General features: G+C 39.2%; 2 protein-coding genes across 2 annotated transcripts; one reads left to right on the forward strand and one right to left on the reverse strand.

The window, feature by feature from the left end:
* Nucleotides 1–34,433: 34,433 nt before the first annotated feature.
* VWDE (von Willebrand factor D and EGF domains) lies at nt 34,434–76,411 on the forward strand. The gene is made up of 31 exons (XM_074892237.1): nt 34,434–34,521; nt 39,512–39,696; nt 42,523–42,754; nt 44,776–44,841; nt 45,524–45,783; nt 47,293–47,382; nt 48,738–48,879; nt 49,560–49,774; nt 50,094–50,167; nt 52,121–52,394; nt 53,799–54,007; nt 54,449–55,413; nt 56,629–56,765; nt 59,654–59,809; nt 60,422–60,526; nt 60,896–61,010; nt 62,904–63,154; nt 63,272–63,491; nt 64,055–64,192; nt 64,786–64,848; nt 66,379–67,059; nt 67,389–67,484; nt 67,569–67,664; nt 68,192–68,287; nt 69,608–69,703; nt 70,039–70,134; nt 70,626–70,721; nt 70,821–70,916; nt 72,210–72,305; nt 72,852–72,955; nt 74,497–76,411. Exons 1-31 carry the CDS (start codon nt 34,434–34,436, stop codon nt 74,515–74,517), a joined length of 5,559 nt encoding a protein of 1,852 aa, XP_074748338.1. The 3' UTR covers nt 74,518–76,411.
* A 4,486-nt stretch (nt 76,412–80,897) lies between these two features.
* On the reverse strand, nt 80,898–90,400 carry LOC141953569 (uncharacterized). The gene is made up of 5 exons (XM_074892251.1): nt 90,140–90,400; nt 87,225–87,320; nt 84,046–84,150; nt 83,536–83,631; nt 80,898–81,343 (listed from the first exon to the last, which is right to left on the reverse strand). Exons 1-5 carry the CDS (start codon nt 90,369–90,371, stop codon nt 81,234–81,236), a joined length of 639 nt encoding a protein of 212 aa, XP_074748352.1. The 5' UTR covers nt 90,372–90,400; the 3' UTR covers nt 80,898–81,233.
* Between the last annotated feature and the right edge of the window lie 13,570 nt (nt 90,401–103,970).

Raw genomic sequence — 103,970 nt, forward strand, 5'->3', positions numbered from 1 at the left:
CTGTGTTACTCCACTGATTTCCAGCAGTTTAGCCTATATCTTCTACCTGTATTCCATTAAGAAAGGGAAGTGGTTTTGATGGAAATAGAGATATTCCCAGCCAAAAGTTTGCTCTCCTGCTGGCATCACACTAAATTAAACATGAAACTAATACTGAAGTGATGAGGGATAGAGATTGTTGGAGTTTCAAGGGGCTGGTTTTTATTAAATATTCAAAAAAATGTTAAAAAATTCATTTCCATTTCAAATGTTTATATTTTGCATTGGATGAGCCTGGTTCAGTGGAACAAACACTGTCTGTCTAACAGGATGTAGACTCCTCTTGTAAAGTGTTTTGGTAAAACAGACCCATTATCTGAGAACCATGGGGTCCATCTGCTTTGTTAATCCCTCATTCTTTCGTCTTCAACCAAAAAGAATGACTTTAGTCCCAGCAAACACTATTCATTCAATGAACCTTTTCTTTGGGAGAGAGGTTATACAAAAGGAAAAAACCACCTTAATCCAAACCAAACATTCTTACTCTAACAAGTTCCTTCCTGCCATTGGTGTCAATGGCCGTTTTCACTAAATAAAGATTAGATATTACTTATATAGAGTAAATAAGTGCAGAATTGCAGAAATGTCTTCAATAAAGCCAGTGTGTTGGCATCTCAGAAAAGAAATTTATTCTGCATCTTATTTCAGTACAATTCTTCCAACTAAACTGTTGGAGCTGAGGAGCCAAGCTGTGCTATATACCTGAGTGACTATCAAAACTCTTCAATTTGTAGATAATATATGCAATCTGTAGATCAGGTTTTCTTAAATATGGGAGAACTGATAAATATTGCAGAAACTTTAGAAAATTTACAGATTAGTACCAAAATAACAAAGATTTAAAGGTTAGGTGCTGTGACTCTAGGAGGAAACCAGTATATCTGTTCAACCTACTAAGACCTTGGGTCCCAGTAAGAGGAAAAAATGTGTATTTTCTTTCCTCAGTGGTGACAGAGAAGGTGCAGAGGCAGGTGCTGCTGCACTCTTGCTGATGAGCACACTTGAGAAGAGGCCAGTGGTATTTTGCTTACCTCGGGAGGAGGAAGGCTGCAAATGTGTTTCATGACTTACTACAGCTTCTGAATGACTGTGATTCCCACCGCTGCTACAGTCGGTGACACATCTTGCTCCACAGTGTAGCTTATTGTTTGTAAAGATGGTGCATAGACATTATACTTTCTCTGTGGTTACAGTTTGTGATGGTCATGATTATGTTGCATTTTGGAAACTACATATTAGCATGTATGAAGTAAATATATTGCACATTAAGTAACTACAGGAAAATAATGTCTGTTGGAAAAGAAAGCTGGACAATAAATGCTACAGAAATACAACCATCAAGGAAATTATTCTAGTTTAGGTGTTCCTGACTCAGACAAGCAATTATTGAGTAACAGGCCTTAATAAGCTACTATTCTGGAGTCAGAAAAGCCCACAGATCAGCAGTGACCTGATGCAGTAATTTGGTGGGGTTTCCTTCCCATGTCTCTGGCCACCATCCTTACTTCAGTACCTGCTTGCCACCTTGTCACCTATCTTCCTTTTCAACAAAATAAAATGGCCCCTACGTCCCTTCCCTGAAGCAGCAACCCAGCTGCCCATTACCTCTTCATCTGCAGAGACCACCTAGCCCTGAAGTCTGCGTGTCATGCAGCATTCAGAGACAGAGCTGTGGCTGACTCTCAGCTGCTCTGCCATCAGCTGTGGCTGCCCCATTGCAAGCTGCCTGGCTGAGCAGCAGTGCATTCCCTTGCTGGCCATTGCTGCCTATGTTATCTGCTCACTCAGAGTGGTAAGTGAGAGAAAATGCTCAGCAGGACATATGAGGCCCATCTGCCATATACCCTACAGATATGTTCTAAAGGAATGTGTAAAAACTCTAAATTATGCATGCAAACAAAAAGACTTCCTCCTAGGCAGCTTTCCATATTTCCACAATCCATTCAATTTTTGTTTTTTTCCTGTCCCTTTGCAAGGCAAAACTTCTAAGAGTGTAAGGACTTCAGAAATAGACTAAAATGTCCAGACAACTTTGGAAGCAGTTTCTCAGTGGCAACTGCAAAGCTGAGGAGACTTCTTTATAATATTTCATGTTTATACTGTAAATGAAATATGGTACTTTATGTGTTATTCTCCATATATGAACAGATGTGTTACCATAGTTTAAACACTACAATAGGTCACTGAGCTGAATTAACATTTACTTGGAAAAACAGAAGGCCTATCATTCAGTTTCTGTTTATAAATAGTGCCAATATAGTGTTAATCTGTATTTCTTTGTTTCCACATCCCTCCCTCCCATAACTGTTTTGAATTAATCTTATATTTTCTGATTAGAGGAATAAAAAAGAGGAATAAAAGGTGCAAAGCATCACACATATCCAACAATGCAGACCCATGTTCCAACACTTTTATTTAGATTTAGTAAAATCTTAATTTGGAAGTATGTACATTAAAAAAATAGTAGAACTTGGTTCTTCATGACTGAATAATCACACACAAGCATCAGCTACAATTACAAAGGAGTATGTGCAAAAGCATGAAAGAAAATGGACAATAAAGAAATACGCCAGGAAAAATTACGAAGTAGGTCCTCAAGTGTCTCCAAATAAAATTTGCTCTATATGTATTTATTAAAAGATGATGACATGAAGTACAGGTCTTTCACAACATTACTGTCCTTTAGGTTTGCAATCCATATGAGATGCAATCCAAGAGGTTTGCATGCTCCATATACTTACTCCATATACATGCTACATGCCACTTTACCACCGGTTAGATACTCTCTTCATATCTTCTATATAACCAACAAAAGGTAGAACAACTTCTAAGTCTACTAGACAGGCATCAGCTTCCCCTCCTATGACACAGAGCCACTCCTCCTGGCAAATCTGTTCTTCATTCCCAACCCAAATGATACCTCACTATTTTTCAGTCTTTCGCATCCACACCACAGAGACAGTCTCCATGTTGCATAGTCCAGCACACCCCAACCTTGCAGGACTGTGTCAGTGCAAGACCTACCATCCATTCCACCCTTTTCTTTGTCCTTTTATCTCTGAAACCTTTCTCTCATGTAACTAAGTACTTCCTCTGTCTGTTAGTAGGGATCTATTAACAAAATCATGCAGAAGGCATGGAAAGTAGGATTTTTAAAAGAATTCAATCTTGGCACTCAGTCCTGTCCCCACCCACTACAGTCTATGGTAAAAGTCACTTGGATTTTAATGTGTCCAAACTTCTTTTGCAACAGTTTGAGAGGCATATAAGAAAATAAGAGAGTCTGAAGTGATCCAGGATTTCAGAAAACTGAGAAATCATACAGAGTGGCAGAGATAAGGGGTGCTGGAACTGATGTGCTCCCTAAACACGAGCCCATCACTACATGCAACTGTGAATAACTACAACTAGCAACTTCTCCCATGAATTTTAGAAAAGTCTTGAGCTGTTTTTACTGTTGCTGCAAGAAATGCCTAGCCAACAAAAGAGATTGTGACAGAAATCTCATGCTTAAAGAGATTATAGATGAGGTATTTAACATGCATGGCACCTGGGATCCAGTTAAATGAGGAATGTACACTGCAAATGCTCGAGGGGATCTATTAGCAACAATGTCCTGCAGTGAGAGTACCCAGCAAGGTAACAAAATCATTTGTAAAAAGGTATTCCCTAGAAAAAATAAATCATTAATGTGTTCCTGCTGTGCTGGGAGTATTCATGACTTATGGAGAGACAGCGGTGGTAACCGGGCTGGAGGAGGAAAACAAGAGGTCCCTTTTACAGGATTGATGGTGTTATTTTATACCAACCAGGTATAGAGGGGGAGTAAAACCAATATGTCTAATGACAGCTCACTAGAGAGGTTATTTATACTGTGCCAAAAGATTTCAGATGCTGAACTGAAACAACCATCCACCAAGGAAGTGTGGAGTAAAAATAGTAAGTTGTAAGACTTGAGACTCAGTTTAATTTCCAGGCTAAAAATATGTGTATTAATTTTATATAAACAGTGAGATTTGGTGGGTGTTTGGTCTCTGAGTTTCTCTCTTAACCAGTATCTCATCATGATGTAAAGACTGGAGTTCAGCAGATGCTTGGCACATAACTCAGAGACCTCAAATTTTTGCAAAGCTCCTACCTCACAGTCACTACTCCACTGTATATGACTAAGGGTGAGATTCCAGTTCTAGATTCAAAAACCGCCACCATTTCAGATACTCTTTTTGTAATGGTCAGACCAAATTTCAGAACTCTCTCTTAATGTGGAAGTCAAGTTCTGTGAAAATGAATGAGAGAATTCCTATCAACACTAACAAGCACTTAATCAGAACCTAAAAGGAAAGGAAACTAACTGCATACATCAGCTCTTTCTCAAGTTATACTCTTTTGACAGTAAGAGTCTGTGTAATCTGTGACTGACCTTCTTCTAACATACTCTATTTTTCCTTGGCTTACTCTGGGATGCCCTTTGATAGTAGAGAGTTAATGTATTTCCTGGCACTTACAGGCTTTTGAAAATTCTGACTATCTGCTTCACAGACAATTACTTAAATTCGCTAATGTTTACTGAATGTTTTTGAATCCTCTGAAGGAAAGCTTTAGATAAGGTGATGGTATTGTTGTTCTTCGTCTCTGATAGCTTAGCCTGGGATTTGCCTTGATGCTGAACAGAACATTCAGTGTATAGCTATAAAGCTTCCAGACTTTGGAAAGATTCCATCTTCTTAAGCAAAAGAAGGAAAAAAAAAATGGTATTCATTATTTTTAACCCCCTGATGATATATGCAGTTATAAAGAGTTTCATTTTTAAGTACCAAGAAACCAAACATTCAAATTTGACAGCATCTCTCAATACTGTCCTTTGAAAATGGTCCTGGGAGTGGGGACAAAATATTATTGATTTATTCCAGAAGTTCAGCATTTACATGAACAGGAAATATACCCCATGATGGTCTCTTATAAGCTACTACCTACAGCCAGGAAATTGAATTCATTACTTTATGCTTTTCAAGCTGGGATTTAGGAATTTAGATAAAGAGTGATTCTCTTTATGGAAGAACATGAAAATTTCTCATTTCCCATTCCTCTTGAGATTTTAGTTTCCTTTTTTACAGTGCACTAATATTGTTGGTTTTCCGATTCATTCATTCTGACATGTCAAAATATATCAGCATTCTTCTGAAAAATTATAAACAGAATGAAAAGACGGATGCTTTCAGCATACTCATTAACTAGTTCAATAACTCCATTTTGTTCTCTCACGTTTTGCTTCCTGGTGTGTAGTAGGTTAACCATTGTCTTCTTCCCCCAACCACTGCATCTGTAAAAGGGAAAATACTGAGTAAAAAGATTGATTAAAGTTTTGGTTTTTTTTTTTTTTTTTTCAGCATCACAACAGTATAATATAATTTCTAAACCTTTCTGTTGCAAGGATGGTCCAAATGTCCAATGCAGATTTCTGGTTTGCATTGATTTCTCTTGAAGAAAACAGTTATTTCACATTTTCTAACAGTCACTTTTGTGTAAGTTTTGCAGCCCTTGAAACCCACAGCTCTGGACGATTAATTCAGGAGGTCACAGGTGATCAGTTTGAAAAATTACTTTGGAGCTTCTGCTATATTTTCCTTCCTATCTGCCTTCTAGTTATTAGTGGTATAACAATAGAGTGTCCACTTCTGAGCTCCTCAATACAGGAGAGACATGGACACACTGGAGCAAGCCCACTGAAGGGCCATGAAGATGATTAAGGGACTGGAGGAACCCTGATATGAGAAGAGGCTGAGAGCTGGGACTGTTTAGCCTGGAGAGGCAACTCAGGCAGATCTTATCCTTGTGTAGGTGATAGATTTGTTCTCCATGCAGCTTCAGTGTTTCTTGCATCAGAGCTTCAGGGTTCCTTGTGGCAATTAAAAGGTAAATGTTTAGTGCAACTCTGAAGTTTCTAAAATAGTATCCCATGAACACCTTCTTCTATCTTTTGATTGGAATGTGTTTATCCACACTGGCGCTTTGAAAAGTCCAAGACCCTGTCTCCAGACAGTCACACTGAAAAATGTAATATAATCATTTATCCACAAAAAAAGCAAACTTTGTCTCCATGAGACAATCTAAAGAACGCCTGTAAGCTGTGCTTGCAAAGTAACGTCCTGCAAATCCCGCAAGAAGAGGTAGAGTGGAGTGAAATGTACTTGAACCATATAGACTGGAGAAAAAAAGAAACAAACAAACACCACAAATTGATTAAGCTTTCATTTTCTGTCTACAGCTTCACTTTATTTTAGAGAAAACATAACTCTCTTCCAGACAGCTATATCTTTCTTATTGTATTACAGGAATTTATGATCAGATGAAAACCTTCAGGCTAAGTGTCCTCTTTTGTATGACACTTTCAGCAACCCACTTGTTTATAGCTGTATTTGCAATCATATTTCTATAGACCATTTTTTTCCTTCTGTAATCTGAATGCATTTTCAAGGTCTTCAGTGGGAATTCTGTTCCTAAACAATTGCAGAATTAAGTCCCTAATGAAGAAGTTGGAACACAGCTATCAAAAAAATTACCATTATATGCAGAGCTGAGGCTGAATTCTAGACTGCCTTGTACTATGTAAGGCATAAACAGCAAAATAATGAATATTTCAGAACCTATCCAAGTTATCTGGTATTCAGTTTTCAACTGCTTTTAGTTTAATTTCTTAATCCTTTGGACTGGAAAGTTGTCTGATCATATTCCTGAAAAGTAAGTAATGATCTATATTGTAACAGTTATAAGACAAATTACAGTTCTACCTGGAAGATTCTGCAAAGAATATTGTTTATTAAAGTTTCAAAATTGCATCACAGGTGCGACCAGAGAAACAAGAATAAGAAGGAAACTGCAAAACGTTAGGAACAAGGAAAGAGGGCTGAAAACAGCTGTGGAAACAAATACCATCTCTACAAATAATATTTTTAATGTCATCTTCCAATTCTTTTATGTATAGCAATATCTGCTTGAGGCACTGCAGAAGGGTGCAAATGAATATATCCTCAGCGTGCCAGCTGTTGCTCTACAGTTAGACATGTTATTTTATGTCAGGCAATATTTAGGTTTATAAGAAACCTCCACACTTTGTTTTGGAATAGGTGGCTCCATGGGATTCCATTGCCAGGAGCAGCAAGATCAAATGTACTATCTCGGATTACAATTACCAACTCCTATTGCAGAAGCAGGAATTAAACCCACAGTCAAAAACAACAGGATGCAGAGGCAATAATCCCACCCTATGAAGCCACCCTGCTGGTTCTTCTTAAGCAAAATTAAATGGGTAGATATTCATTAAACTGTTTGGAATGTGGTAACCTGCCAGGTCCACTGACCACACTTGATTTGGGTGGGTGGGCACCTCGGTGAGAAATCTGATTAGTAGGAGATAGCTCAAAAGCCTCAATGAATGTTTTGTGAAATAAGACAGCCCTGCTGTGCAATATTGTTATATCTCAGCCATGCCCTGCTGGGATAACAAATAAAGCAGGAGTAGTTATAGCTATAAAAATTTGCCATATGACTACAATGCAGCAAAAGGATTAAACTTTTAGTGATGACATTCAGCTTTGATTGTACCAGCATCACCAGAAGGGTGAAAGACTGCTGCAATGAAAAGAACCATAGTTTTCACACAGTTTCAAACATGGCTACCAAATATGTGGCCCCACTCTAGTGTAACCAAGTTCTTGGCCATTTTGAGGTTTTATATCTGGAAAATTATTTGTTGCACAACAGGATGGTTATCTGATTGGTATGACAAAATTCAGACTGTAAAAGAGTATAAACTTTTGAACATAGACACTAGCATGCTATTGTAAACCTATGTCTTATGTACTTTCACCTGCAGTGTGCTTTTTGTCGTAGGACAGGGTATATTAGGGTGCAGATGAACAACTAATTCATTTTATCAAGTGCTTTGGCTTGATCTCTTTGACCAATGTCACTTGTACTCCCGCATTGTCAAACCTTAGGGCTTTTGACACTCATTTTTAAAAATTTTTGAAGAAAACAATAAAAAAATACCTCTGTGAAAAGCTATTTTAAAACTTAGTGTCCCTTAGTGTCCCTCCTGCAACTGCTGATATGTCAGTAAGAAAGATAAAGGCATAACCAAGAAAAAAATTGCCTTAAGCTCCTAAGACAAATTTTACCTGTCAACACACAGCATCTAAGGATATCAGTAACTCAGTGGACCCTGTCTGAGTTTCCTTCCTCCTTTAACTGTCACTGTAGTCTAACATGCACTCTCATATTAGATCCAGACTAGATAGGGCCATTTTTTTATTCATTGCTTTGCTAGGTTCACTCTGAAGGAAATCACAACAGCGATGAAAGCTTGAGCGAACACTATTATTGAAATCCAAACAGTCACATGAAGGCAAAAAACACAGCAACCAGAAAATACTCTTAGATATGTCCGTACTTCACTATAGACAAAAGGAAATTTGTCATGCATTGAAGTGTTGGAGATTTAATTGCCTCAGGTTGCATGAGCAAAGCTGCTGACAAAAATCAGGTTCTATAGAAGTACTGTTGGAATTTGGCCCCTCCAAATGTCCCATTTAACAGCTTTTCTACATCATCTGTGAGATAGGACTCTAAGCCTCAGCTTGTGAGGGTTAACTTTTTTGTCTCTGGTTTCTTCCTGCAGGAAATTAAAGTACAGACTTTTTTTTAACAATATACACAATGCATTTGAAGAACTAGACACAGAGGAGAAATGTTAGAAATGTTGTCTTTAATAAGATGTGGAAGGTGACCTTAATATCTGAGAACTCACTTTCTTCCTGAAGACCTAGGATAAATCAGCAATGAAAAAAAAGTCCAGGACTGCAATCCCTAGGGAGACTGCTGAGTTTTCAGCTTCAATAAGGAATTGTTTTATCTCCAGTTTGACAACATAATAAAGTATTTAAACCACACTTTCCCTGCAGCAATTAGGCCTGTAAGGGAACCCTGTTCTAAAGAAAGGAGCCTACTCTGTGAGCACCAGAACCTACATGTTCTAAACACTGCAAATCAGTAAGTTATAACCAAAAGGAACTCAAATGCATTTGGTTGAGGCACCAGGTGAAGTAATGTGCTCATTTCATATTTAATGTGTATAAAAAATATTTTCATATTTCTTCAAACACCCAGAATTGCTAATGTCATATCTATTATGTATGCAGTCAAAGAGAGGATACGGAATATTGTATTAAAACCTACGGATATCCTCCTTTGAAACATGAAGACTGGCCTGTTAAGAACCTTGTCTGGGAGACTCCATTTCAGGACTGATTAATTCAAATGTGTTTATGCCATCTACATGTAGATGTAATGTTAGATTGGTAGAAGCCCTAGGCATTAAGTTAAAACTAGTCCCCTCTTCCTCCTAGCCACACTGCAGATGTCATACACAGTGCTATCTACTTCACAGAATCTCAGAATCATCAAGGTTGGAAAAGACCTTGAAGATCATCCAGTCCAACCATTAACCTAACACTGACAGTTCCCAACAACACCATATCCCTCAGCACTAAGTCGACCCTACTTTTAAACACCTCCAGGGATGGGGACTCCACCACCTCCCTGGGCAGCCCATTCCAACGCCTAACAACCCGTTCTGGAAAGAAATGCTTCCTAATATCCAGTCTAAACCTTCCCTGGCACAACTTGAGGTCATTACCTCTTGTCCTATCGCTTATTACTTGGTTAAAGATACTCATCCCCAGCTCTCTGCAACCTCCTTTCAGGTAGTTGTAGAGGGTGATGAGGTGTCCCCTCAGCCTCCTCTTCTCTAAACTAAACAACCCCAGTTCCCTCAGCCGCTCCTCGTACCACACGTGCTCCAGACCCTTCACCAGCTTCGTTGCCCTTCTCTGGACATGCTCGAGTCATTCAATGTCCTTTTTGTAGTGAGGGGCCCAAAACTGAACACAGGAATCGAGGTGCGGCCTCACCAGTGCCGAGTACAGGGGTAAGATCACTTCCCTATCCCTGCTGGCCACGCTACTTCTGATACAAGCCAGGATACCATTGGCCTTCTTGGCCACCTGGGCACACTGCTGGCTCATGTTCAGCCGGCTGTCAATCAACACCCCCAGGTCCCTCTCTGACTGGCAGCTCTCCAGCCACTCCTCCCCAAGCCTGTAGCGCTGCTGGGGGTTGTTGTGGCCCAAGTGCAGCACCCGGCATTTGGCCTTATTGAAACTCCTACAGTTGGCCTTAGCCCATCGCTCCAGCCTGTCCAGATCTCTCTGCAGAGCCTCCCTACCCTCGAGCAGATCAACACTCCCACCCAACTTGGTGTCATCTGCAAACTTACTGAGGGTGCACTCGATCCCCTCGTCTAGATCATCAATAAAGATGTCAAACAGGAGTGGCCCCAAAACCGAGCCCTGGGGGACACCACTCGTGACCGGCCGCCAACTGGATTTAACTCCATTCACCACAACTCTTTGGGCCCAGCCATCCAGCCAGTTTTTTACCCAGCGAAGCGTGCGATCATCCAAGCCACGAGCAGCCAGTTTCACCAGGAGAATGCTGTGGGAAACGGTGTCAAAGGCCTTACTAAAGTCTACTAAAGGTAGACAACATCCACAGCCTTTCCCTCATCCAATAAATGGGTCACCCTGTTGTAGAAGGAGATCAGGTTTGTCAAGCAGGACCTGCCTTTCATAAACCCATGCTGACTGGGCTTGATCATTTGGTTGTCCCGCATGTGTTGCCTGATGGTACTCAGGATGAGCTGCTCCATCAGCTTCCCAGGCACCAATGTCAAGCTGACAGGCCTGTAATTTCCTGGATCATCCTTCCGACCCTTCTTATATATGGGCATCACATTGGCCAATTTCCAATCTGTCGGGACCTCCCCAGTCAGCCAGGACTGCTGGTAAATGATGGAAAGTGGCTTGGCAAACACCCCAGCCAGCTCCTTCAGCACCCTCGGGTGTATCCCATCTGGTCCCATAGACTTGTGTATGTGTGTGTGATGCAGTAGATCACTGACTGTCTCCTTCTGGATTGTGGGGGGGGTCGTTCTCCCAGTCTCTGTCTTCTGGCTGAGGAGGCTGGATTCCCTCAGTACAACTAGTCTTGTTATTAAAGACTGAGGCAAAGAAGGCATTAAGCACCTCACCCTTCTCCTCATCACTTGTTACCATGTTTCCTCCCACATCTAGCAGGGGATGGAGGCTCTCCCTGGTCTTTCTTTTGCTGCTCACATACTTATAGAAACATTTCTTGTTATCCTTGACTGCTGAAGCCAGATTAATTTCTAGCTGGGCTTTAGACCTCCTGATTTCTGCCCTGCATAGCCTCACAGCATCTTTGTAATCATTGTGAGTCACTAGCCCCTTCTTCCAAAGGCTGTAAACTCTACTTTTCTCTCTGAGTTGCAGCCAAAGCTCCCTGTTCAGCCAGGGTGGCCTTCTCTGCCGCTGGCTTCTCTTAGAGCACCTGGGGACAGCCTGTTCCTGTGTCATTAAGACTTCCTTCTTAAAGAGTGTCCAGCCTTCCTGGACCCCTATACCCTTCAGGACTGTCTCCCAAGGGATCCTGTCAAGCAGTTGCCTAAACAAGACAAAGTCAGCCCTTTTGAAGTCCAGGATGTCAGTTCTGCTGCCTCCTCTCCTGGCCTCCCTAAGAATAGAGAACTCTATTATTTCATGATCACTGTGCCCTAGTCGGCCTCCAACAGCCACATCATCCACCAGTCCTTCTCTGTTCACAAAGAGGAGATCCAGCAGGGCACCTTCTCTGGTCGGTTCACTCACCAGCTGTGTCAGGAAGTTATCTCCCACACATTCCAGGAATCTCCAGGACTGGTCCCGCTCTGCTGTGTTGTATTTCTAGCAGATGTCTGGGAAGTTAAAGTCTCCCACAAGAACAAGGGCAAGCAATTGTGAGATTTCTCCTAAGTACCTATAGAATATTTCATCCACCTCTCTGTCCTGGGTGGGTGGCCTATAGTAGACTCCTACTACAACATCTGCCCTGTTGGCCTTCCCCCTGAGACTAACGCAAAGACACTCCACCCTGTCTTCACTACACTTGTACTCAAAGCAATTATAACAGTCCCTAATACACAGCATCACCCCACCACCTCTCCTTCCTTGTCCATCCCTTCTAAAGAGCTCGTAGCCATCAATTGGCACACTCCCATCATGGGAGACATCCCACCGTGTTTCTGTAATAGCCACTACATCATAATTTTCCTGTTTCATCATGGCTTCAAGCTCCTCCTGTTTGTTACCCATGCTGTGTGCATTGGTATACATGCACTTCAGATGGGCTGATGACCCCAGCACCTTTTTGCATTTAGAGGTCCTAAGTACGGCCTGACCTTTCACAGGTGTTACCACAGTTACTGATCCATCAATATCCCCTGCATCTTTGTTGTACTGCATGTCTCCATCCCTTGCCTCCACTGGGATAGCAGGGTGAGGGTCATCGCTGGCACAACAGCCCACAAACTGTGGTAATCTACCCTGGGGCTTATATCCGGGAGTTCCAGTTTTGTCCCCTTCCCCCTTCAAATCTAGTTTAAAGCTCTCTCAGTGAGACCAGCTAACTCCTGTCCCAAAATCCTTTTCCCCCTCTGGGTCAGGTGCATCCCATCTGATGCCAAAAGGTCTGATGTCCTGTATACTAACCCATGATTGAAAAATCCAAAGCCCTGCTGGTAACACCAGTCTCGGAGCCACAAGTTCATCTGTTGAGTTCTCCTGTAATGTTCTTCATCCATCCCCACAACTGAAGGGATGGAGGAGAACACTACTTGTGCCCCTGACCCGTTAACCAGTTTCCCCAAGGCCCTGAAATCTCTCTTCATTGATTTAGGACTTCTCTTGGTAATATCGTCACTACCTACCTGAAAAACCAAGAGAGGGTAGTAGTCCTTGGGTCTCACTATAGTGGGGAGTTTTGCCGTGAGGTCCTTTACCCGGGTCCCAGGGAGGCAGCAGACTTCTCTATGAAGCAGGTCCGGTCTGCATCTGGGGCCTTTGACACCCCTCAGAATGGAGTCAGCCACTACAATGACCCTTCTGGGGTTCTTTTTAGAATTGTTCCTGAGAACCCTCTCTTCTTCCCTGTGTCTTGTGATTTGGTAGCTTGTTTCTAAATTCAACCTCAGCTTTTGTACATAAATAAAATAAGACTGTGGTTTGCCACTGAGATGGCACTCAGGGTAAAGTCAACAGGGAAACTTTCCTGCACCTTTTATTGACCCCTTGTTCTGCTCAACTGTAGAGCTGGGAAACTTGAAAGCTTTGAATATAAGAACTGTGGACAGCAAATCATCACAGATTGAAGAGTTGTGGTGTCATGAAAACACTTTGTCTTCTCCATGCCAACACCTCCTTGGGACTCTGGAAATTCAAGTATGTGCAATATGAGCTTCAGTAGAAGATTCAGCTGTACACACAGGCAGTTCCCTGAAAAAGTGAGGCCCTACTTTCCTCTTTCCCCCATTCTGATGTGTATGTGAGAAGGTGAAACCCTAATGCATGGGACTTTCCACAGAAAATAGATGTGACATTAAGTCACACAGTAGTGAAGGAGGTATTTCTGCGTGGTATTTTTCTCTGCCCCTCATTCCACATGAACTATATTGGCATCTATGACTAGTACATTAGAAGGTTTAAAATACTCTTATAAAACTTAAGGTAGACAGTTATGTTTCCACTTAGGAGAATCAAGAAATAATTTTATTTTATTTGAGGAGAATAACTGATACTGTTTATAGTGATAAAATAGCTGTTCTGTACATCCTGTATGGAATCTGAGGGATCATAATAAATTTCATTCTATCAACTATATTAGTTTATTTTTGTGATAGTACTTGTGTAAGTCTACTCCTCATGCTCTATTTTTTCTGTCAAGGTTAGCTCACATGCTACTAATTATACTTTTTAATTAAGTTAACTTTTTAACTGTGTCATCCATCAATTCTGAGAAATTTAATTTTCTGTAACAATGACTTTAGGAAACTGGTACCATCTACAGACAGAATAGCCATTAGCATATGTAAATGGAAAAACATGGAAAAGAAGATGAGACCTGTCTGTGGGCTCTGAAATTATCAATCTCCAAGACAAGATAAAAGAACAGCTTCCCCGTGGGAGACAATGACTTACTTCTTCATGATAGTTATTTAATGTCAATGTACTTTATTCAGATAATAAATAAGAGGAGTTCCCTTGAGCCTGATTGCTTGTATAATGTGTTTGCATATATAATTATAAAGCGAATGAAAAGCCAAGCTGGTGTGTGAGGAAGCAAAATAACTTCACCACCCACCAGCTCTTCCCATGTTGTTAGCTGCTCACCTGGGTAATTGGCAACGCATCTGTGGCTGATACAGATGCAGGCTGTATTATGACACATTTGTGAACTTCATTTCTTTAGCAAAACAATCTTTAAAAAAAAAATCCATGAATTTGTTCCTAATAAAAGATGTTATTAGTACATATCTAAAAGGGTTCAATAACTCCTAATTCAGGAAACTAGAAGAACCTTTAAGGACTGACCCAACAGGACAATTAACTACAAGTTATATAACCACCAAGGCCTTCAGCTGATTTCAAGTGGGATTGATTCTGCTTGAAGTTAAGAATACAACAATCTTAACGTTCCAATTCTGAAAGCCACATAGTATCAGATGTTTAAGACATACAAAAATAAATAAGATGCTAACATCCCCAGAAGCTGTTTAACAGCTAGTGAACAGCTAGGTATTTATATTCAGCTAGAGATTAAAAGTTTTAAAAGTATGGCGTGCAATCCACCCTGTGTGAAAGTCAGTACAAAGCTAGTGCATCATTTAAGTCCTATTAAACCATCCATCTGTAACTTTAATGATACACAAGCCTCATTGTGACTTCTGTAGAAATGACTCTCACACTGCATGCTTTCTCTTCCTACACTACCGAGTTATGCAGGTACACATCAAATATGCAAAAAAAGTGGTCTGGAAACTCAGGCAAGGGAAAAATAGTGAATAGCATACAACATCTAAATCTAAAAGCTGTAAATATAGGATCCTTTTCCTAACTGCTCCCTTCTTTGGGAAACATGCATGAGAAGAAAAAGTTACAGCTGACAAACAGGTTATTTGCAGATATGAAGCCTTTACTGTTTGCAAGCAATCACCACTTCCTAGTGAAAACTGGGCAAATTGGCAAAAGTGTTTTGATGTAATATTCTAGTATCTTCCTAGGGAATTAGGACGTTAGAGCAAAAGTACTCTGTCTCCCCTAGAAGAGTTACCACTGACACAGCCTTTTTTTTGTGCAATGCAGGGCCAAACACTTATTTAAAATCCTATTGTACAGGGGCTCGTTGCGATGAAGTTAATTTTCTTCATAGCAACCCATATGGTGCTGTGTTTTACATTTCTGACCAAGACAGTGTTGTTAACACACCAATGTTCTGGCTGCTGCTGAACCGTGCTTGCATAGTGTCAAGCCTCTCTCACCAACTACCCCATCAATGGCCAGTAGGCTGGAGGTGGGCAAGAGGCTGGGAGGGGACACAGTTGGGACAGCTGACCCCAGCTGGCCAGAGGGTCCATCCATATAATGTCATGCTCAGTAATAAAACTTGGGGGGTGTTTTTCCAAAGAGCCTTTGCTCAGAGACTGGCTGGGCATCGGTCAGCTGGTGGTAAGTGATTGCTTTTGCATCACTTACTTTTTTTTTCCTCTGTTTTCCCCCTTTGATTATTAAACTGGTTTTATCTCAACCCACAGGTTTTCTTGATTTTGATTCTTTCATACTCTCCCTCATCCCACTGTGGGAGGACTGAGTGAGCAAGTAGGTGGGGACTTAGCTGCCAGCTGAGGTCAACCCACCACACTTAGCTAAAAGTTTTCTGTACTTCTAGCTTCCCTGCTTTATTGTTTGAGATTGTCAGCCTCAGGATAAGTCATGATGAAGCTTTCAGGGACCACAGACTTGGAAAACCTGGTCTCCTAAACAGCCTGCCAGGTGAAGAACCAGATTATTGTTTCACTGAAATTTCACAGGAATGGAGGTGTTTTCCATCAGGACAACAAACTCTTTTGTTGGAAGTTTTGCCAACCTGCTCTAATTTGGACTAGATTTTTCTTGTGCCATGCATTATCAGACCTGCTGGGAGGAAAAGGAAGGAGATGAAAATAGGCACGGTTGGGGACCTAATTACAGCAGAATTGCGGACCTGTCCGTGTTGATGTTTTGGGGAGCCTTAGAATGAATGCAGCATAGTTATCTGTACATCACTGGAATTTTATGTCATTCCCTCAGAATATTTCATCTGGCCTTTTGGCCAATAAAATCCTGAGCCCACTGCCATCCTGCCCACACCAGATATGATGTCCTGTGGTCTGATTTTTCCCCTTCCATACATTTCTGGATATGAAAGGCAATAACAGTCTTAACAAAGGAATCACTACATATTATGCATCTCCTCATGAATCACGTGCATCAACAATTAATGAAGCTCCTTTTGAAAGAGAAATGCACGAGAATATGCATTCATTACTAATGAACATGGTAACAGATGCATGTTTAAGATGACTGAGTGGAATTAAAATATGTATATCCAAAGTTGAAGTCAAGGATATAAACAAAAGATTTCATAGACATAGAAGTATATAGCTATCTACAAACAATGGTACAAATCAGGTTTCTGTAAAGATATTCTATTTTACTACACAACCCAAAATCAGAGAGGGAAGTTTTGACTGAGTAGAGACATTAGAAAAGTTGACAGCCGCATCTAGCCCCAAAGCACTTCAGATACAATAATACTCACTGGAAGATTTGAGATTTGTTCTTAGATCTTCTAGATGTGCTATCTCATAGGTACAATACTTAGAGACAATAATCATGGGGGGACCATGACCAGGACTTGGAGACAATAACCAGGGGACCATGATCTCAGGGTTTGCTGGGGAGATAAATTCTTGTGATAATGTTTGGGAAAAATCATAACAGTGTGGTTTAGTACTAATACTTTCAAAAGGCAAAAATCTATTCTTTCTCTCATCAAAGGTAATTCCAAAATTACCATTAATTTTAGCACAGACAGAAGTGTATTTTAAGTAATGGAGAAGACAGTGGTACATTCATAGTATGGCTCAACCAAGACACTACAAGAATAATCAATTACAAAAAGAAGTAACAGTTTACAGATCTTGAATCCTCTTAAACCTTTGTTGTTCAATTTAAAACAATTCCTTCATAAGCCTGTAAGTTTAGGATATACTTTTCTTCATCTAGAAGAGCCCTTTAAAATCTTTTTTTCTGTCTTTCATCCAACAACTGGAGAATTGCAAATATTTTCTATAACATCAAAGCATTTTAAAAATTTCACACTTAACTGTGAGCTTTTAACCAATGTCTCAGATTTTCCTGCAAGTCCAATTTAAATGCAACCCAAAACTTCAGTAATGAAACTGTTCAGTGTGGCATATTAACAAGTTAAAGATAATACACAGGGTCAACCCTTCCTGAAAGATATCTATGTTAGCTAGCTGTGCATTTTATCCCAAGGGGACAGTAAGTCCTTCAGTTATTTCCAGTTTCACTCCAAAGCCATTTTTTTTTTGCATATGTAAGAAACGTGAAGAAGTATTTTGTACAACTTTGTCTTTTCTTATACATATCTGTTTGTGTGCTTGTGCCTCTTCTTATATATATAGGTGAAAGACATTCTTAGACTCACAGCAGATAAAGGACTTGTCCATTGATATTTCTAAGGTTATATTTCCTGCAATATTCAAATTAAGTCTATCATGTCCATAAATGGCACAACAGGAGAACAGTTTTCTTTTATAAGGGGCTCCATAAGCGGTAGAGGCGCAGATCACTACAATGTGTAGAATCCTTTCACAGGGGCACCAGAGGCTGAACAAAATTCTGTCCCCAGTAAAATCAGTTGCTGCTTGTGTTGTCACAAGCAGTGAATGGATATGCACTTCCTTTTGAGTAATAAGAGCTGAATGGCAAGATAAGCTGTGAAGTATCACATAGCTTCATTCAGTAAGCAGGTTTGTCCATTTGCTAAGCCCTGTGTTAGAATCCTTCATCAACACACTGTTTTTCATCAGTGCTGGAAGTAAACCACCACTTGCTCTGTTTGTGCTCATGGCCGCAAGAAAAGATGATCAGGAAAACATGTACCCTGGAGCAACATTCTGCATTTGACTTGGTCAAGAAAACAAGTCAGTTTCAAAGCCATCATTATTGTCTGAAGATCATCATTAAAGCTGTTTTTTAAAATGCATCCTTCACAAGAAGCTACTTGTGCTCCAAATCCTTACAGCATTCTTCCTGCTTTCAGCATTTCTACATAGTCCCTTTTAGAAAGAGCTTTTGAGATATGTGAAAAGTTGTCATAGAGCTTTGATTATTTTTTTTAAGTATAAGGTCTGCAACTAGCCAAATATTGACATCTAAGTAAAAGAATGCTATATAATATGTAAGGAATGGTTTTCACATCTAAGAAGTATTCAGATTATAGCAACTCAGCACATTATGTTTTTGCTTTCTAGGAAAATGAAATCACTGTATGGGGTGACCTCTATGCCCAGTCATTGCTTTCACCTAGATTTAGTTTAGAAAGTCACGCAAAATTAGAGCTATTCCTATACTTAAAATAAAAGAGGTCTTGTCTGAGTGACTTTTAAAACCCTATATTTAAATTGAGTCATAAAATTTAAAAAAAAAATTAATATGTTGTCTCACATTTCATGTAGGATTTTTATTTAATGAGACTTGTAGCCTTCAAGATTATTTCAAATATTCCATTCTTTAAATGATACTAATGCTTTACTCCATAATTGCCTATAGTGAAATAATCTAAATACCAAGCTGTGGGGGGGAAACATGTTACTAATGTTCCAGGTTTGTGGCAGCTCTTTAAAGAGCCTGAGGATCTTTCAGGAGATGGTGTTTAGAAGGGAGGAAAAATTATTTCACGGCAGGCTGCTGCTGCAGCTCTGCACACATGATTTACATGAATTGGAAAGTTTATAATCAAAATGTTTTGTAGAATTTGAGCCTAAAGCACTCTGTCTACTTGAGAAAACATGACAGAATTTGTCCCTGAGATACTTTGTTTGCAACTACTTCTAGAGACAACTAATCTTTCTGTCTGAAACGTTCTCTTCTACATTTTTACAGAGGAATATACATAAGAGACAAACATTTTAGTAAGAGGAAAACCCTATACTACCAACACCATAAATGTAGCTTTTATTTCGTTATCATACTGCTGTGAGCAATGGCATACATCCAGTTTTTTGATTTTCATTGTTTTGTTTTGGTTTTCTGGAGTGTATGTTTGAAAAACCCATGATAGCAGAGCTTTTACAAAAATAAACAGATGTTTTTTATTTTCTAGTGCAAATGAGTCTCAGTGGCTTACGGCTATCTCATCTAGGATTTTTAAAACGTCTTTAATGTTTATTCAGTAAGCTTTTATGGAACTCTTTTTGCTGAAAACTAACTCCAGAACTACTTCTGAAATAATCACAAACATGCACACACGCACGCACGCATGAAGCCCTCTCAGTCCCGGGAGCTATAGTGTGGGATATCTTCAACCACATCCGTGGTGTCAAATGGTTGTGCTACAGAGTGTGAGGTTAATGCCGAGCCAAGATCGGAGAGCACGTCTTCGTACTGAATTGCTGGCAAAACACACTGTTCCCAAGCAGCTGAGAAATGTTTCTATTAATCACCTGACTCCTCTAGAATCCATCGGTTACAGTTACAAAACCTTATGAGAAGGTAAAACAGTATATTCTTTGTGCCTATATTAGTGAAAATCTATAAAACCTATCTACTGATTTACGATCAGTTTATTTAAAAACAGCACTTTGCAGGTATATTCCGGTACTTTGTCTTCATTCATGGAGATGTGCCTGCATGGTTACTGCTACTCTGCAAGCTTTAAGAAAAATCAATCAAAGTTATAAATATCGTTAAAACTAATGAATTTGCACTTATACATTAAGCTCACAATAAACTGTAAGGAATTTCTTGTGTTCATTGAAAGATACGAATTTTGCCATGAAAGGAGACACAAGGTCTCATACAAGAAGCTTGATTATTGTATTTACACATAGCAATGTTTTTCACCATTTTAAGTCACTAATATGCCCTATTAGACCGACACCTTGTCAGCTACAGTTTATTTTTACTTAGATAAATTTCCATAGATTGGAAAAGCAGCCTTAATATTTACTGTACAGAGAATAGCTCCACAGTGAAATTTCAGCTGAAAGAAAGGGCCTCTGGATCAACAGGTTTAATGTTTTTATTCCAGTGGACAATGCTACTGCACTATTTGAAAGTCTGAAGATTTTTTGTAAGAACTTGAAGATTTTCAAAGAACATTAGTAAGATTGCTTTGCAATAACTGATAATGATTTATTCAAGCTACTGAAAAGTCCAGAAATAATTGTGGAAAGTATTAAAGATGCTGAATTTTCAAAATCTAACAAATAAAGCCAGTTAAATAATTTGGAATGAACTCTCTTGTTAGAGGAAGATCAGGTTAGGAAACATTTAAACCAACTGGACATAAATCTTTGGGACTGGGTGGGATGCAGCCACATGTGCTGAGGCAGCTGGCCAATGTCTCAGTTATCTTTGAAATGTCATGGCCATCAGGGGAGGTTCCAGAGGCTGGGAAGAAAGCAAAGGTCTCCACTGTCTTCAAGAAGTGCAAAAAGGACGATCCAGAAACTACAGGCTGGTCAGCTTCATCTTGAACCATGGGAAGGTGATAAAGCCAACCATCCTGGAAACCATTTCCAAACACAGTAAGGACAAGAAGGGGGTTGGGCAGAGTCATCAGGGATTTACGAAGGGGAAATCATGCCTGACCAGTCTGATGGCCTTGTACAGCAAAATTACTAGTTCAGTGGACAAAGGGAGAGCAGTGGATTTCATATATCTCAACTTTAGCAAAGCTTTCAACACTATCTCTTTTTACCTCCTTATAGACAAGCTGATGAAGTATGAGCTAGATAAACAGACAGTGACATGGACTTAAAACTGTCTGGACTGCTGGGCTCAAAGGTTTGTGATCAGTGGCACAAAGTCCAGCTGGAGGCCAGTGATTAGTGGTGAATCCCAGGGGTCAATACTGGGCCCAATGTTTAATACCTTCGTTCATGACCTGGATGATGGGACAGAGTGCACTGTCAGCAACTTTGCCATTGGGAAGAGTTCTTGAGGGACCTCAACAGGCTAGAAAAAACGGGCAAACAGGAATCTCATGTTCAGCAAAGAGAAATGCAGATGTCCTGCCCCTGGGAAGAATAATCCTATGCAGGGGGTGCAGGGTGGGACCACTGGCTGAAAAGCAGCTTTGTGGAAGGGATCTGGAGGACAAAAAGTTGGACATGAGCCAGTAATGTGCCCTAGCAGCAAAGGCTGCCAACAGCACCTGGGCTGCATTAGGCAGTGTCACAAGCAGGTCAAGGCAGGTGATCCTTCCCCGCTACTTAGCAGTGGTGAGACACATCTGGGGTTCTCCATCCACTTCTGGGCTCGCTGCTGCAACAGAGACATGGACATGCTGGATTGAGTATGGTGAAAGGACAGGAAGATGATTAAGGGATTGGTGCATCTGACATATGAGGAGAGGCTGAGACAGCTGGGACCGTTCAGTCTGGAGAAGGGAAAGCTCAGGGGGATCTCCATGGGTAGAGATACCTGATGGAGGGGGAGTAAAGAATACAGAACCAAACTCTTTTCAATGGTGCTCATTTAAAGGACAAGAAGTAATGGGCACAAATTGAAATACAGGAAGCTGACAATGGTCAAACACTGGAACAGTACTGAAGGACTTATTTCTCTCCTTTGCTCAGTGTGGCCGCTTCAGAAGTCTTTCAGGTTTTGGTTTCTGCAGAGGCATTCAACTGAGCATTATCCCCTTCAAACCCAAGGATCTGAAAATCTTTCTAGAGTGGGGAACCTGTGGGACTGCAGGTAACAAGGAGAGTAAGACTGAACTGGTTTCATGGTGCTATCTCTGTTCTGTGATAAGGGCGAGGACTAAAATGCTGGACAATACTTCCAGAGCTATCAGCGTAACCTTTTTGTGAGTCACAAACTTTACACAATGAAAAAACTACAATCTTCTTACAGAGGGCTTAAAAGGTCTTTGCAGAGAATTGATAGTATCAGGTGATGAACAAGTGATGAATCAGGTCATGAACACAAAAACACCCCCATATATTAAAATCTGGTGTCTGTAATGTGACTTACACTGAACACAAAATTGCATGGCAAAATTGTGCATGGATGCTTTAGGCAGATTTACAGTTTAAACCATAGGACAAAACAATAAAAGTCTTATATCCTTCAATATCACTATGTATCCTTTATATGTGAAAGGCACGTGTGTATTTATTTACACACACACACAGAGACACACATATATTCTTCATATGGATCTATAAACATATATATACACTTCTTATATATACATATACATACACACACACACACATACACATATACATATATACACATTAAACATATATATATATACACTCACATACATATATATAAGTTATGATGAACTGCTTCAGACCAGCATTGGAGGGAGGCCCAAAGAAGTAGAGATGAAATTTAATATGAGAAGAAAAAAGGAAAAGTAATATTTGGTGGATTTAACTGTTTTGTATTTTGTACACAAAATGCTAGTCGATGTCTGGGATACTGAAAATTGCCCTGAGCTTTGCTAGGCAGACAGAATACAGGGAAGCAGTGGATAATTTATAGAGCTGGCCAGAAACCAAAATGTTTTAAAATTTCCACAAAATGGGGGGAAATGCTCTAAGGAATATTTGGCGATTCCTTCCCCTGCTTGCTTTTATCCCCCAGCAAGCTTATTCTGGTCATTACCGTTTCTACATATTTAAGTGCATGAGTATACACATACACACTAAGGAGATTAGATCACCCAAACAAGATGAGAAATCCCAGATGCAAGCCATGGATGTTCTCCATTTATACATAAAAGACAACCCCTTGGGGAATCTAACCACTCTTCAATAGCAAAACATTCAATGGCGCAGAGAGGATGGGGATCTTGATCCTGCAAACACTTAAACATGTGCTGCAGTGTAAGATGTTAAATAGTCCAAAGAAGTCAAGTGTGTAAAGTTAAGTACATAATTTAGTTGCAAATTACTAGTCTTAAACAGTCTTAAAACACTGCAGAATGTACTGCTATTAAAACTTCCAGTATTTTTTTTCCTTAGCAATACCACACAAATCAGGAAGAGATAATCACAGCTTGAAAATCTTTTAGCAGAATTCTTGTAAAACCAAAGATTACACCCAGAAGGGGCAATTGTCATAACCTTTATGTTCACAGATGCCGAAAAGATGCTGGTGGTCTAGGGATTATCTTCAAATACACAGCGCTAAGGCTCCAGTCGAACAGGAGGACATCTGTTCTTAGCAAGTCTGGAAACAGAGGTAAGAGCATCACTAAGAGTCACAGATCCATAGAAGGGGAACTCCTAGTTTTATAAATCAGCAAATGCAATATCTCTAAATTAAATCTATATCATGAAAGAGGAAAGATGGGAAATAAAATCCTGACTGATTATACTTCCTTTGCAGAGGGCATGTTTTAACTTCAGTAAACAGGCTGTTAATGGGTTGTGGAATTTAAAATGACCCTTCACCCTCAAAATACAGATGAGCTGGCTTCTACATATGCGGGAGTACACTGAAAAGAGAAGCCAAGAGGTTATCAAGGACTGAGTGGGAAAGAAATGCTACAGAGGACATCTCTTGCTTATAAATATGTTTTCAGTTCTAACAATGTCATCATACAAGGCAAACAACAATCTTTTCACCTCCTCTATATTATCTGTCTCTTCTTTATTGACCGTCCCTTTTCCTGTGAACAAGTCTGTATCACTATGTAAACAAAAATTAACAGATTTTAAACAGCCTGTTCCTTTGTAATATATATAAACTCAGACCAGTCTAAATATAGCAGAATGAAAGAAAGGAAATGTTTCACTGTATTGATCACTTTTATGTCTAAGTATCTTCACTTCTGAGCAATAATCACTTTAGGTTAGTAACTAAACAGATCACATTTGCTTTCCGACGGTTAAAAACCAGCATTGACCAGGATAATTATTCTTTTCATCTGAAAGCAGAGGGCATCATCTTGGAATAATCCTGGTGCACACAGTAGATGTGTTTGAGATATACATTATCTGTCAATCCGTACGTTAAGCTTTAAACTGTGATATTTTACATTTTCACAAGGGACTCATAAGCATTAATCTCCATCCTATCTCAGGGTAGGTTAACAGGTGTTTGAGGACTGTTGAAGATATGGGAAGTTTTATTATACAGTGTTTTTCATTAGCTCTTGTTTGATTTTATATTTGTGGACTGTATTTTGAATTCATGAGAGTAGATCCTGCAAAAGTATTATCTGCAATGGAAAACTGAAAACACACAGGCAGGAATGAAAGAAAACCCATTTAAATGCAAAATCTTCTCTCCCTAATCACTGGAACTGTATTAAAATCATATAAATCCTATGACCAACTTTTACCAGTCATGTAGTTCAATGGGGTCCCACCAGTGTAACTGGGACTATTACAACACCCAACATCTTCCATTCTTTTCAACCTTGCTCCCAACTTGCATTCAGAAATTGCTGTAGAATATATAAAAGTATAATTTGGCTCTGCTTTTTACATTTTTTCTGGTATCTTTTATGCTCATTTCATCTGACAGTTTCAGAAATGACCTTCTGAAAGTGTTCTCCAAGCCCATGGGTGGCCTCTGAACCATACAGCAAAGGAGTTGAAAACGGAACAGTATTACAGACCAATAGTCTAACAGGACGTTATTAATAATAAGATACTTTTATTTAATTTTATATTTTCATACCTCAGGCTCATGAAGAAGAACACTTAGAATACCAGTAGTAGTAGGACGCTCTACAACCAACAGTAACACAGTATTTCTGTAGCTCCTTAAAGCACAGCAGCTCAAAGCTCTTCCAGCTGATGAACGTCATGCAATTGAAAACTGAGATACAGCAGGAAATAGGACTGTGTTTTACCAGCACTAGACTTCCTCCTGCTGACAGAAAAGACACAGAGGTTCATGGCTTTGTTCTGTTCACCTATGAAAACCTTTAGGTATTTATCAAAATCATATTTCTTTGTCAGAAAGAGCATGAGTTGCTGACATGTCTTCTGAATATTTTCAAGTTTGAAGTAGTGTTGTATGATACTAAGTAAATGAGGACTTGACGTTAGTAATTATGTCAAGGACATTCATATTGTAAAATAAAGTATTACAATTCTAGCAATAGCATTCAATACCTTTCTCTTTTTCAGTTATATATCCACACACGTACATTGTGTAATACATCCATTTATTTGATAATTAGCTTTATTTTACTAATACTTTGCTATTTCTAGATAGAAACCAGAGATTTTTATCTCCTTATAAAATATTTGGTGCACTATAAAAGTAACAGCTATGAAGTCAGATTAAAGATAATATCTTCTTTACTGCAAAGGAGATAAGTTTCCCCAACAGGTTGGACTAATGAGTCTTTGCTTAAGGAATGCAAAGAAGGAGTTCACCCTTAACCCACCTGCTTACATGTTTTCTCAAACACAAACAGTACCCTACCAAATGTAACAAGTTAATCATGATTTCCCTTTGTCAGGACCATAGATATAAACATAGCAGCTCTGAAGCCAGACAGCTATGATACAGAAAGGGTGCATTTTTAACTGGAAAAGTAAGAAATTATGTTACAATCGTGGGGTTTAGGGAAGGATTAAGTCAGAGACAAATGTCTATGGACAGTCTATGTAGGAAATGCAATTTAGGGGAAGCTGATACACCACAGCCGTGTGTTAGCTGGAGAAATGACATAGCTGATTTGTTGGGTTTTTTAAGTAGTACTACCTCTGTCTAAATTTTATTGCTGAAGTTATCGTTTTATTCATTCTTGACCTATGTAGTCATTCGAACAAAACTTGTATGATAAAGAAAGATGCCACAAGGATTTATTTTCTCCCCACTGATCATCCGGCTTTCTGTCTCAGATCTACTTACGATCAATTTCTAAAATGACGAAACTGAGATATTTAACAAGATTAAACATCAGAATACAGCAGTTACATTTTCTTTATCCTTTACCTTTACTCAAATCCCTGCCTCCATATTGGGGTCACCATTAGCCGGGGTCCTTATTTCTCCGTGCGGGAACAGAAACGACGCAACACCAATGTGATGATCAGGTTGTCCATCCTTTATTTTTCCAATCCTGGTTACATTTATATTCTACTAAGTTCCGTACACGCACTCATCTATCTTCTAATAGGCTACAGGTCATCTACACGTGCTGTTCACGTGCCTCTACAAGCATTTGCATTGGTTAATTGCAATTAGCACGTAAAGCCCAAAACTTGCCAAAACTCCCTTATCTCATACCCTGTTTTGCTCAGACTTGTGTGCTTTTGCTGACCACAGGTGTTTCTCACTTATCTGCTATCTTGTGTGTTTTTGCCAGCCTTATTTTGGTGGCCTTGTCTTCGTCCTTGCATTCTTCTGTCTGCACTAACTTTCCCCCAGCGTGGCCCAGACTCCTACACCTCCATAAACCATCTCATCTCACACAGTTCATATCAAAATTCCTAAGCATAGAGGAAGAAAGATAATGGAACAAAAACTTCAAATTCCAGTAAAACTGAAGAGAGTACTTAAATCAATATTATGCCAGAAAGACGTTCAGTAAAAAAAAACCCAACAACCCAACATAGAATTTACCACAGTTCCTTTTACTACCAATAAAATGAGAATTAATCCTTTAAACTAATCTAATTGAATTAGATAAGTTTCTCCCATTTCTAATTGTCATCCGTAAGTAACTGAAGCTTACATATCTGTATTGTTATAAATACACCTGCGCTATTGTGCATAGGTTTAAGATTTGATCCATTACCTGTAAAGCAGATTGCTTTTTGGCACTTTATTCATACAAATGTTGACACCTCATTAAGAAAAGCTACCTTCTCAAATTTTATTTATAAAATTTAAAAATAATTACATCATACAGGGAAACCACATAATTGTCTCCTTTTTTGCCAGAAGATTTTCCTTGAAACAGATTCCTGAATGCAGTTTCAGACCTCTATTTAAATAACTTAAATGAGGTTTTTGCCCTTCTCTGAGATTTTTCTGAATTTTTTTTTGCTATCCCTTTCAGAACCTCTCCTAGAGCTTTCCTTTCTCAACATTTCTGTTTCTTCCTATTGTTAGCTTCAAAACTTGAGGTTCTTTTGGAATGTAATGTTAAATACACATTGACAATTCAGATCTACTCACTTCAGTTGTTGCAAGAGGCGTTCAAAGAATAAAGCCACTGCCCTGAACAAACCTGCCAAAGAGAAGACTGGGTATCCATGTAAGAGAGTTTTAGTCCAGAGGGATCCATTGAACACTCAAGGGATGTTTAACGACCCTCGCTAATAAACTTAAGACCTGTAGTGATAGCCAAAACTATAATGTTCTACAGGAAGGGGAGACAATGAGAGACAGAGAGAATCTTAAATTCATTGTCTGCCAGAAGTCAATTAAATTATTTCTCTGTCAACTAAACCATGTATTTGTTTACAAGATAGGGGCAATAGGAGAGAGGAAAGGTAGATTCACAAGCCATCTAAGGTTTCCCAGGTAAGTTTGGCAATGGTTAGGTAGCTGTTGCTGCCTTGTTATTTTGTGCATCCCTTTTTTTCTATAGGTTCACCCCTTGCTAAAGATTAAGACCATAAGAAAAGTCAAACCATATTGCTCAGTACCAGTGCCTGAGAGTGACCAATACCATAATGCTTAGAGAAAATAGAACACACAAGTTAAATAATTCCTCAATTTTCTCCTGAGCCAGACGCTGTAGCTGCATCATGTGTAACACTTCTTGAAATTAATAGCCCTTAAAATAGTTCAGTGTAATTAATTTAGCACCAGGCTTTTAAATCTAGTGTATTGTTGAAATAATATTGTAGTGGATTTTCACATTGTTTGATTTTTTAGAAATCCAACTAGCAACACTACCTTGCACAATTTTATAAAACAGTTTTTGAACATTTTGTTTATTACTATTTCAAAACAAGGTCTGTGCTTTGTTCCTGTGTCAATCGATGTCAGACCAAGTCATGCTCTGTTCTTTTAAGCATTTTAAAAACCAGTGGTGTTAACCTAAAAATTCAGATGGCCAAACCATCAGAGAGGGAAGTTAACAGGGCACCAGACAGACTGTCCTTCCAATTTCTTCAAACTACAGATGATAAAAAACATTTTCATAATTTGTTGTGCCAAGAAAGTGCTATCTGCAGTGAGATATCTTACTCCTATCCAAGAAAAATACATAATTTTATCTGGGGAACAGACAGGAAACATATTTTCCATTAGTGTGAGGCAGGGGGAATCTGTATCCTCTAAATACTTTTTTAAAGCCTCAACAATGCCAAATGGAAAGGGGAGTGGAAAAATAAATCACATCTGTTTCTCTCTGTGAGGACTTATTTCTCAGTTTCTTCTTACTGTATAAAGATACACATGAAAACAGGATTTCTGGATTAAACCCTCAGCAAAAGTCAGTGCAACTCTACCCAGCTAAAGCTAATTGATGATCTGTGCTTCTGCTCTTTAGAGTGCATCTGTTCTTACCATCCCACTCTTTATCAAATAAATAAATATTGCCTTTCTCTACAATGAAGCCAAAGGCTTAAGGAGACACAGGCTAACTTAGCACAGTAGTCAAAGCTGAGGAAACCCTACTCATGTGCTTCCTTCCTTTTATGATCCTCAGCTGTGAAGTCTCTCCTTGAGTCAGGGACCAGACCTCTTCACAAAACAAAGCCAAAGAATGTGTTTTTTCTGCTTTGGTGAATGCATCTTTTCCTTGCCGACCTAGCCACAGTTTATTTATTTGTATATTCAGTGTTATCAGATAACCACTGAATGTGGATAGGATGTACCTCTTAACAGGGGTGCCATGTCTGTATTTAGACACAGGCAGAGTTGGCTGCTTAGTGATGTTAATGACTTACAAACTAGTGAGCTGGTACTACATATAAGGTAAAAGCTAGGAGGAGAAATGATAGGCCCAGGAAGAAAGAACATAGCTCTTAGCACTGGGATGTGGGAGGTTTGATTTTAAATCACCTTCTTGAGGGATTTCACTAAAACATGTGCTTTAGTCTTAACAGGACCAAAGCCTTTGATACTAACAAAGGTAGTCTGAGAATTTGAGAAAAATATGTCATTATTTGTTCATCATCTGAATAGGTTATATATTTTAAGAATATTTTTTCTCACCTGCATTTTAGTAGAGCATACAATTTACTCAAGACTTTTCCCAGTAATGTTAATTTTTATCTGACAAATATCAAAAATAATAGTGCAAATACAAACAGGCTAAAGTCAGTAAGACTAAGAGTATGAAGTACATGGTTACCTACAAGATTAATGCTTTAGACCTTACTCAAGTAACCTTTATTCTAGAAAGGCTAAAGAATTAATTCCCTGTTTTATCTACTTTTTTTAAAATTGCAACTTACTAAGCTGTACACACACAAAAACAATCTGTGGGAGACGGAAAGAGAAGAAATAATATGTGACAACTGTATCACATGCAAGTGATCAGTATAATTACATGTCAGTGCCACAGTTCAGTATGGGTAAAACAAAGATTATGCCATTAATATTCCAAGGGACTTCCCAGAATTCAAAATATTCTGGCACATTCTGAGTAAATACAGCTGAGAGACCTTCGAGTTAGGTTTTAAGCCATTATGTAATAAAGAATATAAAAATACTTGAGAACATAAAAGAGTAAGGAGCTGATCCAAAGACAATCAAAGTTAACGGAAAGCCTACCACTGATTTGCTCTGACTCTTAAGAACCCCTGGAGATAGATTTCCTACAATTTATATTAAACCTCATACTGCTTATCCAAGCCAAATTACGTTAGATTTTTATACTGAAGTCCTTTATTACATAAATCAAATATAGTATATACAAGAGGTCAAATATGAAAGAGAATTAGGGGCTAAAACATACTGAAGATATCATTACTTCTAAAAGCTAAACAGACTGTCAACACTGAGTACATTTACGTGGCAGTTTAAAAAATACCCTCTACAAATTTTAAAAGCATTTTGAAAAACAAATGCCACTCAAAAGCCATGCAGTTTTCAGAAAAGGCCGCCAGCAGAATAAACATGAGCAAATGTAACCTCTTATAATGTTGTAATGTTAGCCACAGAATGACCAAAATAAATAAATGCATGTGACCATTACTGATTCTCTGTTTCTATTTCTTTGGTGTCAAAGACGGTGATGAGGGATAGAACCAAATATCTCATTCTGAACTGGGACCGGCAATGTGTCTTAGTGTGTCTTCCTGTGTCCTGGTGATGTTTCAGGACATTAGTTTCAGAGCTGTTAATCCATGTTTTTAAACCAAATGAACCTTAGCTAAGCTAAAAGTCACACAACCCACAGTTTGTAGGGAAGATTGGAATTTGACTTTAAGGACAGTATTGATCAGATTAGACAAGAATGTTAACAATTTATTGTTTCAGAAAGGACAAGTTCACTTACCATTCACATACATGAACTGGCACAATTGAAAATGAATTCTTTTTAAAAACATAAAGAAGTAAAAACATTGAAGGGTGAGTGCAAGAGAACTCATGCCTCTCTGATGCTTTTGGATCTGCCCAGAGCTGTGGGCTATCTCTCAGCCATCTGCTCCTTACAGGAGGGTTGTTATCTGCAGAAGGCAACTCTTTCTAAACATTCAGCACTTGGCATTACTACAGTAACCCTTTGAAGATTTGCACGGAAATTTCTCCCAGCTTCCAAGTTCTGCTCACAGCTTTATTTGGAGTTATCATCCATGTTCTATCTCTGCACAGATAACAAAGACAGCAACGTAGGTTTAAAGGACTTATTCGGATTTACCTTGCCTACAGTACAGACAGGCTTAATGGCACAGCACAGAGGATTCCTTTAAGAAAGACCTCCGTTGGTACTCTTAGCTACACAGTTTGAAAGAAAAGGCTTATAATAAATCAGCTATAGGGGGCAATTTTAGCTTAAACTTAATCAGGTTCTTCTCTAATTGGCTAAGAACCTCTAAGTGTTGGAGCTGGGGATTCATTGTTCAGGACAGCATCCACCCACCCAGCTGCAACCCTCAGCTCTCAACCTCTGCTTCCCCTCTCTTGTTCACCAGCATTCACACTAATTACCTGTTATTCCAAGCAGCCTACCACAAGCACTGCCTTTGTTCTAGGTGATCCCCTTATTTACCTCTGAGTTTAGGGACTGGATACAACTGCAAAAAACATTCGTGGCTTTGTCTGAAGCCAAATACTTTTAAAACTCAAAGGTGGTTTCTCATTTCCAGTTCACACCTGAACAGCTATGCGCACGTATTTGAGAATGTACACATTTTGGCAACCACTGCTGATTGTTCTTCCTGACTTAGTTACCTAAAATACTTAAGACTACTACTCCTTTATCTTTAATCAGCCTGGTATTCACTTGCCTGCTGCCCACTCTGGACTGTTCCCCCAAATGCAATTTCAGATAACATCATCTTGTTAAATACTGTATAAAATGTGTATTTCATATATACAAAGTTCACGATCTAAGGTGCGCTGTTTCAGAGAACACACTAGCATGTTGTTAGTAGAAGTGACAGATGAAGTAGGAAGTTGCTATGTTGGCTGCATTTATGAGAAAGTTCTCTTTTTTCTTTTTCACGGTTTTTCTAGGACTCCTGTTACACATACGCACACACCGGAGCTGGACAGTCACAAGCTTATGCAGATAAACCATTAAACCAGTACAATCTAGTTGCAGCACTGAGGGCTTAGCATCAGCAGAGTCACCTTCTTTTTTATCTGAATTTTTAAACTTCTGCAATGACTCTATTTTGAGCATTGCCCAAGCCCCTGCTCCTTGTCATCCAACACGTCTTTTTTTCTCTGATTTATCACTATGCTCTTCCCTCCCTAATAAGTCAGTTCTGAGTCAGCAAAAGCACTTCTGTGGAGGCTTTGTTCAAACAAATAACTTAGTTCATTCATAGATGAAACTTAAGAGTCCACCTTAAAATAAATACATATTTTAAAGCTTTGTTGAACAGACTGAGATTACTAAACTGGAAGTTAGCCTTGAAATAATTTTCAAAACCAACCTTACATCCCTCTTTCTTCATCGTCATTCATAAAATCCACTCTGGGAAAGGCTGCTCTGTGCTGCAATGTGTAAATGCTCCCTAGCATTGATACCATTGCTCCCCGTGTTGTGTTTTTAGTCAAAGTTTAAACTGTTTACAACAGTAATGACTTGGACTACATAATCATTTATAGTATCTCAAATTCTTCCTCCATTCAACAGTCTTGGCTTTTCCTCCAAAACATCCTGCTACTTAATAATATGCACATACAAAATTGTAGTTTGACTTCATATCCCGTTGCTAGTGAAAGAGATGTTTTCAGTAGTGCAAACCAATTTTACATATGCTATGAATTACTTAATTAAAACTATGTAAATTACTGTCTAAAACTTTCTGAAATTGCAACCTGCTGGAAAGACCTATAGTCCTATTATAAGCATGAGTCTGCCCCAGAATTACTTTCATTTTTCTTAAATTTACTGTCACTGACACAACCATGAGCGCTGGGTACTACTTTTGGCAAGTTGTTGGCTCTTTTAACCACAATATGTTGTTGCTCGGCTGTTCCTGTAAGAGGCTACAGGGCTGATAGTAGCAGAGGGAGCTAGCAGAGGAAAACCAGTGCAGAAAAGATGAAAGGTATCTTTACTCCAGCAGCGTTATTGCCACCTCTTTAGGTCTCCTGCATGATCCATGATGAAAGGTGTTAATCCTCCTGTAAATAACACTCCATCATGGCTAGCAGGGGTCAAAGAAGTAGCTCAATGTTTAAATTTTGTCAAAGCTTCTCATGTCTCTCTTTCTAGGTCCTTATTTTGTAACTTGTTTTGTAAAATACATCTTTCTTTCCTTTTGTCTTCTTTATAAACATGTAGTTTGGGAAAAAATAAAAATAAAACCCAAACTAATTTCAGATGTATGCAGATTTTCAGGATAAAAGTTGATCCTACCTGGTAACAAATAACACAGATAGTTGTCCAAACAATTAAAAAATACTCGATGCTGTCATGGAGCTGAGCTGCTTCTTGCAATGATGAGGCTCAGGGTGTGTGAGCAAAAGAGGACTGAGGTTACCCACACAACGCTGCTGTGTCTCTGCCTGCACTCCAAGGCCTGATACCTCCTTCTGCAGGGAAACCTGCTCTGCAAAGAGCCACCCAGGTCAGTACCTCCTGGAAGCAGTCCTTGCTGAACATTTTACCCTTGCAGATGTTCTGTGGATAGCAGCAAGCTGTGTTTTAGTGTCAGCAACATTTGTTTGATTTGGGTCTACATATCCTACAGAGAATGTGAAACATTTCTGTAGACTGCTGTACACCTTTGGTGTGCACAAAGTAGTTCAGTGCCTGCACGACCTCAGGTCTACAAAGAAAAAATACCAGCATTGCCAAGTCTTAAACGCTGAGATTTGTCCTCCGCTAGTCACTGCTAAAGAGGAGCATCTCCCAGCAAGCCATGCAACTTGGGTGCTTAAAACTGTTAAATATTTGCTAAACTCACTCTGCATTAATGGCGTCAAACACAGCAGGTTGTAATTATTACTACAGCAGAAGTATAAATCACTCTTAGTGATCTAAGGAAGGAAATGCCCAAAGGATTCACAGCAAACAATCTGAAATCGGCTCTTTTTCAGCATTTTACTACAGATTAGAAAGTAAATACAATCAGGCGTCACAGGGCAGTGGGGCACTGCTCTTTCACGACGTCGACGAGCTTTGGGTCTGTCTGGGATACAGAAAATCATCTTCATAAAGCCCCCGACAATAGTCACCGAGTGCTTCGTTTATTTCCTCGCTGAAAATGTGCCCCCGGGAGCCCCCGCGCAGGGGACGCCCAGGCGCGCCCGGCCACACGCCACAGCCGCCGGGCGCGGGCCCCGCACCCCCCCCTCCCCGGCGACCCCCGTCGGGGCCGAGCCGGGGGCCGGGGCCCGCCAGGGAGGCGGGCGGAGGGCCGGCCCCGCCGAGCACCCCCCGAGGGAGGGGCTGCACTGGGCCGCGGGCTGGGCGCTCGCAGCCACCAGAAGAGCGGAGAGCCGCCGCCCGGCCCGGGAGCAGCGGCACGGAGCCCGCCGGCCGCGGGGCGAGCGGGGCGGCAGAGGGGAGCAGAGCGGAGCGGGGCCATGGCGGGGGCCGCCCCCACCGCCCGCCGCCTCTGGCTCTGCGCGGCCGTGCTGGGGTGCCTGGCGGCGGCGAGGCCGCCCCGGCGAGGTAAGCGGCGCCGCACCGGGCAGCGGGGCCGGGCGGGCGGCTGCGGGCGGCGGCGTCGCCGGCAGCAGGTGGACGGGAGGGCGCCGGGGCGGGCGGCTGCGGCGCGGGAGGGCGGCGCCGGCCCTCGGCCCCGCCGGGTGTGAAGTGGGCCCTGGCCGGGAGCCTTCCCCGGGCCGGTCCCGGGATGCGGCTCCGGTCAGGTCCTTCCCCCCTGGCCCGCACGCCGCTAGTTTTGCAGCCGGGTGGTTACAGGGAACCAGTTTCGCGGGGAGAGGTTAAACTCTGTGAAGCGTCAGAACGGGAGTTGTCACTGGCCCGGGGCACCTGCAGGGAGAACCCGCCAAGTGGAAGTCGAAGGCCGGGAATGTCGGTTCTGCCGCTCTCCCTTCCTCGCCCTCTTCTCCCTGCGTGCATTGGCACACCCTCACCTGGCACCTCTGCAGAAGGCTGTGCAAAACCTCTGCAAAAACCGTGTCTGCCTTGTCAAATTTCTGGGAGAAAATCCGCATAAAGAGTAGGTACAGTAGCGTATTATATCGAGAACCACTAGAAAATATCCTAGTAGCATATACTTTACATTTTTTTAACGGTTATGCAACTATTTACTACCTTTACAAAGCACCCCTTAGGTGCAGACATGAGTGGTTGAAGACTGTTTTAATGCCCGTTCCAATAAGATTATTTATAAAGATGTATTAATGCGTGCGTGTTGATTCTGTTTTCTTCGCTGTTAAATGGATAGGAATATTCATATTCCAGTCCCATTGCAGTGCGATACTGGCATTGCTATGACGTGTGTGATCATGTTCTGTTTATATGTCTCATCCAAGCAAATGGTATCTTTTAGGTAAATAGTTACAGTCATTTTTATATTTTGCTTTAAAAGTATTACCCTAAGTAATTATGTCAGGATAACTTCTTCTAAAAAGTGAAATTCCTTCTATTTTAGTATTTTGGAAGAGTTTAAATCCAAAAGTACCATGTGAGGACTCTCATTAAATGCAGTCCTGGTTCTAATTTCTGCCTCAGGATGTTGATCTGCTGCATCCTTTGCAGTCAGTAGATGCAAGAAAAAGCACATTCAGGATCAGAGTGGGCACTTGCGAAGGGCACTATTTGCTTCTCTGTAGTCATTTGCCAGACCCTGGCCTGTGGACAGCAGGAGGTAGAAACTAATAAGCTATTCGTACCCAGGGAACCGAGTTGCCAGTCCTGCCGCTCTGCCCTTGCCTGTAATCCACAAGTGGATCCTTTTCCCGTCTGTACTCTGGTTTGCACCCAGCAGTCCTCAGTCCCTGACTGCTCCATAACACTGGAAATGTTATGGGCAGGTGGAAAATCATCAGCCCCTCTCTGCACAAGGATTGGAACAGAGATGTGAACAGGAAATTGAAAAGTCCTTCCTTTGTGCAACTTGTTTTCCACCCGAGTGCCTCCGAGGCTGTCATCAGGAGTCACTTAAATATCTCTTTGTGCAAAATGAGCCCCTGTGTTGATTTCAAGAACCTCTTTGACTTTTGATTAACATGTGGTGGTCAGAGTACCTATTACGTGGCCCAGTTTGTGGCAGTTATGGTACAAACCCCAGTGTGTTGGCAGACATTCTGTCTCGTATCTCTCCCAAAAGGCTCAGCACAGTGCTATCCTCGTGTTTAAGATGTTGCAAAAGTTGGATTCTTTTCCATCTTAGGGGTCACATTCCTCAGTATCTGGCGGGATCAAGTAGGTCTGGGATGGATCCAGGCAAAACTCAAAGTATTAATCCTGAAGATGGTCAGGAAAAAGCAAGTACAGAATCAATTTGTTCCTGGCACGCAGAGACCTCGGTTAAAGAACCATATACAGTATATAGGATGTTTGTGGAAAGAAGCACAGAATATGATAAGCAAACTCAAATTCTAGGGAAACAGCTTCATATTTTCCCAAGACAGGTTGCTTTTTCAGCAGAGAGTATGTAGTATCTGGACCTCCAAACAAAATGGGAGAGTTTGTCTTCCTAGAAGTAAGTCTCTCCTCATAATGGAGACCTGTCTCTCCGTTAGGCAAACCAATGTACAGAGGAGACTGAATTTCATCGTCTTAATTCTCAAGTATTCATTTGTGTATTTTATAATTAGACTTTCATTATTCTAAGGCAAATACTTAAAGTTATTAAATCATTAATGCATTTAAAGGCCCAAAAAGAAATAAAAAGAATATTCCCATATATATGGAAAGATTTCCATTAAGAATAATCATGCTTAAATGATAAATTCTGTTAAAACTAACGTGGGTTTTTCATTTTGTGTCAGAACGTGTCAGAATGTTTTGTGATTGTGGATGAAGTGAAGTCAACAGTACATCTTCCCATACTTTAATGTTCCTTCCATACTAGGCAGAGCTGTTAGGTCAGCTTGCCCTGTAGGTAAGCTTCCTTAGCACTTCCAAGTTATCAGACCCTGTGTTCAGTTCCTTATTATTTTGTCAGACTCGACTCATTGGGCTGAAAATGGCTGGGTGTTAGACACAGGCAAAGCTTTTCTGGAGCATTACAGCAAAATTGGTATTCATCATTCTGAGAAAGAAGTTTGAAAGAATGCTTATATCAAAATTATTTTTTTTTATCCGTCCTGAATAAGGGAATCATGATTTCAGTGGAAAATTTAGCCAACTCTCCTCTTAAATGCCTATGATTTGAGCAGATCTGGTCTGCAGGGGTAACTTTTTCACAGAGAACACAATATTCATTTCTTGTGTATGTGTCCATAAATACGATACTTCTATTTGTTTCTGCTGTTGCTAGAGTTAGGCAGCACATCAGTTACACTCAGATGTGTAATAAAATATTTTGTATTCTTGATGATGGCAGTTGTTTTCAGTTGTTTTGCAGAATGGGTAAGGAAAAGAAAAGAAAAAAAATCAACCAGTGTTACACGACATGAGATTTCCAAGCAATAACTATGGAAATATTAGCATACTTCTAAAAAGGAGGAAAGAATACATGAAGAGCTGTGTGACATTTTAAAGTGATGTGCATAATAAGAAACGTATAATTTGATCTTTAGTAGGATTTATAACCCTATTACAAGTGAGTACAGTCAGCTGTTTTAAAGATCTATGAAACGATGATCTAATTAAACTGTGGAGGAAAAGAAAATAAAGACTTGTCTCGTGTCTAGCTTGATTTATTAATGGAAAAGGTTACAGATATTAATCGTTTCAAGAGTGATTCAGTTACAGGAAAGAAAACTAATGAGGGTTCTGTGTGAAAGGGAGAATTCCAATAAAAAACAGAAGTCAGGAAGAAACTTTCACCATGGTTCGTAAACTGCCTGTGCTGTAGCTTGCTTGGAAAGCATTTCAATAACACACATGGCTGACCTGTGATTCTTCAAGGGTTTTTCTTCAAATTGCGATGAAGGATAAATTCTCAGTGAGGTCAACCTGTATGGACACGAATAGCCTAAAGGCTACTACAAGCAACTTAGAAGCACAGTGGTGGCACAGTCAATCACACTGACTTCCATCTGCCCTTAGAGGACAGAAGATAAAGCTATTGTTACCTGCCTGGGTAGCCTAAAGCCATATCAGATTAAATCTTCAGTCTTTGAAAGACTATAGGATTCTCATACTGTGCTTGAAAGAGATGAAGCTTGTTCTTTCACTGGGGCATCTTCTCCATTTAAAGGAGGGGAATTACCTGTTTTTGAAACTGTTTTATAGTTGTGGTTATCTGGACAATGACATGAGGAATGTGGAAGATGTGGAAGATAGTGCGTTATTGCATGATTTGAACCAAAATATGTTTGTAATCAGTGACACAATTACACCATGCAAAATATGGGACAAATACAAAGAAACCTAGGAGCAAAAACTGAAGGTCAGAGTGTTAATATTCAAAATGTAAGATTATACAGCTTTGCTTACAGATGCATTTTTTTAATTCATTAGTAGTATACTAGAGGCAAGAATTAAGATTAACTGTGTGATTTGGTATAATCTGAAGTTCCATTCACAACCAGCATCAGTTGGTATCCATTTTTAAAAGCAAGGTAAATAGATAGGTTTATTTTAAATGTTAATTTTTTATAGACATTCTCTATTTTCCCCCACTTTCACTTCCTGAGCACATTCCTGAGCAAGAATGGCCATTCAGTACACTGCATGCAAATATGCCCTTAGCCAGAACTTTTATTGTTACTGTCTTTAAGAGGAGTCAACTCAGCTGCCAGATCAGACTCAGAAATTCTGGCATTCTGCTTTATTTCTGAATGAGTCTGCATTTAAAAAAAACTGTTGCAAAGACTTCCTCAGATTCCCATCCTTCATTTTACCTATCATCAATTTTGAGATTTTTCTTGAGGCCACAAGGTCACTTAAATGTCCATAAATGTTTGTCAGTATTTACTTTAGTAAAATTTAGCATGTCAGTCATGCAAATTGACTTAAAATATGTAACTAAGTATCTATTCATTTCATACATACTTTTGCTATGATCTGCAACTACCTCTCACCCATTTGAGAGCATTCTTCATTTCGTGCATAGGAACCCTGTAAAGTGGTAGCCTATTTACAAAACACTTTTGGATAATCCTTACTCCTCTTGAGGTAAGATTTTGATCTTCTCATATATCTGACACCCCATTTATTCAGGTTGTTAGGTTTCATAAGTATCAGTGGAACTAGAAAGTAAAAATCCAGAGAGAAAGTATAAATGTACTCCTTTCTACTGTTTTTACATCTAGGGTAAATGCCTAATGTGGTTATTAATTTGCATTTATTGTCCACTTAAGGAAGGTAAAGTTACCACATGATGAATTCTATTAAATTTTAGAGTGCTAATGTACCTATTTGTTGTTGTTACTAAGACTTCAGTATGTTTTTTTCAGTAAAAGTAGCTTCACATCATATTGTCATATATCCTTATTTTCTTGTTAAAAATACTCGACATCTTCTCTGACATACTTGTTAGGCATTCAGTCTTGATACACAAAATACTCTTACTCCACAGTTCTTGAATGCTCTCCTGGTGGACATCAGATCCTGCAGAGCCCTTACCGAAGCGTTGATTTTGATTCATCCCACCTCCAGCAATCAGCTATTCAGGATTTAATATGTGACCATTCCTTAACACCAGGATGGTATCGCTTTATGATTTTTGATAAGCATGCTGAGATGCCGACCAAGTGCGTGGAGGTATTGTTACAACTCATTTGATTATGAGAAATATGTATTTTTTTCTTAAGAATTTTTCAGTAAGATAGGTATAAAAAAAGAATAGTTATGGAGACTGATGTGGAGGAGTAGAGAGTACCTATTATCTCTAAATACTCAAATTATCTCTATTATCTCTAAATATTCAAATACTTTAAAATGTGTTAACTGGACAACTAAGTCTTAAGCATTGAAAATTTTACACTGAATGGGCAATAGCAGAGGATGATAAATTACATCCCTTTTGGAGCACTCAAAAACCATCATTTGTAGTCACTGCTAAAAAAGGTTTTCTTTGTGGCAGAGTAGCAGGGATATGTTGTAAAACTGCGACTATGTAATGGTCAGTCTGTTAGGAAGGCCATGTGAAAGTGGTGTAAAGACTTGCAGCCACATGAATCCAGTAATTGTGGAGCTTTTAAAAGGATCATGTTAGAGAGAAGAGATTACCCCTAAAATGTCTTGAACTAACTGAGCTAACTGAAGATTAGTTGCCTTGTCATCTGGAAGTCCCCTAAGACTCAAGAATTACTTTGAATATATAATACTTTAGACTTGTAATGATTTATTTTGGCATGTACCCACATGTCTGTAATTGTTATATTCTAAGGCAATATATCTTTGTAGTTTCCTATTTTAAAACATTTCCTTATTAAAAAAAAAAAAAGTCATTAGAATATTTTACCATGATTTTTTAAATTAAATGAATTGCCTGGTCGCAGTCTCTTAGGAAAAAAAAAAGGAAAGAAAAGCCTAATAATGAAACACCTTTAAAGGAATACAAAAAAGTTAAAACATAGTAATAAAATGAAAATGAGTTTATAGCATCCCTTCTTATATTTATTTATTTTATTTTTTAGTAAATCTTTACAGCCATATAAAGCCACTGAAGTACCTTTAATGTGCAGGTGACTCAAGGACTCGGAGGGTTGTATTGCAGAGGTTACTGTTAACCTTTGTTTTTGTACTGCAAAAAACTAGCAAAAAGTATGATTTTTAAAGGACTTTCTTTCAGTTCGATTTAATACAAACAAATTAATTAACTAGTTGTATTTTCTCAAAATGGGTACTTTTGTGCAAAGAACCAGCATGATAAACCAAGGGGGAAAAAAAAAGTGTTTTTTAGAACAGAGGTTAGACTAGCAAGATACCCACTCAGGTCATCTAGGAAAGTTTTAGAAATCTGACCAAAGTTCTCAGTGCTTAGTAAATATTTGGTAAAAATAGGCTACCATCCTAATACAGGGAAGTCCAGATAATTACAGTTGGAAAGAGATTGATTCAAAACTTACTCAGCAAATGAAATTTATGCATTGACATCTGCTTCTTTGCATCTGTTGACAAAACCAAGACATTTATTTTGAAATATCAAAGTCAAAACATTAAAACCAAACTGAAATGGATGTCTTGTTTGAGAAGTTTCCTCCTTCCTTTCCCTTTAGGAGAACTTTTATTATAGCTATATTTAATCCTTGTCAAAGATTCAGACTCTGTTAAACAATCCGTCCCATTTCTGTCTACTTCTCATTAATTCCATCTGTCTGATGGATTGATGGTGGGCTCAGATATTCTAGATTAAGAAAGAAAAGTGCACTTTTGAGATGGGTAATTGGTCAATTAGTCTGCAGTAGTCTTTAGACCAAGAGGTCTAAAGACAAGATAATCTAAGAACTTGTTTCACTACCAGTTCAAAGAAAAGAATGCTTGAGGTGATGTATAAAGGAGAAGAGGTTCTCAAAATATCACAATTTCAGATTTATAGTTTTCATGTAAATATTTTCCAAATGCTGGTTTTAACACACTGTGTCCTTCTAGGCGTTTCTCTTCAGTTTGCTTTCTGTAGCCCATGAAAGACAGGAGGTGATCTTTAACTCATTCTGATAACCCATGGACCAGATTCCTTCTTTGTCTCCTTTTCTCAGGATTAATTTTTCTGTACTCCACTGGTAAACTCTGCTGTCTGCTAAATCAGACTTACACTTCCATTACCATGATTGGTACTACTGTTAAGTTGTGACCTGCATGGCAGCTTCCTTGATCTGAAGACCTCACACAGCCACAGTGGTGAGGGATGAAGGAGACTCTTCCACAGCACACTTCTGATTCCCTGAGGAAGAGCACTGAACAAGGCTTTTGTTGCTGAGAGAGGGAACAACAGTCACCCCTTGAATCATTATCTGAACCACAGACCTTGTGAAGCCCACTGCTTTGTAGGCACCAAAGCATTTAGGGTTGCTACAAAGTCACTGTGGTTGTTGCACATCTATTTCTAAATAAACAAATAAATAAATAAAACAGGTGGCCACATCTCTTAGAAGAAATCCAGGAGGTTAGCTGAGCCGTCAGTCCATGGCAAAGGGCAGATAAAATACGTCGGCTTTAACATCTTTCATTGATATTCAGTGTATGTGTGTTCTACCCTATATTTGCTGTGCTCTGATAGCATTCACGTAGTCAGTTACTGTAGGATAACAGGTATAGGGTAACTCACTAAGCAGTAACACAAGTGTTAGGTTTTCTGGGCAAAACACTCAGGTGTGGCTCCCAGTTAAGTTCTTCAGGCACTAAATTATGTCCTGTCTTTAGAAACACAAATTCATTAGACTCAAAGAAGGATGTAAGTCTTATTTGTGTATATTTGTATTCAACCTTGAGGAGGAAAGTAGGCAAGCCCTCAATTATACTGTCTAAACTTTGTTGAAAGCTCATGCAGGAAACTAATTGAGTACATATGTACCTCTCACTGAAGCACAGCAACAGTTTGATATAGCATTAACCATTTTCTGATGGTTTTCTCTGGTGCTGAAGATGAATCACTGTGGTACTCAAGCCCCTGTCTGGTTGTCTCTGAGGGAGTCGGAATCCATGCCTCGACCTGGTGAGATCAAACAGTTAACAGCTTGTGCTACATGGCAGTTTTTCTTCAGCACTTCAAAAGACTGCTGTCTTTTCCGAATCCCTGTCAGCGTGAGGAACTGTGGAGATTTCTTTGTTTACTTACTGCAGCCCACCCAAGGATGCATGGGGTATTGTGCAGAAGGTGAGAAAATGCATGCTCTAACTCAACTAAGGGTGTGTGTTTATGAGTAAGTGTGTTTCTCCGATATTTGGCTGAGCAGAAATGTCTGGAAAGAGTTACACATGCTAAAATTTCCTGCAATCCTTACTTTTAATATTGAGACGATAGAAAAATGATTTGGTATGGTAGTGTGGGTTCACACCGCCCCTTTTTAACTTACATTTAACACTCAAGTATTGTTCAGAGTCCATAAACTTAAGAATTTAAATTTTCCCTATAATGAGGTAGACATACAAGACACACCTGGAAGTAAAAATTGAGAGTACCTACAATGGCACTCATACTGTGCAAGTCCCCATTACTAAATATGCACAGAATTACGTGTCAGAGTAAATCTTGCTTAAGAACTTGACCAAACTGTATTTATATCAATTATTGTTTAGTCATTAGGAATATTTTTCTTGGCATCTCTTTCTGGAGAGTATACACATTGTTGCTAGAAGAAAATTCAACACAGAAATGCTCTACTGATACACACTTTATTAGTACTATGAGAAAGAACTGGAGTCCTTTGGCAATGTCTCACGTTGTCTTTGACCCTTGTGCTGCAAAAGCGTATTGGTGCTCACAGCTCAAAACTTCAGTATTTCATTATTCGTGCCAGATGTTTTAGATAACTTAAGGAAGGCATGGTTAAATCCTTACAGTTATAAATATTGTGAAATAGTGACGAATTAGTGTGGTAGGAAATTTTTATTAGCTTGTATAGCACACTGTTGTGAAAATACTAGCAATATTTTTATGCGTCATATACTGTATTGCTCTAAGTCATGTTCTCTATTACTGACTGCTTTCAAAAGTTTAATAGCAAAACTATAAGTGGGTTTTCTGCTGCTTTATTGGTCCATCGTTATACCTTTAGGTCCAATTGTTAAGGCATTCTCCAGGGGTTTATTGTCAGAAGAAAAATGCCAGAAATGGGACATTTCAGCATGCATGTGACTGAAGCAATGAAGAACTCCTGCACTATAGGACTTTACATTTACTTTGGATGATGGCTCTCTGAAGAGGAAGGAGGATATAAAAACCATAGGCAGCGAGCTAGTAAATTTTTACTGCCTCAAAACAAAATAGGCAAAAAACATAACTCTGGTTTGGCTCTGCTGAATACTGTAAATCTGAAACACGTTTTGAGTTTAAAAGCCCTCATTTAAGATGATGTTTTCATGCAAAGCGCATTATACTCTTGTGGTGCTTTTTGTATCTAGGTTACCATGTGTACCGTGTTTTCTCTTTAACACTTGATACCTGTAAACACCTGATGCAGATTTTCAAAGAGTCTGTCCTCTACATGCTAAGGAATTCAAATGTTGCATCACTGAAGCATGCAACATGAAAATCTGCTCTTCATTCTTTGTGGGGGGTTTCAGTGTTGCTGCTGCCCTTTTGATTTAGTTTGAGTGGAGTGACTAATCTCTTTCTACTCCTGTTACAAATGCACTAGTATTTTCATGTTTAATCAAAGTTCCACTTTTTTTAATAATGTTCAAAATACCAAAAAAATAGCAGTGGACAAGCACTTTTTTTTAGGTCCCTGTAGGAAAGATTATTTTTCTTCAAAGCAGGTCTGCACTGAATTTGGCTGTCCAGTGTTACAGTTAATGAATAAACATTCAGATGTAGATTTGGGGAAGAAATATATATTCAAGAGAACAGTTTAATTCCTTTTTACTCACTAACAACATCTGTAAGTATTGGCTGGGTACCTCTGCAGTAAAAGATGTAGAGGTGGTGGAATGTTCCATATGCTTCCTCCTAGGTGTTGCCAATCTACTTGTGATTTCCAGCGCAAGGCTTTGTACCAACTGCCACCATAATTGTATATGAATCAGATTACAATAATTCTTCTGTACTGCTAATTAAGACTTCAGTTAGTGTCTTGTGATATTTGGTGTATTTTTAACATTGGGCCATAATTTATAAGAGCATTGGTATACGTACTCTGTATGTGTGTGAATATACAATTTAAGAAAAATTTATAGTTGTTTCAGATAGAAAACCACAGACCTGTGATCCTATGGGAATGGAAATTCAAGGCATCTGTAGTAGTGAGTATTTTGCTTTGATTTTCAAGATTTTCTATGCATCTGTGACCCAATAATGTCATCATTTAGTCATATTTTGCCTTGAATGAAACCATGTTCATGTTATCAACAGTATTGCTGAGTCTGTTGCAAAATGAGCAGTTTGAAGGTAATTTCAACCTTTGGATTACAGAAGTACTTTCTCAGCATAATGATCGGAATAAATACCAAAATGTTAAAAAGTAATTTTAATAATGTCGATTTACAGATTACTTTGATTCTTTGGGAGTCAAATATAAGATGAATCTACAAATCATACTGTTGCTTATTCTGTTCCTTTTTTCATAGCTTTTTTTTTTCTTCATAAGTAGAAAAAATATTTTTCTGTCAGGCAAATTCCCTTGCATGTTGCTCTCTCCTGTCTTGTAAAATAATTAATTGTATTTTATTCACTTGGTTTTGGGTTTATTCCCCCCTCTTCAGCATCTTCCTATTGGCTAGAATATAATCAAAGACTGACAGAATTTTTTCTCCTTTTAATAATTAACAAAAGAAACATACACATTTTCTCTGATTCTCTAAGCACTTATGTAGTACTTCCACATATGAAAAAAGGTAAATATTATTAGTGTATTAATTGGCAAAATGCACATCAATGTCATTTCATCTGATACTGGTTTTGCACAGAATTCTTCTGTTTGACTAGGTAACCTGGCTTCTTCATCATCTCCATCTGTGTCACCACCACTACCAGCCATTCCTGAAGTTGTAGCAGAGTTGATCAAAGGCAGAATTTACCTAAGGTGTGCCTTTGGCGTTCCTTTTGCAAACAGCTCAGTCGGATTCATTGTAACTTGGTCAAGACTTTCTCCTGAGGGTATCAAAGAAGAGCTGAAACGTGAAACAGCAGTTCATACATATGCACTTCTAGAACTAGACGGGATAAACGTCAGACTTGGAGACAGAGTATGTTAAAACATAATTATAATCTCTTTGTATCTTTGTAAATATGGCTCGGTAAAAACTAACAGTTGTTAGAGACAGACTTCCAGCACCTTGCTGTATTATTTTTCTTAGCAGAAGCATACTGAGTGTAGTTGTTGTTGGTGGTGCCCATATGAATGTGGAAATACCAAAGAATATCTCAGTAATTATACTGTCGTTAAGGTTTTGAGACTCTCTGTCTCAGCACAGTATAGGGTGCCTCCAGGAGATAGATGTTTATTCAAGTTGCGTCATCTTCACCCTCTACTGTGGTTTGGTTTGATACTGTAAATTAAGAGGGTATTTGGATGTAAATGCATCTAAGTGAGAGGCTGTAAGAGCCAGAGGTTGTGAGAAGCTGTGTTGTTAATTCATTAGATAGATTTATTTTCTCTGAATCAGTAACGAGCTGCTGCTTCATAGTTTTCTCTCTAGGACTGGATTTAAATGGTTTAATCTCTGTCATCAAAAGCAATGAGAGTACCTGCATTACCTTCTGTGGTAGCAGAATCAAGACCTAGGCTCTCATGATAACTCTGAAAAGCTTAAGTATCGGAAAACCAATAAGTTTTCTACTTGTATATACCAAAACACAGGTTATTTTTTCCTGGCCAAATTAAAAACCAAAAAAGCACGTGGTTGGTGTGCATGTGCATGTGTGTTCAAGCGAAAGCCAGGCTGCTTGAGTGGGACAGCAATAGCAATTGCTAATCCTCAGAAATCCTTTGGGGACTTTGTGAATAGTTGCCTAACAGTGTTAACTTAGTGACAGTCAAAAGGAAAGGCACAGTCATAAATTACCTGCTGCTGCTGCTATGAATCCTTGGCTTTTCTCAGGATCTGAAGTACTGCATGTGTGGTCAACACGTCTCAAAAGGGATACAGCAAAATAGACAAGGAAAAAATACAAAACCTAAGCAAAACTGTAGTATCTAGTAGCATGGGACTGGTTCAGTGGAGGGAAATCACAGTAAATTCTTCATCTTGAAAAAGATTATTCAGGCCCATAACACAAGGAAAAAATTATGGTAAGAAGAGGAGGAGGAGGGGATGGTTGTTTTGCAGAATCTAAAATCTAATGGGCACTCAGCAAAATTAAAAGGCAAAAAATGTGAAACAGACAAGAAGTAGTAAATAGCATGTAATAAAGTATAGAATGCGTTTCCACAAGATGTCATGGGATGCAGAAATGCTCCAGAAGGGATTTGTTAAATCGGTGGAGACTTAGGTGCTTGTTAAACGTGATGGTTTGTATGCCGCCTTTAGTTCAAGAAGTCTCTGCCCCGCTGATGGGTGCCAGAGAAAGGTCTTAGGATGCCTGCTCTGTTTCTTTGTTTTTCTTAAGCAGCATCACTGGCAAGTGGAGATTTCTGGTACAAACAGAAGACTGGGGGTGATGAGTCCATCAAACTGACCCATGATGGTTGGATTGTCTTCACGTGACCACTTCATACCAAAAATGTATTCTATTATGCTGCTTTTGCCCTACAGGTCTACTGTAGCAGTTCTTCTTTTTTCATGGAGAAGCCAGATATACAAAGCTCTTTCGTTGAAAGCAAGGAATTTTTTGCTGGCATTAAGGTAATTTTGAAAGAAAATAATGTTTTACTTTATCGTGGCAGGAATCTTTCTGAATATTTGTCCAGCAGTCAGTCCTCTGACTAGAAGAGACTCAAAATGTATTAACTGTGAATTAATGGAGCATGTTGTTGGCTGTAGTGAACTTAAATTTGTCAAAAAGCAGAAGAATCAAAGTTGTTTCTGTACTCCACGTGTACTCAAGGTGCAGGAAGGCTGAATCAGCAACTCACATGCATGGTGAAAGCCTTGATTTCCAGGAGCTGGAGTCAACTCTGATGCTGTATTTGTAAACTAGGAGGTCCACGGCTCAGGCCTGAGCCCTGGCACATGGTTGTCCATTAATTACGTTTAACTGCTGCTGCCTTTTCTGGCATGATTTTGGCCAATGCCAGCAGGCTCTTCCAGCACATGGTTCACAAGATAGCCTAAGCCAAGGCGTCTTTCCAGCTGGCCATGGGGGTAAGGGAAGGGTGAGGCCAGCCTGGTCTGGGCTTAAGAGAGGGAAACTGTGGCGTGCCACTTGGTCAGCGGCCAATCTCCAAGCTCATTTTAATTCCTACTGTGGATGTAGCTATAGGGACTCATTTGCTGGCCAGGAATGGGACCTCAATCCCAGAAAGACATACTGCATGTCATTACATGTTGGGAATAGTCCTGTTGACTTAAGGATTTGCCCTTCGTAAAGTTAAGCCTGAGTTTATGTTTCTGCAGGATCAGGGCCCAGACTGATCTCACGTAAGTGCAAAAAGTCTGTAGTGCACACTGCAAAGTGTGAACGCATTATTTTTGTTTTCCTGTGAGGCTGCATTCAGGATTTCACCCAATGTACAATGGTCAGGTGTAGGCCTCTGTTACTGATCTCTAGTTGATTTTTTGATTATGCATCTATAGTGAGCTGTGTTGTAAGTTTACTGAGAGGAATCCCAGGAGAAATATGGTGCTTGCAAATTCTTTCGGGACATTGTTGCCTGTAGGTAGCTTTCCCCTCCCTTCCCCCCAGACAATACACCAAACTGTTTGTATTTTAGCTTCCAGAAGCTACCCAGAGAATACGTTTTTGTGGTGCTAATGTGGTGTGCTGATTCATTACCTTTCTAGCTAGCCTTTACTCTTGCCTTTTCCTTATCCTTGTCCCTTATTCCCACCTCTTCAAGATTTTTGCTGCTGTGTCCTCATCTTCTCCTCAGTGTGCTGCTGCTCTTCAGACCATCTAGATAAGCCTGATCAGGTGGAGCAGGCTGTGCACCATGCCATTCCATCTCTAGTTTTTTATACTGGACTCCTAGTTGGTTAGTAAGCAGTGCTGTAGTTTACTCACAAAGCTTGCATTTTAAGTACAGTTTCTTCTGTGCTAGATACATCCAGAAACATACGATATATCAGAAGATGGGAAGGAATACAGACTGGCAATAGAAAGTAGCATTCCTATTCCTTGTCCTGAGTTTAGCCAACTTGAAAGTGACTGCAAAATCTCACTAACATTAAATACTGATGAAGGTAAGTCTTATCCTGATTTTTGTTGCATTTTGTATATTTAATGTGTTTTTCTAAATATTCCCACTGGTCGTCTTCAGAGAAGCTGTTACATTGTAAAATCCTTTCTAAATGTTAAAACAAAATATTCACAGGCTGTATACACTGCTGCTGAAAGTATGGAAGAATGTGTCCACAATCCGTTACTTGTGGAAGTTAGCAGATGTTTTTGGCAGCTATTGATATTGGAGCCATATTCTTTAACTTGCGTAGACAGAATACTGTAATACTTGCAAAGTTTATAATTCTGTTCATCTTGTTGACCTCTTGTGTTGCAAGTATTGTATATGCAGTCGTGAAGTCCTCATTTTTTACCATTATTACTGTTTTCTGTAGTACTTTCTCAAGCACAAATCTTGTGAACCCCAGGAAGAGCCTTGCCTATGCAGACAACCATTTTTATGTCACATTAGCAAGCCTATCATGATTTCTATTTGTCTATCAAACTCCAAAATTCAAACCCATTTTCTTGGGTTTGCATATGAAGATGTATAGAGCGGGTTTTGCATGACCAAACCCAAGAAAAATGCATAATTACTTTATGAAAATGTTTGTAAATAAGTCATTGTCTATATTAACAGTAGTATACCAAATGTGAATTATTTAGACGAAAACTCACTAATGATGTGTTTTCATTAAAACAGGTAAAGAGCAGTTAGGTTTAAACTTGGCTCTTTCTTCTTGTCATGTGGATCTTCTCCAGAAGCCCTGCAGTAATGGAATCTGTAGTCAAGCTGTAATTTATTTCACTGCTGTGACAGACTTTATGCGGGATGGAGACAGAATTACCAGAATTGCAGTCGAACCTATATCCAGTGAGAATTTCCTGTGGAATGGTTATGTTCCAGAAAGCACACAGGTTAAAGTCTTCATGTTAAGCTCTGTAAACTGGCCAGAAATGTGGCTGATGTTAATGAAGCTTCTATTTCAGCTGTGACTAGCTGACTCACACCAAGATTTCTAAGTGGTTGATTTTCCATTGTTTTATTTTCATTGAAATGCTGTCTTTTCATTTGAATTATTTTTTTAAGATTTTAATATTGATATAACTACTCAGATTGATTAAAAGTATAATATAATATATTTATTAGAATGTAAACCAGCATTATAAATAATGTGCATGAGTCTGTTTATTTCCTAATTTGACATGGCTTACTATGTGCTTCTTTGTTTTGAAGATTACAGTAAAGGATCTACCCACTGCCTACTGCTACTCATTTACTGACCCTCATATAATTACGTTTGATGGAAGGTAATCATTGGATTGCTGCTCTTAATTTTAAGTGTGTTGAGACTTTTTGGGGGTTGACTGATTGACTCATTTAAAGTCTGTGCTAGTGATACAAGTTAGGTGTAGTTTTCCACAACTACACTCTGTATTTTACATTCTTTCTTGGACAGTAAGAATCAACATGCTTTAGTTAGTAAAAACTTGCCAGTCGTGATGATGTTTGTAATATTTGTATTTCTAAATCCAAGTTTTGGGGTTAAGGCAAAAGAGTGAAGCAGTTGACTATTTTCCTTTTTAGAGGAGTATGCCAAGAGAGGAGTGGTTGCTGTACAGTCTTGACTATGAAAAATAGAAATGTTACTCAGTATGAACAATGATAAAATGATTGATTAGGCAAAACTGTTTTAATGCAAAGGTGTTTCCAATCTGCAGTATAGTTTCCCTATTTCTGTGTGTCAGTATCTGAATCCTTGTAAGGATCAATTTGCTAGAAGCTGTCTGCTGTCAGTGTGACATTGTGGTGAGTTCATTAATGGCATTGAAAGCGACTTATTCACTGCTGTTACTTGCACATCACTGATCTTCTTTCTAAAGTAAAGACGGCTTCCTTGGCCACAGATGGCATGTTTTTGGTATGCTTCTGTCTTTCAAAGTGTTTCTCATTCATGGAAGGTGTCAGAACAAACACAGGTTCCACACCTGGGACTTTTATATTCTCTGCTCAGCAGAAGCACATTCCTTCAAATGGCAGGGTGAGAAGAAGAGGGTATGTTGCCTCCAAATAAGGATGTTCAGCCCACAACCTCACTCTTCTTGTGAACTTGATGACAGAAGGGAAATGACAAGTTGTAATTGCTTCTCTGATAGCACTGTGACTAGTAATAATAATAATAAAGTCACTGAGGTTATCCTGATATTGCAGTTCCTCCTTCAGTGGAAATTATAGGGAAGGCTTCACTGGGCATTTTAACCATCAATGCATTTTGATCAAGCTTTCTTATGAAACAGTGATTTACTGTGATATGCTTTGGCTGGAAGCATGATGCTGCAGGGGAGGAACTTTTTAAGGATAAAGTCTGTTGCTACTTTATTTTACAGTGAGGAAACAGAAAAGGAACTGTCCTTACTGAATCACAGTAATCCTGTGCAGTCCCACTAGGGTAGCCATCTGCAGTTTGCCTGCTGGCCCATTATACACAAAGCAAATACACCATTCTGCAAATGCCATTTATAGACAAGAGGCTATTAAACTTACAGCAGAAGTTTGGGGTTTTTTCTTTTTTTTTTTTTTCTCCTCACCGCTGAATCATTAAATTGACTATTTTAACCTTGCTTCAGGGAACAGATGGCTAATCCTAAGGAAAAAAAAAAAAAGTCACTGTTTACAGTTTTCATCTTAAATAATTTCAGATCTTTTGTGAATAAGCACTCCCCATCTTCATCTTAGTAAAGTAGACCTTTTTAAAAGTATGTGACTTTCTAAATCATTTTGTCAAGGGTACTTATGCAGTTTTCAGCAGCTGCCTCCCACATGTACACTGCTGTGCATCTTTTTGCTCTTGCTGCATAGGTGTACTGCTGTAGAAACACAAAGGTTGAGGAATACCCTCCAGTTCTGTCATAAACACTGTTAAAAAAAAATATATCAAAGAATGGCAGTGCCTTCATCTTTGTTTCCATTCACAACCATTGTCTACATACGCTCATGATCCTTCTTTTATTCCTTGTTTTTCTGCTGTAAAACAGATTTAATTTTTTTGATTTAGAGCTGCACAAAGGAAGAGGTGTTTGTTCAGAACAAAGTTGTGTGTTGGTTTGTGAGCTGTACTGTTTGGTTTTTCTGATGCAAGAAAATGAGTTGTGGTATCAAAGTTCACCAAATATTAGAAATCTGTTTTAAGATAAAGTTGCTGATGTGGTGATACAGTTATTTTATAACCCAAGTGATATCACACACTATTCTTTTGATTCCAGACTCTACGACAATTTTAAAACAGGAACATTTGTTCTCTATAAGAGTACATCTCGAGATTTTGAAGTTCATGTTCGCCAGTGGGACTGTGGAAGTCTTCACTACCCGGCATCCTGTAACTGTGGCTTTGTTGCCAAAGAAGGAAGTGATATAATTGCATTTGACATGTGCGGTGGTCAGCTACATGAGTCACAGCCACACTTATCTGTAATAAATAGAGACATAACAGGAAGCAATGTCAGAATCACTGAATCCTACCTAGGAAGAAAAGTAACAGTAAGTAGTAAGTGATTGCTTGCAGACGTAATGGTTATCTCAGCAATTATTTTTACTAATTCACACCAACTTCAGAACTAAAACATGTTTTATTTTCTGCAGTTGAGCAATAGCATAATGTTTATTTTACAATTGTAGTCCTTTGGCGAGTTTTTTGCTTGTAAGTGAAGGATGTTGTCCTCAAAACCAAAGATGTGTCAACATGCATACCTTTCTGGAACCATGTTGTCAATTACAGTATACAACCCTTGTGTGGAAGGGTTTCAGATTTAATATGCACTTATTTAGCAGCCTTGATGTTCCAAAACGAGATCTCTGTGTGCTCTGTTTTGCTCATGCTAGTGTCATATAGGAAGTCAGTGCATGTAGATAGTTAATATGCCAAATGTAATCCACAGAATTGGAAGTGTAGATGATTTCTCTAGAGAATGTGGCCCTCAGATAAAACATTCACATTTGTTTTTAAAATTTCCTGTAGCTTTTCTTTTGTAGATGGAATTACTGTAGGACTCCACTGAACTTCAACTGAAGCAGAATGTAAAAATGAAGCCCTTAACTGCTCTTTAATCGCTCTGTTGGTCTGAAAAGCAAGCCGTAAAAACAGATAATGCCCTTTCAACTTGGGTTTGGCTATTAGTATAAGACTTTTAAATAATTTAACTTTTATCTGAAACACTTCATCTGAAGACCTCAAATCTGAAATATGAAGATGACATAAGGCAATAGAGAAATTGAAAGGATACCGAGGAACCAGAAGAATTAAGTGACTTACTCAGATTTGTACAGCAAGTTAATAATAGAAACAGCATTTAAACTTGCAATGGATTTTGTTCTTGAAACTTCTAGTATTTCTTTCAAGAGATTATAAAGTTGCCTAAAATTAAATACTAAATATTTGAGACTATTCTGAGCTATCTAGAACATTTAGAATCATCTTTGCAGGTAGAAATATATTAAGCTACTAGCAGAGGGAATCACGTAGCTGACAAAAAGAAAGTGGAGAAAAGTGGTGCCAAAGAGTCTATTCATATTACCAGAATCATTCCTTTCCTCATTGCTAGCATGTGAAGAGTGAGCAGCCCAGCTGATCTTTGATTCTCTGTGGTTTTGCAGTCACTGACCTTCCCCAATATACCTACTAATGATGGATGAAGTTTAAGGACCTATAAGGCACCATCTAGCTGCCTGCTAAGATTGAGATGTGTAGGGTTTTTATTTACGGGGCTTCATGAGAAGAAGAAATAATGAAATTTGTCTGATCCAGCATAGTTAGAGCAAGAATATAATGGGGTGTCTTTATATGCCTGGCCTTTTCCAATTGTTTCTTGCCAACAAACATACCTGGTTTTATTAGGTAAAATAAAAACCATCTTTCTCACGATGATATCATCAATCTTTTCTTAGGTTTTGTTTTCTTCTGGAGCTTTCGTTCGTGCTGATGTGAGTGAATGGGGAATGAGCATAACACTTAGGGCACCCAGTTCAGATTACAGACATACAGTGGGACTCTGTGGCACCTTTGATGGAAGTGCAGAGAATGACTATCACACTGCAAGTGGGGTGGAAATCCCAAACCATGCTAATGTTCCTTTTTCTTTTATTAAGGAATGGAGGTAACAAAATATTTGTTTCAATCAAATGTCATCATTTTTGGTTCAGTCTTTCCTTCACACTCTTAAATACTTGTCAAAATAATAAATAATCTTACTAAGTTTTTAAGTTAATGTTAGAATGACATCATTACATTCCATAATTAATTTCAGAGAAAATTGAAACTGAAGTGCCAAATTAGTATTTAAGTAGTATGATGCAAGATTAGTTTGAGTAGGTTTTGAACAGAGTATCAAGCTATACAAAAAATATCCACTCTTGTCAACTCTTCTATTACAAATTACTCTCGTGGTTTTGTGATTTAACTGGTCTTTAAATATAGCTGTATGCTGCAGGTTCTGTGATCTATGCTGTAGAAGTATGAAAGAACAAAAAGCAAAACAAATGTTAATGCTTTACTAAAACAGTTCAGATACAATTTCATCTTTTTCTTTCTTCTCTAGAATTTCACCAGGAGATAGCTTGTTTGACAAGACACCTGCTTCTTTAGCATCTTCTAGAAAAACGGTCTTCTGTGACTGCGCACTTGAAGATGCTGGATTATATAGATCAGTGAATAAACTAGAGACAGTTTATCAGTCAGAACTTCCTCTGTCTTGTAAAGAAAGTGAAAATGGTAGATTTCTTTCTTTGATACCAGGGCTGGATGTCACTGCTGAGTATCTTGGTCCTGTTGATCTTGTCAGAGGCCTAAAGAAACGTTCATCTGCACATGAAATGGATTTATCTACACTTCTTCAGAGGGAGGCTAATCAAACCAAGCTTCACAAATCACTGGTAAACACACGTGTCTCTGCAACCTCAATGGGAAATGCTGGTGTAGAAAGAGAACAACCTTCAAGCTCACGCATTAGAAGAAATTCTCACCGTTACAGTCAATCTGTTACAAGCAGGGGGAAGCGTCAAAATTATTATGAATATCATCCAGTATTTCTATTCCAAAGTCTTAGCCAAACAGACTTAGAAGGATATAGTTATTTTTTCCCAGAGGACCATGCCACTGACACAGATGAAAAGTTTCTTCCTTCTTGGCCCACACCTTCTGGCCTCACTGAGTCCAGCGCTTTGTTACTATGCCAGCAGGCAATAGCTAATTCCAGTATAGGAAGATCTTGTGATGGCCTTCTTGGCCAGCGAGTAGAGGATGCGATCAATATGTGCGTTAAAGATCTGCTGCTGAAAGATGACCTCAGCTGGGCAGAAGCTTCCTTAGCTCTTCTAGAGAATGAATGTGAGAAAAGAGTTTTAGAAGAAATAAATTACAACCGACAGGAACTTGAAGGGTCGGTTGAGAGCCTACTTACTGTGTTAAAGTGTCCCAGTCTCTGCAGTGGTAATGGGGAATGTACAGAATGGGGCTGTGCATGTTTTCAAGGCTACAGCTCATATGATTGCAGCATACTGTCTGGTGAGTGGGGGGGGGGGAAATTAGATTTACTTAAATAATGTTCTCAATATTTGTGCAATATACGTTTGTTTTTCTGCCTTTCTCTCCTGCTTTTGTACACTGACAAGTGTTCCCTGCAGTGGCCCTGTTTGTTATCCAGCAATTTAGTTCCAGTTTAATACAGCCATAATTGTTTTCTATTCAGCCTTCTTGTTCCCAAAGGGTAAAACATGGGCTTAGTTTCTGGTACATCAAATTTAAAAAATTTACCACTCAGTGAGTTTGCAATCCAAAGTATTGCCCCAAGAGATTAGCTGTGTTTCCACACACTGTCTTCTTCTGGAACATCTGCCACATCCATCCATTCCCTAATTTTTTATAGTCTATATGATCCTATTTATTAACTGTAAATGGATGGTTTTGGTGATGTTATATGTTTGTAAGCTAACTGTTTGATGTGGTGGGAGCAGAATTGATGGTGAAGAAAAAAAGAGGTACAGCAAATAATGCTGGGCAGGGTTGTGGGGGTTTTTCAGTAAATAAGACATTAACTAAAATTCAGTTAAGCAGATACACTGGAAAAATATGAAAAGTACTACAAAAGTCAAAACCCTTTCAAAACAAACCCTATTAATATTTTGGTTTTCAATGGTGTTTTTGTTTTACTGACCTATTTAAATGCAAATAGAGAAAGAGGTTAAGAGAATAAGAAGGTATATTTTATTCCTGTTGAAGTCAAATAAACTGGTTTTTGCTTCCTAAAAACTGTTTTTGAGCACTTTCTTTGTCAGTTTATTTCCTGAAATAACTTCCACCTGAGATACTTTTGTTTAGTCTTTAAAAAAAGGATTTCCATTATAAATTATTGCATAACTATAACCTTTCCAGTTCCTATTCCTAGGGCCTGAGTTTCATTTAGATTTTATTCTGCAAGTGTCATATAAAGAACCATAAATGAGAAAGCAAAACACACATTCACAAGTGTTTGTTATCAGACGAATGTTTTCTCTGCTTCATAATTTTCAAGTTCCAAGAGAAGACAAAACTCTAGCTTTAAAGTTAAGATACATTTTAACAATAAAAAATGTTTCTGTTTATGCCTTTCTTCAGCTGGGTCCAGCTTTCATTGTTTACATTATTTTCTTAGTTGAATAGAGAAATAAACATATTGCTTAATGTAAATGCATATGAATGAGTTAATATACTAACATTCATTGTTTAATCTCTGCTTCGAAGACCAGGCTCCAGAAATTACAGAGCTGGAGAACGCCGGGCTGTGTGATATTCGACAGTATGACTGCACATCAGTGAGAGCTTTTGGACATGGATTCAGGGAGTCATTGAATCTGAAATGTGAAATTATCAAATTACAGGTAAGTCTCTCTGAATAGTAACAATTACATTTTAAACTTCTTGGAGAATGAGGGGAAAAAGTGTCTAACATATTATTTATTGATGTGGGTACCACCCAATGCTTTAGTAGAAGCTAAAAGCAAGGGCACTCAGCACTTTGCAGCAGACACTCAAGTCTTTGCAAGATTGTCATTTCCTCCATGATAAGAGAAATACAAAACGTAATGGGAATGTTCAGCAGCCAAGAGGGAGATAACAGCATATGGCAGCTATCCATCAGAAAAAGGGCAAGGGCAGCCCTATTAGTAACATCATTGTTCGTTTTTTTAAGTGCTTATGGAGAGGAATTGAAGTACCACTTCTTTGAAAAAGGACAGCAAGGTTAAAGACATTACTAGATTTCTGTCTCAAATCTAAGGCTTGAAATAGCCCTTTTATAAACATAATAAATCTGTTACAAAAAGAGAAAGGCATTTTTGATGTCCATTTTCCTGGGGTAGAATACAGCGGCTATTTAATGATATATGTCAGCTCTATACCCCAGGTTTGAACAGGAGATTAAAAATGTTGCACTGTAAACCAAGAGGAATCTCTATAGAGAGACTGTTATTACTCAGATCTAGAATTTGCTCAGGGCAAACTTACAAGCAGTTTACAAGTGTTAGCGTGGAATAAACAATCAGCAATTACAAGTTTTTATGTCATGTTAGACACGAGAATAAAAAGAGCTTCAAAGTAAAATTGTGTTTCATTGATGTGATGGTGGCAGTGGGGGAAGATGGCAAAAGGGGAACCATTCAGTGGGAAAATTCTGTTCTTGAGACAAAAGTTTTCCTTACCTAGTACCAGCAGATGCTAACGTTATTCTGACAGATTAAGCAATGCTGGCTATAGATTTTTCTTCAACACAACATGTATCACTCATCTGCAAGCTGGCTTGAAATGATACAGTTGAGAGTAGGTTTACACTCCATTAGGCTAAAAGACTTTTAGAACAGGCTCACAGTGAGACAATTGTTGGGAGTTCATTTATCACAGTTTGAAATGTCTCAGTTTTAACTCATGGCAAGATATTCTGATATAACACACTATGGTGGTGTATTTGTCTCCCAACTACAAAAACTTTTTATTTAATCGCTTTTATTAATTATCTTCTCACTGACAAGAGCCAGGTTAGAAAATGAACACTACTGCTGTTATCTGCAGTTGAGGAGGAAGCTGAGAATTTTTTCCTTGAAAATACAACAGAAGGATGTTTGGGGTTTTTTTGTTTTGTTTAATTTTCAGGCTGGAGTAATAGTGACTTTATGCAAATGTCGTGGACTTGCAACAGTATAGAACTCCATGTATTTTGAGATTAAAGTGAAATGATCGGAATCTCATAGAAGAGGCATTTTGGCAAAATATAGAGCTAATACACACTGAATTTCTTATTTTTTATATTTTCGCTTTTGAAAGGTTAAATCAAACCCGTTGTCCATGGGCTGTCCTACTGTGTTTGGAAGATGTAGGTCTTGTGCATGATGCTAAAAGAGGTGATTCAGAGAATTCTGTATTGAAGTACCTCACAGATGCAAAACTACTGCACATCTTTTGATAGAGGTTTGGGTAGGACATGGCCAAAGAGCCCATGATTACACAGATCCAGACTTTACAAATGTTTTTGTAAAGGATAAGAGTGTGTTTAACCTCCTGAATACAAAAGTACAGTTTTAGTTCCTTCTTATTTATGTTGAAATGCAGAAATAAGTTTTTCTATGAACCTAGTGAGCTGGAATGCTAGTAGATCTGAAGGTTTTTAATTGATTTTTGAAAGGTTAATATGTTTCTGAAAAACTTACATGAATTTGCCTCTAGCAAATAACAAAAGGTTTCCAGAGAAATAGACTGCATCGCATTTCGAAGGTTATGGTACTAAATGCACTCAAAATGACATATTTAGAAATATTTAGCTGTTATGCTTTTACTCACCCTTGCTGTGAATTCCTTAACTGAGTATAGGGTGAAAGAAAAATGGTTGGTTGGAACAAAAATAGCTCATATGTCTTTTCAGCAAAAGTTTTAATTTTTCTGTTATTTTACTGTTTGTAAAAAAAAAAAAAAGTGCAAGGCCTTATCAGCAGTGGACTGCCCATGTTAGAACTGAGATTGAATAAATGTCTTGATTGGCTCTAGTAACTGAAAAAATGTGCCAACTCAGTAAAACCTAGTCAAGCTCAAAATTATTTTGATCTTGCTGTTCTCTTGATTCTTAGTCTGTATAGTTTCTTACTTCCATCTAACTTTATTTTTAGTGTGCTTATCCCTGCTTCCACATCAATACTTCAGTCAAATAGTATTATCATCCCTATTCAGTTAACCTTGAACTCTCAAGATAGATCCTTGGATGACTTGTCCTCACTGCAGTTTAGAAGAAAAGTCTACAGGGTTAATGGTGTAATCTGTTGTCTTGTGCACGGGCTTAATGGCTTAATTTACCAGTATTCCCCCAGCACCCAGAATGATACCTGAGCCCTGCCAAAAACCTCATCTGTTCCTTCAACTAACGCTTGTCCTCTCATGGGAACAGAGATGGAGAGGGATAGAAGCACTTATACATCAGATCAGTGCTGTCAGAGGATCACCCACTGCTTAACCCTCACAGTACTCTCCAGCTGGAAGACCTTTTTGTCCTTGGCAATACAGTGCCAAGGGGCCGTGTGGCAGGAAAGGCTTTTCTGCTTTTTCGTCCACAGTAGCAGGCTTAGGAAGAAGTATATGTGCGCAGATAATGACATTTCCCACTGCATTCTAATCCAGAGATGTTAGACTTGTTCGAAGACTGTTCAACACATGGGGTTTTTTCTCTGATAAAAATATTTTCGTGATGTATTTCACTGAAAAACAGATTTTCTGTCTTAACATTTAGTATAGTGATAGACAATGGATTCCCGGAGAACCTCTAACTACACCAGCTGCCTTCCAAAATGCCAGGACTGTCGACTGCCAGTTACCAAATGATGACCAGCAATCTGATGTCATGGATCTGGTTGATGATAAACCCATTTCCAGGTGGCAAATAAAGGTACTTACAGAAATTTCAAATACTCACTTACAGATACTCCTATTAAGCTGAAAATATATTACATAGATAGTATCCTTTTTTAAATCGTCCTAAAGGTGGAACTCAGCTTGCTTAACTTAGGGTCTCACTTTCATCACCTAAGCTTAGTGTTGAGTGCCATTTGAGAGTGTTCTCTTGCCAGGGGACTGGTAGATACGACCCAGGACCTACAGAGAGATGCATTCTTTAAGAGTACAAGTTAAAGGCCAGGCAGTTATCCCAGAGCATTTCAAATGACATAAGATGCATTTATGGGAAAATTCTGTTGAGCCCAGTCTACATGTACGAATCCCTGTGTGACATAGATACCCGAGCCGTCATACAGATTGAGTCAATAAGGTAATAAAGACTACACACTATTCAGTTTACCCTAAAATAGATGCCTGCATGTGGTTAGTCAAATATCTGCCTAGACTTACTGGCAGGGTTAATGAGATTTCTGGTGACTATTATGAGAGTTTAAACAGCTAAATGTAGGTGTCTGTCAATGAGTTGAAGTTCATGCTAGCAGTCCATGCTGGTGATACATCGATACACGTATGGGTTAATCCATTTTTACTGTATATCTTGCAGATTTCTAATGATGGATTCATTTATAGCAACTCTAAAACAATGATATTATATGATGGAGCCTGTCAGACATGTGAACCACAAGAATCTGGGTTATGTATGTTGAAGGTATGCATTTCATTACCCTCTATGTTTATTATGAAAATACACATCTTTTCAGGCAGAAAGAAAATCTAGAAAAATCAGCAGAACATACGCTGTTCTTGTTTTCAACAGGGCTTTTCCATGCACAGAAATAAGCACAGAAAGAGAAGCTGGTGTGAGGCAATTTTAAATTACATAAGTCAAACCAAAAGCACTTTATATGGTTACCAAATAAAACCAAACATGCTGTCAGTTCTTTAGATGTAAAAACATCCATAGTTGTTTAGTGGAAGTGCAGAATAGATTAGATTTTATTTGACACTTTACAATTTCATCCGGATTTACTGTTTGATAACTAAAAATTAATGAATCATGTTGTCATTTCTCTAAAAGGAGAAAACATGCAACATAGATGGACTCTGTTATGGTGAAGGTGACACAAATCCAACCAGCCCTTGCTTACTGTGCAGACCAGACATATCAAAGTTAACTTGGTCAGTTGTTGAAAGTAAGTTCTAAATAGTTCTTTTTTTTTAATAGCAAGAAGATGAAAATCTACTAAGTTTTTAAATTTATGGAAATAGTGAAGTTTTAAGTATAACTAGTTCAGTGTTTCATTTAAGGCTTAGTATCCACTACTTTAGCTTGTAATTTGATGTTGGTTTTCATCTGACATTTCTGCTAATTTCCAAAAATGATATTTTTTTTTTCCAGACCATACATATAAAAGTCAGGCTTTGCTTTTTTCCTTGCCCCACCTCCCGTAGCCATTACAAATAACTAATGAAAATTAACAACTCTCAGTCTCATTGGCACTTTGAAGTCCTGATATTTGTCACAGCTACATCCATGAATGTTTGTCTTCAGCATTTAGGAATAAAAGATACTTTCCAACAAATGACTCTGACACTAAACGAGGAGAATACAAACCAAATTAAATGGCATGTCATGTTTATTAGCCACTTAATATTTGGACATAATCCCCATTGATAGCATAGATACATGTCCTAAACAGTTACTTGAAAGAATATCCAAGGCTGGCATACTTCAGTCCATTTAGAAACCACACTATGAAGACCCAAGTCTAGATTCTTCATTTTTCTTCTCCATAGTACAAAGTTCTAGCCTAGAAGTTGTAGCTCTTTTGGTTCAGATCTTAGTCTTTGGATATACAGATCATATTGGTCCCTTCACCAAATGGGACATCTCCTGAGGCTTTACTAGTAGCCATCCAGCCTGCCCCATCAACCCAGGTCCATAACATCTCAAGTACAAGTGTTCCATCAGTGTTTTCATGGATGAATGTGTTGGAAAGACTGCCTGGACTGGGAAGGGTCTTGTATGAGTGGGACTTCTGGTGCCTGTCTTGCTGAATCTTTTCCTAGTTCAAACTTGTACTGAAAGCCAAGGTAGCTATAACTATTCCAAAAGAGTGAAACCTGAATGAAATGAAACTCATCCAGCAGTCAGGGAGTGAAGGGATTTCCATGTTACAACCATGGACTGGAATTCAATATTGCCGAAGTCAGAAATGGGAGAAGAATGTAAATCAGAGGCAATTCCCCAAAACTAAGGAGCGTTTCTCTGGAGTGGATGACATTAGGAACAGAGTGTCAGAATCTAACTGCTGAAACACTGATTATAGCTGCTTCTTCCTTTATGGTTTCCGCCACAGTGAGTGGGTTCCTCCTTGGAGCAGTCACTTCACTTAGCAATCTTTATCACCTTCCTATGTCCCAACTTCAAAGCCTACACTCTCCCCAGGGCTTCTGCTTCTCTCTTTCACAGAACTTGTCCTAGTGCTGGGGTTTTGTTTGTTTGTTTTCACCTGGTGTCTCTAGAAATCTAGCTATTTTTGCCAAATAGGTTAGAGCTCAACAGTGCGGGCATCTGAACAGACTAAGACTTACCAGTGTGTAAGTTGTTGTGTGGTTGAAATCCTTCCTAGGAACAATGGATGAATAACTTATGCCATCATCTCATGCACAGTTTTGCCAGGATAGTCATTGCAGCCCATTCCTAAGTATTGCTTAACAACATCTATTCATTTGTTAAAGGAAACACCAATCACCTCTGAGTTTTATGGCTTTCTGTACTTTCATCTACAAACTATCTCTGCATAGTCAAAATACAGTCGTTAAATTTGATAAATTCTGAGTTCTTTCTATGTGTAGATGCACTGCATCTTTACAAGCTCTTGTGTAGTATAAGTAATTTCTTGGTTATGTTGTTACAGTTATAATTAAAATATCTAGTGTTTTTCCTGTGCCATTCAAATGACATTAGAATTTAAGAGAAATAATTACGTGTAACTTCCTTAATAGAAAGGTGGGCTTCTTTTAATTTTTATAAGTATATTGCAACTTTTGCTTAAAAGAGGAAAATATCTCCTTTGTTACAGACAACCAGCCTCCAGTGCTTGAAACTTTTCAGGGTATGCTACAGACTTTTTATGGAGAAGATTTTGTGTATCAGTTTTTGGCTTCAGATCCAGAGGGCTCTGCTGTTCATTTCACATTGGATTCTGGTCCAGAAGGTGCCAGTCTTTCCCCATCAGGTCTCCTTTTGTGGAAAGCTGTGTCAATGAATCTCCATAAATTAACATTTTCTTTGACAGATGACTGCAATGCAAAGACTAAGGTAGAAATAGAGGTAATGAATATCACAGTAAAATGACACTTACTAGTAAGATGTTTAAGATATCTAATTACAAAACTCATTGCTAGTTCATTAAAAAAAGAAAACTGTCTTATTGGGCATGTCTTGTAGGTCAGTGTAAAGTCGTGTGATTGCCTAAATAATGGCTCATGTGTGACAAACATTAATTTCCCACCTGGAAGTGGAAGATATCTTTGTGTGTGCGTGGCTGGATTTGAAGGTGATCTCTGTCAAGTGGATACTGATGACTGTAAACTTAACCAGTGTGGTATTGGCAGATGTGTGGATGGAATAAACAGCTATTACTGTGAATGTCCACCTGAACTTCAAGGTAAATCACTACTTTATTTACACACATTTATCACATTCAGTGATAAATAGGAGTTTCTAATTTTATGTCTACAATTTTTTTAAGTTTTTGATTATAAATAACTTACTGTTAAGAGTATGAAGAAATTTCATGGTCTTGTAATAAAGTCATATGATACACTTCAAGATCTTTCTTGCATGAATGTAATGCTTATTTATGTTATGAGAGCAAATTTCCATTGTTTTCCTTGGCAGAGGTAAACTCAGCAACATGGTGAAACATAAGGAGTGATGAGTTTGGTTGCATTGTGATTCCTCCTATGCCTGCAGATAAACATGTAGTCCCCACAGCGCATCTTTTCCGTATTCCACAATAAGCAAGATACTTGATATAAGATGAGAAAATGTGGATATCAAATGTAGTCAGCTGTACTTACTAGATGCACTGAAATACTTTGTTGCACTTGATAGATGCCCTTGTTGTATTTCACCACCTGAGTACATTCTGCTTTTATCTTTTATAAACACACTGTCAAAGTCTAGTGACGCAATATTATAAAAAAAAAAATCTGTATTTCAATGCAGGTAAAAATTGTCAAGATGATGTAGATGAATGTGTATCCAGTCCTTGCTTCCCTGGAGTATTTTGCTTCAATACTTTTGGTTCTTACTATTGTGGTTCATGCCCAAATGATCTGCAAGGAGATGGGAAGTCATGTTACGGTAAAATTGTTTTTCAAAAGAATGCTATTATCTTACTGTCATTCAGATAAAATATCTTTGGTTGTGCTTCATGTTTCCAATGGTAACTTAGAACTCTCTTCAGTAGTCAGCAAAACAGGCCTGTATCTCTGTTGATGGCTGGGACAGAATCTCAGTTGATGACAACATTCGACTGCACTGGGTCAAATAGTTGTAAAACACTTTTTCAGGTGACTAGAAAAAATAGGTACAAGATACCTCAATCCTTTTATACCAGAGTAGAATACAATGAGATGTATTTTTTTTCTGCATTATTTTCATATTATGAGCAATTATTGACAAAATATTTTTCTATTGCTTAACATAAAATTATTTACCTAAATCAAGGCACTCGCCAAGTAAGGTGACCAAACATTTGTTTACAGTGCAATCACTGAATAACTTTTATTTTTAAAATCCTCCATTGAAAACTTTTAAGAAACAATTTTTACTCTTTATCTGCTTTCTGAATTTTGGATTACTTCTGTGTAGTACAACTTTAACTGTTTATAATTTATTTGCAGTTGAAACAAAAGTAACTATTAATGTGCCTTCACATCTTTTTTTTTTTTCAGAAAGCTTTGAAGACACTTATGTTGAAAGAAAGGATTCCACAGGAGAAACTGGAGGGAATAAAGGTGATTTTTTTCATGAAGAAAATGGAATTTCTGATTCACATACTGATAAGAATATAACTGACAAATAAAGGTTCTAGTCAGTTTTGTTACTCACTTTAATTTTTCAGTTTGACTCAATTTAATTCATTACTGGAGTTGTATTCTGATCTGAAAAATGAGACTGAAATGTCAATATCAACAAATCCCTTAGGTCAGTCAAGTCATTTTATTGACAGTGTGATATATGACATTCTTACTGTTGCCTTTTGTTTTTCTGACTAACCACTGACATAAAATAGGTAACATGGGGATAGGAACATCTGTTATATGAGATAAGCAAAAGTTTATGGCATTATGTTGAATGCCATTTTCCTACTTTAACTCAAAGGAAAGGTGAAGGATATGGCAAGTGAATGTCTTAATTCCAAATTTCTGTAAACGCTGTTGCTGGCATTTCCAGCTCTGTGCCTGCTGGGGCTTTCTTTGCAGGAAATTCTCATGTGTCTTTTCCCTTTATCTCCGAATTGTTAGTGGGGGGGGAGGAAAAATCTCTCAGTCCGTTGCCAATGCTGGATATTCTTCATCAGCTGTAAAATGGTTTGTTTTTCAGCAGTAGGAGACAGCATGGTGTAATAAGATTCAGTAAAGTTTAACCTTTTGTAGACCATTTGCTAGTACCATTCTAAATGGGTTAGGGACAGAGCTTGTTAGGTTGGATAATCCCCAGTTTCATTCCTCCACTGCCCCATAATGCTAAAAGCCCATATACAGCATTCTGCCATTCTGGGATTACAGTGTCATACTCCTTTCCACAACCCACCAGATGACCTGGTCTTCTTAGGCAGAATATGAAGAACTTTTCATTCACCTTGTACTCCTTTCAACGAGGAGGCTGAGTCAGTCTCTGTTGTTTATAAAACACATGAAACATCCCACTAATAAAACCCATGCAGAAGCTTTAAGAAAGTTGATAAAAAAGTTTGGAGAGTAAAGCATGTTAATGCTTTTGCTACAAGGTGATGGGTTATTCACCTAAAATACTGTCCGTGGTGTGTCAGTGAGTATAGGTATGTGCATACTTGTGATTAAATATCTGCTTCTAGACTCTAGGCTTATTACTAGCACTTAGACACACTGGTGAACCATAAGCATTATCTTTTCTTTAAACTCTGTCTCAGTTATCTATTTAGCAGCAGTATATGGAGCTGGTAATTGACAGTAAAGCTGTTTATTGACCCAATATGGGAAAATCTCTGCTGTTTGACTCATATATATGGTGCTTTCTCCTTATCTTCTAGTCAAGAAAAGACCATGGTGAGGGTGGGAAAGGACATAGCCAGAATACCTTGATCTTCTCCAATTCTGCCAGTTACGAGTTAGGTTCTACTGCATACATATATTCTGATGTAGCACATGGAGAGACTTCCTCAAGCACAGAATGAATGGGTTGTGCATTTTTCTGTTCAGAAGATATTCCCCACCCTCAGAAGGAAAAAAAAGTCTCATAATATTCCTGTACTCTTTCCCCCCTTTCTTTCTAATGTGCTGTAGGTTTTCAACAATCATCCTTTGAGAAGGTTTTAAGCATCTCAAGCTATATTCCCAGTTCTACAGATGTCCCTGAGAAATTTATTTCTACAGGAATGGTCAGTAGCAGCTCTCCACCAGCCTCCACAGTAGAAACAATCACCACTTGGAAGTCACTTAATTCTCAGAGAAGTGCTTCTGTACAACCTGTTGTTACTGGAAGCATTGTTCATGCCCTCAGCACCATCAGTGGTCACCTTGCTAATGTGGAAGAGAGTTCTTCTGTTCATGCTGTGATGACTGCATCTTCAAGAAGCCATGCTGTATCACCTGAGAAGAAAACAAGGGCACAGGTTGAGGCCTACAGCTATTTTGAGACCAGCAGGAAGACTTCTCCTAGCAGCAGAACAAATATAAGGAAAGGGTTTTCTTTGCCGAGCAAAGTATTCAAAGGTGGAAGTGCTCACAGAGTTCAGCACTTACTAGCCAAGCATAAAGCGAGTCCTTTACCTTTTGTCCTTGTTGAAGTCACTGTCCCACCAAAAATGCTTCCTGAAGAATTGAGTGAAATGGTGATTCCTAAGGCAGTAACCTGTATTGATTTACCCTGTTTTCCTGGTGTACCTTGTGAGCCAAGTCAGGATGGAAGCGTCAAGTGCGGTCATTGTCCTTATGGTTATTATGGAGATGGCTTCACTTGCAAAGGTATTACAAATAACAGCACTAAAAGCTTTGCAGAAAAGGATCTTGTGACGTCTTCATAACTTGAAAGTACATTGTTACTGTGTGATCAGTGAAATGCATGGAGTATTGAATTTTCTCATTTTCAGTATTAATATTGGCATAGCCTACAGGCTTTTAGTTGTGTGGATGCACTTAAAAATATTTTTTTAATGTGTCTCAGGCTCCCCACTTATGGGCAGGGACCTAATGGATTCTATGTGATCTGTTCATTATATTAGGCAAGACACACATGCTGAAATGCCACTTTCATTTTCCTTATTCCTTTCTTTGTTTTCTTCATTGCCTTTCAGCAAGATGTAGACAAACATGTGGCAAAAATATGGAGTGTGTGGCACCCAATATTTGCAAATGCAAGCCAGGCTATGCTGGTTATAACTGTCAGGCTGGTGAGTGTGGCATTTTGCTTTAGCTTGTGGTAACTCATAGCCACAAATTAATGATTTGAAGATCACTGCTGATTTTCTCCACAGCTCTGTGTAGACCTGATTGCAAAAACCATGGGAAGTGCATTAAGCCCAATGTCTGTGAATGTCTACCAGGATACAGTGGCTCTGCTTGTGAAGAAGGTAAATAGAATATTTTTTGCTTCTGAATCCAGTTACCCAAAGGATGCTGTAAATAACTTCATGACTCTTTGTTCTGACAGCAAAGAGGTGTGTTCATTTTACTTTTACTTTAATAGAACTCTTTTAGTAACATGTTGGTATATACCCTGCCTTTTTTGATATACAATATAAATGTTGCTTGTGATTGGATATTTCTAAATTTAGCTTTCACAGTAAGTTGAGGAGTTCACCAGTGAATATAGATGCCTCTAAGCTAAACACTCCCAAAGACAGGGAAGTCCTGTCTGGAAATTGTCTCAGATTACTTTTCTTCAGGGTGACCACCACTGTTGGGACTCTGTGTACTCTGTTGGAATTAAGTTGTTCTTGTTACTTATTCCTGTCAAAGGGCATTGCATATGGCTTCTTATTTTATTTCCAGTTCTTTGTTCACTGTCAGTTATTAACATTTCCCTTTTCTAAAGCATAACCAATCCATGCATCTTTTTAGAGGTGATTTCTTGAACAACATAATTCTGTATCTGCAGCACACTGTAAACCACCCTGTCGAAATGGAGGCACGTGCTTGGCCAGAAATCTCTGCACCTGCCCATACGGTTTTGTGGGACCAAGATGTGAGACAAGTAAGCAAAAAAGCATAAGGGAAGAATGCAGAACATTTCTTCTGTTCTTTAGGAGCAAGATAGCAAATTATGGTTTAAATTTTTGATGTGCTCTGCCTAATGGTAGCAAATGATGTTATAAGTGTGCCAATTTGAAGGCTCCCATACTTGGGCTTTTTGAACATTAATTAGATGGTATTTGCACGTAACTTTGAAAACATAATGTACTATAAAAATTGCAGATAGTTTATTATTTATGATTCACAAACATGGAGACATTGAACACATTATACAGGTGATACTACCTTCAGAACAAACACAGATGTTTAATATGTCCTTACAGCTTTTTAACTTCTATCATCTTAAATGTTAGATGTTAGTAGACGATGTTAGATGACTAACAGAAGTTAGTATCAGTGAATGGTAGGTCAGAAGAACGGTGATACAGGACAACTGAATTCAGAACCACATTATGGGGTCTTTTTTTACCTGTCATGAAATTTGGAAAATTTGCTGTGATCATAGCTGAAAAATTGGAATTAGTTAGTCTCACATAAATTGTCTTTTACATATCAAATTCTACATGCTGCAGTTGCGCAACTCCAGATTTTGGGTAGATTTCATTCTGGTAATTTTTACCATTCAGAGAGTCCAAATTTAAACATGCTGTTTATATATCATTCACCTGAATGTGCCACTGCATTATTGACCCCTAATTGAGAAAGTCCTTTGTTTGTCTCCTCCTCAAATCCCAGGACTCTTCATGCTCAGTTTTTCTTGTTCTAATTTCAGTTGTGGCACCAAAAAAAAAAAAGCTGCTCTTTGTTAAGCAATACTATAGAGAATGAAGTGTTGTCCTGAAGAAGTGATTCATGGTTTTGCACAGCCATGATATTTTAATGCCTTTGCTTGTTAGTCTCATGTCACTCTATGCATGCAGCTGCACTTGCTGAAGTGATTGAGGACATTTGAGTGAACTTTCTTGGCCTCCGTCAAATCCATCATGTAACATGGTCCATTGGTCTCGGTATTGAATTTCCCATTTGTTTTAGAATTTATTTGAATTTTTCTAGATTTTTAACACTAAATATAACCAGACCATGGATAATTACATGGAAAGACATTTTATTTACCTTTATAGTCTGGTGCTAGCTTTTTATGGCTTTGAGACATTTAATCTATTCAGCAATTCCTCCTCAACTAGTGAAATTGTATGTTGTTTCCAGTGTTAATATTTGGGAAAGAACTGAAAAATGAATAAAGCATAACTTATAACATAGCTCTTTCTCTCCCTACCCCCACCCCTCCTCGCCCTGCTTTTCCCAACTTCTTGGATGGTAGTGGTTTGCAACAGACACTGTGAGAATGGTGGTGAATGTCTTACTCCAGACATCTGCCAGTGTAAACCTGGGTGGTACGGACCTACCTGCAGTACAGGTAACACTCCTGCAACTTCTGTGTTCCTGGGAGAGTACCCGTAGGATCTCCCATAGTTTGAAATTTGGAACCACGTGGCTTAGACAGCAGCAATGGGTGGCTGCTTACTGCTACAGAGTCTCTGCACTCCCTCTTGTCTCCACTGTTAGTTCTGCTGCCGGCAGCACCTCTAGAAAGTCTAATACTGATCCTAAAATTTTGGGTAAAGATTTTGTGAATGGTGTTACCTGCAGTTATCTTAGGTGTTTAATTCCTGTCCTTGCAACAGAAGTACATATTTTATAGACTTTATTTGGATGTCATGCCTACCACTCTTCTTGACCCTGTTTCTGCAGCGATGTGTGACCCTGTGTGTCTCAATGGTGGTTCCTGTACTAAGCCAAACGTTTGCCTCTGTCCACATGGATTCTTTGGTGCCCAGTGTCAGAATGGTAATCTTTTTTTTTTTTTTTTTTTTTTTCCCTCTCTCCCCTTTTAGCTGCCATTATGAGGAAACATTGTTATCTTAAGACAAAAAATTCACAATCAAGTCATGTACCTGAGACGTAGTGCAAAACAGAGATTACATTATTTTTTAGATTTCATGACTGATTCAGCGAATGGTGAAGGAGAACAGAGACTCAAAATTTGCTGTGTCTTCCACTCAACTTCTGAGCAGTGTTCAACCAGTTCCATTGTATATTATGTAGTCCGGTTACTCATGTCCACATACAGTTGCCAACCTTGACCCCTTTTTATCTCATTTTGTCTTTACTATTGCACCAGTCCACATTAATATGATTTTTATGAGACAGGTCTGATAGTGCTGAATGTCTATATAAGCTGTCAAAATTTGAGTGTTGCACTCTTGTTTCCTAGAAGTATATTGCTAAGTCAAACAAAATGCAAACTTCAGCCTTTTCCTCCTGTTTGTATTTCATAGCTGTCTGCAGCCCGCCTTGTAAGAATGGTGGTCATTGCATGAGAAATAATGTCTGTACTTGTCCTGATGGGTACACAGGCAGAAGATGTGAAAAAAGTAAGCCAGTGTTAAAATCCTTCCAGGATCCAAAAATAACCAATAAATTATTCTGTAATCAGTTAAATGTATTAAACAGCAGATGTTTTTGATTTTAAGGTGTCTGTGAGCCAAGGTGCATGAATGGAGGCAGGTGTGTAGGGCCAAACGTTTGCTCTTGTCCTTCAGGATGGAGGGGAAAAAGATGTAACACACGTAAGTATCTTGTAGTTAAGAGGAGAACCATACCTTAAAAGTAATATATTACTAAAGGACAACTCTGTCCACACAAGTAATGTGAAGTTAGTGCCAAAGAACTCAAGAATATATGCGCATTGAGAAAATAATGGTCTACAACTTGGCAGCAAAATTTAGGGTGGGGAACTAACACCATGCAGTTCTTAGGCTAAATTGTGAGACCAAAATATCTTTTAAGTTCTTGTATAGCAAATAATGTTTGTTTCTTTCTCAAATCACATCTAAATAAGAAGCACCTGTATTTCTGCATACATACGACTGCTAAGAGTGAGTCAGTGAAGTGAAAGAATATCAATTTGTGCTGTAGGACATAAAAGCAGATACAATAGAAAAAAAGTACAGTGAAATATTGGAAAACTGTGGAAGCATAGTGGGAAATGGTTGGAAGAGAAGATGCAATGGGCACAAGCTCTTTAGGAAAGGTAGAAATAGGACTGTGATGGTAGCACAGCTGTGGGCCACATTGTCTCTTAATGAAGTTATTGATGGTGCATAAATAAAATGAAGCAGCATGGATAAAAGCACAGTCCGCATGAAAATTAGCATGAGGATGGGTGGTAGAAATCCAATAGATACAAGTGTTAGTGTCTGTCAGGGTACCCACCCGAGGCCCAGATATTGATATGGTCAATGAGCTCTCTAATGGCATGGAGGAAAACCAATTTTCCTTGTATTACTTTCTGTAATTATTGGAAAGTTTTATTGAAAAAAAATATTACCCATATTGGCAGGTGTGAGATATTCCTGGACACTGTGGATGAGAGATTTGATTATCAAATAGTTAACCAATGAGAAATAATAGGGTTTTAGATTATAGCTTAATAAGCAGGAATGAATGTGCAGAAAAATGGGTGATAGAAAATAACTTTGGACCAAATGTTCGTGAATTTACTCACTGTGTATTAAATTGCATCACAGACAAAAGATCTCTGAGTAAGGTGTAGGCTTTAGAAACGTAAATTTGGAAAAAACAAAGCTATTTAGTGGTGCTGACTTAATTCAGTATTTCAGGCTTTTGTAGCAATCTGTGATGCATCAGAACATCTCAATGCATCCTTTGGCTGCAGGCTTTTTTGTTTCTAGTTGTCTCTCTTCTTTAATATCCCATTGATCTTAGATGGATATTTAGTGAAGATGATGTGACTCTTGTGTATAGAAAGCACTCAGCCTCTTGTGAGCATCCTTAAATAAATAAATAAGTAAAAGTAATCACTTGGAATATAACTAAACTTTGTGATGATGTCTGTGCAGCAATCTGTCTTCAGGAATGTAAGAATGGTGGGGAATGTATTGGACCAAGTACATGTCATTGTCCTCCACAGTGGGAAGGAATCCAGTGTCAAACACGTAAGAATGATGTGACCTGTAAAATTTTTCCTTCAGCACAGTTAAGACTGCTTCAGCAGTACATAGTGCCTAGAAGTCCTACATCTTGGTGGTTATTTTAATCCAGATCTGTGTCAAAGGCAGGATAAAGAGTAGAGATTCCTCTGCCCACTCTGAAGCCCTCCAGAATACAATGGTAGTCTGGGGCCATGGCAGTGTGCGATGGCTTGCTCTAACCCTGAGAGGCCATTGCAATAGCTTGAAATAGTAGGATGCATTAAAAACCATGTTACTCATGTCCCTGTCTCCGTTTCATTTATGCCCTCAGTATGTTCCCATATTAGATCTGCATCAAAGCATAAGGGGGATGGGATAGGCCATAAGACCATTGTTGGCTCCATGTGACTGTGAAGTCTTCTTACACTGAGGGCTGTTTGCCTGTGAAAATACTTACCTGGTTCTCAGGTCCTATAAGCAGGCAGAATAAGTATATAGAGATAGTAGCCACCTTTCCTTCACCAAGTTATTTTCATGAATAAAGCCACATCTGTACCTCTTTCTTTTTAGCTGTGTGCAGCCAGAAGTGTCTGTTTGGAGGCAAGTGCGTATTGCCTAACGTATGCTCTTGTCGTCCTGGTTATACTGGAGTCCTCTGTGGGAAGAAAATTCAGGTAGGTGTAGAGTCAAAGCACCATCACAGATACAGTAACTGGGGAGTCATTATCTAGTTCACCCTTGCCCAGTGAAGCAGCACGAAATGCACCATGTGTGTTTGTCTCATTTCTTCCTTTCAGTCTCCAGTGAGGGAGAGTTCATAAAATTCCTAAGCTATTCCAGTAATTTATAGGCTCTAATACTTACAGAATTGTTCTCAACACCTGAAATAAATTTCTTTTGTTTTAAATTAAGTTACCTCTTGTCGTTCCCTTGGTGGCTGCAGCAGGAATTGATAACTATCCTTTTCATAACAACCCCTATTCTCTTTTCCAGAATCTGACCCCACTTTGGGTAAGAGTATCCTACTGCTGATTTTCTTAGCTTGCATCAAGTCAAGCCCTGATCTTTTTCAACCAGCTAACTACACCATCAGTCAGTCCATCCCTGTTTTATGCAAACATTCCCTATCCTCAAGTGTAACTTTGGGAGTAGCTTTGCTTTTTTGCATTATAGTGAGTGATAACCATTTTTCTGTTTTGTCACATAATCTTCTTTCTCTAGTGCTGACAGTCATTCACTGAAGTAATTTAATTAAACATTTCATTACAACTAACTTTTTTGTGACGTCTGAAGTAGAAAGCATTCTACTCTTCTCACATCATCTGTGATGTTTCTCTTCTTACAATGTCAATATATTCAGACACTTTTCTGGTGCCAGCAGCATTCATTTGGTGGAGTTGGGACATAGCCTAGCTGATTTTAGCACTGCGTGCTGATGCTGTTCCTTTACATTCATCTTCAATTACATGACACTGTTCATACCTGTACTGTGTTTTCTTTTAAAAACAGTTTAGTTATTTGGTCTCCTGCTGCAGCCAAACTAGCATATTCTATCCTTCCCATCTTTCCTTTCTTTTTAGTACTTTGCCACATTATGTCTTTTAGTGTAAAACCTATAATGTGACTGCTAGATGTGCAGGCATTTTTAATGAGAAGTGGATAAAAAATGGAAAACAGCAATGGTTTAACTTTCATCCAGCCTCAGTTTCTCTCAGCTGAAACTACTGGGACTTCAGATCTTTTTTCTACTTTATCAAATCCAATATACAATGCCAATACCAGATAACTTCAGATGGGGCAAATAAATATGTTTAAGAAATTGAAACTATTAATAAATGCTCATACACACTTTGAAAATATGAAACTATCCTATAAAGATAAGACTATAATATTTGCAATATGGGTTTTCAAAATGTGACCTTAAAAAAAATAATTTTGGTTTGAATGTTTACATAAATATATCCCAGAAGGCATTAGTATAATTTTAATCTAGAAAATACATTGCTGATTAGTCAGCCAGTGCTGTATCATACACTGACTAAAATGACATATTTTCTTAAATAAACAAGCTATATGCACAAGTTTAACTTAATGTTGTGATTCTGTGTATCAGGAAAGCAGCGATTCATTACAATTGTTTCTTAAGCTTTATCATAAACATGGGCTGTGTTATTAAAATCTTGTTTATGTTTACTTATTTGTTTTTCTCTCCAAGGTACAAAGGCATCATGGTTGAAGAAAAGAAGTGTATCAATTAAATTGTAATGCTGCATGGATGTATGAGACTTGAAAATAGAAGAGGGTTGAAGGCAATTACAGAGTTTATTTAAAGGAAAGGAATATCCAGAAGCATTATTTTAAAAGATTTGTATTACAGTCCTGAATTTTGGCGAGCTTCAAAACAACTATTTTGTAGTCATTAAAACATATGTATATTTCTATATTTTTTTGCTACCTCATGCACAGACCTCACAGCCTTTGATTCTTGACTGGGCTCACAGATTTGTTGAATGATGCAAACCCAGAATTCTGCAGTTTGTCGATGTAGTCAACTGGACTATGAGATTTCCTTTGTGGGAACAAGACTCTAATAGCTGCTGAGTGTCTCTAGGAAAGAAGTCAGCACTTCATCACTTGTGAGTGGTATCTTCTGGTTTTAAACATTGTTTACATACATATTATTTGGCTGCATACAGAAGAAAAAGCAGAACTGTTTTTTTCTTCTTCGCCTTGTGTTTGCGTCAGTCTGTTACAATGACTAGCTAGTAGTGAGGAAGGAGGGGAGAACCTAAACCAGGGCTTGGCTACTAAGAGCGGAGGCAAGGCCGCATGTCTTGTTAACTGTCAACCAGATGCAGAATAATTCTGGTTTCTCTGTGGCAAGCCTTTGTAGCGAGGAGTCATGTACAAACTCTTCTGGTGTGACTTCATCACTTACACTCATGAAGCGGTGTACCCAGCTACTGAATGATTTCTGTGTCTGTAAGACTTTTATGCCCCTGTTTTGAGATGGCCTTCAGTAACACGAGGAAATTTTGTCCCCGAGTCCCTTAGAGAAATTTGACAATGCTTTTAGCCATGCTGAATCGTGAAATAGGAACCAATAAGAGGAGGAATTTGCTGTACATTGTGCTATCTGTATACATGAAATCAGAAAGTATTCGTAAAAACATCATAGAGGAGGTTTTCTCATTACTTGTTGCTCCAGTGAACTGTTGGCACCTACCAGCTGCCAGATAGTTTTTGAACAAATCCCAGTTTTTCTGAAGTTTCATACAGAGGACCACCATCTTCTTCCCCTAGAGCTGTGAAAGACATTTCAGTCTGAGCTCTGGTAATAGATAGAAATGTCCCTTCAGCTAAGCCACTGAAGTTTACTGTTTTGGTTTGGGTTTTTTTAAACCAAAAATAAGTATCAGGACTTCCTGTTCTCCTGAGCAATATTCAGTTTACATACACTGATTCTGAATGGGAAGAAAATAGAGCTCATTTTGCCATTTACTGCCGCTGTGGGATGCTGATTGCCAAATCTTAGCTGTTAGCAGCTCTGTGCCTAGGTTTCTCCTCACCTTTTGATAGTTCTCTTAAGTCATTTTGCAAAGGAAGCTGGCATTTTGAGAGCTCAGCATCATTGCAGAATGATACCTCATGGATTTCCAAGTGCCTGACTGGTGTATTTTAAAAATGTTTTCAATTTCCCACTTGCATTTTAAGTTTCAGTGTTTCCATAGTTTCTTTCAATCAAGCATCCAAATAGCTGATAGCCTGATCTTCTGGGAACTGTTCTGTTATTTAAAACCTACTCCACTTGAACTATTCCCTCTCACCACTCACAAAGATCTCTATGAACAAAACCTGACTAGCTCTTGGAAGTGATGCCTCAGGCTGATGCTTTGAATACGCATTCTGAAAATGTTTTTAAAATGCAAACACACCAATATCGTGTAATTTCATATTGTAATAACCCCCACGCCATGTGTCAGTTACAGAGGTGGTGTGCTAAGGAGAGAGATAACATCTGCCAAGAACTGTTAATAGTACTTTGGTTAATGAGTTTGTGCAACCCTCCATTCATAAAATGGAATCAATATGTACGTGCCTTTCTAGGATTTCAGGCTGAATAAAGGGGTTTTTTTAATCACAACTTTCAGTATTTTCCATTTATTTTGAGTGGTTCTAAAGGCAGAAATGATTTCTTTTACATTTTCCAAATGCAAGCTGTGCGAACAACAGCACATCCAGAGTTTTGCTACAGTAGTTAAAAACGCTCGGTGCTAAGCTGTGCCATTTTCCAGCAAGGACCTGATGCAGAAAAATGACTAGTACATGCACAAAGACAGCTACTTCAAAACTCCCCAGTAATTATGTGATTAGGTGAAACTGTTGTTGCTAGGTTGTCCATCATACACTGAAACAGAATTCACTGTAATTACAAAGCACATTGCAACAATGCAGTACAATTGGTCAGTTTAACAAGAGGTAGAAGCACGTAGAGGGCTTGTGTACAAGGGTAACAAAATTGTTCTAAAACCGCATAATGCAATCTGAAATAAGGCCCAAAAGAGTGAGGGGATTTGGAAGGGGGGAGGAGGTTGCATACTTCAGGAGCTGCCACAGCTCCACTCTGATGGAACAAAGGACAACTTGTGCCAAACTGAAGATCTTACAGTGATTCTTAGCACATTGTATAGAATATGGGTATCTTCACTGAAGTTTCTTGCATGATTTCTTTAAATACTAAACATTGCTGGAAGGTACTGTCATGTCCTGCTCAGACGAGGGAGACAAGTGACTCAGATTCGCAAATCCCCAATGGAGCGGACAAGTCGTCTCCCAAGTCCAAACATTTATTAACTACCCACAATGTACTAATTGAACACACGATAGTTGGCTAAGTATATAGCAAGTTGTGGCAAGCAATATAATACGCCTTGCATTTCTTAATGGGAAAGGGGAAAGAGGGAGATAGAGGGAATGGGGAAATACAGGTCACTGGTCTGGGTTTCTACGCTGATCCCGCCGGCAAGGGTTCCAGGAGGCACAGGAGGCATCCGTCTTTTTCGCTTCACTGCACTCCCCAGCGCCCCCCTTCTTGATTTATACCCACTTTCCTTGGGTCCGTCCCCTAGGTCGACCCACATACCTACGTATCCCATGTACGGGGAGGGGTAAGGTGCTTCATGGGATGATGTTAATTAGCATGATCATGTTAGCCCTCGTTAGCATATTGAGGGGTGTTAACTTTAATATGCATTTCATGGATAATGAAGCAAAGGTCATTCACTGGACAGATGGCCCTTGAAATTTGTCCGGGTGCCCCAGAGCAGAGCCGTCCTGTCTCCACAGGGCTCCCCCCTCCAGCTGCATCTTGTGTTATTGGGGCAGCCTTATCAGCTTCGACCTCCACACTATCCACCCTGTGACTCATAGTTTTGTCTTGCGAGTGTTTGAGGCATTTCTTTGATCAGCCTCAACTTCTGCTTTCTCAGGCTGTTCTTAGTTTCTCGCAGGCCTGGTTTCTCATCTCTCACAGGTACCTATGTACATCATCCGTTTATTATCTGGTTACACTAAAGTTGCTCTGCAGGCCCGCAGAAATTCTCCCAAGTGCAGATTGACTTTTGCTCATGATCTTGTAAAGGTCTTTAAAATGCAGGAAGGACTCCTATCACAGAAGATAGCGCAGATCTTAGTAAGGACTCAGTTTCCTACATTTATATCCATGTTGGCTCTGATTAAAAAAGAAAACCAACAAAAAAGTGGACTTCCTTTTTACAAAAGTTAATTATACATTCCCATCGAAAGCAAGTTAACATTTCCATCTACCAAAAGCAAACCCATGAAGAAGAATCAGTGCAAACCCTAAAGTAAATCAGCATAAGATCTTAAACTACTTGATAAATTTGCTATATCCACTCCATTACTTGCCCAAATGGGAAAATCCAAGGTTTAAATCCTCAATAAAATGTAACACCTGGGCACATACACAAAACCAAACACACAGGTTAGAAAGTGTTACTAATGGCTAAAGATGCTTATGCTGTTTCACTTGTATATAGGTACCACATGGCAACCTCGGGTCATTTTACTCAGCTTCCACCCACAGCTCAGTTTAGCCAATAAAGGATATTTTACAGATAAACCACGTAACTCCATTCTTGCTACAACCACTTACAGTAGAAGAGAAAATATAAATGGTAAAATGTGCATGTAACTAAATTGGAACGAAGAAACACTTCTCACCTTTCCACACATGATCTAAAAAGACAGAATATCAAAAACGCAACCAGTATGTTACCCCTACAATTTTTCCAGTTGCTTTTAGTGAAAATCGGCATCTGTATAAGGTGTTACAATTAGCTCTAATAAGGGAGGTAACCTGTTCTGTATCATTTTTCTTGACCTTTGAGCTGCATGCATAGCTAGCTTTTCACAGGAAGACACATCTAGGTCCAAAAATTACATGGTGTAACTAGTATGTTCAGTCTTCCAGTGAGTGGGAAACAAACAAAAGACAAGAAATACGGACAGCTCTGTTAGTAAATATATGTGGAACTGTGCAAATAATAATCTAGGGACCTAGACTGTCATTAATATGTTCTGAGACTCTTCTACTTTAAAATAACTACTAGAAAATTCACTTCTAAACTAACTTAAAATATTGCAGAGATTTAAATATTTCTTAAAAAGAAAAAACGCCAGCGAAAAACCCTGTAGCCAGTAGATGGTGCTACATTCAAGCAGTATTTCTAAAATACGCCATCACATTGTCTATGCCATCAAATTACTGCTTGCTTACTTCAATCATTTCTAAACAGGGAATTATTTAAATTAGTATTTGTTCTGGCCTGCTCAGAAACACCAATTACAGGTCTCTCACTGACTGCTCCTGGTCTCATGCTCCTAACAATGCTAATATCTCTTGGCTTCTAATCACCATTATTCTCACTTTTGGCTTTATTAGTAGAAGTCAGTCTTTTCAGGAACAATTCTGAGATATTAGACCTCTTTGCATTTACATACTTCTGCTCATTTACTCTGAAATCTTGGGTCTGGGGCAATTAATTTTTTTCCATTCACTTCCCTGCACCAGTATATCATCTAAGGAATTCAACTTAACACCTGAATTTCTAAATTATAGCGTGATTATTGTAGTGAACTGTGACAAAGAATTTCATCACCATAAAGTCTACTCCAGAACCATTGATGAAATCATCTTGTTCCGGTCATGAAAACCATTTTTCACCAGCATGTCTGAAATATCCAGTGTATCACAGCAAAAGCAGCACAAAAACCCCATATACTCCTCTTACTCTAACCCCTGCCCCAGCAACAAAACGTGCACAACATGTGTCCGTAGCAGGTTTCATCTGACCCAAATGCAACAGGCTCCAAAGCAGCGGCAGAGGAAGGCTTCTCAACTACACAACACAGCAATTGCTCCTAACACAAAACAGGAGTCTCATGAACTATACCACTGTCTTTCATTCGCCTCCGTGTGCTCGGGTTCTCTCTTAGAGAAGGCTGGTAACTGAGAAGACCCCATCTCCTTTGCTTCTTGTCAATGCTCAGTGGCTTGTAATCCCTGGAGAAACAGGTCCATATAAGCCACCCCACCAGTGCAAGCTGCATGTTCTGGTACGGCAGTTTATACACAGATACACTGTTGTTCCATCAAATGGGTTATACTCATGCATCGGCAAATGGATTAAAGGAATGCATAGTTAAAATTCTCCCACCCAAAATTCCAGCTTCACCTAGAGCAATGAAAAAATCAATCTATTTCGCACAAAAAATATGGATTTGGGCATCATTCAGAAAGATAACTGATTCAACTTGCGTGTTTTGGCAAAACCATCCTCAACTGTAGCCTTCAGGAAACAGCATAGATGAGACATGGAACAACAGATGCAGGAGTCTCAGCCCAATCCGCAGCCCCTTCAAAAGGCTGCAAAGCCTAAACGACGCCAAATGGGAACATGTCCAGCAGACAAGCCTCCGCATCCTCCACACAGGTGATTCGTGGCAGACACGGCTTTTCCTCACAGCCAGTCTGTAGCCTCCCATTCTTGAATAGGAATGAATCACCAACGTCTACAGCTCCAGAAGGGAGATAAACACATTTCCCTGTCTCACTTGGATAAGGAAAGGAAATCATTTGATGTTGAGAGATGATCAGATAATATGACTGTAGAGGTAGCCAAGATAAGGACTCCTTTAGAGAAACAGTATGGATTGAGCTTTTAGAAAGTACCAGTAGAAGGGTCTGAACAAGTACTGTGTTTTGGGTTTTTTTAATACTGTTTAACTGATCAAGATCCAAATGTGATTGGGGGGGGGGGGGGGGGGGGAGGGGCAGGAAGCATACATAAAGCAATAACCAGGATTTTAATAAGATGCTTTGCAATGTGCTGATGTTCCAGAAAGATGCAAACTCTGCAAGTTTCCTCTTGCAACTGTGTAATCTTATTAAAGGTAAATTATACTTGAACTAACATCCTCTTTTGATAATCTGAATTAAGGACATTTTGTTTCATGTGCTTTTTAAAAACACATCATTAATATAACGCAATAATTCTAGTCAAAGGGAAAAAAAGTCAAAAAGAAGAGCACAGATCTATTCTGAAGTACTTTATTTGAAGAGTAAATTTTATTTCAAGATCAAGTGTATCAACCAAGACATAATGCTTCTGCGTATGAAGAAAAATGAGAACAGAAGAAAACGTGTGCCATACACTACACACACTTAAGATACTTTTAACAGCTTTGTTACAATAATCAGCAATACTTTTCTTTCATACAGAAAAGCAGTTATTTAATATAATGAAGACAAAAAGCTATCTGAAATCAATTAGTTACCATGTTTGTTTTAAGGTCCCCCACTGCCACAGACTTCATCTCTGTGTGAAGTGTTACATGAAGAAACTGCAGCTTATCTTTGTCAAAGTTGGTTCATTCCTTCCTTTTCTTTGTACACTGTAGACCAGAGTACGGCAGTCGACATCTGCACACGTTTGGAGCTATGCATTTTCCTCCATGTTGACAAGGTAGTTTACATACAGCTGAAATGAGACACCAGATACATAGTATGTCTTCAGCACAACACAGGATCATTTTTCTTCTTTGTCTCACTGTGCTAGCAAAATTGTTCCCTGGTGACCGCACTGGGACAGTATAAATAAAAGCATAATGGAAGAACTGAAAAGCAATGCCTCTCAATTTATGGCATCATGGCCTTCACTGGAATACAGCCACAGTACATCTAGTCTTCTTCACGCTCCATTCCCCTTTTAAAATACTATCATTTCTGTTGTTCTTTAAGGCACAGGCTATTTTTGAGATGGATGCCCCCATGAAAGTGAGGGAACAATAAAAATTCCTGCTGAAACTTACTCAAGCCGGTTCTTTGATCCACATCCATGAGGACACAGCTGCCACAGACTAGCCGTTGCTCACACACTGCCCTTCTGTTCCCCCACGAGAAGGGCAAAGGAGGACTGAGCGGGCACAGCTTTAGCTGTCCCCTAGCTACGCACCAGCTCAGTTAACAAGCCAGGGGCTGCGATTTGCTTCTGAGTATCTGCACCAACAGAAGTCAAACTGGCTGCAGATCTAGTTAGTTCAGGAACAGTGATTATTTTGACATTAAGAACCTGACCACTCCTATCCTTATTGCTGGTGCAGGGAACAGAGTTAAGCATTTTGTAAGTTCCCTGAATCTCCCATACTCACCTTTTAATATTACCCTCTGCCTCGATACACTGATGAATACAAAGGATAAGCATTTAGCTGGTCAAATGGGGAAGTTAAAATATTATTTGTTAATGTTTGCTTGACTATATATTGCAGAAGAAATAACACTAGCTGATCTGGATTCCCACAACCACACAAAAATTTCAAATGCAGAGGACTTAATCCAGAGATCTTGCACCCACGATAACCAGTTCAAAAGCAATGTTTAAACAAACGTTCTCTCAGTCTCCCAGAGAGCAAACAAAAAAACTTCCCTTTTTACAGTCTAGGATTATGGCCTTTAGCATCAGGGAGGTGCTGTTATGAGCATCCAAGGCCTTGCCAGAGAAGGGTAGATTAAAGTTTTTATAATCATCATCTGCTTTTGTAAATCAAAATTTGAGAAAATGCAAGTGGTTGTTCAGCAGGAGTGTCAGTCAGTACTAGTCCTGATTATAGCCGGCTTCCACTCACTCTTTTAAAAACACCTGGAATTGATTCTGCCAACTTATCCTCAAAGTGAGAAGCAAGTTTCAATTTTCCATGTCCATAAAATTTAATGAAGCTTCTAACCCACATGAGTAGTGATAATGTTTCTGTAATGGCCATTTTCAGTTCTTTATACTCGGGTCTTAGTTTATAGAAAATATTTCAGAAATACAAGATATACCAAGTAATGAATTTGGTGACAAAATCTGAATCCAAATTTACTTAAAGTAGAAAAGTTCTGTCTTTCTGACCAAATTGAAAAACCATCTACTCCTTACGCATACTTGTAAAATCCCCAGTATGCAGAAGCAGCTCTCACTTATAGAATCACAGAACGGTTTGGCTTGGAAGGGACCTTAAAGATCATCTGGTTCCAACCCCCCTGTCATGGGCAGGGACACCTTCCACTAGACCAGGTTGCTCAAAGCCCCGTCCAGCCTGGCCTTGAACACTGCCAGGGAGGTGCTCCAGTCCCCTGATCATCTTCATGGCCTCCTCTGCACCCACTTGAGCACATCCATGTCCTTACACTGGGGGCCCCAGAGCTGGACACAGTACTGCAGGTGGGGTCTCACGAGAGTGGAGTAGAGGGGGAGAATCCCCTCCCTCGACCTGCTGGCCACACTTCTCTTGATGCAGCCCAGGACACAGTTGGCTTTCTGGGCTGTGAGCGCACATTGCTGGCTCATGGTCAGTTTTCCATTCACTACTACCCCCAAGTCCTTCTCCGCAGCGCTGCTCCCAATCCACTCATCACCCAGCCTGTATTTGTGCTTGGCATTGCCCCGACCCACATGCAGGACCTTGCACTCGGCCTTGTTGAACTTCATGAGGTTCACATAGGCCCACCTCTCCAGCCTGTCCAGGTCCCTCTGGATGGCACATCCCTTCCCTCCAGCGTGTCGACCGCACCGCATTTACTATTCTAAGATACTTTCCTAGCAGCTTTGTTAGGCACTGAAGATTTGAACACTCTATTGGTAAATCAAACAAGCAGAGATAGGATAAATGAAAAATGTCAGAAGTCATTTACCTAAGTGACATGCTCCACCGACCCATCCAGCTGGACAGCTACAAATTCCAGGAGCCACACAAGCTCCATTATTCCGACAACCTTGAGGACAAATTGCTAGAAGAGAAGAACGGGTAAGTCAGCAGGATTTATAAAGCTGATATAAAAGAATACTGACAGAATGAAAGATTCAGGATGATACAAATCAAAATGGCAAAACACATTTTCTTCCAGGCCACATACACAACTGGTGTAACTGTAAAGGCATTTCCAGGACCATGGAAATGGAAAAAAAATACTTAGCTACTGTGTTAAGAATTTTGGTTTAAATGTTAACAGATGTACACTTTAATGCAAAATAATTTGACACTATTTTATCTGAGTATGTACCAATAATGTAGTACTCAATTTCTGTAGTAATGCAATGACAGTTCCATAGTTATTAGCCTCTTAATACATTTTAAGTGGTTTTGTTACTGTGGTTATCAATTTTTAATCAATATAAATATTTTCATGAATGTAGATACCCACCTTCTTGGCATCTTGATCCTGTCCAGCCAGAAGCACAAAGGCACTTCACAACTCCATTGACAGAGATGCATTCCCCGCCATTTTGACAGCCTCCTTCACAGCTTACTGCAGAAGAACAGCATACGCAGTGCATTTCAGAAGCAGCATAGGACTTCAAATAATCATCTTTAAGCAGGTGGTCTACCATCAACTACTTTTTTATCACATCTGCAGAGACTAAAATTTCAACTATTCAAAGCAAGGCACAGTTCTCTAAGGAGTGAGTGAAGATGACAGCACCACGTCTGCAAATGCCAACAGAAAGGGCAGTTAAACTTAAGCATGTGCTTAAAAGCTTGTTGAGCATTTAGCCTGAGAGTTCCAACAAACAAACAGGATTATGGCTATGGCACAGCTCCTCCCCTCCCCAGCTGTGAACCAGCTACACCACAGTAACTACTAACACGCATATTCTTATCGATCCTGCCAACTCACAGCTGGTAAGCCAGCAACGTGTGGTGAAGGATTCACACATTTCCTTACCTGACAGGACCTACACATAACAAGAGGAAGAAGAGAAGGGGATATTACTTTGACAGATGAACCTATGACTATAGTCAAGTGGTGCCTTCCCAAAGGCCAACTATCTAAGCCAGCCTCCTCATTCCAAAATCGTTCTACACATCAAAGCCCTGAAGGCCTCATTAACAAAGCATTATTTATGCCAGACATGCGATTGGTATCAACCGTGGTGTGCGCCACCTTTGAAATATGGCATAAATACTGTTCTGTACAATCAAATGCATCCTTTCACAAGCATGAATGTAAATGTATACACCACTTTCACTGTATTGAAGAGAAACAACTATCCTTCATTATAATGATGGACAGTTGGAATGTCTGCTTGATACTTCGTAGAAAAAAGTCCTAATCTCTGTTCTACTGCAAGTTTTGAGCACATTTTCAGCTAACAGGTTTTTGGCACAAATGCTGAACATCAAGGACACACAAATCAACTCCGGCACAGCTAGAAAAGCTCTTCAAAGCTTGTTTGCATTTTCTTTGTCACACAATATAAGTTAACGTATTTAATATTGATTGTATTTGATCAGTCGTGGTGACTGGGAGAAGTACCTGAAGACTGGAGGAAAGCAAATATCACTCCAATCTTCAAGAAGGGCAAGGAGAACCCAGGGAACTACAGGCTGGTCAGCTTCACCTCAATCCCTGGTAAGGTAATGGAACATCTGATCCTGGAAACCATTTCCAGGCACATTAAGGACAAGAAAATCATCAGGAATAGTCAGCATGGCTTCCCAGTGAGGGTGACCAAGCCCTGACACAGGTTACCCTGGGAAGCTGTGAGGTCTCCGTCCTTGACATGTCAAAAGCCATCTGAACACGGTCCTTGGCAGCTGGCTCTAGGTGGCCCTGCTTGAGCAGGGGGTTGGACAAGGTGACCTCCAGTGGTCCCTTCCAACCTCAGCCATTCTGTGATTCTGTGCGGTTCTGTAATAGCACACTGCACCACACTGCAAGTCTGTACATCCAGGCTCCATATGCCACAGGACTCCACCTTGAAGGTGAGCACAAGCGCATCCTTTGCCTTACAAGGATAATGTGATAACAAATACAAGTAGTACTTTTACTCAGATACAAATCCAAGTATCAACTGTAGTATTAGCATTAATGGAATCCTCACGCTGCTTTTTCTATTTAAGTAGTACTCACCTTGCTTCTGATTTAGGCTCTTCCAAGAACGCCAAGTTCCCTTTTATTGTGGGGTCCCTGTCAAGAACCCACTAACCTACACTTTCAGTTGGCTTTTAAGAAATCAAATCAAAATAAAAATCCTTTTGCTGGAAAATGAAGCTGACAGTGCTCAAGTTTACCTCATTGATGTCAACACTGTTACGTCTACTCAAAATGAATAGTTATTTCCCCAGCATTACGCAACAGTACTGTGTTATACAGATCTTCATTAGAAGACACTTCCTCATCTTTTTTATTCTTCTATGTTAACAATTTTGGTATCAAATTATTATCACTGGCAGTTGAATTCCCATTCAGTCTAGTTAACATCCCAGAGCTACAATTTAAGCCTCTGCGAACGTGGACAGTTGTGGCCACATTAGGTACGCTCAGGTCATGCTTTCTTCATAAAATAATAAATACATCTTTATTAAAAGACAAACAAAAAACCCAAAACAAACCCAGACAACCCAACAACAACAAGACTCCAGAGAGCTGCAGAAGCTAGCCAAGTTCCTTCCCCAAGTACACATTACGTTATACTTCAAGTAAACTTTTGCAGCTATTTCACATTTGAAGGAAACAAAGAAAATGTCTGCAGAATAAACATCAAGCATAAATAATCCTGTGAGGTGTTGCTAGCTGCTGTGAGCACAGACAGACAGAATGCTTATTAAGTTCCCAGCACAGTGACGACTGCCCAACTAATTTACCAGTGTCTTTTCAAAAAGAACTTCTAGAAATTTTTTAAGCAACAGGTTGAGGCTTTTCTTCAGAAAGAAAAACAATGCTTTCTTTTCCTTCATTCTCTGGCGATATCTTGCCTACTACATAATTTTCCCCTCAAACTATTTCAAGTTTGCTTCCCTTTTATCCCAGAACTCAAGTTATCATCAGTAGTCTGATCAGCTCATAACAACATAGCAACGTTTTCTTAGATTGCCTTTTCCAATCCACGCATATATTCAATAGGCTTCAAAAAACCATAAAAATTGGTCTTTGCTACTCATCTCTATTATTACCTATCAACAATACATTGCCAGGCATATCTTCAGCGACTTGCTCTCAATATTACCACCTTGCAGATACTACACAAAAGTTTCAACTACCTAATGCAGAAATATTTATCTATATGTCATCACATTAAAGTATTTAGAAAGAGTCCATTATAGAGCTAAACAGAATATTTACTTAACACATAAACAAGGTCTTTTCCAAGGCACAAAATTCTCTCAGATTTTCACAAAACATTTCAGTACGTATACTCCAACCCATTCTTCTGCAAGCATGCAGATCCTCTAGGCCATGCATTTTTTTGACATTAAGGTCTAAGGAATTAAGGTCATTATTTCAAAGTGCATTAGATCCTGGACTTGAGGAGTCACAAATTAATTTTGTCTGTTTTCAAACTCCTTGTTGTTCCAAGCTATCACTTATTTGGGTCTTACCTTTATGACAGTATCTACCCCCATAGCCAGGTGGACATCTGCATTTTCCAGGTCTGAGGCACTCCCCACCATTTTTGCATTTTGGATAACATGTTGCTGTAAGACAGACAACAAACAAAGCTTGTATAAATACTGGTGAAGCTTACCAAAACTACTACTTAAGTACGTAAAAAATTTGCATTATTTTAGTCTCCGAGTACTCAGTTTGTCTTCACATTTCCTAAGATGTATTTGCCCTGCCATCCTACATTGCCGATCAGGTGAAATCGTTTCCCTGCACAGAGAGTGCTCCACCATTTTAAGCTTTTAAACGCTCAAAACTAAGGAAGCTTTTGGACCCTAGACAGAACAGGCAGAAGAAAGAGCCATATTAAAAAGGAAGAAAGGAACACAGCTGAACTGCCAAAGAAGCTTTTGATAATTGAAATCGAGAAATATCGGGTGAAAAAAAGAGGTGATAAGAAGAAATTACTTAATAAAAAATGCTGCAACTTCAGGGGCATCTGCAACTTCAGGGCATCTTCTGATTCTTAAAATGGCATATCAGACTTCACTCTCTACTGGATTCCTACATAACTCTCCAGAAAAAACTACATGCTCATTTCCTCGTACCTCTTCTCTAAAATGTCTCCAGAAGTAAGTCAGCACTTCCTTCTCCTCCACCCTCCTTTTTTTGCCTCACTTTGCCTCTCAGAGACCTTTCTGAAATGTACAGTGTTTGTTTAGAAATCATCTGAAATAAATGTAACTGTAACTATCTGTTCGGAGAAAAGCATCTATGATCATCACAGATTCTGCAACTTTTTCACTGCTGACAGCTTGGACAGGTTGGATAAGCGCAAATTTAAAAAATCTTCAGTTTGCAAAATTATGGGTAAATCCAGTGAGATTGAAAATAAATTACCTATCACATAGACCTCCTTGCTACTCATAAATCACTCCTGAATCAGACCTGGTGTCTGAGAAAATATTTGTTTATTCACACACAGATTTTAGAAACCCATGTGTTTCAGAGAGTCTCATCTGAATTAACTGCAGATGTGAGATGAGTTCTCTACAACACATCACTTTGACTGGATGGGTGGGAAGTCTGAAACAGAGGGAAGAAAACAGACAGAAAAGAGGAGCAGTGAGTAACACCACAGTGATTTCTCCCTCGTATACTTACACCACTCTCAAGCGACCCAACTGAAGAATATTTTTCACATTAGTCTTTGCAGAATGAGTATTTGCATGCCAATAAAGGACACAGACAAGTATGAAAGAATCATTCAGCACTCAGCTCTGCATAACTGTTTTACCAGATGCTTTCAGTTCATCATAAATGCCATATAAGAGCTCTCAGTTTAGAAAAACTCTTATGTCTGTGGTATTTCACATATTTTTCAGTTCAGTTTTCTTCATAGAACAAGGGATGAAGCTTCATTTATCCAATTTTTTTGCTACACTGATGACCTTATCAGAGCAAGCATTCAGCAGTTTCCTTAACAATTCCAGACAGTTCACATCTCTAGTTCGAAAATGGATCTCCATCTCCACCAATCTTCCACATCTCCCGTAGGATCCAAAAGTTGTTTGGAACAGTGAATAGAGCATAGGTATTCATCCCCACTATGCAGCGCAGTAGGTGTACATCATTTGTCTCCACCTGCTAGCCTTAGCTTCTAAATAAAACAATGCTCCATGAATGATTACAGTGCTGAATTAAATTTTCAGCATCTCACCTCAGAGTTTAAAAAGAAAAATAATCACGTTGTTAAATGCAGGGCATTGAGAACTAGAACAAATATTGTACAAATTATATCACCTCTTTACACAGGACAAGAGGTGAAGCAAAAGAACTCCTGATACTGATTTTTAGTAATTAATAGCTACAATCCTCTGCAGTTAAACTTTTGAAGAAGGAATTAGAAATCAGACATGTTACATTAAACAAGGTTTAAACAAAAACTCTTTTCCTCAGTGTTTACTTTTGCATATTGGGCGACATTTTCAAAAATACTTTGTCTCCCCTTGGAAACCAACAGGAACAGTCTTCAGTTCACCTTAGCTTTATGCCTCCTACCATGGAAACGGGATGTACAAAGGACTTTGTGGATCAGGAAACATCTAGGAAGTAAATCCCAGTATTTTTACAAGCACAATATATTTCAAATAAACAAGAAATCCAGAAAAAAAACGACTTTCTACATGCTTTTTTGATCTTTTCGTTAGTACTATTCTCACTAATCATGCCTAGAAATACCAGTTTAATGTTGCTGAGGCTCAAAAAGCTGTCAAGCCTCTAAAAGCATCATTCCTTACTCAGGTGTTTAAACATGCACAGTGAAAATGTTAAAAGGAAGCCGATGCAGAAGCCTGTCCAGCAAGTTGACGATTACCCAGTATTCAAGCAGTAAAATGTTATCTGCTGACAATACGGCCCTTTCCGATGGCTGGGTCTACTCACCTACGTGAGTGTCTTCATAAAGGAGCTGGCTCTTGGTCGTGCTCTACCAGTTTGCTCTCATTGCCTTTCCTCACCAGAAACTGTGTGCCTTTACCCCTCTTCTTCCACCACACCTTATTTATGTCCTCCCTGGCACCTAACCACCGGCCTCCCACACCAGATCCAAACCCGAGCTCTGGGCACCCTCCCGGCGGGATTACTTGCAGGAGGGCTGGCAGGGCAGGGATCTCACCCAGATGCTTGTGCCCAGCCCTGCTCAGGCCGAGGCGCGTCCCCAGGGGCCACCACCAACCGAGAGTCCCCACAGCCCCGGGCAGGCCCTGCCCGCGGCGCTTCTCACCTCTCCCCGCCCGCCGTCGCCCCGCGGCTCCCCGCCGAGGGACCCCACCGCAAACCGCCGCCTTCCCGCCCACCGGCACCCCGGGCGCCCCTCCCGCCCCGCGGCGGTGCGCTGCCGGGCGGTTACCGTGCTGGCAGAGCTCGCCCTCGTAGCCCTTGGAGCAGAGGCAGGTGCCGTTGCCCAGGCAGAGCCCGCCGTGCTGGCAGCGCGGGCTGCAGGCCGCCGGCGGGGCCGCACCGAGGGGCAGGGCCGCCCCGCGGGCGGGCAGGGCGCCGGCGTCGCCGCCGCGCCACAGCCCCCACAGCGCCAGCCACAGGAGCAGGCGGGGCGTCCCGCCGCCGCCGTCCCGCCGTGCCATGGCCCGGGCGCCTCGCCTCGCCTCGCCTCGCCCGCCGGCAGCCGCTGACTCGGGCTGCTCGCCGCCGTCCCGCTCCGCTCCCCGCCGTCTCCTCGCCGTTCCACTCCCCTTTCGCCCCCCGCTCCTTCACGCCCCCCTCGCTTTTCCCCTCTCGGTTCTTTTCCACTCCCCTCCTCCTCCTCCTCCACCTCACCCCCGCTGCAGTGCCGGCCTCCCCCCGCCTCGCCTCGCCGCCCCCCGCGCCCTGTGTCTCGGCGGGCGGGAGCCCCCCCCGGTGCCGGTGGCAGCCGGCGGGTCACGCTGGGCGGGCAGGGCCGGGGGCACCCGCGGCCGCCGCGGCCGGCATGAGGCGGGCCCGCGGGGTCTGCAGGCCCGGCGCCTGCCCCTGCCCCCAGGCGGTCACTTCTCAGGGCTGGACGTGGGCGGGTGGCGGAGCCCGCCATCGCCATCCCAGCACGACGCCCGGCCGCGGGCACTGCTTGTTGGCCCTTCCACCCCTTTCCCGGCTGGCGCGGCTCTTGCCATGTCAGTGACCTCCCTCCCGCTTTGCGACCTTACACTCTCAGATTGCTATTCACTTTCATCTTGAAAGTGGCCATAGGACGTGAATATCGTGGCACGATAGCCGAAGGGTGATCTGAGGGAGAGGACAGACGCACTGAACTCGCTGACACTTTGCAGATGGGAAAACGGGAGGAATATGGGTTTCATGCTGCCACCTCATCCAGGGTGCCGTCTCTGGGAATGGCTCGAGTACAGTTCTGTGGCAAATAAAAAAGCAATATATTTCACTTCAGTTGTGAAAATATCTTCAGTTGCAAGAACATGAACATTGATGATCAGAAAACATTTTTCCTCTCATTAGTTCCCATCTTTCACAAGCATTTACTGTCATTTTAAGTGTTTCCCGGAGAAAGCACACACTTTCAATGCCAAGACAGCCCAAGGGAATTTTTTCAGATGAGTTTGACTGACCAATAGCGATAAAAGGATAGTATAAGCACGTATACAAAGTATCTACAGAAAAGTGAAATAAACCTCATGCCTTTTGAATAGCTAAGGAAAAAACAAGTCTGTCTTCAACAGTGAGAGCTGACTTTGAGTTAGTTTTGCGAGTGGCATGAAACAGCTTAATATGTTGTCTAGATGAAGCAGTAGTATGATCTGGTAACTGCATTCACTTTGACTGGAAATTAAAATTTGTGTAATTGCCTGATAGAACAAAAGCCAAAAGTACTTCTGTTGGAAAACTGGCTTTGATCCCTTTACACACCTACAGTGTGGAACATACAGTTCCTGGATGGAGAATACAAGGCAAATCAGTTACTGATAGCATGAGCTGCTGTCTGACTGCTTGCAAAGGTTAAGACACATGTAACATGATCTTTTCAAGACTCTATTTAGCCTTTCAAGGAGCAAAGTAACATGAAGAGAAGCCTAGAAGTGCAATACTAAATAATTGCCTAAAATGGGCACAATTGCCCTCTTGCTTGCACCTAGGCAACCAAAGCAACTTTTAGATGATACACACATACAATTACATCCATCCTGTGAGAACCCATGTTGCAAATATCCTTTCATGTAGTGCTGATGCTGAAAAAAAAAAATCAGTAATCTAATTACTCATGCATAAATTGCCATAGTCTCTTAATTTGCTAACTAGCATAAAAACATTGAAGCTCCGTTGATATTGCAGTTCCAGTTGTGGTGGGGAGAACAGGGTCTCCTGTTTTCGTATACAGTATTCCCTCTTGCATGTATGAAGGTAACTGGACTGTGCAGTGAGAGCACTTGTGGTAAAATTACTTGCCAGAAATTTATTGGGGAATAAATTCTTCCCAAAAGGAGTAGCTTGCTTTGTGCCAACCCCACAAAAGGAGAGGAGAGAAGAACTGAGACCCTGAATCTGGGCTGTATTGTTCTCTGGGTATACCATAATTTTACACTTCCTTGACTTCTGCCAATAATTTTGACCATATTGAGTTCTTTACAGAATTATTTTTTCTATTTTTGTCTTTTCTCCCTAAGACAGTTTAATGTGTAAGTATTTCTGATATTAATGCTGAGCAACAATTCATTCGTACAGAATTCTTTTCAGGTTTTAACAGCTATTCTTCATTATTTATGTAGAGAGTCTGATTTTTAAAGTACTATTCATTTTCAGTCCCATATCCCAGCTTCCTTATTCCAAAAAGATTACTTCTGGTGGCTCAGGTTAATTAAGAGCCCTTTTTAAAATTTCTGTCCAGGTTTCCTTTAAGGATCTTAAAATAATTAATACGAAAGAAAATAATCATATTTTGAAATATGGCAAGTGCCCCTTCAGTGGAGATAATTAAACGCAAAGACTATATTAAATAAGCTTTCCCAGGTGTTTCATTGGATGGAATAAATTTGTTTAAACATTTTCTTCTGTAGGAAGGATTAGGCTGCTTCACCATCTTTGTGCATCTAAATTCATCTCAGGGCTTATCAAATTTGCTGAGTGCATGTCTGCATTTTAAAGGGATTGTGTCATGTTAACAGAGTGTCTCGCTGAAAACAGAAATGCTTCCAGGCATCCAACATGCCTTAGCCTTAGAAGCACAATCTGATTTAAAAAAAAAAAAAAAAAAAAAAGAGAGCTGTTAATGGAGTTGCTAAGTAGAGAGTTAGACAAAGAGAATTCACGTTCATTCATTCATGTTGTAATGGTTATATTTGATATTTAGTTTCAAACTAAAACCAAAATAAAGGAGTTTTAGGACTAGGACATTCACAGGCTCATTTTTTGCTTATTTAAACAGTGGAGAAAGGAGTGTCAACATCCTTCTGCTATACTGGCTACCTGTATCATAGACAGCAGTATGTAACAGCCTCTTGATGGGCACTGCTGTCCAGTCTGGAGAAGACAGGGAACAAATGAAACCTGCATTGTAATAGGAGCTGAAGTACTCAGTGATATACTGGGGAAATGAGGATGCTCACCAGAAGTTTGGGATTCTGCTCCCTGTAAGGCAGAGTGGGTACAAGGACTGGGGTCTCCCACAACTCCATGAGAATACCCTAATTTTGGCCATCCTAGAGTGTGTGAGTGTGTCTCTTGCCTATTTCAAAGACTTTTATTTCATTACAGTGTGAAAAATATTGAAGAAGTATAAGCTCAGATCTTCATGTACCACGGGATTTTGTGAGTCAGCCAGCTGTAATACAGCACAACCTGCTCTCAAAAGTACTGACTTGTAAGAAAATGATAAGCTTAGAAATTGGGATACAAAATTTTAGAGGGTGCTTGTGCAGTGGCAATGCACAATAATCTAATAAAACATCAGTATATCTCATTAATCAAGTAGATTTACTGGGGTGGGAGCTAATGTTAGGAGATGTATTATACAACTAACCTCTTTCCTAGCACTGTGCGGTATGTGCGGTCCCAAGCTCTGACACAATCATAGCTGCACTGTTACAGCTGGACTCAATGCTGTACTTAAGTACATCTAATAACATGTCATCCAGAGCTGACAATTTGTTTATCGGTGTAGCATCACAATTAGCATCCACACTTATAAGTAATTTTCAGCATAATCTCCATTCTACCATGTATAGATGAGCCATCAGGTAATGATACAGTTAAGTAGCATTGATCAAATCTGTATCACAACTCAAGTCCACATCAAATCTTTCAGATAATAGGGCTTTATGACCAACATCATTCTTCTTTGTTGACAGTTTGAATACTGATCTGTCTTCCAGTGCAATTGGGCTACAGTGGCATTTGAGAAATATGTATGAAAGTCACTATAATTCTGCTAAAAGAAGGAAAATGATATATGGGTTTATTTTCAAATGTGCCCATGTGTAAATTAGGTGAGCAGAATTGTTATACATGTACAGGTTGTGTACAAACATTCATCCACAACTGCCATGCATATCTCTTGTTGGTGTCCGAAATTAAGGGCCCCTATGGATTGCATGTATGGATTGTCCCCATTAGTGCACCTAGCCCTTATTTCATAATATGAAACCCTATTTTAATTCATCTGAAACAAATACATTAATCCAAAGGATGCCAGCCCTGTATGAAACTTTCAAAACCATTATTCTAATAAGTAATTTTCTTCACATAACAGCACACTCTCAATATGTGATGCTTAGTCAACAAGACTGATGTGCACTGAAGTCCTTGTGCACAGATTTATCTTGCTTACTAGATAGAAACATGAAAATCGTATATGTTAGTGAAGTATTTCAGAATTAACACTTTAATCATTGCAATTAGTTATAAATCTCTCAGATTGTCACCTTTCCTAGGCATTTCCAATTAGACTGCAGAATAAATCTGTGCCTGGGGACTCTGGGTATCCCAAAGCAATACAAGAGTATTGTCAAAAGACCAGCCAGGCTCACTGGAAACGCTTTAGCTGTGTTTGAAGCTCTGTTTTACTCAAGCCAAGGTCATCCAGTCATTACTTCCTCTTCTGAATCTGGGGTGTAAATTACTTGTCAGGAAAAGAATCTAGTTTCTTTTGCCCATTAAAAGAGTACTGAGCAAAAAGATCAAGGCTTGTCTTACTCCCTGTCAAGCAGCTCAGCTTTCAGCCGTAACCTTAATTCCTTGTTGGAGCTGATTCTATCTTTTGGGAACATTTGGTGAAGTCTACACTAAGAAACCTTCCATTTCTACAAAGCAGGTAGGTCAGTGACCCTTTATCTGATCTCACAAACATAAAACATTACTTCAAAGTTCCAATTTCATAAATCAAGGCCCTAATCTTCCACTGCAGATCACCTCAGTTAGTTGCTGCAATGAAGAAGGACCAAATGTTTACACAAAGATTGCCCAATTTAATTTTGAAAGCTGAAGCCAGTCTCACTATAACTAAGGATTTTTCTGCTCATGCTATAGATCTTAAGATCAGCCCCATTCTATAGATGCACCATCTGAAAGATGCTGAGCAGATACCCATGAGCAGAAACCAAATCTGTGATCCATATATAAAAGTTTCTCTTGAGGACCAAAGTCCAGATAAAGACACTTTTAAGTATCGCATCCAGCTTCCTTTAGAGTCGTCTGGAAAGATCCTTATTTTCTTCAGCACTGTGGTATCAGGCCCTACATCCTGGCAAATAAAGGGCATGATACTGCAAGGCACCAGTACCTTAAATTTTTATTTGGCCTGGAGTTTAAAAGGCTCAGTAACTCACAATGCCATCAAAGTCAAACTGAAATAGTCCTCTTCCCATCCTCTTTTCTTTCTGCACTGTATTCTGCTGCGCTGCTGAAGCGGACTTACAAGCAAATGAAAAGAATTTGATTTCCTCGCTACTTGTCAGCTCTCAAGCATGTCCCTCATAAATAAATGATTTTTTTTGGTCACTGAATCTTATATTTTGCCCTCAAAGAAATTTGGCATAATATCCAATAAAAAGAATAATTGAATAGCACTTGGTGTAACTATTGACTATAACTCAGATACCACACCACTGCACACAGTATAAATACCAGGGGCCTAATGATCTGTAAATTAATTGAAGTGGAAAGTCCATATTCACAATTCATCCCAATGAACCTGAGGAAAAAACCCAAGAGGGTAAATACTAATTTTAAGATATGGGGTTTTTAGTACTGAGTAGTGAATTTTATATTGTTCCAGTAGTTAAATCTCTGCCTCACACAATTCACCTTTATATCCATCATCTGTCCACAGTATCAAATATTATTAATGATTTGATATTTATATAGTTATTATTGTACCATAATCCCTACACACACTTATGCTTGCTGTAAGCCAAAGCAACACTACTTAAGCTGCCCCAGAGCAAAACTAGTGTCTGTGGAAGCATTCAGAGAATCATCTTGGAGACATAAAGATATCACTTTGTCTGCCACAAAAGTGTTGCCAACTTTAGGGTGAATGTGGCTACTGTTCAACAGGGCACAGCAACACAACCCAGCAATGTGGAACAGGAAATGAATAAAAAAAGACCACAACTAATTGATATTTAGATATGGTAGGATGTAATTACTCATGCTGGAATTCATTCAAAGTATCAGCACTCTGAATGATCCCTTATTAAAAAAAAAATACAATCAGTTCTTTACTGTCCACCAGCAGAGAAGACTTTAGTTTGACAGCTGATGGTTAAAAAATTGGTTTAATATGTATTTCTATGTTTTTCATGTCCTTGTTATGTTTGTTAAGCTATATTACCTCAAATCTACCTCTGAACAAGGAAACTGGTAGCTGAAGTAAATAGTACTTAGAAGTTTAGCAGCACTTCACAAGTTTAGATTTCATTCTAAATGTTGCCTGCTTGTGATAATTTTCACTGCACTCCTGAAGGGAAAATTAAATAGCAGAACCACTTTACAACTGAAAGTTTTTAGGCAACTCACATTTAGAGCTAATAGCAAAGCTGGAGTGTACATGGTATTATTTGCTTGGTCCACATTTCAAATCACAACAGCACATCTAATGCAAATGTGTCTTCATGTGGTCTGTGCAAGTTTGGCCATGCAATTAATATGTGAAAAGAAGGAAGTCAGATAATAGCTTATTTCTAAAGAATTCTGTCATTCATCTGAAAACCACTGGTAGATATCATCTTTCCTAACTGCATAGGTATGATCACGTTGAGGGATCACACCACCAATTTGAATAGAGCTGGAATCTGGGCCGAAGAGTTGCTAATCTAAATCCTTAACAACAACAGAGCAAACAAGTTGACACCGAATTAAAATTCGTGTTAGCCAAAAAAAAAAAAAAAAAAGTGAAAACTATCATTAGAGTCAATGAAAATATCTCAAATCTACCCCTGACTCATGTATGTGTGGGTAACAGGTGAAAGAAATTAATATATCCAGGAAATTTTAACATCTGTAGAAGAAAACCAGCATCTTTGTCACTGTTATCTGTGCCTCTTTAAACATCACATTAAATAGGCGATCTCCAGTGGATCAGCTCAGCTATCTCTGCCATTTATGTGCTGAGCTCCCGTTTAAACTCACCCCCTTGATGGACACTAACTCTGAGGGACGCTTTTGTCTGCACTGACTGTGAAGGCTTTTCATGTCGTGTTTAGTAGTAACTGTCATATTTGTGTATTGACAGTATTGACAATTGTGAAGGGTTTTCACAGTTGGTGGTTTGGATTTTTTTTCACTTCCCTAAATCTTCAGATTCTGGAATTCTGTGAATAGTTTTAATACTCAGTTTTAAATTTAAAAGCTGTGATAAAGAGCTAAGAATGTGATCCTAGAAAACTAAAGCAGATAAACTTCTTAACTTCTGCCAGCTTCTTTAAAATAATATTTTGTTTTAAACTAGTATTTTTTTTTGTGTGTCTACCTTTTGAACTCCTAGGGTAGGAAATACTGCCCTTAATTTCACTTTTTATAAATGTGAAATGCCAACATTGTACATACATGCACACCTCAGAACACATGTTCATGAAAACAGATCCTGAGGTGGCCTCATATTCTAGCACAGTCTCAATCCAAAAGTCCTGAAAATCACACTTCCAAGACATAAGATTCTCCATTTTCTAATTTAGATGTCACATCTGCAAACATTAATAATGCAATCCCTTGCATCACTTAGGTGATTTTGACATTTGACATTTTTTAATCCAATTTTTTGGATTAAAAGCTGTAGCTTTTCTGGAAAACTTCCTTCTCCTTGTTACAAAGCAACAATTACAAGTTATATTTGAATCTCAAGTGTGGATGGAGGACATCCATGCTTTGTCATTTTATCACCTAAGTATTACGAGCTGGTTTAAATCCAGCACTGACAAATCTGGCAGTTATCAAAGTCCAGTGTCCTGACCACCACAACTGGTAACTCAATGTAAATAAAAGAGACATCTTTCTGCACGTAACTGTCAACCATTAGGAGACTTAAAACTCAGAGGTCCTTGGGTGAAATGTGCCCCACAGGCACAAAATGATCACATCACCTCGTATATGCTGATCCTACTTATAGCTGTATAATGGATGTTGTACCACATATATACGACTTACATGCTGAACCGTGGAGTGCAGAGCTGCTGCAAACACCACACGGTCTTGAAACATAGTAGAAATAAGCTAAGCAAAAACATTTCAGACAACTGAAAACAAAACATTGCCTGTATAATTTTAAGTGAACATACTTGATGAACTTATCACTTAAGACACTTTAGACTTCCACTTAGCACTTTGGCGCTTTAGACTTCCAGCTCACACTGTTTATGTGTGAGATGATTTTGCTTCCAAATTGAATGTTGCTAACGGGAGATTTATAGATAGACTGGACATATGCACTATGTCTTATTTTAGGAGAAAAGAATAACTAAAGCTAAAAAAATGAAATCTGAAAACCAGCCTCAATAATGCAAACAGATTGTAAAACAGCCTCTTCCTCTCTGCAATGGTTAATATTGTTGAAGGATTTAATTTTTACTGATTTCCATGATAAAAAAGTCCAGTCTTGCAGTACTTAGCCTCTCCTGTGCCTTAAACAAGACAACCAGAAAATGCCAGAACAGAGCTTCCTAACATTGGTTTTTTTTTTGTCAAACTTTCATTAAGGGTCTTAGCAATTTTTCTAAGGCAAAATTGAATGAAACAGCATAAATATGATTTAATTAATACTGTCAGATTATAATATATCTATCCCCTCTTTAGAATTTTGCCCAGTGGCAGCAGTTTCCATTTCGAAAACTAATTTCTAATCCATAATTTTACTTCACCACAGTGACAACTAGTAACAAGCACGCCACTGATAATATTTACCAGCAAAATCTTTCACAAGGTATCATATCTGCATGAACAATTGCGTGACATTCCTCTCATACATATTTGCTCATTTTTGAAGACTTGCAGTTCTGTTTTAAGACCCTATATTGGTTGTCTATAGACGTTGACAAAAATACTTTGGTAAAGGATGTCTAATGTTGCTCTGCAAAGTTATTATAAGGGCCACATAACATGGATTGCAGAGTTAATGTAGGCTGCAGGACACTTTTTAAGACAAATCATTGTTAGAAGGTGCTTGACTTAAATTTTTCTGGGGCTGATATTTTCATACTTTATACTGTATTAGTATACAGGCTAAAACAAACTGCCTGGCTTATGAAGTAAAGGACAAAACTTTTGTTTTCTGCTGTCTACTAGAACTTCTAAAGTTGGTTGCTCACTTTGATAAACTTGATACCTTAACTTAAGCCTGCCCTACAAGTGCAAATCAATGTGTATTTGCAAGGAAGAAGGTGACAAAACAGTCATGCTCTTTTCTATAAATCACACATCCTCCATTTCATTTCCTTTTTAATGGCACTCAAAGGAGCAGATGGGATGAAGATCACAAATGCAGGGCCATCACTTCCCTCCTCAGCCAGCTCAGAGGTGGCATTCAGGTGTTCCAGGCACGATTCATACTGACCTTTACACTTAGTAATCAATATGAAACATCAGTAATGTTTGACTCACCATTAGAAGTGTTATTTTTGTTACACTGCTGAAAGAAGACGAGGGTGATGAGAATCTGCACCATCCCAATGGCTCCAAGGATGCCTGGTCCCTGCACCCCTCCAGTAACAACACCCTGAACATACTAAAACTCCTGATGTGTAACATCAACCTCTTAAGAAAAGTGTTAAGAAGGAAATGTTTCCCATCACAAAAAAATACCCCACCAGTGGCTCCTTGCCTGTCCAGTCTGCAAAAAGAAAAGGAGGACATGAGCTCCTCTTGACCAGCAGAGTCAAAGCCAGGTAGCAACTGTTTTACCTACACAAAAATCCCACTGGAGTCTACCCAGTGCAAAACCAGCGTTACTGCCCAGGTAGTGGCCAATAACAGGCCAATGCTACTGTTCATACATAAGAAGGACATAGGCCTGTTGGAGTGAGTTCAGAGGAGGCCACGAAGATGATCAGGCAGCTGGAGCACCTCCCCTATGAGGACAGGCTGAGAGAGTTGGGGTTGTTCAGCCTGGAGAAGAGAAGGCTCCGGAGAGACCTTATAGCAGCCTTCCAGTACTTAAAGGGGGCCTATAAGAAAGATGGGGAGGGACTTATTATCAGGGAGTGTAGGGATAGGAAGAGGGGTAATGGTTTTAAACTGAAAGAGGGTAGATTTAGGTTAGATATAAGGAAGAAATTATTTCCTGTGAGGGCAGTGAGACACTGGAACAGGTTGCCCACAGAAGTAGTGGATATTCCCTCCCTGGCAGTGTTCAAGGCCAGGCTGGACGCGGCTTTGAGCAACTGGTCTAGTGGAAGGTGTCCCTGCCCATGGCAGGGGGATTGGAGCCAGATGATCTTTAAGGTCCCTTCCAACCCAAATCACTCTATGATTCTATGATTCCTGGGTAGACTTATGGATATTATTTTTGTGAGTTACATTGCTGCAAAGGCAATAAGGCTAATCACAGAAGTAAAATAAGTGGTATATAGTCAAAACCGAGCAAAACTGATTTTAAAGTAGTACCAGAAAAGGGAAGTTGCAAAAATTACAACTGTAAATGCTTGGGTTATATTTGGTTATATTTCTGTTTCATAATAAGAATAATCTAATAGTGGTCTGGAAAAATAAAGTTTTATTTCCTGTTTTCAATGCTAAGAACACCTACATGGAATAACACCATATTCATAGCTATTTTTCCTCTACCGCTATTATCTGTAAGCTGACATGGAAGTCAGTACACAACACAGTCTAGTGCAGTGAATGGAGTTATTATGAGACTGTAAGAATTTGCCTCTCCTTTGCAATCCTCACATTCAGTATTGGCCATTATGGATTTGTAATAGAAGGAGATGACTCAGCAGTCTACACAGCTGTGTAGTACATCACATTGTCTCATTGGGACTTGGTGAGTTTTCACATCTAAGTTGTTCACAGTTTATGTATACAACAGAGCTAAAATGGAGTGTAAATACCTTAATGTCTTCCTTGTGTGTGTCATTCCTGAGCATTAGCTCTCCATCTGTAGAATATTGTCCAAGCTGCTACAGATACATCTATTCAAATGTGTCTTAATTTTCAGCTGACTGTGGCTTTTTGACATGTCCCATCAAATAGCCAATAATGATATATTTTTTGGCATTCCTAAAACTGCTTCCCATGTCTCTCAATTACTTGCCCCCAGCAGAATGGCTGCAGTTATTAGCTTGTGCTTCACTGTGTCATTTGTGTTATTCCAGTTCCATGTGAAGTATGACTTCCTGCCATTTATTTGCTAATGGCGACTAGCTGCCTTTCCCCACCCCCCAAGGGTTTTTTTTTCCCTCCAAATGTACTAAATTATTTGCTGTCCAGAAGCATAATTATTCTTCATTGTCAGTACATTCCTCAGTTTATTTAGGTTCTGTTCACATCCAGCAATACACATACTAGAATTACTTAGCAACAATTAAAATTCTAGAGTATAATTAAGAGGTATATTCAAAGTACCAAATTCAAACAGCATATAATATATGAACTGACATGGACAAAAAATACAACCTAGAAAAGTGCCTTTGGACTTATGATTTTTTTTTTTTTATCATCTTAGATTGTAGTCTTTAATTCCAAAATACAATTCCATGTTAACATATGCACAGCAATGATGCAAACAGCCTTGGCAGAGTTTTTTTAATTTGGTTTTGTGAAGAAGAATGAGTGTTTAATCTAACCTGCTTGGAATCAGCCAAAATGAAAGCCCACTGAAATTCACACCTCTCTGTGTTATCTCCATTTGCCAGAAGAAAATCACAATTTTGTAGATTTGTTTACTCAATCTCCATTAAATATTGGTTACCAATAAAGTTATCTGTGCATTTCTGGGCATCACAGATTGCCAACATGGAGTTTGCTGATGAAGTACTGGTGGGGGATTGTAATCCTCTGGCAAGATATGAAAACCAAATAAACAGGAAGAAAAAAATCTGAAGTCAGGATAGAAGGCAGTCAAAGCATGGAGGCAACAGAAGTGTGTGTATCCTATACAATCCTGTGTTCTGGTCTACTTCATTACTCCCTTCACTGTTTTGTGTATACTGTATTTCCAAACTGTGCAATTAGAGGACGCTCTGGCACTGTTTGCTACCTGTATATATTATAGGTGAGGCTTTAGTGTCCTAAACACTGTTCAAACAACAAAGTGTTCCCAGAGCTCTCAGCGTTTAGCCTCGAATCCCTCTGACCAGCCAGCCTTCCTTTCCATACTCTATTTGGGAAAGTGACACCTTTAATCATTTGAATCACAAATGGGTCAGACAAGGTGAATTTAGGATGTGGTGAACCAAGTCTACAACTAAACAGCAAGAAGCAGTATGAAACCAGCAAGAAAATAGTGCTAAACATGTAGTTCTGCATTAAAGAGCACCAGGGACTATTAGTGGGAAATTGCTAATTTCTGTGTTGGTAAGCTTTCACATGATCTGCCTTCTCTTGGCCATACCAGCCAGCATTGTCCCAGGCTACCCCTTCAGACAAAGAGTTTGAACTCCACGAGGACCATTCCCAGCAGGTAGTTTGTGCCTTGTCACGTTGTTTTGTAGGGTAAAACAGTTTACATGAGCAATGTACATCATGTTTGTTGTTCTCTTTACCAGCAAACGGACCTGGATACTTTTAATATCCTAGTCTAGATGTAGCTTTACAGTTCTAGCATTTCTCTAACACACTGTAGGCGTATCTGCCCTATGACCTATGCCAAGCAGATTCAGTGTTCATCACCACAGCAGTATTTGGAAACAGAGGAAGTACCCAGTTCTGATCCATCTCTGACCAAAAGAGCCTTTTAACTCAGTGGAATGGCAGCCAGCAGTTTAATTGTATGTCAAATGATATTATATTTCTATCTTAAATACAGAGGCACAATATTGGGTTAGATGTGTTAAGTACTAACTCCACATTATATTGTCAAGGAAGAATTGCTCAGCAAATAGATGTCAAAGTGTTTTATAAAATATTAAAAGATTAATATGATGAGAAGTGCGAGAGAAAGTTCTATAAACAGATTAATAGAGAATGGTTCAGAATAACTTGTATTGTCTAGGGCATCCATATGGATATTTGCTTTAATACCACTGCAGACAATATTCTCTTATACTTCTTTAGCTAAAAATATTCTACTTCTGCCTGCTCTGTTTCAGACTAGATACTAGATACTAGATATTCAGACTAGGAAAAACACTGAAAGTACATTTTCTTTATTACTATGACAACTTTGAGAGGGACTCCATGATTTCACATGATTTGGGAAAGAGAAGGCATCCACAAGAAAGCTTGTGGAAGAATGAGGGGCCTATGATTAACTTGATAATAGAGGCAGAAAGAAAGCACCACTGGACTGTCTATCACAGCTTTTTAATTTCCAGTCTATCCTCACAGTAACACATATTCCACTTACGCTTTGCTCCCAAAACCAGGTTTACAGTCTGCTGCCTAACATATAAGCAATACAGATATAGTTGCAACCTTTACAAAAGAACACAAATTACCACTCACATAAATCAGTTGTCCTACATTTTACTGGGGAAAAGCCATCAGTGTAGACAGTAATAATTAGAAAAAGAAAATAAATCTGTCTGTCCAGCAGGTTCAGTATTGCTAAAAAGCACAGAAATGAAAAAACAAAACCAAACATTGTG

Source organism: Strix uralensis, chromosome 1, assembly GCF_047716275.1.
Source record: "Strix uralensis isolate ZFMK-TIS-50842 chromosome 1, bStrUra1, whole genome shotgun sequence".
In the NCBI taxonomy this organism is placed as follows: Eukaryota; Metazoa; Chordata; class Aves; order Strigiformes; family Strigidae; genus Strix; species Strix uralensis.

Coding starts and splice junctions, on each gene's coding strand:
- VWDE (XM_074892237.1), top strand. CDS start 34,434: ATGGCGGGGGCCGCCCCCACCGCCCGCCGCCTCTGGCTCTGCGCGGCC. Junction 44,842..45,523: donor AATTCAAGGCATCTGTAGTA/GTGAGTATTTTG, acceptor CTGTTTGACTAG/GTAACCTGGCTTCTTCATCA. Junction 47,383..48,737: donor AATTTTTTGCTGGCATTAAG/GTAATTTTGAAA, acceptor CTTCTGTGCTAG/ATACATCCAGAAACATACGA.
- LOC141953569 (XM_074892251.1), bottom strand. CDS start 90,371: ATGGCACGGCGGGACGGCGGCGGCGGGACGCCCCGCCTGCTCCTGTGG. Junction 87,321..90,139: donor GGGCGAGCTCTGCCAGCACG/GTAACCGCCCGG, acceptor TCTGTCTTACAG/CAACATGTTATCCAAAATGC. Junction 81,344..83,535: donor CGGTGGAGCATGTCACTTAG/GTAAATGACTTC, acceptor GTCTCATTTCAG/CTGTATGTAAACTACCTTGT.